We start from the raw sequence: 137,000 nt of genomic DNA on the forward strand, positions 1-137,000 counted from the left end.
CATGGGGACTGATTCATATCTGGTAAGAAAAAAAAAATCACCAATAATTTGCACAGGGTTTGTTTCTTTTGTCTTTTATTTTAAGATTTATTTATTTTTGAGAGACAGAGAGAGTCAGAGCACAAGCAGGGGAGGGGCAGAGAGAGAGGGAGACACGGAATCCGAAGCCGGCTCCAGGCTCCGAGCTGTCAGCACAGAGCCCGACGAGGGGCTCGAACCCATGAACCGCAAGATCATGACCTGAGCTGAAGTCAGACGCTTCACCCAGGCCCCCCGCACAGGGTTTGTTTCTGACCAAATAGTTATCGGTCAGTGTGGCTTTAACCTTCCAAGGAGCTGCTGTATGTGGCCAGCTCTGCCCACTTAATATGTCAATTTCAAAATACGTTTCTTATTGTCCTGAGATTTAAGCCCTAAAGCAGGAGTCACAAATTCCAATTTCCGCGGCGACCACGTGGAGAAGTGAACAGTGAAGCTTGCTGGGTGTGAGACGATAGGGCAGAGTGGGACCTCTGGTGAAGTACTGAGCCCAGGCCTCCCTAAAGGGCATGGCTGCCCTTTGGCATCACCTTATCGCCACGTGCAAAAGTACTTCCAGCTTCCCCAGGGTGTTCCAGTTTTCCAGAGAAACTGGAAACCAGTGTTTTCACTTGACTAAGTGCTGCTCGGTTCTGTGTCAGGTTAAATTCATGCTTATAACAGCCCTAGGAAGTGACTGCTATCATTAAGCCCATTGGACAGGTAAGGAAACTGAGGCTTAAGGAAGTGAAGTGACTGGACTTGCCCACCGGGAAGCAGAGGGACCAGGATTCAAACCTAGGATGTCTGGTTAAAGGGCGGGGGGGGGGGGGGGGGAGTGCTCTCAGCCACCACATTTGACAGACTCCCAGGACCAAGGCCTAAGCCAAAGGAGACCGGAATAGCCCTGGGAGGCCTACAGAAGAGCAGCAGTGTGGCTCTGATGTCAGCAGATCTGTGTTTGAGTCCCCGGGGTGGGGCCTCGAGCCAGTCACTACACCTCTCTGATGTTCAGGTGTCTCTTCTAAGAGATGGGAAAACGCTGTCAATGCTGTTTGAGAGATTCAGCCAGTCAGGGCGCACCTAGTCCCGTTTCTGGAACACAGGACGCCCCCAGAAAAGGGCAGCCGTCGTCACACATCGAGAGAATGTAGCCATTCAGCCTGTGTGACTTGAGTAAGTCCTACCTTCCCAGGTGGGAAGTCAGCCTTCAGAGCTTTCACTAAGAGCCACCCCGATCTTTTAGAGCCTTGGAAGGACGTTAGATAGATCCTCTGCTGCGCGGGGGTCGTCTGTCAGCCGTGAAAGGTCTTTCTTTCCTCCTGACTTCGTGCTTGCAGGACGGACAGCTGGCGAGGAGCTGGGTCTGTCAGATGTAAGCAGTTCAAGTGAAAGCCTTGTCTACCCTAAACCCGAATCCCTCGTCCTCATCTGGGGATGCCTGCGCAAGGGAGCTATCGAAAGTAAATTCGCAGAACGCATTTTCTTTTCATCGTATAGCTGTTTCCTTTTGGCTTCTGTCGGAGTTGGCAGAATCGCCTCGGGTTTCCGGGCCAGAATCGTAGAGCAGTTATCACGCACGAGCATACACATATACGGCTTTAGCTGCTGGGTCGTTTTAACCACTCTGCTTATAAGTGTCCCCTCCTTTTAACTCTGTACCACCTGCTCCCTTCCCACCCACAAGTAAGCTCTGAGTCCAGCTGAGTTCAATGGACACTCCGAGCACCTATCCAAACGTGGTCTCTGGGTGGCACAGGCAATTTCAGGGGCATCTCTGAACAAGCCCACCCTTGAGGAGTGACCAGTTCTGGGGGGAGGGGGGCAGGTCAGATCCGGTCACTCTTCTGCTTGAAACCTCCCAGGGTGTAATGGAGGCAGCTGACTGTGGACGAAGTCAGTTTCTTGGTTTTGCGGGCACACAACTGAACCACATTTCCCAGCCTCCTTTGCAATTAGGTATTACTTTGTGCTAAGTGTTGAACTGCATCCCAGAAAAATTCATATGTGGAAGTCTTAACTCCCAGTATCTCGGAGTGTGACCTTATTTGGAAATAGGGTCTTTACAGGGGTGCCTGGGTGGCTCAGTCGGTTGAGCGTCTGACTTCAGCTCGGGTCATGATCTCGTGGTTTGTGAGTTCGAGCCCCGCGTCGGGTGCTGTGCTGACAGCTCAGGGCCTGGAGCCTGTTTCGGATTCTGTGTCTCCCTCTGTCTCTGCCCCTCCCCCGTTCATGTGGCGTCTCTCTCTTTCTCTGTCTCTTAAAACGAAATAAACATTAAAAAAAAATTTTTTTAAGGAAATAGGGTCCTTACCAATGTAAGTAGTTAAAATGATGACGTCAGACTGAAGTAGGGTGGGTCCCTAATACGATCCGACAGGTGTCCTTATGAAAAGGGGAAATTTGGACACATCACACTTGGGGAGAAGGCCACATAGAGATGAGGGCAGAGACTGGGTGGTGCTTCCACAGGGAAGGCAATGCCAAGGATGCCGGTGAACCACCGGAAGCTAGGAAACAGGAGCTGTGGCCCACAAGTCATGGAACATGGACAGGGGCATGGAAGACATCCTCCATCAGAGCCTGAGGAAGACCCAACATGCCAACTCCTTGGCCTTGGACTTCCAGGCTCTGCGAGACAGTACTCTTCCTCCTCCTCCTCCTTCTTCTTCTTCTTCTTCTTCTTCTTCTTCTTCTTCTTCTTCATCTTCTTCTTCTTCTTCCTCTTCTTCTTTTAATTTTTTAATGTTTATTTTTGAGAGAGAGAGAGAGACAGACAGAGCGTGAGTGGGGAAGGGGCAGAGAGAGAGGGAGACACCGAATCCGAAGCAGACTCCAGGCTCCGAGCTGTCAGCACAGAGCCTGACGCGGGGCTTGAGCTCATGAACCGCGAGGTCATGACCTGAGCTGAAGTCAGGTGCTTAACCGACTGAGCCACCCAGGCGCCCCCAAAATATCTTGTACTTTCGATTCTATCCCATACTATGTATTTTTAAATGTGGATCTCAGGACACCTGGGTGGCTCAATCGTTGGGCGTCCTACTTCGGCTCAGGTCATGATCTCCCGGTTCGTGGATTCCAGCCCCTCCTCGGGCTCTGTGCTGACAGCTGGGAGCCGGGAGCCTGCTTCAGATTCTGTGTCTCCCTCTGTCTCTGCCCCTCCCCTGCTCACGCTCTGTCTCTCTCTCTCTTTCAAAAATGAATAAACATTTAAAAACATAAAAATAAACTGCTGATCTCTTATGCTAAATGGATTTCATGGTAACTGTTGGGTTGTGACCTAGAACTTGAACATCTCTGCTGCCAGGGCATGCCATTCAGAGCCAGGGAGGGGGCCGTTGAGAGGACAGAGCAAGAGAGGGAGGGCAGGGCAGCCAGCGTCGCAGCAGAGGGCAGCGGCCCAGGCCAGGGGGGCTCTGCACAGGGCAGTGGTTATAGCAGGTGGGATGGCAGGTGAGATCTCATAAGCAGATGGGTGCTTGGGGATTGGCAGGAACCCAAGTACAGGAGACGGCACTAGCTCTTTCCAAGGGCTTGGCGGAGCACTGAGGAGTGAGTCCCAGACCAGGGTGGGGGCCTTGCTGGCTGATGCTTGGACGGCTTATTTGGAGAGGAGGGTCTTCAGAGGGGCTGGGAGTTAGAGCCAGAGGGGCACAGAGAAAGGAGGGTGTCCAGGGGGTGTGGGCGCATACGAACCTCAAGAGTGGCCGGGAAGCCTCAGGGCCACCGTCAGCACCACGGACAAACCCAAACAGGGCTGCGTGTGTGAGTGGGTGAGCGAGGTGTGCATGAGCATGAGTATGTATGTACAAGAGCGCTGTGAGAGTTGTATGCGAGCGTGTAGGAGTGCACACGTATGAACGTGTGTGTGTGCGTGCGCGTGCATGAGAGAGCGTGAGAGTGTATGAGAGTGTGCGTGAGAGACGGAGTGCTGGCGTGCAGGGGTCCCCCTCCAGTCACAGGGTGTCAGCCTCGGGTCTCCCCTCTTCGCCCCTCGGGTGGTGGCCTATACCCAGGGTGTAGAGTCAGACAGAACCCTCAGTCACATCTGGACTGCTCCTGCTCCCAGGTTCCGTGAGCCAAATTGCTTCTCTGGGCCTCAGTTCCCACTCCTGTAAAGTGGGTATAGAAAACCCATCCCTGGGGCGCCTGGGTGGCTCAGTCGCTTAAGCGTCTGACTTCGGCTCAGGTCATGGTCTCGCGGTCCGTGAGTTCGAGCCCCGCGTCGGGCTCTGTGCTGACAGCTTAGAGCTTGGAGCCTGTTTCAGATTCTGTGTCTCCCCCTCTCTGACCCTCCCCCGTTCATGCTCTGTCTCTCTCTGTCTCAAAAATAAATAAACGTTAAAAAAAAAAAAAGAAAGAAAGAAAACCTATCCCTGCCAGGTGGTTTTGTGAGGCCTTTCAAGGTGACATGTGGAGACTTCCTGGCACGGGACTCGCATCCTAGATGTAAAGCATAATCGCTCATTTCAGGTGGCGGAGCATTCTGGGCTTTACTTCATCTCCCCTGGGAACTTCTGGTCAAATACCCGAGGCAATTTGCCTCCTTCTAAACCTCTCTCACTGTGGAGGCTGCTGCGTTATTTGCTACCTTATAAGCCTTTCTCCGCTCTCCCTGTGGCCCCCACCCCCCTACCCTGGAGACTGACGGATCCCTGAGCGACCGGGACTAAGGGCTCACCTCTGCGTTCCTGGGCAAGGCTTCTCTAAGCCTTCCCGTCTGTATCGGTGCAATGGGCGCACGACTCAACCCACGACTCAACCCTCCCTTTGCGGGGCTGTTTTGAAAAGCTGATGAATTACACATTTGAAAGGGCTTTGTCAACTGCGAAGACGCTTAGGTGGTGATGAGATAATCGGCGATCGTGGGGATGTTGGCATCTCAGACAAGCCCCTGGCAAAGTCCCCGTGGAGAGCTGGGAGCCCAGAACAATCTGGGTCTGCTCAGGATGCCGGGTGTGGGTGCAGGCTGCCAGAGGCTGTACAGAGAATTCCCTCCTTCCTCCCCTCCTCCCTGCTCCTCCCCCATCTCCTGCTTATATTTGGGTTTGGATGGGATTCAAAGGAAGGGGAGCAGAGATGGCTCCGAAGAGGGTCCTGGGTCCTCCCAGACTACAGCTTGGGCCACCTAGTACCTCCTCTGCCCCACGGGGGCCCCGTGGAAAGACCTAAAGCATCATCTCCACCACCCCCACCCCCAATCTTCGCAGCCAGCCCTGCTTCCTGGGCAACAGGGATAAATGTGCAGCCTTCAAGGGCTAGAATTCTCGGGTTCTCGCTGGCACCCGGTTCCCATGGCAACCCGAAGCTCTCCTTTGCCACCCTCAGGAATGCGATTAGGCTGCGAGGGGGAGCAGCAAACAAAGGGATACATGTCAGGCTTCCACTGAGTCTGCGAGGGCCCTGCTGCTGAGCACAAGCCCTTTGTGTAACAGGGGCGTTTTCTTCCCTCGCAAATAAAACACACACACCGTTTCATGACATCAAATCCACGAAGGCTTTGCTTTTCTAAGGGGAAAAGGCAACAAAACTAATAAAACGTCCCTCACGGCCTAGGCGGAGCATTGGAAAATGTATACCGATGCTCGAACCACAACGACAGCGCGGTAACAGTTAAGGACTTCACGTTCAACCCACCGAACCGCCTCTTGGCAGATGGGGAAACTGAGCTCAAGACAGGAGGGGCAGGGATGCAGGCCCCGTCTGGGGAGGGGCCCTGCTCAGCACTAGACGACTCGCCCCCCCCCCGAACAAGCCCTCCTGGGCCAAAGCGATTATGTCATCAGCATCTGTTTTAGGAGCCAGGGGGCTGTGGCGGAAGGGAAGGGTTGGAGGATGCCTTCTTTGCTCTCCACCCCCAGGGGTGCTGATGCAAACCTGGCATTAGCCCAGATTCCAGAGGTCTCTGGAGTCCACTTTCCTGCCCTCTTCCAGCTGGGCCACTTGAGTGCTTTGGTCTACCTAACTTCCGCCTCTTCATCCCGATCCCCCCTTCCCCGAGGCCTCAGAATCTATGCAAACACGCTCGAGCCTTGTCCTCCCACCTCTGCCCGGACAGCGCAAGATGAAATCCAATCTCCTTAGTGTCAGCCTGTGGGTCCAGTATCAGCCCTCCGAAATGAGCCCAATGCTCCAGCCAGACTGACTCCGTCTGGCTGACCAAACAGTCCCTGTTCCTTTTGACCTCTTTTCCCCTACGTACGTTGACTCCCCCGCCTGGAACAGTACCCTTCCCTGTGAACCGCATGAACTCCTGTTTGAATATGCAGTTTCAGCCTGTGTCATCTCCCCCCCGGAAGGTCTTTCCTAATTTCTGGTCTCCTCCACCTCCATGCAGACTGAAGTCCATCCCCCCCACTGAGCCCTTAAAATATTTATTTATTTTTTTTTTAAATTTTTTTTTAAACGTTTTATTTATTTTTGAGACAGAGAGAGACAGAGCATGAACAGGGGAGGGGCAGAGAGAGAGGGAGACACAGAATCGGAAGCAGGCTCCAGGCTCTGAGCCATCAGCCCAGAGCCCGACGCGGGGATCGAACTCACGGACCGTGAGATCGTGACCTGAGCCGAAGTCGGACGCCCAACCGACTGAGCCACCCAGGCGCCCCAAAATATTTAGACTTCTAGCACTTTCTTGGTTTGCTGAGATTACCTACTCAGATATCTACCCCCTTGCCCCTGGACTGTGAACACTTCGAGGACAGGGACTACAGCTGGTGCGTGACTGTGGTCTCAGCACGCAGGACCTGCTCAGGGATTTTTAAGTGGCTCACTGGCTCGTGCACACACAAACACACAAACGGACGGTGGAAAGAGGCGAGTGTGCAGATGTGACTAAAACGTGTTTTGAACTAAACCAGCAAGAGGCGGTCCTGGAATGAGCTACTTTCCCGTATGAAACTCTCTTTGGAGTTGTTGGAACACGATTTGGGTGACATAAACAAGTCTGATCTAATGTTGGACCAATGACCAGGCTCCCGGCATGGTTATCCAGTCAGGCTCAAAAATTAGCAGGATTAGTCTTATCTTGTTTGGGATCATTGACATTTCCGGCCAGTCGACCCACTTAAAGAAAAATCTATGGCTAAAGCACTTTTATTAAGAACCACAAAGGTTGACAGGAAAAGCTTACATCTAAAAAAGGCAGAAAAGAACAAAATAACCCACTCTCTAAACTGGATAAAGCAATTAAGAAAGATGACAGCAGAAATTAATAAAATAGAATACAAGCAAAACAAGCTCAGTAGATTTGATCAATACAACCCAACACCATCTTTTGAAAAGACCAATATAGTAGACAAATTTCTGGCAACTCTTATCGAGAAAATCAGAGAGAAGATATTACAAAATATCTTTGGAAATGAAAGAAGTCAAAGAACTATAAATGAGAGTGATCATAAAAATGCATTTAAGAATGCTAGGAAGGGGAGCTCGGGTGGCTCAGTTGGTTGAGTGTCTGACTTCGGCTCGGGTCATGATTCATGATTCATGAGTTCAAGCTCTGCGTTAGGCTCTGTGCTGACAGCTCAGAGCCTGGAGCCTGCTTCAGATTCTGTGTCTCCCTCTCTCTGCCTCTGCCCCACTCATGCTCTCTCTCTCTCTCTCTCTCTCTCTTTCAAAAATAAACATTAAAAAAAATGAATACTAGGAAAAGCTCATGGCAATGAAGGTAAGTATCTCCATGAAATGAATGACTTTTTAGGAAAATATAGATTATTAAAATTGATTCAAGAAGAGTTAGAAAACCTAAATAGATCAATAAACAGAAGAAAATTTTAATGTAACCAAAGATCTGTCCCTTAAGAAGAAAATAAACTCAAGTGGTTTATGATGAGTATTGCCAAATTTTCAAAAAAACAAAAATTATCTATGATCTGTAAACTGTTCCAAAACATAGACTAAGATAGAAATTATTTCTCCTTAGTCTCTGAGCAAATCCTGACAATATTAAAAAAAGAAATAGTAGGCCATGCTGAATACATATAGACGTGCTGAATGAAATATTAACAAATCAAATCTAGTATATTAGTATCATAATTCCAAGGATACTTTTACTATTCAATACTTATTCAATGCTAGAAAAATCTGTTAATATATTTTACCAATTTAACAGATAAGAGAAGAAAAGCATATATGACTATTTTAATAGGTGCCACAAAAGCACAATAAAATTAAATACCTGTTTCTGCTGAAATAAAACAATAACGGAATAGTTGATATTTAACAAACATCAAAATTCTAAACAAAGAAAATTGTCATCATTTGTAGGCAATATTATTATCTCCCTAGAAAATTAGCTAACAAAATAAGAGAACAACAAGACGCATCAACGAAGGGGGAGTAGGTAGAGATTAGACAACACTTAAAAATTAAGAATTTCCTTTACTTACATAAAAATCAACTCTAAAATGTAACTAAGGTTTCCATTTGTAACAAAAAAAAACAAAAAAATATACATACAACATCTAAGAATAAACCTGACAAGACTGTGCAAAACCTACGTGAAGAAAATTATTAACCCTACTTAAATGAATGCTAGCAACTGCGAAATGTCCTATATAAGGGAGATTCATGCCATAATCCTGGATGGCAGACAAATGATAAGATGTCTTTTCTCTCCACATAATCTTCGGATGTAATGTAATCTCAATCATAAATTCAGCCTGATGTTTAATGAAACTTGGGAAGTAGATTCTGAACTTGACATCAAAACTGTCATAAGAATTATAAGGAACCTTCCAAAAAGAACAATGAGATAGAACTTTTGCTATACCACATATTAAAACATACTGTAAAGCTACAGTAGTTAAAACAATGAGTTCAGCACCTCTGAAATAGACAACCCATTACTACAACAAAATAGAGAATATGAAAACCAACCAATAGAGCCTTTAGAATTTATTTCATGATAACACATGGACGACTCAATAAACAAGAGGTCTTTCTCAGTAGGTGAAAGGGAGGATGGCATTTAAAAATTTATGGGAGGTAATCATTAAAAAATAATGAAAAACATACTCACAAACATGGAAGATTTCCAATACATATTGTAAAGTGAAACAAGGTAAGTCATGGAACAATTTGCCTACTGTAATTCCATTTCTGATTTAAGGTGCAGGACATTTTGGAACATAAAAGCACAGCAGAGTTCAGAAGCTGGATGTGAGCCTGTTCGCAGTGGATACTTCAGGGGAGGAAATTAGAATGGGGAGGGCGGGTGAGAAAATTTCCCATTTTGTTCTGTATTCTAGATTACTTTAATCTTTCATGCTGAAAATGTATTTGTGCATTTCTTGATTTTATGCATTCAATAATAATTGTTCAGGAAAAAAAAAGAAGAATTCCATCGTCCACCATAGAAAAGACCTTGGATGCCAGTAAAATAGATGTGGAGCTATGGGGAGTTAAACAAGCTGTCCCCACCCCAGCCTGTCTGTTGTGCCCGGGCACAGTCCATTCCCTCAGGAGACAGTTCCAAGTCTCTGTCTGGCCCCCTTGAACTTGGTCCTCACTCCGATGACCCCCGTCTCTGGGATAGCCTTCACCTCTGGGCTCTAGTCTTCTGATATTCCTTAGCTGTATTTACCACTGCTCCTGATTCATCCAGCCCAACTGGGGAATCAGAACACCCCCCCCCCCCTCCATCTAAAGTGTGTGCAAAGTGCATACCGAGGCCACTGAACCTCAGGCACCATCCCCCAAGGGAAAAGCAAAAAGGCACACAACAAGCTCTGAGCACCCATTTACTGTGTCCTTCCCGCTCCTCGGTTCTTATGGCATTATTTTATACACCAAACTCTCTGCTACTGGAATGGGGGAGGGCAAGGACCACACTTTGTTCCCTGTCGGTCCTGTCCGCAGCACCTAGAAGCCTGCCTGGCCCCACAGGCACTCAGTAGTCACGGGATGACTATTCCTGGTTAAGATGGCCGTTGTGGACACTTCCTTCTGATTTGTGACCTCCCAGGGTCAGGGGCAGACTCCCTTCTCACTCCTGTGAGACAAGTCTCATTTCTTCTCCCCGGAAGTTTTCAACAATTCAGCCACCTTGCTGGTGGGCCTTGGGCCATTTTTCTCCTCTGGGCCTTCAGTTGGCATTTCCTGAATAATGTAATCCGCCAACTGCCATGTCAAGGACAAGTCAGGCCTCTTCCGCCAGCACCGTTTGTGGCTTCTGGGACAGCAGTCACGGAATTTGCATTTTTTCCGCAAGCTTGATCTCATAAATTCCCCCTGCACACCCTTGGCTGAAGATTCGTCAGACTAAAGATTTTCTCTATCTCCGTTCCACAACCAAACTCAAGGAGAATTTCTAATTTCCTGCAGAGTTCCAGGGCTCAGGGAGTTTCTTCCCCGGGGTTTGGTCTCACCAAAAGTATTGATTTTGATTTCTTGAGGAAAAGCCACGGTTGCTCCAGCCTTCCCAAAGGTGCTAATGAGAAGCGCTTCTGCCAACCTGAGTCACTGTCATCCTGTGTCCCAGCAGGAATTTAGGAGAACTTTGTCACAGGATCTGACCAAATACAGTCGCCCAGGAGGGAGACTGATTAATTGGCCCCCTTTGCACTGAGGTGACAACTCTGGTCAAGGCGGCTTTGAAGCATGGAAAACAAAGTGTGTGAAAGAAGAAGAAAAGAAAAGCAGTCCCTGCGTGATCGGTGGGATCCAGGGAACAAGAACTAACTTTCCCGGGCCTCGGTCTCCTCATCTTTGAAATGGCCATAACCACGCCCTGCGGCTGCAGTTCTGGGATGGTGAGGAGACATGAGCCAGCCTGCCCAGCAAAGCCCAGGTGCCCATCAACCGTCCTTTCCCTCTGGACTTCTAGAACCCTGTGACTAATCCCTCCACTAAGGAAACAAGCCTCGCCGACAGTTTTTGGTAATTGTGTGGAAACATCAATGCAAAGGCTCGTTTTGAGCATGGGTTTTGTGCTTAGTACTAGGTCAAAGCAGCTTGGGGATGATAAAGACATGCTTGGGAGAGTCTATCATTTGCCTGATGATTTAAAAAGGGGAATATTTGCTGGAGATGGACGTCCCAGTTGAGGCCCCAGTTTGGCTTTCAGGCCAAAGCCCTGGGGACAGAGACCAGGGGAGACCAGCACCCAGGCCCACGGCCACCAGCTGTGCCACGTGGACCCTTACTTAGCGCCGCGGAGCCTCCTTCTGTATCTGTAGAATTGGCTCTTTAACATCCACCTTCTGAGGTTGTTGTGGGATTTTACAAAAGCAGACATTTTTTTAACGTTTTTTTTTTTTGAGACAGAGAGAGACAGCATGAACGGGGGAGGGTCAGAGAGAGGGAGACACAGAATCCGAAACAGGCTCCAGGCTCCGAGCGGTCAGCACAGAGCCCGACGTGGAGCTCGAACTCACGGACCACGAGATCATGACCTGAGCCGAGGTCGGCTGCTTAACCGACTGAGCCACCCAGGCGCCCCCTAAAGCAGACGTTAAATGAGGTAGGTAAAACATTTAGTACTGTGCCAGGCGTGTCGCCAACACTCCGAAAATGCTTTTGGAATTTTACAACCAGCTAATCAGGGAATAATGAAGTGCGATGCAGCCGACATCCAGTGGAGCTGCCGGAGATGAAAGGGAATGGAAAACGGTTGAGTCACTATGGACATCGGCTCCCATGTCTTGATTCACTGTGGCTGTTACTGTGGCCCTAGATTCCTTCCCAGCCGGGAGGTAGGGTGCATGGGTAAGCAGGTGGATGTGTGCTGGGGGCAGGACAGGTTCAAAGTCACCTGCTGGGCGACCCTGGCTATGTCTTCCTAGAAATAGATCTCCTAGATCTCAGGCTTCCATGTCTGTAGGATGGCAGTGATGTCCGTCCCTCCCGCACAGGGTGGAACAGTATGAAACAGTGCAGGCTGCACGGGACTGGACCATGGTGAGGGACAGCAGATGTGAGCCAGTCCCAATCCCAGGAGAGGCTCCGATCCTGTCTCTCTTTAGGGTTGGGGCTTCCTGGGGTGCTGGGGAGGAGCAGGGGAGAAAGGCAGGGAGGGAAGGAAGGGAGAGAGATACAGGACCCTTGCACATGCAGTATGAAAGGGTCTGGGAAGGGAGTCAGCATCACACCAGGAAGAAAGAGAAGGGAAATGAGGTCCTGTGAACCCCAGAGATCCCTCAGTCCCAGATAAGCCAGGGCAGTTGGTCACCCTAAAAGTGTGACTGAAGGAGTGGCACAGGGAGAAGCTGGGCCCAGCCAAGAGGATGGTACAGGAGAAAAAGGGGAGCCCTCCGGGGGTCCAGGCATGAGAGCTAAGCCCCAAGGAGAGCGTTTCGCAGATGCCCCAGCCACGGCTCAGAGCAGGAGCTCAATAGAGGAATATTCACCTGTAAGGACACCTTGTCAAGTACCTCCCTTGCCCTACACACCCCCCAGCACCCCACCTTCTGGCCGGCTTGCATGGACATTGTTTCCCCAAATGGTGAGTGCCCTTCACGGCACTGTCAGCACGAGAGGAGGACGCTGGGAAAGCCACTGGCCCTTTAGCCCAACTTGTGAGAGGCTGAAGGAAAACGGACACTGAGAAGAAGGCCAGGCACTACGATTAGAGGACAGAATGAGGAGGCTGAGGCATGCACCCAGCCCCCAGGCAAGGAGCACTGATGGCTGAAATCTTCAGAGGGGTTCGTAAGAACCTACGTGCGTCTAACAGTTTCAAGAATAGGCCTTAATTTCATAAACCATGCTAAGCGGTAATAATCATGATCATAGCTACCATTTCTGAGCATTTGCTGCATGCCGGACGTTGACGAGTTTTATCATTCTTAGCCCTCCCAGTAGTTCTGCTGTGCGGGCATGATCACCTTGCCCACTGCACGGATTCAGAACCTGAGGCCAGCTTGCTTGCCCAGATCACCTGCTATGTCCCAGGCTCTTCACACGCAAAGAACTTTGAGTAGGGGAGGGGTGTGCCCCCACACGAAGCTCTATTACCTGAAGAAGGTGGGGCACCTGCTGGGGAGAGCAGCACCCAGGCCCACAGCCCAGTGTACCCCGAGCCACAGTGTAACCCAACGCCTGCCTTTAGCACCAAACTGGATTCGGTGAAATCCAGTCTAAAATTAAGCCTCGCCGAAGCCTTTTTGTGTTTCAGTTATAGTCACTAAACGTGAAAAAAACCAAACAAAAAAAAAACCCAGCAACGACAAAGAAAACAACCTTCTAGATGTAAAATCATTGGCCACACGCTCCCGGTACTCCAGCCCTCGAAGGCATATTTTCACATTTTGCATCTTCCCAGTTTGGTTAAAATAGTTGTTTCTGACAATGGGTAAAGAGCTTTCCCTCAGCCTAAGAGACCCATTTTTTTTCCCCCTTTGTATCTCCGTGAAAACAGGGTGTGTAATTACAGCAACGTAATTATCAGCTCTTTCAAAAAGTGGGGCTGCTTGGGCTGTGTTTATGGTGTCGGACTTGACTGCCCTGAAAACTTAACTTGCACAATATTATAATTATCATAATCAATACTCTCGAAGCACTAAGTGGGGAGGGACCTCTTTCTGGAAGAAAACAAAGCAAAGTCTTTCTCAGCCACAAATATGTAGCAGAACGAGAGGCAGTAGCCTAGCGGTCTGGGTCACCCAGATGACAGTTCCAGTCCAGTCCTGTCCTGACTAGCTTTGTGACCTCGGACAAGTCACCTAACATCTGAGTCTCAGTTTCCTCATCTGTAGAATGGGGATGAAATGGCTTCTCTCCCACCATCCGATGAGGTTAACGACAACAACAAAATAAAAATGCACGGCAAAGCAGGTCCCAGAGAGTCTGGCACAAAATAGACAGTCACTAAATGGTAGCATGATTTCAATTTCATGTCTTTGTATTTGTATTATTTCATCAAATTAAGATGATAAATTATGCATGCTCTTAGTCCATTGTCAACTCCTCTCCATGTGTTCTCGCTCATTGTCCAGGTAGGAAGGTCACCCCCTCAGGCCTGGAAGTCACTCCCCTTGCCTGGGAGAAGCCCAGATCAGAAAGCTCAAAGAGATACGAAAAGGCCATCAGCCTAGGCTCCCGGGCCTCAGTTTTCCATCCGTAAAATTGGCCGGTCGTCTCTACCTCACTGGTTTGTTGTGCCTATTGACGAAAGTATATGAAATGTCCTCCTCGATGCCCAGCACATGGTAACTGTTCCATAAATGAATCTTCTCCCTTCCGGTCCCCACTAAGCCATGCACTGTGCACTTCTAGGAGGGAAGCAGGGGAAGGATCTGTGTTCCCACTGGAGCAGAGAGAGAAACTGGCCTGTGTGAGGTCATTCGGCCAGAGAAGGCTGGAGTATAAACTCAGTCTCTGGTTCCACTCCGGTGCTCTTTCCAATGTTCCACATTGAGCCATCGCATTCATTCACCCAATAAAAGTCTGCTGAGAGCTTCCCCTGGGCCAGGCCGTGGGCTGGGCTACTGCACCAGTCCAGGCTTGATGTAAACAGGGCCTGCTCGAGGCCAGAGCAGGAGAGAAGGATGGGGGGATGGGCCATTTCTGTGCCTCTCCACTTCTCTTTTCCTCATTTATTCCCCTCTTATTTTCTTCTCTCCAGGGATTCACCACCCACACAGGCAGCCACATTCTGATGAAGTTAATAATCAGGGTGTCAGCTTTAAATACCAGTTAACTCAAGGGAGAGAGCCTATTTGCCAGAAAAAAAAAAAATCCAAAAACTTAATAAGAGGAAAATTCCAGTTAAGCTAACCCATTACCACAGTCCATGGTGCCCAAGTTATAGGATATGGTTATATTGCATTCGTTCATTCATTCATTCATTCTTTTTTTTTTATTTTTTTAATGTTTATTTATTTCTGAGACAGAGAGAGACAGAGCATGAGTGGGGGAGGGGCAGAGAGAGAGGGAGACACAGATTTAGAAGCAGGCTGTAGGCTCTGAGCTGTCAGCACACAGCCCGATGCAGGGCTCGAAATCCCGAACCACGAGATCAAGACCTGAGCCGAAGTCGGCCGCTCAACCGACTGAGCCACCAGGCGCCCCCATTCATTCTTTTTTTTAATATTTTTTATGTTTATTTTTATTTTGGGGAGAGAGAGAGAGAGAGAGAGGGAAGTGGGGAGAGAGGGGAAGAGAGAAGGAGACACAGAATCCGAAGCAGGCTCCAGGCTCCGAGCCGTCAGCACAGAGCCCGACGCAGGGCTCGAACCCACGGAATGCGAGATCATGACCTGAGCCAAAAAGTAGGACGCCCAGCCAACTGAGCCACCCAGGCACCCCCATTTATTCATTCTTGAGAAGTATTTACGAGCACCTAGCTATTAGGTGTTAGCATTGTTCTGGGACAGAAGTCAGCAAACGTTTCCTGTAAATGGCAAGACTGTGAATAATATTTAAGGCTTTGTGGGTCGTACGGTTTCTGCTACAACTACTCAATGCTGCTGTTGTGGCAGAGACAACACATACACAAACGGGGGTGGCCGTGTTCCAGTGAAACTTTATTTGTAGAAACCGGAGGCAGGCTGGAGAGTGTTCCCTCCTGCTCCGGACATCGGGCCACGATGCAGAAGACCCAAGTACCCTCTTGGGGGCCCGGGTATGGACGTGAAGACCGAAGGTGGTAGCACACCGTGAGAAGAAGGAGCACAAAGGAGGCGATCGTAATAATAAAGGAGGACTGGTCCATTATATATGGAGCACCTACCATGTGCCAGAAACTTTGCCTAACTTATTTCCTGTCTTTCCCAACAGCCCCGAGAAGGAGGCGTTTGTGCCTGTTCAGCCGCACAAAACGAGGCTCTGATGGGCGGGACCGCAGGGCAGTGACCAAGCAGGGGGCCAAGAATTGAAGGCAAACACATCTGACTCCCAAGCTGGCACTCCTGGGTGCTGCCTTTCTGTGGAGGGTCCAAGGACACAGGAAGCTGCTTGATTTGGGGAGGTCATGGGAAGCTCAGCCGGAGAGGTGATGCTTCACATTTTCAAGGAGTTGTTGAATGTCCCCAGACAGGAGGGCACAGTGGGTAGGGAGAGTGGACAGGGCCTCCATTACTGAGGTATTTTTCTCAATGTCACCTACACGTACCAGGCATTGTTCAAAGGACAATACAGCAGTGAGCCAGACGAAGTCCCTGCCCTCGTGGAGCTAATGTTCTTGTGGGGAGAGACATACAATGAACAAATAAAAATAAAATAGGTCACAGGTTGACAAGTGCTTGGAAGGCAAAACAAAACTGGGAAGGAGGGAGAAAGTAGTCAGGAGAGGGCCTCCATGAAGAGCTGACACTGGAGAGATGAGATGAGAGGATGAGACTCCTAACCCAAGGCAGTGAAGACAGCATGTGCAAATGTCCTGAGGTAGAAGCATGCTTGGGTACTTGAGTGGCCAAGAAGGGCCAGAGATGAGCCTGAACTTCGCAGCCCAGAGTGTTACCACTAAACAATGCCGCATCCACCTCACAGACCCGGGGACACGCTGGCTGAAATGGACACAGCCAGGAACGGCATGTGGCCCCAACACCTCCATGCCCATCCCTCCACTGCCCACAGGGTGCCGAGAGGGGAGCAGCCTCCATGGAAGCCCACGGAGTACCCTGTGTACCTTGCCTTCAGGGCCGAAGGCCACATGCTGGGCTCCTGTTGAGAGAGAGAGGCCAGGAGCCGGGCATGTAACCTACGTAGGTCTCTGCAGTCTTAGTACCGGCTGTCACAGGAAGAGGTTAGGGAGGGAAAGGAGACACACACACACACACACACACACACACACACACACACACACCCCACTCATCTCCTAGGAAATCCTAACTGGTAAAAGCAAAGTCAGCCAACACTTCCATAAATAAAACATCACGTTCGTCTTCTGTGAATCCATTCTGACTTCACTCGTCCCCAATACTACAGGCGGATGTGTGTGGAGTAGAAACAACCAGCTAGGTTTACTTCTTCCTTTACTTTTAAAAAAATGAGCAGAAAGAGTAACCCATTTTTTTTTTTTTTTTTACCCATTAAAAATTTAGCCTTCAGAAGTACTTTAACGAAGGTCAGAAATGCATGAGTCAGGTGAAATTAACTGGTTTTTTTAATTTCTGCTTTTCACTCTGCCGTGGCACGTTTGCGAGCTTTCTGGGGATGAAATATAACAGCCTCTGGTCACATTTCCAGCCCACGGCATCGATTACGGGGGAGACCGCTTTCCTGAGGCGGGTGCCATGTTGGGGTGGGTGGAGAGATGTGGGAGAGGGGGGTGGTCCAAAGAGGGCCGCATTTTCATCTCAATCATTGACTTTGAGCTTGCCACCATCCTGTTTCTGGATAAACGCGTGTACATGTCACGGGAGTCTGCAAGGAATTTTAAAGAGACAGAAAACGATGTATTCCTTTTGATAGTATCCGGGTGCCAGAAATAAATTTCTGGACCTTGTCTCAAGCGATGGGCCCGGAACGCATCATTACTCTGCAGGGCTCCCGGCTAACAGACTGTGCACAAGAGCGTGCGTGCGGTGGAACGCAGAAGAATTTAATGCATTCATTATCTCAATTCTTCTCTCTAGGGGAAAAGCAGGCTGTAGTGATGCCAAAACCTAGCTGTATCTGCTTGGGAGCCTTTTCTCTTGTATGTGGATCCAAGGAAAGCCGTTGTAAGGGAGACCTGAGCCCGTCACATTTGCTACCTCCATCCCTTTGTACCTGCGGACGCTTTTCCCTTCGATGTCCTTTCCCTCTACTTGTCCATAAGGAACTTTTTCTTTCCCTTTAAAACGCAGCTCATTAGACTGTTTAGAGTATGGTGAGTTAACTGCTAGCGGGCGTCAGTCCTCTGGCTCAGTTGGTTAAGTGTCCAACTTCGGCTCAGGTCACGAACTTGCGGTTCAGGAGTTCGAGCCCCACGTCGGGCTCTGTGCTGACAGCTCGGAGCCTGGAGCCTGCTGCGGGTTCTGTGTCTCCCTCTCTTCTGTTCCTCCCCCCCTTGCACTCTGTCTCTCTCTCTGTCTAAAAAATAAATAAAGATTTAAAACAATTTAAAAAGAAAAGAAACAATAAGCACAGACAAGGGACACAAGACGAAAGGGACTCTCCACTGAAGGTAAAGCCGCTCCCAGGACTCTGGAGGTGGGGCGGCGGGGGGAGTGGGGGGTCAAGGCAGCCAGTTTGGGAGGGAGCCAAACCGTAGAAAGGACTAGCACACCGTCACGTCTGCAGCTTTGGTCTGAAGACGGGCTGTGAACTTGGAGTGGTCTGAGGTAACCATAGCTCTGCTTCAAAGAAGCAAGCAAACAAAAAACACCGTCTTCATGGCCTGAGGAACGAGAGGGCAGAACCCAGGGCGGCCACAGCCACCAGGAAGTGAGGGGAGAAGGCTAGAAATGCAGGGAGCCAGGGAAGGGGGGGGGGGTCCCAGGTTCCGTGTGTAACTGGATCAACCAAGTGCCAGCCCAACCCCGTGGGAGCACGGGGAAGAGTCGAAGCAGCCCAGATGAGGATCGAATCCTAACCCGAGGATCCAGCAACCTCTGCTCCGGACAAGCCCCCCTCCGAATCCCCCCACACCCCCGTGTGTGTGTGTACACACGTGTATGCACAGGTCAGAGGCCTTGCCTCAGCTTGGCAAGACCAGAAGCACGAGCTGGTGAGGACACCTGCAGCTGCCTGGGCTGGAATCCGCCAGACTCCCCAGGGCTGGATGCGTAGACCACAAGCCACTCCTGTCGTTCCCTGAGGCAGAGGGGCTGGGCCACTTGTGAGGAGACTCTTGGGGGCCATCAGAAGCCCACGTAAGGCAGAGCAGGGCCAGGGAACGGACCGATCTCAGCCGCGGAGCAAGGGGAGCGAAGGGACGAGAAGAGTGGACGGGCGTCGAAGCCGTCCCATGGCCGGAGCGTGCTGCATAGACTTTCTCGTTGTACCCTCACTACGACTGCGGGAGGCGATGCTGTTTTTGTCAATGTCCCCGTGCACAGGTGAGGAGTCCGGGGCTCCGAAAGCTATGTCATGCTTCCCACCAAGTGGCCCAGGTGGGGTCGGGGTGTGCCGAGACGGCACCCACGCCCTCAGTGCTGGCGATAGTCCGAGTCCGTGACCGGGCGCAAACTCATCTGTCCTCTCCAGGATGACAGACACATCGGAGATTTCTCTGCGTGGCCTCGCTACGGAAACGGTAGAAAGAGGCAGTTTGCTCATTCGAGGCCACTCACTGGGCAGGGGTGGAGGGGATTCAAACCCTGCAGCTGGGCTCCCAGGTCCCCCCTCCAGGTGCACACCCCCAACCCCGGACTCTCCCCCCACGACCACCCGAGCCTCCGAGCCTCCCACAGGATACGGTCAGCCATGACCCCCTCAACCCTCCCACAGGCAGCAGATATGAGCCCCCCAACTGCGCAGACAAGGAAACTAGGGTGAGGGCATCCCCTCTTTCCACACGTAGAACCCTGTCCTGTGCCTTCTCTGCCTCCCTGGGGCAGGGGCGGTGGGGTTGGGGTAGCGGATGCTTGGTTCCAGAACTTTCTGGGGCCTTCAGGCAGCAGCTCCTTTGTAGTCGGTGACCACCTCCTCACCCAGTCTTCCAGGTGAGGCTTAAATGTCACCCCTTTGTCCCACCCCAGAAAGAGCTAGTCAGTCTCTCCTCATGCCCACGGGCCCCCTTCCAGCAGCTCCTCCTGGAGTCACAGCTGGCTCACCCCCTCGAAGGAACTTTGGAGGGAAAGGCCTGCAGGACAGGGGCCATGTGCAGGGCTGGGCTTTACTGGGAGACATTTGCTCAGATGAGATAGAAGAAGGCAGCTGGAACGTCATGGAGGGAGGGGATGATTAGAAGTCCCCTGAAAGCAGGAGCCTAGCATCAGTGCCGACAATCTCACCGCAGAGAGAACTTCACGAGTACTTGAAGCCTTTGGAGGCAGAGTCACATAACTGTCCTCTTTCTCTTAAGTGCCAGCTCTTACCTTTGGAGGACCCTTATGTAAATGGTGGAAACCCCTGGAAAGAAATGGAAACAGGGCTTATGAGAACCCTCAGCAGGGCTCAAATCGCTGGAAAATCACCCTCCTTTTGATCCCCCCCCCCCCGCCCCGATGTCTGATGAGAGCCCAGGAGGGGGGGGAGATGCATATTTAAAGCGCCCGGGGTCCTGGGCGAAGCAAACGCCCGGCCTGGATGTCAGGGGGTCTGGGCACTGGCCCAGTGCCACTTCTAATGATGGCCACTACCCTGGAGCTCACTTCTCCAGGCCCGTCCCCTGGAGGGCCACCAGCTCACCTGGAGGCTCTGCTCGTTTTGAGGCCATTTTCTGCCACTCTTGTCCTACTCTGAGCAGAGGTGGACATTTTCCTCGTCGCTCCTTAGCTCGTTCCTCGGTTACAGCAACTGCCACGGTTAATTGTGGTCACTTCCGGTCAGCACCACAAAGGAGAAGGAAGTAGGAGATCAGACAAACTGGGGCTCCCTTTCCTAATGCTACCGCTCACTATGCGTGACCTTGGGCAAGTCCCCTTTCCTCTTTGGGTCTCTGTCCCCAGTGCCGTGAGGTTTCAAACATGAGAAGAAAATGCACATCCACTGCCGCTTGTCATCACGATGGGCACGTGCAAACTCCACAGTCAAGATTAGCCGCCCCCCTCCCCCGAGACGATGGCGAGCTCTGTGAGGACAGTGACCCTCTAGCTTGTGCGTTTCGAAGGACCAGGACTGCCACCAGATTGAAGTCTGTTCGTGTCCTGGCTCTGTCCTTTATTAGACAGGTGGCCTTTTTTTTTTTTTTTTTAATCCTTTATTTATTTATTTATTTATTTAGATATAATTTATTGTCAAGTTGGCTAACATTCAGTGTGTGAAGTGTGCTCTTGGTTTCAGGGGTAGATTTCTGTGGCTCATCGCTTCCAGACAATACCCAGTGCTCATCCTGACAAGTGCCCTCCTCAATGCCCATCATCCTTTGTCCCCTCTCCCCCACCCCTCACCAACCCTCAGTTTGTTCTCCGTATTTAAGCGTCTCTTATGGTTTGCCTCCCTCCCTCTCTGTTTGTGACTATTTTTTCCCCTTCCCCTCCCCCACGGTCTCCTGTTAAGTTTCCCGAGTTCCACATATGACTGATAGACAGGTGACCTTAAAGCAGACCTTTTGACTTCTCTGAGCCTCAGTTTCTTAATCTGTAAGACAGCGGCTTCTGTTAAGAAAATGTGGTTTATAAATGTGAACTGTCTGTTAGTGACCGGCACTTACTATTATAAAAGGCTCTGCTTGTTGAAATCGGCCCCTTAAATTGGAGGGTCTTTGAGATCAGGAACTATTTATTTCTTGTTCACTAGCATATATCCCCAGGGCTGCCAAATACAATTGCCTAAGTTGTGCACTGCACTATTCCAGAGCATCCTTCCTATAGACTATGATGCGAATCATGCTCCCTAAGGCTATAGAGTACATCAGCCCTGCCTGCATAGTGCCTGACGTTGTCCTAGGTACTGTAACCAGGACCTATTCCTACTCTCAGAGAGCTTATATCATAGTTGGGAGGGGGGACAGCAAAGACAATAAGGAAGATTCCAGTAAATAGGGTGATGTAACAGTTACTAGAAGAGGAAAGTCCTCACGGCTACCATGACACGTGCTGAGGCATGAATGCCAGCTGTGCAAAGACTGGATGGGGTGTTACAGGAAGAATCCAAAAGCAAGGGCCCTGGGGCAGGCGTGAGTGTGCCAAGAAGTAGCTGGAAGGCAAGCCATCGTGGACAGACAGCCCCTCTAAGTGCTCTGTCTCAGAGCCTTCCAGATGCTTCACCAGGCTCCAGGCAGCTCCTGCTCCACATTCTGAGAATACCTGCTGCAGCCCAGGGCTGGCTGAGGCCCCTTCTCGGCCGGGGAGGCCCTGCCCCGCTGCTAGGGTGGCAGGGTCGGAGTGACCGGAGCCGCTGAGGGTGCAGAGGCAAGGACAGCGGCACCAGGCCCATTGACCCATCGTTGCGCAGCGCATTTTGGTTGGGGTCCCGCTGAGCACGGTGGGTGGGAGGCGCAGGGTGTTCCCCGTGTCCCCGGGGAGGGCCGGGCCGGATGCGGGGCAAGGCTGCCCTCGCTGTGTTTTGCCCGTAGGCCCTCACCCTGCTATTCTCCACGCTCCTCTGCACCCACCCTCCGTTGGCCTTTTCATTCTCTGGCAGGTGTCGTCTCCGAGCGGAAGATGTCCACGAGCACCGTGGATGTGTGGAAACGTCAGGGCTCATCTTTCTGTGCCACTTCTTTACAAACGCTCTTCAGAGACCCAGAACCTCACAGCAGAGCTGTGAGACCAGATCGACTCGAGCTGGGATCCCGGCGCTGTTAGTTACAAGCTGTGCTGTCTTGGGCAAGTTGCTTCCTGTCTCTGAGCCTCTGGTTCCTTATCTGCAAAATGGGCCACTCGTGAGGCATGAGTGTTTACCTAGGGACGGAGTCTGGCGCAAAACAGAGGCAGATTAACGTCAATGCTCTGCTTTTTCCCAAATGAACGTGAGACCAAAGACCCCAGGAATGTCATTTCACAGATTCAAACGTCTACCTTTCAGACGTTCATTCATTCGGAACCTACGTAGTCGAGTCAGGTGTTAGAGTCGACAAGGTGGGGAGGAAGCTAGGAAATCCCAGGGCCTGCTGGAGAAGAGTCACGCGAGTGGCAGAGAGGGGTAAGCAGGGTGACCTGGGAGCAGAAGGGCCCTGCACTTGGCCGTGGGGAAGGCCGCTGGGGAGGGGAGAGGGTTCAAGCTGACACCCGAAGGAGGAAGAACTCCCGAGGTCTGGAGGGGGGATGTCACCTGCTCTGAGGCAACAGAACATGAAGCTTCGAGAAGAGGCACGCACAAAGAAGAAGGAGCAGGAGGCATGAGTGGGCAGGGGAAGCGATGCCGTGGGAGGGCTGGGCCACGTGAGGCCACACACAGCAATACTATTTCATGTCAGGAGTGTGTTGGGGGCCCTGGGCAGCACGGGGGGACCGTAGCAGGAGCACTTGATGTGATTTCTGGCTGCTTCGCAGAGAAGGAATTGCAGGGACGGTGGATGAAGCAGGGAGTGCTGAAAATAAGTCAGGTGAGAAATCAAAGCTGAATCTCACGTCCTCTCTTGAGCCCTGGAATCAGACGGACCCGGGTTCAAATTTCAGCCCCGCCGCTGAGCTTTCGGGTGGATTCGAGCAAGCCGCTCTCCCTCTCTAACTTTTGGGTTTCTCATCTGTAAAGTGGGACTGGTTAGAACCTGCATCCTGGGGCTGTTATACAAATTAAATGAGCTATTTCGTGGACAGAGGCGAGCGTAGGACAAGCATTCGATAAACGGAAACTGTTTCCCGTCGCTGCCTTTTTTGTCTCTACCGTGCACATAAACACCCACTGCCCTGACATACCCTTGGACTTGCGGGTGAGCCCCTCCCCGTTCTTACAGCCAGTTGCAAATTAGCCACCGTCAGCAGCTCTGGGTTGAGGGGTGAGGGGCACAGCGGCCTCAGAGGATTTGTGCCGCAGCTCAGTTGCCTAGCGACAGCATCAGCATCTGTATCAAGGGATACGCCCAGAATCTGGCTCTAGGCGGGGCCCAGCCCCCAATTCTAGCTCCCTCCTTCTCTCCGCGGAGACCTGCCCCCTCACAATCCCCCGGGGCCTTCCGGAGCAAGGAGGGGGCTTGGGGTTGGCTGTGCGCCAACCGTATGCCAGAACACTCTGCCGTGCGCTGCATGTTCACAGTCTTGAGAGCAATGTTTGTCCCCCACTCATGGCTGAGGACACAGAGGCCCCGAGAGGACTACCATCCAAAGTTCAAGTCTGTGTGCTCAAGATCGTGCCCTTGACTATGTCACAGAGGGAGTCCTAGATCCTGCTCGCCACCCTCACCTTTCCACAGGGCTCCAGAGCCAAATGGGCAAGCGTTCCTGGCCCACCCGTAGGTGAGCTGTGGGCCCCTCGCTCGGGGATGATCAGGGCTGGCCTCCTCATTCTCTCTCATCCATCTCTCTCATCTTTTTCCTCCTGGGCCTTCTTCTCAGTGATGACACAGATGCTCCCAGGCAGTGTCTAATAAAGTAACTGCCATCCTGGGCCCTTCTCATCCCCCCCCCCCCCCCCGACCTCCAGGCCAACGGGTCACAAAATCCCAGCAACCTTTCCCTTCCCTTGTTGTCCTCCCAACTCTTATGTCCAGCCCAGTCCTGGCCATGGCTTCCTCACCCCAGCGTAGCCCACACTCCCCCACGCAGTTCCTTCCAAAGGCCCCATGGGACCTCGGCACGGCACTCTTGGCTTTGACCCCTATATGGCTCCACCTACCAAAGCCGAAGCCCAAACTCAGCCAGGGCCTGCAAGGCCTCACACAATCTAGTCCCCGTGTCTGCTGCTCATCACATGCACGCACACACACACACACACACACACACACACAGAGTACACCCTCACCCCCAAAGACACATGCACGCACACAGGCACACCCTTCCCTCTTGACTGTGGGTGACGGAGCTTCTCCCCGCTCGCTGGTGACAGATGAGCCGAGCACAGCTGGGCACCTTCGTGACTGCAACCCAGCAGTCTTCCAGGAAAAACACATCCTGGGTTTTAGGTCAGGGGCAGCCCTTCCCTGATTCTGGACCCTCCAGTCACGTTCAGATCACTCAATCCTCAATTACCCCAGTGAGACCGACCACCAGTGTCACGTTAGTCCTGAAGGGGTGGACGTGATCCGGAGAGGAAGAAGGACCCCAGGCTTGAGGACCGTGATGACTTAGGCTCGTGTCCCAGTGAAGCAACTTAGCCAGTGCTGTGACTGCGGTGGTTTTAAGGCATGGGCACAAATTCTTTGACGGTCCCTCTCAAGCTGGAACCAAATGCCCCTCTTCCAGCACATGGGAGGGACCTGGTGATTTGCTCTAAGAAATAGGGGAATAAAAATAAAGGGGAAATGACAAGGCGTGGCTTCTGAGACCAGGTCCTAAGAGGTGCCCCAGCTTTGCCTTGTCCTCTGTCTTGGGTCACTCATTCTGGAGAAAGACAGCTGTCATGTGATGAGGATGCTCGAGTGTCCTAGCACCGGTCCTGTGAGGAGGCAATGAGGCCACCTACCAGCAGCCATGTGAGTGAGCCATCGTGGAAGTGGGTCCCCTGCTCCGCTGGTCCCTCAGATGCTGGAAGCACCTGCCAACACCTTGATCATGGCCTCGGGAGAGACCCGACCTAGAACCAGCCAGCTAATCCAGTCTGGGCTTCCTGCCCCACAGACACTGAGATAGTAGACATTTGTTTTCAGCCATCAAGTCGGGACAAGGGGAGGCAATTTGTCACACAGCGATGGATAACTAATCTAGTATCCTGGAGTCAATCTCTTCACCTCACTCTGCCGCCATTTCCTCGGCTAGAAGATGGTTCGATACCAACAGGTGCATGGGGTTGAAAAGATGAAATGAGTTCATGATTAAAAAGTGTTTAGCACAAGGCCTGGCATGTACTAAGCATTCAGTACATAGCAGCTATTTATTATTATTATTATTATTATTAATTTTTTTATTTCTCATAAAAGGTTTCTTTTTCATTTCCAAAACCTTGAAGTGAGACCCAAACATCAAAGGCTTGCCCCGTACCCGGCTGATTACGCCTGCCACAAGAAGCTGGTTGCTGGGTTCACTGAAAGTCAATGCCATTGCTTTGTTAGGGAGGCGTTTCAGCCTAGTGATTCCCAGCCTTTTCCTTCCAAGTGATACGGTCCGGAATCACAATAATCATAAAGAACGACAGTAATAATAACAGGCAGCCACTCTCAGGACCAAGCTCTTATTCTGCTGAGTGCCTAACGTACACAGATCCTCACATGTAGGAATGCTGGGTCCGGTGACAGATAAGGAACCGAAGCCCAGAGAGCAGAGTGCTATGGCCAAGGTCCCCAGTGAGCCAGCAGTGGGGTCAGGACACAAACCCGCTCTGTCTGACGTAACAGCCGCTGCAACGAGGAGCTTTGAGAGTGGACACCCTCCTCCCACCTCCCACCTCCCACCTCAAGAGCTTCCAGAAGGGCGAATGCTGGCTGTGGCAGGAGCTGAACGCCTGCCCTAAAGTCAGAGGCACTCCTTTTGGACATCTTGAGAACACTCTCCTACCTGCACTTCAGGGACATGGGGACTCAAGGATCCCCCAGAAGCCAGGGGTCCCGTTTTGCTGTGGGATGCTAGCACATGGGGCAGCTGACAAGCTCCCCGATCCCCACACCGTCCACTGCCCTGTATTTGTGGTAAGGCCTCCCGATCAGAGCAAGGTCAAAGACCCTGGCGTGAGAGAAAGTGCCACTCAGTTATCTCGGGGGGCACTGGTGCCCACCTCGCTGAGATGTCACCTCACTGAGATGTCACGATGGTCCGCGGTACTGGGAAGCCGAAGAGGGGCCGCCTCCGTGGCTCTGCTCTCCCGATTCAAAGTACTGCCCCCAACACCCTCCTCGGACACGTCTGTTTGACCAGTTCCTGCGCCAACACCATTCCAGATGTCCCAAGAGGTGGCTGTCTGTGGCTGGGACCCAAATAGTGGCCTCTCAAATGGGTACCAAGACACCCGTCTCTTCTGGCCCTTTGTCCTGGGTCTTATCAATGCAAGGATGCCAGAAGGTGCTAGACTAACATTCCATTATCTGTGTGAGGCACATCAAACTGGAAAATTCAAAGGCTTTGGGTTCAAATGCCAAAATGTGGGCTACTTTTCACAGACGTTCCTCCTAACCCCACAGAAGGCTCAAGGACCCCTCAGTTAGGGCAGGCTTGCTTTTTGGTTGATCTCCAGGAGGCAAGGAAGGGGGGCTATGCTTCAAGTGCCTGGTGATACATTCTCGGTGCTGTCTTAGGCTGAAAAGATCGGCCTCTGAGCAGGGGCACAAGAAGCCACATGTCCCACCTCTTCTGTCTCCTCGCCGAGGAGCTCAGCCTCTCTCTGCACACCTCTCCTGACGGAGAGCTTACCGCTTCCCAAGACGGCCCTTTCTGGAACCCAGATTTTGGGATTAGAGCCCTGGGTTGGACATCCAGTTCACATATGACCCTGGGAAGGCTGCTTCCCTCCTCTGGGTTTCCGCTTCCTTTTCCATAAATAGGGCTTGTGATCTCACAGGTCTGCGGAGAGATCCAAATATGATATCGGCTGTGGATGTAATTTTGAAATGGCAAGCTGCATGCGGATGGTGAGGGTTATTTTTATCATAATTGCCATTATGATGAGGATGTCACGCTAACCGTTCCGGAGCTTTCTCTGAAATTGAGCCCACATTTGCTCCCCTCCAGCACCTGTGCCTCGGTCTTCCCACCCGGGGGTTAATCACAGTGGTTATGGTGAGAAAGAGAAGGTTCCGTCAGCTTTATTACGACTCAGGTCCAACCTGAGAATTTTCATTCTGGAAAAATATTGACCAGGAGCGCACTTGAAGTCCATGACTCCCCACTAAGGAACTTGCCACTAGTCACGAGGCCACGTGCATCAGAAAGAGGGACGTGCTCCCATCCTCCCTCCCCATCCTCCTTGTATCTGTCAACAAGCATTCCAGTGCCTTCTATGAAGGATACTGAGAAACAACCAGATCTCTCAACACACCCCTCCCCTCTACTCTGTCTCCTACCGAAATAATTCTTTCTCCAGTGCTTATCGCCATCAGACACTTCTTATCCATTTGTCTACTATCCGTCCTTTCCTGCTAGAACGGGCACCTTGTCTGTCTTGTTCCCACCCGCCTCTCGGTGCCAGCCTGGGGTCTGGGCTATGAGAGATTGAATACACGTCTATTGACTGAATTTATAAATAAATGGTGAATAAGTGCAGCTTCTTATTTATTTATTTTTTAATATTTTTTTAATGTTTACTTATTTCTGAGACAGAGAGAGACAGAGAATGAGTGGGGGAAGGGCAGAGAGAGAGAGAGAGAGAGAGAGAGAGAGGGAGACACAGAATCCGAAGCAGGCTCCAGGCTCTGAGCTGTCAGCACGGAGCCCGACGCGGGGCTCGAACTCACGGACTGTGAGATCATGACCTGGGCCGAAGTCGGTCACTCAACCGACTGAGCCACCCAGGCACCCCACGTGCAGCTTCCTATTGGTGGGGAACAACAGACAAGTCTGGGCATGGTCCCAGTTCAGTGCTCTCGGTGCCGTGACAACAGGTGAGCAGGGAATAGTAAGGACGAAACAAGAAGAGGTAGGAATGTTGCTTCAGTGGTGTCGAGGAAGGCTTCCCTCGGGAGAGATTTGAAATGGGCCTTGAGGGATGAGTAGGAGTTAGCCAGGTGGACAAGGAAGCTGTGGGTACAAAGGACCCGAGTGTTGAATGACAGGTTGCCTTTGTAGTAGGATACGTTCTGGAGCACAGGGTTCCCGGGGTTCCACCGGGAGAGGCAGGTGGGGCTGGGGAGGGGGAGCGGTATCTGAAATCAGGTCAGGACCCGTGTATTTCATTGTCAAAGCAGTGGGGAGCTCTGAGAGCTTCTGGGCAGAAGTGTGAAGGGGTCAGATGGCAGGAAGGCCACTTCTGTGAAAAATCTATAGAAGTTTTCACATGTAAGGCAAAGCCAGGAATCAATCCCGGTCCTTCTGACATCAAAAGCCAATTTCCTCGCCTTATATCACCGACCTCCCAGAAGCCTCAAGGGGAACAGGTACTAAGAGGAGGGGAAGAGCAGAAAATAGCAAAGGGCAAAATCATGCTGCCTGCTGTGGTCTGAATGTGTTCCCCCAAATTCATACGTTGAATTCCTGACCCCCCAAAATGATAGTATTAGAAAGTGAGGCCTTTTGCCTACGTCAAGTGGGTGGAGCCCTCAGGAATGAGACGGGTGCCTTATAAAAGCTCCAGAAAGATCCCTGTCTCTTCCGCCGCATGAGAACATAACAAAAAGGCACACACGATGCACCTTTGCCAAAAAGTGAACATACCAGCACCTTGAACTTGGCCTTCTAGCCCTCAGAACTGTCAGTAGTAAGTCACTATTGCTAATAAGCCACCCACTCAGTGATATTCCGGTAGTGCAGCTCAGAAGGACCAAGCTTGGAGCTCACCTTCTGGGGTTCTTCTTTCTCGTGGCCAAGTCCAATTTTGCCTAAATGTCAATAGTAAAGAGAACAAGTCGTCCTTTTTCTTCCATACTGATTATGTTGTCATCAAAGATCTTAAATCCTTCTTCAGTCCTAGGTTCAGACACTGTTTCCCTTTTTGTGAATGCAAAGTGAGTTTGTGGACACCTAAACTCTGGCCTGCTTTGCTCCCTCTCTTGTGGTTTGCTACAAAACCTTGGGATTCCAAACGAGAATTCCAGAGCAGATAGTCTAAACTCTTAAATGAAAGGGAAAGTCCAGTAACTGAACACCCAAGAGAGAGCTACTACTCTAGGGGCCTTTGTGTGCAAGATTGCTGAATCGTGACGTATGATTATCTTCATTTTACAGATGAGAGAGCTGAGAGTCAGAGGGGACGTTGTCACACAAGCGTCACGCTAGGAAGTGAAGACTGAGCTTATCGTATCCATCGTTTGGGCTCATGCCACCATGTGGATGGCCCGTGGCCATTTCTTCATCACTGGGCGCAGCATGGATACTCAACAAATGTTCGCAAGACGCATGTTGGTAGACAGAGGAGTGGGATCCTGTTCCCTGTGACATCAACTTCTAGACTTGTATTTTCATTCCAAGTTTAGTGTCTGATTACCTCACGTTTGCTCCGTCTCAGTTTGTTGACCAATCATGCCCTCACAGTGAGTCCCGTGCTTGCATTCAAAAATATACCAGAAAACAGAGTTGTCCCCACCTAGCAGAACACAGAGGGTCAACGCTGTGAAGGTGGGTTGGCATAAGGCCACCATGAAGAAGACAGGCTTGTATGCTCACCAGACCCTCCCCGGGCACGTACGGAGATAGATTCTATTTGCACCGAGGCAGGGTCATGTGACTGGACGAGAGGGCGACAGGGACAAAGATCTTGAGGCAGACATTGGCAAGATGTCTGAGGTACAACAAGAAGGAAAGTGTGGCCGGAGTTTGCCATGTAGACGTGATTTTTTTTTTTTTTTTTACCTGACGAGGCTTTTGTGAGGGTCATACAGAGGCAGAAAAGAGAAAAAGCAGCAGGTCTCTCTTTGCTTCCTTCTTGGACCTCTCACAGAAGGATGGGCTGGCTATAAGGATGGACAAGAACTTGAGCCTAATGAGAAGTTGAAAATGATGCCACTCAAGATCACTCTCAACAAGCGTGCAACTGGGTGGCCTTCAGCCGAAGTGACAGAAAAGCCCATTGGCTGTGACTCCCACACAAAGACCATTTATTTCTGTCGCATTGGAAGAAGTCAGGAGGTAAGTGGCTCAGGGTTGGTGTATCAACTCCACAACGTGAGCGAGCTACATCACTCTCCTGTCCTTCTTTGACTCTCTTGTCCTTCTCATGGTTGCAAGATGGCTGCCACAGCACCAGGCATCATGGCCTCACTTTACCACGTTCATAGACAGAGGGCAGAGAGCAGCGGTGGGAGGAAGCAAAGAGTTTACCGCCACATGCCTCCTTCTTACCGTGGAAAATATACTTCCCAGGAACTCCCCAGCAGGTTGAAAAGGTCTGGACCACCGGTCAGACACAGGGAAGGGGTAAGGTGAAGCTGCAGTGGTCACCATGCCCATGAGGTCACTGCTCAGCCTCTAAAGTAATTGGTTGATCCAGGAGAAGCAAACAAATGAACACATCGAACTAATCAACCCGTTCTCAGGAGTAACAACTCACCTTTGAATGACACCTTCCAATTACAAAGGTTTGCAAGCATTGGCTCATTATACCCTCACAGCTGACTTTTCAAGGAGAGAGTTTTATCCCCATTTTATAGGTGAGAATACAGAGGCTCATAGAGACAGAGTGACTAGCATGTGGCAGGGCTAGGTTAGTCTGTTTTCCAATTCCCCCACAGAATCTCCCCTTCCTCCGGCCAAGCCAACTTGGCCCTGGTTGACTAAAGGAAGCTCACGTTCCCCAGAAATCTCCTTTGGAAAGAAGGGGAAGGGGAAGGGGTCACCGGCTGGCGGTGTGCAGGCAGCAGGTACGCTAGGATCAGAGTGACATGTCTAAATGGTCATTTGGGGGGTAGCACAGACTCGGGCCTCTACTGACCCTCCCCTAGACAGGGAGACGTCTCCACGTTGCTCCAGGGGAATTGGGATTGTAGAGGAGGACACAGCTGGCATACACTTGTCTGACTCCCAAAATAGGCTCCGGGGAACCAACCGGGTGGCCCTTGCAGGAAGCTTGGTGCAGAGTTTATGGACCGAGATTGGGGGCAGAGAAAGGAGAGACAGCTAAGCCTCTGGTGCCTCTGCCTGCGCCCCAAGCACAGAGGGAAGGTGGCCGCGGTGTGGAAGTCAAGGTCGAGGGCGGTATTAAAAGGCTCCAAATGGGGGAAGATACGGAGGCTCGTCTGTTAAGTTTTCTTCCCTCGAAAAGCATGTTCTCATATCATCCATTTTACTTATTTACCATTGTTTTCATCAATTATATATTATTACTACTCCAGCCTTTTCACTTTACACAGTATCATTCTTCCCGCAGGAATTCGGATACTCCAAAAAAGGAAAGATACGAGGGACAATGAACCAGCCTGCCTGCCTTCACCCTAAATAAGCTCTCAATCCTCAGTCCTGTAGACCTCTGTCTACGGTCGCCTCACCATTTGATTCCTGCCCTTTTCAACCTCTTCCTCCGAGGCAGCGGCAGGAACAGTCTATTTTCTTCCAAAACAGAAAAGCACAACAGCCTCGTGGCAAAACGCTGGAGGGTATTTTAGCCAATAACCAAGTGGATGAGCATAGCCGCTTCAGAACGTGCGTGCTCAGATCCAAACCAGACTCCTCCTCTTGCTTCTCAGCTGGATAATCTTTGGAAACTCTGTAGCTGATATCCGCCCCTCCACCCCCACCCCCACCCCCCTCCACCTCCCACCCCTGTCACTTTCCCTGCTCCCGGCCCTCCCCTCCCCTCCCCTGCCTCAAGAACAGAACAGGGTGCCTAAAGCAGAGAAAAGGGGCTTTCTGCTGGTTTTTAGCTTCCAACTTTTGACAACCTAAACCCTCAGGAGAAGGAAGTGTCACCCACCGACGAAATATTTGGGAGGAAACATGAGGCTGCAGGAACAAGGTCTCCCCTTCCTTTGCAGCTTGCTACCCCTCGGATCAGAACCGATTTCTTCAGACTGGGCACGTGTCTCCCTGGAGAGAGGATCTGAGAGGAGAAACAAGATACCTTGGCTGGGTCCTAAAGAGCCCTGATCTCTCTCCAGGCTGAGCCCGCCCCCCTCCCCCCATAAGGATGACAAAATCCCTAAGAGGTTTGTGGATCCCAGAGAGAGAACACCCGCCCCTGGCTTCCCACAGGGAGCCCAGGAAAGGGATGCATGTGTCCTGAAAACAAGGCTGTGGACAGCCTCACACAGACGTGTTGGTGAACTGGGGGCTGCGGAAGCAATGAAATAATTTTTAGGCATCCGATGAGGAGACACCAAATCAGGGGTCCGGCAGATTCATCACAACTGAAAGAAAGCAGCCTTAACTCCCTCTTTCTGCCTCCCTTATCTCTCCCTTCCTCTCTCTCTCTCTCTCTCTCTCTCACACATACACACACACATACACGCCCCATCAGCAAATCTTGCATTGATCTTTCAAAACATGAGTACGAAAGGGATTGTCTCACCAGGATTCCTATTTCTGTTACTTCTCTCACCCTCCTCATACCCTGGATTCAACCACCACCATCTCTTACCTGACCTACTACAATAGTCTCCTAACTGACTTCCATCCTTACCCCACCATGGTTCTTTCTGCCCACGGCGGCCAGGGTGATCCCTTAAAAACACAGTCCCCTTCTGCTCACAATCCTAAAGCAAGCGCTCAGTTCACCTGGTGCCGAATGCAGATTCCCTCTGTGACCTGCAAGGTCTTACCTGTGCCCCTCTTGGACTTCATCCTCCCATCATCTCCTTCTGGCTGTTCCTCTGACCTCACAGGCCACCTCAAAGCCTTTGCGCATGACTGGGAATGTTTCCAGCTGACATGGGACCTACTCCTTTCATTCATTCCAGCTCCAACACTACCTGAGTACCTGATGTGAGGGTATGACTTTGTTTCTTTCATGTCTGTATCTCCAGTACTTAGGACAGCACCTGACATTTCACGTATGATGGATGGATATTTATTGAAGAAATAAATTTCCCATGTTGGCAGCTAACCAAGGGTCCATTGAGGGCAATCCTGAGTCCTGATGGCTGTTAGCAAAGACCAGAGGAGTATCTCCTTTATCCTTGTGCAATATCTGAGTTCTCCAGATCTTAGGTACCGCCCTAGGAAAACGTGAGGGAATATCGATTGCGCCTACCACTCTAGAAAGGAGTCTCAAAATAGGATTGATACAAACGACTGAAAGCGAGGCTGTATTTTTTTGCACCAGGTTTGTGGACTGGGATTCACAGTAGGCACACTGTCCTGAAAGCAGAAACCCCCGCTCGTTGGAGGTGACCTTTCAATGGCTTTACTGCTGGCCCAGCTTACCTGCTTCCTTCGTTCCTGGGCATTCTTAAACGGCCTTTCATCCTTTGTCTGTGTCGCACCTGGGCGGGCAGACACTTGGTTACCATCAATAATAACAACTAATGTTTATTGAGCATTTACGAGTTCCAGAAACTGTGCTAAAGGCTTCATATGGATGATATCCTTAATCTCCCCAACGACCTTGTGTGGTTTGTAAGGCTTGCAACTATTACCAAGCACATGTTACAGATGGTCCCTGACCTAGAGGCACTCCGAGGGCTGTGGGGCGGGAGGGTGGGGGCAGCAGACAGAGACACGAAAGAGACCTGAGTCAATAATTACCATATGGCACAAACTCCAACCGAAGCAAGGACAATGCTGTGGGAACACAGATGGAGAGCTGGTTAATTCCCTTTCGGCTGGGGGCGGGGAGGAGGGGGGGTCAATGAATTCTGCCTTCTGCAGCTACCAGAACCCTCTCTGCCTCTTCTTGTTGGGGACCTCCAAACCTGTGGTTCCCCTCTCTGAGACACCCTGCCCTTAGCTCTTCACATGGCTGGTCCCTCCTCCTCCAGCTCCAGGCACCCTCTAATACCTCCTCCAAAAGTCGAGTCCCCTTTCCCCCTCCTAGAATGTAAGCTCCCTGAGGGCAGGAACCCAGTCTCTCTTGTTCATGGCTGCATGCCCAAACGTGGGTGAACTTTGACACAGCAGAGGTGCTCGGTAGATCTTTATTGAACAAATGCCTGTATGAGCGTGTGAGCGAATTAAGTAACTGAAATTGAAAGAGGCTCAGGCTGGAAGGGAGGAAGGGAGAAGAAGAGCATTCCAGACAGAAGACATGTCACGGGCAAAGCCGGAGGGGGGGTGCCGGAACCCGTGGCAGGGAGGAGCACAGAGACCATCAGAGACGTCCTCTGCCTCACTCTGCTTAGGGAAGCTCATGGTCAGGATCTCTTGAACCCTCTCCTGCACCCCCCCCCAGATCACCCCTGCCCCAGCAGAGTTCTTCGAGCACACTGGGAATCACCCCCGCTGTGCAAATATGTAGCTGTGCCTGCGGTACTGCCTCTCCCTGCTGTCCTATCCTCAGAGGGCTGGGGCCAGGTCACCGTTTATCTCAAGGGCCCATTCATTGAAAGTGCTCATGTCAAGCAGACCTGGATTGGAACCCCACCTCCACCACCCTGGATGAGCTTCTAAGCCCCCGAACCCTCACGTCTGCACCTGTAAATGGAGATACCGATACCTACAAGCGGGCTGTGAGGACTGCACGAGATGATGTCTCCAAAGCCCTCTGTATGACGGCCGGTACACAGTAAGCGCTCAATAAATAACCGATCGACGAGCGAGTGACTTAGCGGATGAGTGAATGAATGAATGACTGACAAAACAAACAGGTATGTTTGGTGAGATCTTGGAACTTCATAAATTTCATGAATTGGAGACAGCTGGGTGCAAGAGAGGCTGAAAATTCTCTTCTCCAAACATCCAGAGAATTCACGACGCAAGCCCTGCTGGAGCCTGACTCCTTTCACCCACCCCAGCAGTGGCTTTGAGGGTGTGGACCAGAGATGCTTGTGTGATCGTCTCCATTGACCTGTCCTGTCCTGTCCCATGCCCAGGCGGGAGTAGCCAATACAGCTGGAGGGCTTCCCCTGGTACGTGGAGAAAGGGCCCCCACAGAGGGGGCTGGGGGCTTGAGACAGGTCCCAGACAGCTTGTTGCACCTTTGCAAACACAGCTCAGTAGCTGCGAGCGTGGGCTCTGGAACCCAACTGTCCGGGTTCAAAAGTCAACCCTGCTTCTCATTAATCGAGTGGCCCTAGGCAAGACCCATGGCCTCTGCATGGCTCGGTTTCTGAATCCACAAGCCGAAAATGATAACAGCACCTGCCTCCCTGGGCTGTGGCGAGGATGACAGAGTTCCAACTGGAACAGTCCCGGTCAGACAGAGGCAGTTGGCCATCCTGCTTCTCAGCTGTGTCGCGCTGGGGCGTGGTTTCCCTTTTCTGAGCCTTGTCTAAAAACCCTTTCCTGAGCCACTATCTGAGTCACCCCTTCCTGACCACTTGCCACCATACTGGACTTTTTTTTTTTTTTGGTTTCTAGCCTAGCACTCACCCTTAGCACGCGTTTCCTCGTTCATTTGTTTGCATACTCACTGCCCGTCTTCCCCCACCAGAATGCAAGATGGGTGCCTTACACTTTCTTCCCTTAGAAAGTGAGCCGTAGCCCTATACGCTCTGCCTTACGGATACGTGACGAGGAATCCAAGGAGGTCGTGACAAGGAAAGTCTTCGTAACGGACGGCGCACATGGGAGTGAATTTTGGACACAGCTGTAGCACGCGGAAGATTGGGGTACAGCAGAAAGGGCTGGAGTCAAGTGTTGAAGAGGCTCATACCGTATACGAGGCAACATGAGACTCAGGGACAGTAGGTGGGAGGTGCCTGGCCCCAGGCCCCCCCGGGGGTTTGTGGCAGAACTGGAACCTGGGCCTCTTAGCAGCGAGCTCAGCCCCCTTTCCCTGCTTCTCACGCAACTTCCTCTCTGCTACCCGCCAACATCTAGCAAGACCCTTGTGGAGTCCAGGATATCACCCAAGGATGAATCCTCCTCAAAGCAATTCTTGCGGGGGGGATTCCTTGCAAACGGTCAAATTCATGTCCCCCCCGAGCCCTCATCCCAGGCTGTTGCCAACTTCCGCATGGCTTGGGAATTTGGGAACTGAACTTTTGATCACCGGCATGAGCATTTATTTCCTTCAGTAAACTCAGGCATTACACTATGAAAGCTCTAAAATATTATTCTTCACGATTTGGAGTCTACGGGGAATAAAATATTTTGCACAAATCTCAAACCCTAAGATTTAAAAATGAGCCCTGGCATTTTGGTTTCAACTTCAAATGAAAATCTCTTAGTCGGTCTGGGCCTGTCCAATTTCCAACCTTCACTGGAGTATAAATATTATTTTCTTTCTTCTCGAGTCCAGAAATTTGTTTTACTAAGTCATCCTAAACAATTTTTTTTAAAGGCTAATTTAGTACGACAACATGTGTAGTATTAGGCAGGGAATCTGTTCACATGTGCTGCCCAAATGTTTAGCCATAATAAAACATTTAGACACTTCGTCGTGGACCATCATGTATTGACAACCAGAAAGGAACGCGTTATTTTCACTCCAAACCTGGTTCTCCTTCTGGTTTCCCTGTCCTAGTAAGGCCAGGGTAGTTCACTTAGGTGTCTGGAAACAAAGAACTATTCTAGACTCTTCCCTCTCTCTCATCCCCCACGTCCAATTTGTCACATGCCCCATCATTTCTGCCTCCTCCCATATCTCTCTTAAATCAGTTGCCATAAATGAGAAAGAACGAAATCATGCCATTTGCAACAACGTGGATGGAACTGGAAGGTATTATGCTGAGTGAAATAAGTCAGCCAGAGAAGGACAGATATCATATGTTTTCACTCATATGTGGATCCTAAGAAACTTAACAGTAGACCATGGCAGGGGGGAGGAAGGCAGGGGGGAGTTACAGACAGGGAGGGAGGAAGGCAAACCATAAGAGACTCTTAAATACTGAGAACAAACTGAGGGTGGATGGGGGCTGGGGGAGAGGGGAAAGTGGGTGATGGTCCTCTGTCCCAGCCGTGTCCCATACACCACCTAACTTATACACCACCCAGGCCAGTGGTCAGACATCTTGCTGATTGTTTACTTTTTCTTTATTTTACATTTCTGTCTTTCCTCCCGATTCTTTGTTAACATTACTCCTCTTGGCCCCCAGTCTGATGTGTCTCATATGGCCTTAACTGTGCATTGATTCTTGCCAGCCAAGTCATGTTGCTTTGGAGGGAACGCGTTTCAACTTAAATTAATAGTATTGTGCTGGGGCGCCTGGGTGGCTCAGTCGGTTAAGCGGCTGACCTCGGCTCAGGTCACGATCTTGCGGTCCGTGAGTTCGAGCCCCGTGTCGTGCTCTGTGCTGACAGCTCGGAGCCTGGAGCCTGTTTCAGATTCTGTGTCTCCCTCTCTCTGACCCTCCCCCGTTCAGGCTCTGTCTCTCTCTGTCTCAAAAATAAATAAACGTTAAAAAAAATAGCATTGTGCTGTGAACCCCATCGGGTTTCCCTTCTCTCTCTCAGTTTCATTGCAGGGAGATTTTTCCATGCAGCGGGATGTGCACCTGTCTTGCGGCACCTGGCTCCTGTGTAGTATTTCGCAGTGTGCACCCACTGCACTTCTGACTTGTGTTTGCCCCTAATGGGCACCCAGGTTGCCTTAGATCCTCGCCTCCCCTTCCACACAGATCCTAGCAATGACTATCCTCGTACATGTTTCCCCTGCAGACCTTGGAAAGAACCAAGCTGAGCTATATATCCAGCGACGTACTAACTGCCAACACACGGCACAGGCATCCTTAACTTTGCTACGTGCTACAGATCACTCTCCAGGACTCCGCCGAGGTGGGCTCTTGTTTCTAAGCCCATGCGCTCTGGTCACCCACATCCTCACCAGCACTTGGAATTACTCGCTTACCGATGTTTGCCGCACTAATCCATACAAACTGATCGTCATGGTGTTGTTCTCACTTCCGTTTCCCCCATTGATGGTGAGACTGAGCCCTTCTTCGCATATGGCTCGGCCATTGGGATTCCCCGTCTATGAAGGAAATGTTCATCTCGTTGCCCTATATCCTGAGTTCTGTATTTTCTTTCATTGGTTTGTAGGATTTCTTTACATAGCACATGTTCCAGTGATTGGTTGAAATGGAATACAGCAAAAAATCTTTACTCAGCCTATCATTTGTTTTTTTTTTATTGTTTGTTTTTTAATGTTTTATTCATTTTTAAGAGTGAGAGAGAGAGAGACAGAGTATAAGCGGGAAGGGCAGAGAGAGAGAGAGGCAAATACAGAACTGGCAAATACAGAGAGGCAAATACAGAGAGGCAAATACAGAGAGGCAAATACAGAACTGCCAAAGCAGGCTCCAGGCTCTGAGATGTCAGCACAGAGCCCAATGAGGGGCTCGAACTCATGAACTATAAGATGATAACCTGAACCGAAGTCGGACACTCAACCGACAGAGCCACCCAGGCACCCCAAGACTTCCTTATTAATGTAATCAGGATTTATAGAGATATACAAAAACAGTAACCTTTTCTTAGCGTGATTCAATGCTATTTAATACCTTTTCTCCGATCTCCTAAAACACCTCCCTGTATCAGCGGTATTTTTAAAAGCCAGAGTTCTAATGAATCCCTTCTCTGTCCCCTGATAGGCTTTTTCTTTTCTTTCTCCTTAATCTATGTCTGATAATAGGTTTCCGATCAAAGCATCATAACAAAGTGAAGTATCTGCAAGTTAAGGGACAGTTGTTCTAATTTATTAAGAACTGAGCTCATGCTGGTGGACATAGGGAAAGGGAAGAAAAATAGGACAAAACCAGAGAGGGAGGCAAACCATAAGAGACTCTTCAATACAGAGAACAAACAATGTTGCTGGTAGGGAGGCGGGTGGGGGGGATGGGCTAAATGGGTGATGGGTGTTAAGGAGGTTACTTGTTGGGATAAGCGCTGGGTGGTTTTGTAAGTGATGGATCACTAAACTCTACTCCTGAAACCAATACTACACCACATATTAACTAACTTAAAATAAAATAAAATAAAATAAAATAAAATAAAATAAAATAAAATAAAATACAATAAAATAAAATAAATACAATAAAATAAAATAAAATAAAATAAAATAAAATAAAATAAAATTAGAACCGAGCTCACAGGAAATTGGCATATATCACTTCCTCCCATATTCTGTTGTCCAGAACTCAATCATATGAACCCTCCCTAGAAACAAGGGGGTCTGGGAAATGTAGTCCAGAGCTCAATGCCTGCTTTCTTGCACCAGGGAATGGATACATGAATCTTGTGTGGACAGAGTCTTCCATATACCGTCACGAGCAGCTAGCACAGGGCTGGACATGTTATAGGAGCTAGGCTGAGGAAGGGAAAGAAGGAAGCAAAAGAGGACAGAGGAAAAGAATGTGACTTATCCTTTCCCTTTAGGTGGGGGAAAAATGCCATTCACCTTTTAAGCCTCACTGTTTTAAATGAGCATGAACTACTTTTTCCACAGACATGTTGAGATGTAGCATAACGTAGAGACAATTTTGTAGTTTTATTAAGCAGTTTCATTTTCAGTCCCAGCAACTTTCTGGGAGGACATCATATACAGATGGATCCCTGAAAGGTCACCGGGAAAATACATCTCTATAAATTAAATCTGGTCTTCCCTTGGCCCTCATTACGCTATCAGTCAAGTTTCTCCGGGAGCATATTTCTAAGCCATATCGTCTTTAAGGACTCAGCTAAATGTACAGTATTGCACCCTGGAGTGCGTGTGAGAGATGGCTCTCAAAACAAGTCACAGAATAAAATGGCCTGGGACTAAGAATGCGATGTGAGTTTGCCAAGGCTGCTGTAACCGCATACCACAGAAGGGTGGCTTAAGCCACAGAAATTTATTGTCTTGTAGTTCCGGAGGCCAGAAGTCTGAGGTCAAGGCGGGTGGGTTCCATCTGTTGACTCTGAGGAAGAACGTATTCCCCGCCTCTCTCCCGGCTTCTGGGCGATTTGCCGGTAATCTTCGGCATTCCTAGACTTGTAGGCGCATCTTTCTGATCTCTGTTGCACGTTCACGTGGCGATCTTCCTGTGGGCATGTCTGTCTCTGTGTCCGCATTTCCCACCTTTATTGGGAAACTAGTCACCTTGGATTAGAGCCCACCTTAAATGACCTCCTCGTAAGTTGGTCATTGGTAAAGACCCTATTTCCGAATAAGGTCTGAGATTCTAAGCGTTAGGACTTAAGCCCATGAACTCGTGGGGGACACAAGTCAATCCGTTAGAGTCACTGTCTGAAAGTCAAAATGTTTAGGAGAGAAAGAGCAGGTGGCAGGTCAGGGCGCTAAGCTACTACACCAAAGTCAGCCAGCCTCTGTGAAGTCCTCGTGGTCCGTGGCTGGAGAACAGGAAACACTTTTGGACGTGGCCAGCAGAACTTAAAACAGCTACTGCCCTCTGAAAGAATGGGCTCGGGGAGATGATTAGAATATGCATGCTGGGGGCGGAGCCCCGGGCTGCAACCCAGGCTTACCTCTAACCAAGTATCTGACTTGACAGGTGAAACTTTGTTTTCTCATCTGTAACCTCGGGTGACCCATGCCTCATCAGATTGTTTTGGTGACCCAATGAGCAAAATGCCTGAGAAGCCGCTCAAAGCAGGCGCTGTGCTGAGCCCTGGGCATAGAATGACATTTGAGACAAGCCTACCTTAAAGGACCCAGACGGGGAGGAGCCACGCCCACCACCCGGACGTAACCAGCACTTGGCCACGGTTCCTTAATCACGTAACTCTCCACCCTTCATCCGGTCCCTATCCTACCTTAGCTTTCATGCATTTCAAAGTACACTCCCTCTTAAATGTTTCAGCATGCGTGTCATCAACCAGTGTTCAATATCCATTTACAGTTCTTTTACGTATTGTGACGTAGAATTTCATATGGCGAAATGCACAAATCTTCCAAGTACCTGCTGACGGATTTTGACAAATGACGCCCCTGTGAAACGCAAGCAAGCGTCAAGACAGAACACTCACATCACCCCAGAACCTTCCTCGTGCTCCTTGCCCCTCGATCTCCACACCCACCCACCCTCAGGGGCAGCCACTGTCTTTTTGTTTTGTTTTGTTTTGTTTGGTTTGGTTTTGGTTTTTCACTATTTATATATTTATTAATATATTTCCCATTAATTGATATAAATAGAAAAATCATATGTTTATGTCTATGAGTGCTATAAAGGCTTTCTTTTTCTTTTCTTCCCCCCACTGTCTTAACTTCTATCGTTACAGATTAGTTTGGGCTGTTGAAAAACTTTATGTAAATGAATCTGATAGTCTGCACTCTTTTTGTTTTTTTTGTTTTTTTTTTGAGGGAAAGAGAGGGCACAGGTGAGTGGGGGGACGGGCAGAGAGAGCGAGAATCCCAAGCAGGCTATGTGCTAATGGTGTTGGAACTCGCAAACTGTGAGATCATGACTTGAGCCAACATCAAGAGCGGGACACTTAACTGACTGAGCCACCCAGGTGCCCCATATAGCCTGTACTCTCGGAGGGAAGCTACTTTCACACACTATCATGCTTCCGGGTCTCATCGACGTTATTGTATAGACCAGCGTTCCTTCCTTTGGTTTCCTGGTGGTGTTCCATCATGTGGAGACGTCACGGTTCCGCTACCCAGTCTCCCACTGACGCACATCTGGGCTCTTTCCCGTGTTTTGGCCATTGTGGAAAATGCTGCTATGGAGGGTCTTACACGAGTCTTTGTGTAGACATGTGCCTTCATATTGAAGAGCGCCATTGCCGACCGCGCAGTAGGGTTATGTTTCGTGTCATTAAAAAAAAAAAACTTCCATAACTTTTTCCAAAGTAGTTGCATCAGTGTATATTCCCACCAACAATTTCTTAAGATTCCGAAAAAGGAAGATCACTCTGGTGGCCTCTGAGGAAGACGGGCTGGAAGAAGAAAACGAGACCGACCGGGAGGCAGGTGACTGACTGGGAGGACTTTGCAATATTCTGGGGCAGGGCGACAGAGGCTGGACAAGTACCTCCCAAATCACAAACATGTCTCTTCTAAGAAAAATTATAATGCAGCCTAACCTTGATCCTCCGTGTCTGTCTCGAATAACCCGAAACTCTGACCAGGACACAAGACGGAGCTCAGAGAGAGAGGGCTCCATTCTTTAGACAGTCATTTCTTGGAACCAAAAAGACTTAAAAATGTGGACTATTTTAACGGTCATGCCAGTGCATTCTTTTCTTAACTCTGAAAATGTCTGAACTCTTTTCATACCGGGTGGGGGGTGGGGGGGATAGTACGGGCTGAGAGAGGAGACTCTTACAACACTGCTTCTCCGTTCCTTCCCTGCCCTACAGCTGTTGCCGTAAATGGAATCCTTGCATTTGGCCTCCTTATCGGGACTCCCTTCAACATGGTTTTGAGCGCTGGCCAGGGAGCTAAGCCTGGAGTTGGGGTCTCCAGCCCTCTCCATGCGTCTGTGAACCTCTTCGCGAATTGTCATCAATCCCTTTTTCTCCTTATACTAGCTGGGAATCTTCCAACTGGGGGAGCGGACAGACTTGGATGTGCTTTAGGGAACCGGTTGCCAGATCTTCGGCTTGCAAAAGCACATCCTTCCAAAATGGGCTCCCCACCAGCTTATAGGGTCTCTCTTCTCCTTTCCCACCTCCCCTTTTACAAAACCCTGTCCTGCACCTAACAGAAGAAAGGCTTGCTTCCCTTCCATCATAATTAGTACTGTAATGCTTTGTCACAGGGGGCCAAGGTTGCCAGGCCCAAATAAAGGGAAAGATTTGAGACGAACAGCTCTAGGGGGGAGAGCCCCTTAGCAAAGCAAAGACCTTCAGTGAAGAAATTCCTTACGGGGCTTCCTTCTGACTTTATTCAACTGTTTATTGGTCTATTTCCGTCTGTATATCTACCTGTCTTTCTCTCTGTGTGTCTGTCTGTCCAACTTAGAACTGGAGTTCAGAAGGGCGATTGTGTCAGGGGTTCAGTTTTTTTAACGAAGTGGTGAAGTCAGATGCTTCCTGACAGTTTGATTCGGCTGATAGTTTAAATAAATGGCCTTGCCATTTAGACAAGGCAGCAGACGGGTTTTCAAAACTGAAAAAGCTTAAATGTGCAGCTTCAAGGTTCCAAAGGAAATATATTTAAAGCAGATACTTAGCATACAATAAATAGTAAGCGGCATCTTTTACAACTATTTAAACTTGTGATTTACATATCAACCTGAAAAGGTACAGGGGAAAACGAAGTTTTTTAAATTATTATTGTTTTCAGGGGACTTGGAGTGAAATATTTTGAAGCCCTGTGTCTTGGAATGTCACCTGTCATCCATCCAAGCTGCTTGCTCAAGGTGTTTCTTCCACATAAACACCGTGCCCTTCTGAGAAGGAAATCTGGCGTGTTGACTTCTCCCTACCTCATTGTTGCAGGGAAAAAAAATAAAATAAAACTAACAAAACTGTCCCTTCGCTTTGGGAAAAAGAAATGTATTTGCAAAAGATTCAGTCGGCCACAGTAAAGCTGTCTAATAGGCCTGGATCAAAGACAGACCTATCACAGAGGAGCAGACTCTCAGGCCCACCTCTTGGGCATACATGACTTCCAGGCCTCAGTTGAAAGAGGCTTTCTTCCCAGAGTTGTAAGAAGGTGCTGCAGGCCGAAGCCCAAGCCAATGGCAAATGCTGAGTCCCCAACGCCCTTGTCGTCCTTCCCTTGGAAGGCCTGCTCTCCCCCTCCGGCAGCAGCCAGGGCCCTTGTCATCTTTCCCTTGGAAGGCCTGCTCTCCCCCTACGGCAGCAGCCAGCCGGGCATCGCCGGGCAAGGGCGGAGGAGACCGCCCGGCTTAGGGCTGGCCTGAACCGGGCCCCACCGGGCTTCCCCCGGGGTTGCTGAGGAAAGGGGTCAGAGAACAACTAATGAAAAGCACCACCTCTCACTGGGGAGAAAATGACAACAATGACTTTAAAAGCACAACAATGACTTCAAAAGCTTTCCTTCCGTGTTCCTTCCAAAGGCAGTTATGTGCCAAGTACCTTTGCTGATGCCAAGCCCAAATTGCTGATGCTATTTTATCTAGCTCCTGATTGCAAAGGCGTTGGAGAGCTAACAGCAAAGACGTGAGCGAGAGAGTTTGTTGCCAGCTCATCCAGTCCAAATGAAGTTTTGTTTCGCTCCTATGTTCTTTCTCCTGGCCAGTTCAGGGCTGGCGGCCGTGGATGTGTGCCTGTGGACGCGAGGAGGTTGTTAGTATCTGGGGGTGCTTGTCCCCACCACCACGCTGTGAAACGCCTGACACCAGAGGCTGGGGCGGAGGCCGGGGGCTCCCCTCTGCAAGTCCCCAGCAGCTGCTCCAGGCCTGGGCACTGCCCCAGTGGTTGAGGGAAATTTAAAAGAATGGAGGGCATCGCTTTGGAGCTGTGCTTGGCATCCGTCGCTATCACCTTGAAGGTGGTGGGGGTCTGCATTTCGGGAGTCACTGGCTCCCCAGTTCCTAGCAGAGACCTGGCACATGGCTCAGGGGACTGACGCTGAATCGGATAGATGTACTCAAACCCGTGTTCATTTATTAGAACAAGCACACAGCGAACGGTTGTGGCGTGCAGCTTAGAGAAAGAGCACAGCCTCCGGGGCCTCGATGAGTCAGCCAGGGCCGCTGTTGACCCAAACCGCAGGCCGAGGGGCTGAAAATCACCACTCTGGAGCTAGAAGTCTAAGGTCAAGGAGCTGGCGAGGTCGTTGCCTTCTGAGGGCCATGAGAGAGAAGGTGCCCAGGCCTCTCTCTGGCATCTGCCGCTTTGCTGGCAGCTCTGGTTTCCAGATGCATGACTCTGTTCCTCTGTCTTTACCAGGTGTTTTCCCTGCGCCCATGTTTCTGCATCTAAATTTCCCCATTTTTAGAAGGACACCAGTCATACAGGATTAGGGCTAGCTTTTTTTCTTTTTTTAATATTTATTTATTTTTGAGACAGAGACAGAGACAGAGCATGAGTGGGGGGAGGGGAAGAGAGCGAGGGAGACACAGAATCCGAAGCAGGTTCCAAGCTCGGAGCTGTCAGCACAGAGCCCCACGCGGGGCTTGAACTCACAGACCGCGAGATCATGACCTGAGCTGAAGTCAGACACTTAACTGACAGAGCCACCCAGGCGCCCCCTAATGACCTCATTTTAACTTGATTACCTCTGTACGGACCCTATTTCCTAATAACGCATCCTGAGGTGCCAAGGGCTGAGATTTCAGCATACCTTTTTGGTGGCGGACACACTTCAGCCGCAACAGAGTCTACGAGACCTGAGTACGGTCACGACTCCCTGAGTTTCCGGCGGTGTTGACCGTATGCTCTACAGACTTGAAGAGAATGCAAAGACCCCTGACGGGCTTTTCTGCAATTGCATGTCAAGAACTTTTCCCTCCCATACTGCTCCTTCCATAGCATCTTGGAGTTCCCAAACCATTTGGATACTTTCTTAAATGACCTTCCCAGCAGCCCTGTGAAGTAGGGACTAGCACGCTCCCTTCATAGATGAGGAAAGTGAGACTCAGACTGGCGATATGACCTGCCCGAGGTCCCAAGAGCAGAAGCCAGTGGAGCTGGGATTCACACTCAAGCCCAGGACTATTTGGATGCCACTGATTTGCTGACAGCTCCTTCATTTTCTCTTTCAAAAGCTCACTGGTCCGAATTGCGTTGTTTTTTCTTTATCAATTAGTTGGACAATTTGCATAGAAGGGAATAAATTGCCAACATGGGGAGATACATCCTCCTAATCACATGTGTTTGTTTAAAGCTGCAGGGGGAGGGATGCCTGGGTGGCTCAGTCCTTTAAGTGTCTGATTCCCGGTCTCAGCTCAGGTCTTGATCTCACAGTCGCGAGGTCAAACCCCGTGTTGCGCTCCGAGCTGGACGTGACGTCTATTTAAAAACATAAAAAATAAAAAATAAAAAAAGCTGCCAGGGGAAAAGCTCAGCCCCACAGACAGTCAGTGGACGCTCTCTGTCCTGCAGGAGAGGAGGACCCGAGAGCCTCCAACCCAGAGGGCAGAGGCTGTGAGGAGGGTGGAGGACGGCGGATGGCGAGGGCAGACACAAATGACAGCACACAGGGGTTCAAAGGTCCGAACCCAGGAGCTGGAGCAGCAGGGCAGGTTCAAACCCCATCTTTACCTCTCTGAGCCTCCATTTCTTCATCTGTAAACTGAAATGATAATGATAACACCTAACACATATTCTACAGAGTGAATCAACAATTCTAAAATAAGTAATACACTAGAAGGATAGACGAGATGCAGTGAGGGCCCAGGAGACGGGCTAACTCGGAGAAAATCTCCTGCAGAGTGAGCACATAAACACTGAAGAGATGGAAATGGTGAGAAGGGCAGAAGGAGTGCGAACCTTGGGGCACCTGAGTGGCTCAGCTGGTTTAGCGTCTGGCTCCTGATTTCGGCTCAGGTCATGATCTCATGGTTCATGGGTACAAGCCCCACACTGGGCTCTGTGCTGGCAGCATGGGGCCTGCTTGAGATTCTCTCTCTCTCTCTCTCTCTCTCTCTCTCTCTTTCTCTCTCTGTGTCTTCCCTGCTTGCTGTCTTTCAAAATAAATCAATAAATATTTTTAAAAATTGTTTAAAAAGAGTGTGAACCTCACTCTGTAAATTCAAGTGGACAAGATCTCCCTCTTTTTTTCCCCCAAACTCAGTTACATTCTTATCTGAGCCCCCAGTCTGCTAGGCTAGCAAGAGACATAACCTCAGTCCTTTGAGGCATTTGGTTCTGGAATCTTAGGCATCTCTTAGCAGCAAGTGTGCCTGTCTCCATGGCCTCTTTCAGGCGTCTTCTGAGCTGCCTCCAGTCTTTGGAGGCCCATCCATCCTCCTGGACGTGCCACCATAGCCATTCCTCTGGGAGGGGGTCACCCTTGGTGGGGGTAAGCGGTACGCAGGGCTCCCTCCTCTCCATGACCCACAGAACTATCTCCTCTATCGTCTGCTCCCTTCAGCTCAGAGGATCCTTTTTTTCTGGAATAAGACAAATCTTGCTCCATGTTTCTTCGAGACACTTCATCTGTATGCAGGAACTATCTCCCCTCGGCGGTATAGATTTTGGAAACAAAAGCAAGAAGGTCAGGAAGGCACTTTCTGCTTTACTCCCTGCTATATCCCTTTCCCACACAATGAACACAAAGACAATTGCCTGTTTCACTCAGGCGTGGTGAGGAGGATGGAGAAAGGGGAAAAAAATCAAATCAAAACATTATCCCAGGTGAAAGGGCATTTGAGGCTGTGGGTGCCATCCACGAAGGGCCAGTTTGGTGGGATTGAATGTGGGTAGGAAGGGCGGGTCATCCACAGAAGACACGAGGGGGTAGGAGGAGCCAGGGTTAAGACTGCGATGGGCTTTCGGAGGCTGGATTTGATCCTGAGGGCCAGGAAGAGCCAAAAAGAGACTGGAGGCAGGTGAATGATAGGGTCAATGCAAGCCCTTGAGAGGGTGGAGGGAGACAGGCTGTGCGACAAGAGGTGAGGAGGTCATGATCTCAGGTTCTGGCAGGTGAAGGGGCATACTCGAGTCATACTTTGAAAGTGGAATGGGCAGAACTTAGCAGCTGACCAAATGTTGGTTGATTTGGGCGGCGGCGGAGGCGGGGTGGGGAAGACGCATCTAAAGTGATACCTCGGTTTCCAGTCTGGAAAGCTAAGTAGTTGATGAAGTCATCACCCAGTTCAAGGGCTGTGAAAAGTGAAGTGTATTTGGGTAAAATACAATGAAGGTTTTGAGGGACATACTGAGTTTGAGGTGCAGGCAAGGGTATTCAGTTAGAGATCAGCAGGAAGAGGTGTATGTGAGTGTGATTCTCAGGGAGAAGATGTGCACCGGGGACCGACACTTAGAGGAGTAATTGACACAAAGACTTTTTTCATCCATTGATTTAATCATCTGCCCAGGAGTTCACAGACAAGTCATTTGATCATAAAAACAGATTGTGTACCTCTGTGATGCAGGGGAGGATTCAACCCAGTTTGGGAGAGATGGGAAGACTCCACAGAACAAGTGATGCCTGAACTGCATCCTGAAGCATGAACTAGAATGTGCATGATGGGTGAGAGAGGTCGGAGGCTGAGGAGTTTTCTGGAGACTGCTCATCTGAAGGATCACGGAGCTGGTCATGAGCCCAGCCCCGTGTAAGGCCTAACCACGGTTACAATCAACCTGAAACAAGATATGGTGTCCAGATGGAAAATGGACTTCTTTTGCGTATTGGTCTGGACAATGCTGTCTATAATAAAACCTAAAATTCCATTAATAACATCATAAAAGTTGGTTTTCGTTCATGTAATAACCCGGTATAGGCAGGTGGCTCTCCTCCCCATGGAGATTCAGGAATCCAGGCTCCTTCCATTATTCCAAAGCCCGAGAGTCCTTGGCTTCAAGATGTTGCAGAGGAGGGGGGAACGGGAGGGAAGAGAGTAGAGAAGCCCCATCACCTGCTTCTACGTGCCAACCTAGAAGTGGCACACATCACTTTCACTCACATTTGAATGGTGAACACCAGTGTGCCATCAAGCTTGGAAACAAGGTGGGCTGGGAAAGACGATCCCTCCTCAGTCCGTCAGGGCCCTCTTAGGGATAACTCCACGCTCCACAATGGGGTCAGGGCATGTTTTAGAGAGCCAGCAATGTCTGTCACCAACAATAACAAATTGAGCAATAGAGGAAGTATGGAAAACTGGTATAAGGAGAGATTCCTTGGCTGCAACAGGGCCCAGGGAGAAAGAGAGATGCAATTGATTGACAGCCTGCCATAGGTGCAGATAGGAGGAGTTAGGGTGGTGGCCATCTCCTTCCCACCCAAGCATGTTACTCCCATTTGTCTTTCAATGCAATCCCTGTGGATTCACACAGTGGTCCCATGTAAGGCACAGAGGAGGTAGGAATGCTGAGGGTACAATAAAGGAATAAAGAAAGCTCTATAGGGCTCTAGAGGCACAAGCAGTCGTGCGCTGGGCCCCTGGTGATAGAGTGAAATTCAAAGGAACACTGTCTTCCCTTACCTCACCAGAGCCTGAGGAAACGAAACCACATGGACTCTAAGGTATCTGTGACATTGTCCAGCCGTGTCTAAGAACGTCTGGGGCATCCGTGGGGCTCAGCAGACCAGCAGAACCCAGCAGGTTCACATCTGGTCTCAAGCACATGTGAGACTCCACCTGGGCCAGGGAGGAAGGTCTTTAAGAGGAGCTGGAATCCTCCATGAGCAGATGGAGGCATGTGTTCAGGACATTTAAGCTCACTGGTGAGGCCTTGGGAAACCGAGCTTAAATATAACACAAGGCATTGACCTCCAAAAGTGTTAACGTTCAGAAAACAAATGGCTCTATCTGTGAGTCTTTACAATTAAACACAAAGGAAAGTGACATACTCTCAAACACAAAGTTAACGATTCAAAAACTCTCTAGTGATGTTAGAAATTCTAAGTGTCAAAAAATGCATGTATCTAAAATGAAGTTACCTGTATACTAGAGACAAATAAATAAGTAAATACGTGGTAGCTAATGACACCATATTTTCCACTGTCAGAGATAGCGAGCAAGCAAGTGAAGGGGGGATGCTAGAATGAACCCTTTGGTTCTGCATTAGAAACAGAGTTAGCAAGGGGCGCCTGGGTGGCTCAGTCGGTTGAGCGGCCGACTTCGGCTCAGGTCATGATCTCGCGGTCCGTGAATTCGAGCCCCGCGTCGGGCTCTGGGCTGATGGCTCAGAGCCTGGAGCCTGCTTCCGATTCTGTGTCTCCCTCTCTCTCTGCCCCTCCCCCGTTCATGCTCTGTCTCTCTCTGTCTCAAAAATAAATAAACGTTAAAAAAAATTAAAAAAAAAAAAAGAAACAGAGTTAGCAAAATAAATGTATGAGTGTTTGATTTTTATAGATGGACAAATGGTAGATGATAGACAAAAAGAGAGACAGAGGTGTATACATAGATAGACAAGAAGAGACAGAGACAGAGGTGTATACATGACTTATGATACATTTATGATTTCCAACCCCTGCCTGCTGAGAAGGTCTGGAAACAATGACACCCCTCTAGCAATAAGCTCACACAACACCCAGGTCTTGGTTTCTAAATACCACTCCTCAAAGAGGGAACCAGGGCTCCTAAGAAACATGGTTGATTCCAGATCTGGGAAAGGGAAAACACACAATGGGCCTGGAACGTCCGTGGTGCCAGAAAATAAGGAAGTACCAAAAAAAAAAAAAAAAGTATTTCAAGAACATGGGAGCTAACCTGAACGCACTCCCAGAGACAAACCTGAAACAATTTGAGCAGTAAAATAAATAATGATAGTATTTTTTTAAATTATTTTTTTAATGTTTATTAATTTTTGAGAGAGAGAGAGAGAGAGAGAGGCAGAGTGCGAGCCGGGGAGGGGCAGAGAGAGAGGGAGACACAGAATCCGAAACAGGCTCCAGGCTCCGAGCTGTCGCACAGAGCCCGACGCGGAGCTCGAACTCACGGACCGCGAGATCATGACCTGAGCCGAAGTCGGCCGCTCAACCAACTGAGTCACCCAGGCGCCCCAATAATGATAGTATTTGATGATAACCCAAAGTATAAATAAATATCTGAGTCCATAATAATATAAATAAATGATTGAATCAGCAAATCAATGAGAAGAAGGGACAACAACCCTTTCTTACGGAAGAATTCCAATTCATAAATGTAGAAGAAATGAGGGAAATGAAAAATGACTATTAGAACACTCCAGTAGCAATTGCTGCAGGCAGGATCTACTGATGAAGGCTAAAAATAGTTTGTGCAAGTTTAAGGAGATACAGGGTATTTGTATATTCTCCAAGTACCTTCCCCAAATTTTTACTAATTAAAGAGAAAAATAGTAACATCCCAATGGAGAAACCCGCCAAACAAATACCACCTAAACTTGAAGATCAAGGTTAACATCACCAGGAGTAAGATCACTATCACCCACCCCCTGATGTGATGCTCTGAAAACAGGAGATTTCGTCTGTGCCCTCCTTGCCCCAAATCCATATTCTCCATGTAACCATGGAAAACATCAGACAAACCCAAACTGAAGGACAATCTACAAAATACCTGACCCGCAGTCTTCAAAGTATCAAGGTTGTGAAAGACAGTAAGACTGAGGAACTGTCACAAATCGATGGAGGCTAAGGTACAACTAAATACCACATGGGGTCTTGGAACATATCCTGGCACAGAAAAAGAATTTTAGTAGAAAACTTGTGAAATCTGAATAAAATCTGTAGGATGGTTATTTTTTTTGATACATGTAAAGAGTTTGATCAAAATTGCCTAAATTAATGTTATCATTAAAATGATATATTCGTGTAACTGAATTTATAAATTAAAAGTTATCGGAGGGGCACCTGGGTGGCTCAGTCGGTTAAGCATCAGCTCAGGTCATGGTCTCACGGTTCATGAGTTCAAGCCCTGCATCAGGTTCTGTGCTGACATTTTAGAGCCTGGAGCCTGTTTTGGATTCTGTGTCTCCCTTTCTCTCTGCTCCTCCCCCACTTGCTCTCTCTCTCTCTCTCCCTCGCTCTCAAAAATAAAATAAACATCAAAAATCATTTTAATAAAAAAATTATTGGAAGACATGAGGAAAATGAGGACATGTGGTCTGTGTTAAGGCATCTGGGGTGATCATGTAAAGGATGCCTGGAAGGAGGGGGCGGTGCCCATGAACTTCCTAAGGGCAGGTGGGAGGTAACCAATTTCTGTGTTATGGGCACTTCACGGAACTGCCTTATTTTAAGCCATAGCAATCTTTTAGGGGGAGGGGTTATTTATAAATATTTCCAATTTACAAATGAGCGAACTGAGGCTGAGTGGGGAGGTTATTCCAGATAAAGTAGCTATAATTTGTTGAATGCCCTTCATAGGTAAATCTTTAAATATTTCATTGAGTTCTGGCAAATTAAGTTAGGTACCATTATTGTCTCCATTTTAATGATGGGGAGGCTGAAGATGAGAGGGAGGAAGGCCACAGATCCAGGAAGGGCAGCGCCCCTCCCAGGGACTCCATTTCCCCTCTGCCACATGCCCACCCACACCCAACACAGCACTCACCAGGGACCTTGAGTTGAAATATAAATTACAGCAATTCGGTCCACAGCCTCTGGACATCCTTCCCTTGGAAGGAGACAGAGAGGCAGAGACAGAGAAAGACAAAGAGAGAAGAGAGAGAGAGGTAGAGAGTGTCTGGAGAGGGGGTGGCCATCTTTGAGGGTAACTTTGACTAATGAACTCTGGGTCTGGATTCTCAGAAACAGACCATTTCTGACAAAAGGGCAGAATCAGATAAACACCCGGCTGGCTGTGCCAGATTTGAGTCTGATCTATAGGGAACGACACTGATGTTGCCATGGAAACCAGTCTTTTTTTTTTCCCGCCTCAACTGTTCAGGAGCTCTATTTTTCTAAAGAGATGGTGATGTGTGCTTCTTGGAAAAATTGTCAGGGATTTCTTTCTTCTTCTTCTCCTTCCCTTTCTCCTCCTCCTTCTTCTTCTTCTTCTTCTTCTTCTTCTTCTTCTTCCTCTCTTCCTTCTCCTCCTCCTCCTCCTCCTCCTCCTCCTCCTCCTCCTCCTCCTCCCCCTCCTCCTCCTCCTCTTCCTTCCACGCACGTGATGCCCCAGTCAGATTAGAACACAATGTAGGGGTGAGGGGAGCAGGATAAGTTGATCAACAGCAGTTCTGACAGGTAGTCTTTCGATTTTCCAGAAGAATGTATGTCTCCCTAAATGTCTCCTGAAGTGACTGACAGCTGGGAATATCCTGGTGCCATCACTGCCTCTCCCCAAGGTGCAGCAATTGTCTCTTCATGCCTGTCCCTTCCCCTCCCCCCGCCCCAGCCTGGGTTGGGAGCCCCAGGGGAGCAGTCCCTACTTCCTGTGCGTGTTTAATCTTTGCATCCAGCACTGGCAAGGAGGAGACATCCCAGGAGCATTTGTGAGGAGCAGCCCAGAGCTGTCTCTCCCTTACACCTCTGTGGTGCTCTTCCTGTTACTGGGGAGCACTCTGCTCAGTGGTGTCTTCTCTCCACACTCATAAATTCTCACCATCAAAATGCAACTCGTCCTTCAAGGCTTACTTCTAAAGCCAGTTTCCCCAAGGACCCCTGACTGACACCCACACTGTCACGCTCTCCCCTCCACCTTTCCTTCACACCTTCCCTTCTGTCTTATCTCCCTGTCAACTGTGTGCCTCTCCAGGGAGCGGTTCCCAATGTCGGTGAGTAGGTTAAAAAGTGTGCAAAAGCCACAAACGGAGCCTATTCTGTGAACCGAGGTGCTGTTTTGTCATGACTTCCTGTCTTCCCCTAACTCTCCATCAGCTAGCAGTGCTCAAAACCCCATCCTCCAAAACCCAGAGCTGCTTTTCCCTGACAAACCCCTCTGGTTAACTGTTCTAGAACTAATCTCCCCATTCCTTAGGTATTGTGGGAGGAGTTAGGTAGCCTCCTTTTTTGTTCTGCTGGGAAAGCTGTGACTCCAACAAGAATAGCACATGGCCCCAGGGTTGCCCCTAAAACCAGAAGTGTCTGTCCCCCGTCTCCTCTCTCTCATCCTCTCCCTTCTTTCCGGTCACACACTCACAGTCTCTTCATTCCAGAGAAAAGATGACTTTGGCTTATTTTTTGAGGCGATGGAGTGGCAAATCCATTTATGATAGAATGTTTGAACATGTGTTCATTAAGTCTTCAGTTGACTTTGTGTAATTGAAAAAAAATAGCGGGTGTTTACACGTTGGCCATATGGTCAGCCTGCCTCTATGAGTGGGATGCCAGCTCAGATCCCTGCCCTGGCTTCACGGTGCCCTCAACAGAGGCTGAATTCCAGGGCTCTGTGGGTGCAGGTAGGATTGTCTAATGCCGGAGCTCAGCAGCCTGTGCAGCCCCAAAGGCAGGAGGCCTGCTATCTTCCTTCTCCTTCCCACCAGGCATGCATGAATGGCCCCAATCCCCAGTGTTAGCAATGGGCTTGGAGCCTCAGCTTCCAACTCTGCCCAGAGTCAATCCTGGTCTCTCCCTCCAATATCTGGTCATCCAAGTTTGAGAAGAGCCATGAACACAAACCATGAACCACCAAGCAAAGTACAGGGATGAGCAGTTACTGCTCGAGGGGCACCGTGGTTAGGACCCCGGTACCAAAACCTGTGGGTCAGAATCGTGGCCCGGCCATTTCTTAACCGTATGGCCTGGTACAGGGTGCTGCACAGCTCTGTGCCTCCACATTCCTCCATCCCAAAGTGGGGAGGACGATGTCAGCATGGCGACAGTGACATCAACGATGGGGGGTCCTTACCTCATGGAGCTGGTGGAGGGTTATATGACATGCTTAGCACCCGGCACGCAGCAAGGGGCATCCATGTGCTGGCTATTCTTTTATTTTTCCTTAAGATTTTTTGTTTTTAAGTAATCTCGACACCCTACGTGGGGGTCCAACTGACAGCCCTGACGTCAAGATTTGCATGTTCTACCAGGTGAACCAGCCAGGAGCCCCACGTGTTGGCTGTTCTTAACCTTACCCACTGATGCCAAGCCCCAGCGGAGAATGAGCCGGTTTGCTTTTGTGATAGCTGTGACTTGACTTTGGGGGGAATGAACTATAACCTTGACAGGGCTGCTCAAGGTCTTACAAAAGCGGGCTTGGGGGGGACAAAGGAATCACACGCACCTGGGTTCGGATCCCAGCTCATCTGCTATGGCCCTAGGGTCTTTATCCCTCGGAGCGAGCCTCAGTCGCTTTCTCTGTAAAATGGGGGTCACCAGCTTCTCCCTGCCGTGGTTATAATAAACCCTAAAGCTAATTAGGCAAAGGACCCCAGTGATCGCTCATCACCTTCTTCCTCAAGCAGTTGGCTAACAGCCAGTGGTATTATCTCAGTGGCATCCTCAAACTCGCCTTGTGCCATATCTGTGTCCATGTCCGGGTCTGTCTCCAGACGTCAGGGCGGTGACTATGCATCATTCATCATTGAATGCCCTGTGCCGGGCACAGCCTGGCCCTCCATGGGTGCTCAGCTGATACTGAAGGGGTGAAGGACGCTGCACTGTAAGACAAGGGACCAGGTGTATCTCTTAGCCCCAGCTTCTGACCATAGCATCATTTCCGGGCCCGCCTGCCCGAGATTTCCCCCCACAGCCCATTTCCAGCCCCGGCCTAACAGGATACTCTGCCCCCAGAGCCCACTCTGCCCCCAGCATCTTCCCTCCCCCAACCAGGCTCACCGAGCCAGAAGACAAAGAAAGTTGCAAAGGGAGGTCAAGACTTTTCAGACACATCTATCTTTATTTGTTTCCTGTCAGAAAAGTTCAAGAGTTACACCAAAAAATACTTCAGCCTCTGCTGCCTACTGACAAAAATACACCACAAAATTATAAAGCGCTCAGCGGTGTTGCTAGGGACAATTTGTTATTCCGCTTCGATGACAAATGAATTTACAGGTGACTGGAGGGGATGTGGTGGGAGGAGGAACGTCAGATGATCGCGTTTGGCAGGATAGTTTGAGCTACGCCAGTCTTATTCCCCGGCTGTTGGGTACGAAGATTTCGGCAACATAGCAAGCCAGGAGAAAATGCCCGTTAAACGGCCTGTCACCGCTTCATGGGGAAACGGTACTGCATCTCGAATAACCAACTCTCCCAGCCGGTTCTGGCCCTGGAGCCACCTCCCACAGCATGGGCCTCTCGGAACCCTTTGCAGGAGAGCTGGGTGGGAGTAGGCACAGGCTGATGTGGTCCCAGGCAGCAGGAGGCCCGGCCAATGCCAGATGCTGCCCCCCTAGCCAGGAGCTTCTGAAACTAGATCGGGGACTTTGGGTGCTTTTCCAACGGCTGTCAGTGCAACAGGTGGGCAAAAGACTGTCCACATTTTTCAGCTTCTCTGAGGACTGATTTGGCATTGCTGCAGCCCCCATCTTTAAGCCTCCCTGGCTGTCACCTGAGGCTCCTGGTTATGACCCTTATCATAAGAAGAACAAACACAAATTTTAAAATGTGGTCTAGGTTGGCCGAATATTATATCTGCCTGTCCTGTGCCTTCTTTTTTCCCGCAGCCTCTCCTCTCCTCTCTTCTCCTCTCTTCTCCTCTCCTCTCATCTCCTCTCCTCTCCTCTCCTCTCCTCTCTTCTCCTCTCCACCCTTGCTGTCTCTTAAACATAGGCAGTACCCACGTGTAGATCTAGAAACACTAGAAAAAGACAGAGAACGTCTGCCTGCTGCTCAGAGTTTGCTTGTATCCATCCCCGGGCTCCCTGGGTCAGCCCGAGCCCTAGCTTAGATTCCCATATGGACAATTTGTGCTAATTTGGCCAAACACACCAGTGGTGGGAGCTCCTCACTTTGGGTCGTGTGTGTTCCGGGCTTACCAATGCCGAAATCAGCCCTTCTCTCCAGCTAGGCCGGTCCTAACTTCCCATAGTCCTCTCCTGCAGACCAGAGGCCAGCCACACAGCCCCAGCCTGCATCACTCACATTTTCGGTACCTTCCAAACCCCATGCTGAAACTACAGTTTCTCTGCTAAGAAGCCCAGAGTCTGTGCTCTTTACGGCCCGTCAGCGTCTTCCAGATCCAGCCAGTTGACTCTTTTTCTGTTCATTTTGTTTCCCTTCCTGTTTTTAAATTTTCCTAACAAGTAATAAGCAGTGGCTTTGAAAATATCTTACATGGGAACAATCAACACGAAACATGCCTTTGTACATAATCCTGACTTGGGGACGAATCAACAATACCAAAAGACAAAAAGAAATATCGATTCAGACAACTCCAGTGCACGATATTTTCGGTGAGTTCCCCCCCCTACCCACCCCGGCCCCGCCCCCACCCCCATATCCCAGGAGTACAGTGGTGTCTTGTAACTGGAGCTTGGCTTAGCCAATGGGGGGTCCCCCTCCGCACCCCCCATTCTGGCTGGGGGTGGGCCTCTAATGGCCCTGGGTCTTGGGCGGCTTGGGCTCATGGATGACAGCAGCCGCCGAAAGCCACGGCCCGATGGCCCGAGCAGTGCTCTGCTTGGCCACACTGTAGTGGCTGATGACCGTGTAGAAGCGGCTTCTGGAATTGGGGTCCTGGGATGAGTAGTAAGCATCCAGAGAGGCCGGGATACAGCGCTTGTGCTGAGGACGAGAGACACAGAGTCAGGGGGAGCTCAGCAGACTGCTTCCAACCCAACCTATGCCGGGGTCCCCCCATCTGGGGGCCATCGCCACATAGGGTTCTCAGCCAGAGGGCAAGCGATGTCACCTGGCCTGGGCCAGGCCACATTACAACTCAGGTAATGTTTATGCAAATAGCTAAGAAAGGGTGTGACTTATAATAGGTACTCGGTAAATGGCAATTTATAAATATTTCTATCACCTGATTTTGCTGTAAAGCAGATTCTGTCTTTAGTGCAACTAATATTTGTCGAGAGCCCATCATCTAACAGGTCCTTTGCTAACTGGTTTTACCTAAATTCTCTCCTTTAAGGCCTCACAAAAATCCTGGGGGCAGGTATTCCCGGAGCCCATTTTGCAGGTAAGAGAACTGAGGCTCAGAGGGGCGAGGAGATGCCCTAAAGCCACGTAGCTGGTTCGGTTTTTCAAGGGAAGGAGCCCAGAGCGGGGTGCAGGGCAAAGGGCCCACCAGTAGGACTCAGGGAGACCTCAAAAGCACCCACCCCCTGTGCTCACATCTCTACGGGGCCACCACGGGACCTGGGAATCAGACATCAAACCGGGAAGACTGGTGCCAGGGCCGAGCTTTCTGTAGAGGGACCAGCCTATCTCAAGCAGGAGTGAGCTCTCCCTGACCGCCGGCCTGCACCCCAAAGTTGGACCACCTCCGGACTCCTGACTCTGGAGAGCACTATCTGGGAGGAAGAACTCTACGGCCTGCCGGAAGGAAGCCAAGTCCTTCGTGAAACTCCTTGTGTGACGCATCTTCCATTTTAAACAGTCTGCAGGGAGGTTGCCTGAATTTGGGTGAGCTTGATTAACCCTCTGACTGAAGCTGGCAGTCACCTGGGGGCCACTCACCTGTCAGAAGCCCCTTACCTTATAGACAAATCCCTCTGGGCAGCTGTGGTCATAGGTGAAGGCTTTGTAAACCACCAGGAACACGATGCAGGCGAGGAAAGCGAGGGCCAGGCTGACGAGAATGGTGACCTGGAGGAACACAAAACTGGGAGTCATCCAGCCTCAGCCCACCCTGCCTTCCGTCCACCGCACAGCCGCCTTCGAATTCCGGAGCTGTAGGCCACGTGGCGCGTCAGAAAGAGCAGGGGCCTGGGGCCCAGAGAACGCGCTCTGTCTCACTCCGTCACTAACCTGCAGGGTGACCTGGAGAAAAGCGCCTGTACTCTTTGGGCCTCAGTTTCCCCCGTCTGCTAGATACTCTCCGAAGCCCCTTCTCGGCCCAAGCGTGATTCTCCCCATTTGCTTTTCCTGTTAATTGTGTGCACGTGCACGGAGGGTAGGGGGGTGGTGATCCTTAAGCCACCTGTCCCTTCCGGCGCTCCCGCCTTCCACCACCACCACCCTCCCTACCACTACTGAATTCCCATCTCAAGACACAACGGCCTCTTCCACCTCCACTTGGACATGCCATAGGCACCACAGACACACCGTGGACGCGTTACCAAACCAACCCCCTGCTCCTCCTGCCTTTTTTCCCCAGCTCCACTCAGGCCAAAACTCTGGGAGTCATCCTTGACTCCTTTTCTCATATTCGACATCCAATCTACAGCGGAACTTACTGTTTCTGCCTTCCGACATACCCGTAATCCGACAGCTTCTTACCACCCCGGCCATCTCCAACCCGGCCAAGCCAGCAACAATTCTCTCGCGTGCAGTTCCAAAGCAGCCCCTGACTAGCAGCCTCCTCAACCCAGGCGACGCAGTCACGCACAGCAACCTGAGAGGTCCTTTCAAAATCTAAGTCAGGGCACATCTTCTCTGCTCAGAAGCATCTAACGGTCTCTAAATTACTCACACTGAAAGCCCAGCTCCTAACCATTATCTACAAGCAAGCTTTAAAAAAATAACACAACGCTAAACAGACTGAAGGCACCATGAGGATTTATCAGAAAGGAGTAAATGTCTACTTTCGGGGTTCCCTCCAGGCTTGCGCTGACCCCATCCCACTCCGTTTACAAAGTGGTAGGGTAACCCCCACGACATTGGGTGCCTAGTGTCACAAGCAGAATGTTTTTTCATGTTATTTTTAAATTTTTTTTTTTTAACGTTTATTTTTGAGACAGAGAGAGACAGAGCATGAACGGGGGAAGGGCAGAGAGAGAGGGAGACACAGAATCGGAAGCAGGCTCCAGGCTCTGAGCCATCAGCGCAGAGCCCGACGCGGGGCTCGAACTCACGGAACGTGAGATCGTGACCTGAGCTGAAGTCGGATGCTTAACCGACTGAGCCACCCAGGCGCCCCGTTATTTTTAAAAGCTGGTGGCCTTTTGAGTCAGTTGGCCCAGAAATAGGGCAGAATTCCTCTCACGGAGAGAAGATTTCTTTGATTCAGGATAAAAATCAAATCAACCTAAGGGGTCCCCAATCCTATCTCCTTCCCAAACCAGGAAGGACAGAGGGGATGGAAGTCTATGTGGCTACATGTGTATATAAAGTTTTAGGACAGTGTGCTATGATGATATAAGAAAAATATATAGTTGGGTCTTGTTCCCAGTTCCTGGCACAGAACTCCTAAAACCCTTGTAATTTCCTAAATGATAGAGTACTAGAAGCATCTTCTGTTCTAATATTTGGGTTTTGTGCCCAGTTCCTGAAATAACCCAGATCCATAAAGATGAGTGTTTTTTAGGATTCATAACAAGTCCCTTTCGACCACACCTGAGTTTATGTTAATGACGGGACTTTTGGAAAATCCCTACGGATACGGGTCAGTTGCCAGGGAGCCGACCAAGTGATTAGAGGGTTGGAACTTTCGACCCCATCCCCTCACCCCTGGGGGAGGGGAGAGATTGAGTTCAATCACTGATGGCCAGTGAGTTCATCGATAACGCCTATGTAACGAAACCTCTATAAAAGTCTTGACTGAAGAGATTCAGAGAACGTCCATGTTGGTGAACAAGAACGCGTCCATATGGGGGGGAGTGCGACTCATCTTGTATTCTACACGGGGACAGATGCCCTGTGCTCAGGACCCTTCCAGACTTTGCCCTGTGTATCTCCTCTGGGGGCTGTTCGTTTGTGTCCTTCGTAACAAATCAGTAATACTAAGTAAAGCACTTTAGTGAGTTCTGTAAGCCGTTCTAGCAAATTATCAAAACCGGAGAGGAGGTTGTAGGAACCCCCAGTGAACAGCGAGTCGGTGAGGAGTACAGATGCAACCTGGGACTTGGGACCCGCATCTCAACTGGGGCAGCCTTGTGGGACTGAGCCCTTAACCTTGGGGGGGCGGGGGGAGGTCTGCACTAACTCCAGCAGCCAGCGTTAGAGTCCAGCTAAATTCTAGGATGTCTACTCAGCGTCCACCGAGAATTGGAGAATTACTTGGTATGGGAACACCACCACACATCTGATGTCAGAAGTGGTGAAAGGATGGAGGAAAAGGTAGCTCTAGGTGGTGACATGTGAAAGTCGCTTCTAAACTCTCGTCAGCATAGGGCACTGTGCACCCCCTCCGGGTGCACGCTGAACCCTCAGCAGCCTCCTGCCCAAGGTTGGCGTGGGGGAGCGCAGAGATCAGACCAGAATCACTCGGGTAAGATGTGGAGAGGGCTGGAGATACCAGCAGAGGCTGGAACCTGAAGCAAGCGAGAGATGCCCCAAACCCGCATACACCCCCTTATACACTCTGAAGATAGTACTTGATGAGTACAAGGCCACTAGCTAATGTTAAGGACCTAGGAATACCTGGTCAGCGGATGTGTGAAGTAGACGGAAAGAATTTTCAATGCCCAGATTTCCCAATAGCCAAAGGCAGAAACAGCCCCAATGTCCATCAAGTGATGGATGCAGAAGCACATCGTCTGTCCATACACATAGAGACGGAATGCAGACCGGTGGTTGCCAGGGCCTGGGGGTAAGGGGAGTGGCAAGTGACAGCTCATGGGAACCGAGTTTCCTTCTGGGGTGACGAAAATGTTTTGGAACTAGGGAGAGGTGGGAGCTTGCCCAATACTGTGAATGCATTGAATGACCCCGAGTTCTTTGCTTCAGTTAATATTGTATGCGAATTTTACCCCGATTGAAAGACATATGCCCAGAGTTCAGGTTGATTCTGTCCCTCAAAAGGACCTTAAGGTCCTGCTAGCATCCCCTCACCAGAGCTGCGCGTGAGACAGACCCAGACATGCTTGCAGACGCAGCCACCCACAAAGGGCAGCTGTAGACGTCATGCGTGGCAAGGTGCAGCACCCCCCCCTGCCACCACTGCTGACCCAATGCGGGGTCTTGGGGAGCCCCCAGAAAGCCCCCATCCTAATGTGACCATGTGCGATCCCCAGCCCTGACTGGGCAGAGACAGTCTCTTTGCCTAGCCCATCATGCGCGTCCCCAAGTCAGCAGCAGGTCGGTGAGGAGGAGGAAGCACCGGGAGCTGGAGCAGGGCCCAGCACACCTGCCCATGGGACACGTTTCCCTTAAGGGGACGGAGGCCCTTCCCTTCCTAATGTCCCTGAGTGAACAGCCCCCATCTAGGAGGGGCAGGGTGTGATTTACCATAGCGGTCCCAGAGCTGGACCGGTTAAGCACAACAAGTGTTTCTGGAACAAGAAGAGAGAAGGAGGGAGGGGAGGAGGGCGGGAGGGGAGATCCTGTAGGAATCAGTGCTGAGGCCAGGATTCTGCTGTATTGGGTCAGGGACGGTGGGTCCAGGACATGGGCAACCTTATGAACTCTCTGGGTGATTGTAATGCACAACCAGGGACGAGGACCGCCACTGTAGCATGACTAGGTGTGAGTGGCTCTCAAGCTGGCTACCCATTCTTAGAATCACCTGGGCAGTGTTTTAAATAATGCTGATGCTCTGGACCTGCCCCAGACCAATCACCCCAGCGTCTCTGATGGTCGAGTCCAAGCCCCAAGGTGGTTGTCGTGCACAAGAAGTGTAGGGAAGAGTGTGGCATGTAGGCGCTGGGCAGGGTGCCCTATGTCACTGCCAGAGACAAGGGTCTGGCGCTGAGAAGGACGCCAGAAGTGCCACCCACCCGAGGGGCTTTGCTGAGCGAGTCTAACTCCTTCCACATGTTCCGTAGCCCCGGAACTAGGGTGAGAAGAGGCCATTTGAACCAACCTGTCCTGAATCTTGGTAACTTCTGCAGCTGGAAGCCAGTCATTTCCTAAAAGCCTGTCAGGGAACACAGGGCTGTGAATGAAGCACAGGCCCTCCCTCAGAGACTCACAGCCTACTGGGTGAGGGAGAGGTGGGCAGATGGGGGCGGGCACGTGCAACACAAGGGCTGGCACCGTGAGGGCAGCAGCACAGGGGACTCCTGGGCCTAACCAGTCTGGAAGTGGGGGGCCGGGGAGTGGATCAGGGAAGGCCTCCTGGAGGAGGCAACGTTGGAAGTGACTCCAGGGAGGAACGCCAGGATAGGGAAGGAAGAAGGTTCTGAGCAGAGAAGTCGTATCTGCCACGGGGTGGAAGCTGGGACTGTTCTGGAAGCATCACATGGTTCACCATGGCTGGCCCAGAGGATGCAAATGAGGAAGAGAGAGGTCTGGCGCAACGGGATGGCGGCAAGAGAACAGATAAGGAAGGGCCAGGCTACAACTTGGGCTTTATCTCCAGGGGAACAGGGAGCCCCTGAAGGTCTTAAGGAGGGAAGTGACAGGATACAAATTATGTTTTGGAACGATGCCTCTGTGAGCAACACGGAGGCAGGTTTGCAGGGGCTGGAGGCAGAGAGGCCAGCGAGAGCTGATGCGTGAGGCCATGCCCCCAGCGCTGAGACCGGACCTGGGGCCGTGAGGGTGGAGGGGTGGATGTTTTGAGAAGCTCCTGGGAGGTAAGCAGAGTGAGGAGAAAGGGAAGGAGGGAGGGGACTCTGGGGACGAAGGGTGACATTAGGGCTGGTCTGGATTCTTGTGAGCTGAGCAGCATTGGTTGTCGGAAGGGAAATGGGGAGTAGGAGTAGACCAAGGTTCCCGTTGTGGTACCTGGATGAGCTACTCCCTGAGGAGGGGTCTCCACGGGGCATCCGGGGGAGCCAGCCGTCCTCAGCTGGCCTATCCCTTTCTGGCAGATTCGTTAGCGCTTTGGTCCCTACAGTAAAACTCCCAGCACAGAGGGGGATCCCCAGAGAGGACCCCAGAGAGAAGCTCCCACCTCCCCACGAGCACCTCGGAATGCGAAAACCTAACTACACGCCAGGAGTCACTGACTCGATCATCTAGCCTCAGAGAGGCAGGCCCCAAAGCCCTCGGCCCCACTTCTCGATGCAACAACCTGGGACTAGAAATAAATCCAGGCTAGATTTGGGTTTCTGCAGAGATGCTCACTGCTGGGCCCGCCCCTCGCACGTTCATCCGAGCATCCGCTCAACACACATTGATGCAGGGCCCACAGCGGGCCAGCTGCTGCCATACGGTCATCGCCTCCAGAGCTTATGGCAGAGACAGGATCAGATGCTGAACAAGCAAATCACAAAGAAATAATTATGAAACGAGCCCTGAGCAGGACCCGGAACTGTGCGGACCAGGGATAGGGTGGGCCAGGGTGGGAGAAGGGGCTCCACCTAAGAGAGTGGCCCAAAGACCCACAGAGAGAGTCTAGGGTCCCAGTGGGCCTGGAAGGAGCAGTGTAGCTGAGACAGGGGACAAGAGGAGAGGCCCCTGAGATGAGGCACCATAGGGCTTTGAGACCAAAGTCACCCTTGTCCTGTCCAGGAGAGGCACTTCCCACGACATCCGTCCCCATGCTTTCAGCTAACAACCTGCTCAGCCTCGCCTCCCAGGGCCAGTGTGGCCCGTCTCTGCCAGCCTCCAGCTCTGGCCACCACTCCCTGGCTCCACACGGTCCCCTCCAGCCATGCCCAGCCCCACAGAGTTCTCCTTTCCTTGTGCTTCTCAGCCCGGAACTCCCGTGTGTCCTTCCTCGTCAGGGAGAATGGCTCCTCAGCCTTTCCGTCCAGCCCCACTGCCCCCTTTCTGCCCGGCTCTGGACAGGGTCTTCTGAGGCTGCTCTGAGGGTGCTTACTCTGTCATCATGACCTCTTCATACCTCTGAAACCTCCGTTTCCCAGGGAATGTTTCAGGCAGTGAGTATATCTCATCTTTTCCTCTGTGCCCAGCACCATGACTCCTACACAGGGGGACGAGTAAACATTTCCTGAACTGGAATGCTGAATCAAATGAAGACCGTGCAATGCACACGTGCACACATGCACACACATACACACACACACACACACTCTTCCCCAGACATACACAAGCAGACAGACGTGCAACCTGGTCCAAACCACGTTGCATGTACCCTGGATGGAGCACTGAATTACCTGCACTTGGCCTTCTGGTCTTTTCCATCCCCTATTCTCAATCCCATCCACTACAGCCCCCCAACACGCGCTCAAACAAAAGCACCTTAACCTTGAAAAGGATCAGGATTTGGGTTGGGATCCGCTAAAACCTGCCTGAGATTTCTCCTCAAACTTTCGAGCGTAGGTCAGAGAGAGAGAAGACAAAGAACTCAACACGGGGTATGCAGCTCGCAGTTCTGGCAAAGCCGTGCCAAGACGGGGGCCATAACGACCACCCACCATGAGCCGTATGTCTGTACAATGACAGTAACAGTGGTAGGAATAGCACTACTAATCATAGGTGCTAAGAGTTATTGGGAACTCACTATATATGAATATTGGCACAATTGTAGGCAACAGGTAGCATTATTATCCCCACTTAGCCAACGGATAAACTGAGGCTCTGAGAGGTTATGTGACTTGCCCGAGTTCCCACAGTTGGTAGCAGCTAGGTGCAGACAATACACTGAGGCGCCTAAACGGCACCTTGACCTCTCCATTCCAGAACCAGCCCGCTATCTTCCGCCTCAGTCAGAAGACAAGGCCTTTCCTGATTTGTCTTCAACATCCCCCCTGGGGCTCAGCCCCCTTCCTCCCACTGCCTGATGCACCCTGACTCCCCCACCTCTACACTCTTGCACCTGCTGGCCCTGTATGACCCGGATCAGGTAGCTCCTCTTCCCCAAAGTCTTCCCCAAAAGTCTTCTTAGCCCCTCCCCTGGCTGCTCACAGCTCCCTGGCACTTTTTGCAGTGTGCCATAATTAACCACCCCTGGTCTGCTTCCCCTCTTGAGCGGCAGTGTGGAATAACACTTCACATTTCTATTTACTAAGCACTGGTTATGTGCCAGGCTCTGTTTTGGGCACTGGATATGGATTTATCCTTGTAAGCCGCCCAACAGCCCTATGAGGTAGATACATCTTCATTTTTTTGGATGAGGAAACTAAGGCACAGAGAGGCTACCTCATTTTCGGACTCATACAGTTAATTAAACAATACAGACTGGAGTCTAACTCAATAAAGTATTGGCCCAGGCTCTTCAGCCCATGCGATATTCCCCATAAGGCATTTATTCACTATCAGCTGACCAACTACAATGTGCCAAAAATAATTCTACACATTGGGCATCCAACGCCAAGGACAGGGGAGGTCCCTGCTCTCATAAAAGTTACCCTTTTAGCGAGTTTCCTCTTGCGTAAAAAGGGAACAACAATAGTTTCTGCCTCTCAGAGTCTGGAGGATTACATCAGATAATGTGAAGCCTTGGAGTGAGTTGAGCAGTGGCCCCCCCAAGAGATACGTGCATGTCCTAATCTCTGGAACCTGTCAATATGACCTTATTCGGAAATGAAGTCTTTGTAGGTACAATTAAGTCAAAGATCTTAAGATGAAATCATCCTGGACTATGCGGGCCGGCTCTAAATCCAAGAGTAAGTGCCCTTCTACGGGACACACAGAGGAAGACGAACACCCAAGGAGAAGAGGAGTCATTTGAATACAGAGGCAGACACTGGAATGATACCCTGGTGAGCCGAGGGACAGCTGAAGCCACCAGAATCCAGAAGAGGCAGGGAAAGACCCTTCAGGGGGTGCGCAAGCCTGCCTTGATTTTGAACTTCTGGTCTCCAGAACTGTGAGACTAAATTTCTATTGCATTAAGCCACACGGTTTGCGGTAATATGTTCTGCCACGGCCACTGTAGTGCCCTCCCACAGTGGCCGGCCATGCTGCACCTGGGAGAGCTCCTTGATTTTTCCCTGTCACCCGCCACGTTCCTCGGCGTGTTCTTCAGAAGCTCCGACCACTCGGGAAGACCGTTACTTTTCTCAATGTGTGTGGCTCTGGTGCGCTTTCTCAGCCTTTCCCCCTTTAGTGAACTCCTAGTCATGCTTCAAAACCCAACTCACAGCACGTTGCCTTTGCCGGCAAGCCTTCCCTTGCCTACTTGTGCCCTCACTACATTTTTTTTTCCTGCACCACTTAGCGCTCAGCTCCCATACCACGGTTGTCTGTTCTCTTGAGTGTGTGTCACGGGGGCAGGGACCTGATCTTGTTTGTCTCTTTGGCCCCAGCTTCCAGCTCACGAGCTGGCACGGGGTAGGGGGCCAGGCGGATGCGAATGCATATCCCACATTCCCTACCCCACACCCCCTTTCTCATTTTTTGGCACAAAGCACTGCCAGCAGCGAATTTTCAGGGCCCTTCTTAACTGTTCCGCAGCCTTGCAGGGTGACCGGATACAATCATTGCACGAGGTGGTCTGCAGTCATTTGCCTGCTGCTGGAAGAATTCTTGGTTGCCCCTGAAGTGATTTCCTTGTCTGTCTGCTGTGCCTGTCAAAGATGAGAGGCTTCCTTCAGATGGCTGGGAGGACAGACCCGCCATTCTGGGCAGTGTCCACGAAGTTCTTTGGAGGGGGTGGGGGACCCCAACCCAATAGGGTTCTCACCCTGCATCTGTCTCTGGTGAGCTGTGTGATCTGGGGCAAACACTTCACCTCTCTGAGCCCATTTCCTCATCTGTTCAATGGGGACAAAAATCCCAGCCCACAGGACCCCTGGGAGGATTAAATGAGATGACACCTGTAACGTTGCCTGGGGCTGTCCTGGTGTGCGGGGAGGGCAGGGAGGGCGGGAGCTTAACCAATAACAGCAATCACTTACCGCCTGTACAGTACTGTGCCGGGTACTGTGTCGAGCACTTTTTGTGTATTGTCTTTTAAAATCTTTCACGGTAAACCTACAAGCCCAATTATTACCCACACTTGACAGCTGTGCAAACAAAGGCACAGAGGCACAATGTAGCCGACCCCAGGCCACCTGGTTATTGAGTAGCGGAGTCGGATTGGAAGTCTGGAATATTTGATCCTGCAGTTCCACCCCCCCCCCCCCCCCCCCCCCCCCCCCCCCCCGCTCTAACCACTGCCTTTTGGTAAACATGTTTCTGTCCTGCTGCTGCCTTGGCTTGGAATAGCGCAACGAAACAAGACAGTGTGGACTCTAAACTTGCTAGGGGTATGTCACCCAGACGTGGAAATCCCAGGAGTTAGGAAGACAGAGGAGAAAAACAGAACCCTTCCACCGACTGCCAAGGATCTAAGATCCTCATTATGGCAGGAACCACGAATTTCATGTACTAGAGCCTCGCGGCATCACAATGCCCAATAAACCGCCCTTTTTATGAAAAATGCAAACCCTGGAAACCTCAAAGCAATCCAAGAACTCACATCGGGGAAATTAAACTTTGTGGGGACATAAAAACGGAGCTGCCCGACACACATTCATCTTTTTTGCGTGTGACAGCTGGAACCTCCAGAGACGGAATTAGGCCACCCGGTGCCTTGCTCCTGGCTCGGTCCCAAAGATCCTGACAATAGACCTTGAGTGGAAAGTGCGAGGGGATGGTAGCTTCCATAAATTCTGCCCCGGTGACATTCTGGTTCCCCTAGCCCTCTCCCTAGCACCAAGCTCTTAACTGGAGTAGAGATTTAGAGCCAGATTGTCTGGACCGAAAGCCCAGCTCTGTCACTAACTTGCTGTGTGACCCTGGGCAAGTTGCTTGCCCTTGGGAATCCCTGACCTACTTCTCTCTAAAATGGGGGTGATGGGGCGCCTGGGTGGCTCAGTCGGTTAAGCGTCCGACTTCAGCTCAGGTCACGATCTCACGGTCCGTGAGTTCGAGCCCCGCGTCAGGCTCTGGGCTGATGGCTCAGAGCCTGGAGCCTGTTTCCGATTCTGTGTCTCCCTCTCTCTCTGCCCCTCCCCCGTTCATGCTCTGTCTCTCTTTGTCTCAAAAATAAATAAACGTTAAAAAAATTTTTTTAAAAAATAAATAAAATAAAATGGGGGTGATACTGATGGCTACCTCTTACTGGCTATTGTAAGACAGCATGTGGTAATGCATGAAGCCTTCGGGATGGGCCCCGCCTGTGATAATGACCTTAGTTAGCACCCATGGAGCACATACATTTCATGTCCTCAAAACTCGGTGGGGAAGGTATTATCAATGTGCCCATTTCACAGATGGCAATGACTTTACATATGTGAAGGCAGAGTGAAGAGTTAAACTCAGGTCTGCCTAACTCAGAAACACAGCTGCCTTACCATATGTTATACTGCTGATAAATCTATAACTTTGTTACAGTTTATTTTTATTCAAAGCGCATGGCACCATTATAATAAGAACAACATTGGAAATCCAAGAGGAAAACACCCATTACAATCGCGCCATCATCTCAAGTCTGTTTTTACACACTTGCTATTTATTCTTATCAACACGCATCCCCGCATAAATCTCGATTCCTTCCACTTCTTCCCATTTTCCCCATTTGTGGCCCATCCAACTTCCTGTGATCACATAGAAAGCATCCTCACATACCAAGTCTGACTCCTCCTTGCCCAAGGCAGACCTCCACTGTATCACCTGCCGAAGGGCTCTGAGTCATTACCCTAATCCACACAAAACCGTCACGAGGTACGACCAAGATGAATAATGCAAAAGGCAAAAGCACCATGTAAATGCTAACACTCCTTGTGGCTGTCACTGTTACTGTTATAATCGTGCAGGATTAGAGCTGATTTCGGTCCGGGTGTTTCCTCGGCGTGAGGACCGTCGGGTGTTCCCCTGTGCTGCCCTCACCTGTGGCCCGTCCTCCCTGACTGACACACCCTTCAGGGCAATGGCATCAGTCTTTGGGCTTCCAAGGGCCTGAGGGTCCTACTGGTGATTCTTGTCGATGGGGCAGAAAGGCACCTCTGATAGGGGGCATCCCTTCTCTGGTTTTTCCTGCCTTCCCCTCCCAATCCACCATCCCAGCTGGCCCCCAAAAGGATCTTCCTAAATTATCCCTCAGCACATTTTATAGTGGGGCTGAAGATCCCATCTCAGCCCACGGCAGGCCTGACCTCCTGTCCCGACACAGTGCGTCTACGATTTACTGAGCATCAGAACCGTCTAAGGAGACTGACCGGCTGCAGGCTTCTAGGCCTCACACCCAGAGACTCTGGTTCCCTCCATCTTCCCTGACACCCAGAAACCAGCATTTCCACGCAAGTCCAACAGGTTGGGACGCAGATGGCCTGGAAACTGTAGTTAGAGCAAGGCAAAGACCAAAACTTTGTCCGGCCTCTAGGAGAAGAGAGCAAGAACCTCACGTCCTCGATTGGTAAGTACTCGACACGTTACGCATACGAGCTCGCTCAGTCCCAGCCGGCATCCTAGAGAGTGCGTATGGTTGATGCTTTTCAGGCGATGAGCCTGAGGACTGCAGGCATTGGGTAAGTTGCCAGAATTTTCCAGCCCATCAGTAGTGGAGCAAGATCTAGAAACCGGATCTGTTGAGATCCAAAACACATTTTCTTTCTTCAGCACTGCACTGGCCCCTGTGTTCCTGGCCCACATCACCAACTGCTACGGCCCCAGGAACCCTCTCTCTCTCTCTCTCTCTCTCACACACACACACACACACACATGCACACACGCACACACTGACGCACGCAGGCAAACACACACACACACACCAACACAGACACACATATGCACACAAACACAGAGATTCACAAAGACCTACACACGGACACACACACACTCCCTCTCTCCCCCTCTCTCTCCCCCTCTCTCTCGCCCTCCCTATTTCCCTCCCTAGTTCCTGAAAGTTTTAGATTTCCTGCTACTGGCATGACTTTCCACTCCCTTCCCCCTGGAGGGTATCTCACAACACACACCAGGAAGCCTTCCTGGACCTATCCCTCCGGAGGGACACCTCTCTGAAGCTCCATGTGCTGGGTCCTGGCCACAGTCACTTACTGCTCTGTGTTTGCACGACTTCTTGTCCCAACAACCCACCCCACAGGAACCATGAGCTTCTCCAGGGCAGGGGCTGTGCCTCAGTGACCTGCCCAGTTCTTGTTCCGGCCCTGCCACAAAGAACATACGCGTCAGCTTTGAAGCACTCACACCCATTTGCTTCAGCCACAGCCAGAGCCAGACCCCAGAGCAGGGCGGGTCTCCTCCACCCAGGAAGCCCTCCGTGCACATCACGGCCACCCTCAGATGCACACAGCTGTCTCCCTGCATCCCAGCCGACCGTGTCTAGACGCAGCCTGCAGCCGTATCTCCATGGAAACACCAGCCCTGCAGCCCAAATAACCCATTCCATTAAGCTACTTTCATTCCTCAATCCCCTTTCTTGGCGGAAGAGTTGATTTTTAAAAAAAGGAGAGAGAGAATCAGGTCAGCAAAACTGGCTTGGGAAATTAGAAATCATCCTCCGAGCTCCGAAGTGTGGCATTGCTGGGAACGCCAGTAGGGTTTCTAAGCCACATAAGCTACCCCACGTCTTCCTATAAATCTTGCAAGGGTGCGAAAGCAGGCCTGCCATTGCTACAACAGCCACACGGCAGAGGGTCCTCGGGCGGGGGTCAGCTGTACTTGGGGGAGGCAGCAGCTCGGCTCCTCTCCTCCATTTGCCACCTCGGTCCGCAAGGAGGAAAGAATCCATACCCCATCTTCTACCTGTTCGCCCCTCCCGCCCCCCACACATGCACATGTACCCCTCTGGCCCGGAGGAGTCTTGGAGGAATCTTTACAGAGACCGTCACCCTTGGAAGGGTCTACTTGCAAGGCTGGTGCTTGGCTGGTGTCTGGGAGCCTGCGCATCAGGAGGGCCCCACCATTCCCAGAGCTAAGAAGAGTGGCTCACTGTGCCTTAACTGTACACATCACATGGGTTGTGCTGAACACCGGCCTTCCTTCGGGGGCTCTGGAACTTGGGTACGTGCTGGGCGAGGGGTGCCGACGCGACCAGCTCCTAGGAAAAACCCTGGGCGCTGAGTCTCTAACGAGTTGCCTGGTAGACACCATCTCACGCATGTCACAACTCATTGCTGGGGGAATTGGGTGTGTCCAGTGTGACTCCGAGAGGAGAGGACGCTGGAAGCTCGTGCTCGGCTTTGAACTTTGGGCTTTATCCCATGTGCCTCCTTCCTTTACCAACAGCGTTTTGTATCCTTTCACTATAATAAAGCATAGTGCCGAATACAGCCATACCCTGGGCCCTGCGAGCCCTTCAAATGAATCTAGAGGTGGTCCCGGGGACCTCTGATACAGCGCCCCTCACTGTCCCCCTTTCTGGTTCCCCTAAAGGAGAGGCATCATGGATCTTATTTTTCAGAGCCCAGCAGGCAAATCTATGGACGCTATGTCTTTAGCCCCAGGTTCCAGCCCGTAATCTTGCCCTCCCTGCCCCTCTGAGTTCAGGCCCCACGAATATCTCTTCTTTTCTTGCTTCGTGGATCATGACAGGGTAAGGGTCTCCTCCTTCCTGCACAGGAGGAGTCTGAGCCATCTCTTCTCCGGTCTATACCTCCTCTCCCTGTGGGTGATCACTGGGTCAGCCTGACGTTAGGATTTGGGAGCAAACTCTCTCTCTCTCCTATCTTCCAGCTCATGTTTCCTCCCTCTGGTGAAGCATCTTCCCTCAGATGCTTTCGATTGCCCTTTCCTCCGACTGTAGTATGAGATCCCTCTTTGGGGTGAGGGTGGGCAAACCAAGAGGAGAAGCCAGTGACTCTCTAGGCCTCCCACCAATAGATACAAGCCCACTCTGCTCATGGAAGAAGCTGTCTCTCAGGTTATCGGGTGTTCACCAGGAGTACTTTGCCTCCTAATGTACAGACATCCGTGGCAGGGAGCCTCGGAAGGAAAGAATGGAAAGATTCTGGCACCCAAAACTCTTCCTAGCTCTGGTCAATCTACAGATGTGGGTATGTGCACTGACTCCACAGCCTTTCGGCCCATTCAAGATGCTCACCATTGTCAACTCCAGGTAATACCTAGAAGCTGAGCCTTCCCTCAAGGCCCAAATATTCTCAGGTCAGCCGGATATGTTTCAGTGTGGCCTCAGGTGGAATATTTTTCCATCAGTCTGTTCTGTCCTGATGAAGAGAGAAAAGTGGAATGGTGGTCCCATTTACACTTCCCCGGCCTCAGCTTTCTCATCTGGAAATTGGGATCATAATAACTACCTTGAAGCCCTGGGGTAAGGGTAAAATGAGATCACTATGTGAAAATACTGAGTACAGTGCCTGTCACGGAGTCAGTGCCCAGAGATGTCCATCCCATTCTTAGTCCTCGCCAAGGATCTGGGAGGAATAAACATACCTCAGGATCTAAAATCTTACTTCCTCTGACTGTCCCACAGTTCCATGTTTTGAATGATGGTTTGTCTGTTTGTTTGTCATGCCAAACAAACTGCACTCATTGAATGCTAATGAATTCATTCTCTTATTTTTAGATTCCTTGGACTGAAGGACAGACCTGTGAAGGAGAGATAACCAGAGTGACCAAAACAAAGACCCATGATGTTTTTGTAGGTCTGTTTGCCTAGTCAGAAGGAAAGAAATTGTTTGGGTCTTATGAAATACCTGGCCAAGACTGAAGACAGCCATCACTACAGGCCAGGGCTGGTCTGAAGCCAGTGCAGACTCAGAACAGACGTGCTCTCTACTTTCAGCTCCTCCCCCTGCTTTTTGCATGACTTTGGACAAGTTCTGCGATGTCTCTAAGCCTCAGTTTCTTCATCTCTAAGACGGGAGTTACAATGATTCCTAGCCCACAGAAGCACTGAAAGGTGCCGTGAAGTGATCCAGATCGTATTAGCTTTGCTCTGAAGCAGTACACGTTCAGCAAATGGCAGAATGATTTCTGTCACATTACCTCTTGGACAGAACTGCTGACCCTAAAATGATGTGATGGGCCTCGAGAGTGAGCATTCGTTTCGTTCACGCCCATATTCTGTTTAATTCCTCTGCTGGGGTCAGTTCCTGGAGAAGGAGTTGGCTTTGTTTATAGGCTGTGCTTCCATATCCAAGATGATTGCATTGCAACGGTTTAAGAGGGACAGTATGAATTATTAAACACAGTATAGTCGTTTTAACTTTATTTCTTATTTGTAACTTTTAAAACCAACCCTATAAGGTAGGTCTTATCATTTATAAATGAGGAACATAAGGGGCGCCTGGGTGGCTCAGTCAGTTGAGCGTCCGACTTTGGCTCAGGTCATGATCTCGCATTTCGTGGGTTCGAGCCCTGCGTCGGGCTCTGTGCTGACAGCTCAGGGCCTGGAGCCTGCTTCGGATTCTGTGTCTCCCTGTCTCTCTGGCCCTCCCCCACTCATGCTCTGTCTCTCTCTCATGCTCTCTCAAAAATAAATAAACATTTAAAAAAATTTTTTAAATAAAATACATGAGGAACATAAGACCCAAAGACATTAAGTCACTCTCCTAAGTAAAGTCAAATAATGAACTGAGAAGCAGAATTTGAACTCAGGTATGATCCCAAAGGCTGGGATCTTCCACTCACTCTACTTCCTCTGGAATGGCTACTATTAGAGTGGCTGTTTGGAATACAAAGGTCTTCTCCATCCCTAAACCAAAAGGATTGTATTATTACACTATTTGGCCAGCTCCCCATGGAAGCCCCCAAAAACCCATTTAAAAAGCCTATTCTCCTGGGCCCCAATGAATCCCACTAAGTAAATTGCTTTTTGAAAGGAAAAGGAAAATGAAACATCTGTGGCCTGAAACTTTATATGAGCAATAATTCAAGGGTCTTTCTCAGAACCCGGAAAGGGAAACCCCCTACGGAAGGGGTGTAGAAGTGTGGACCCAAGTAGAGGCAGGAATTCATTAACGTTTGTAGAGCTCTTGAAAGAGAAAAAGCACAATTTAAACTGGAACATTCCAAAGCAATTCTTTTCTCAGCTTAATTTGCTATTGGCATAATCATGAGAAAGAAGAAATGAGGGTCTGGGGGCCCAGCTTATGTGGGAGACAAACCTCTGGCCTCCTGAAGTATTTTTCATTTCCAAAGTACAAACCATTGTTCGACTTGGGCCAGAGGACGTGAAGACCTCTGACAGGGAGGCTGTTACAGGATGGAGAGGCAGAGGGCTTACTTCACAAGGTTGTGCCTTTCTAAGTTGACGAATGAAACACAAACACAGAATAGAGATATAAGCAAGTGCATCCTTGATCCAAACAACCTATTAAGATGCAAGGAGTCAGCATTTCCTGGTCACCTACTATGTGCAAGTACAGAACAGCCAAGCAACATAAATGAGGGAAGAGGGTTGGTGGTGAGGCAATAGGACTGGGGTAACTGAGGGGGGCAGGGGGGGGAAGGCCACATCTACAGGGGACAGCGGCAGCTCAGACCCAGGCAAATGCCGCCAAGGACAGGAATGAGGACCTATTACAGCTGATTTTCTGCTTTTTCAAGAAAAGACGGAGATTCTGAACTTCAAGTGAAACATCCCAATTTTCAAATTAGGGGCCGCAGGTGCAAAATTATGTTTTCTTTCATTACTCATCTTAAATGTTTCAAAGACCTTATAAAATTGGTCTTTTCAGCCCTACTTTATAGGAAATAAGTTTCCAAAAGTGGTTGGGTCAAGGTCAGGTAGCAACAAAGGTTGAAACGAGGACTTGGCCCCTGGAAGGATTCTAGGAGGGAAGGGATGAGGTCCAAGGTGAGGCGACGCATGTGAGCGGTTTGGAGCTGAGTGGAAAGCCAGCTCCCAGGTGGCACCATGAGCACGTACGACCAATTACTGGACAGGGCAGGGGGGTGGTATTAAAGGGCTCTGGAGCATGTGTCCACAAAACATCTCCAAAGAGGCCTAGCACCTTCTACCACAGTGGATGCGGGGGATGTGGGGGTGTGGAGAAGAAGGACCTGACATTTATCGAGTATCTGCTACGAGCCAGGCACTGGGTTTTGCATGCATCACTCCACTGAGTCCACACAGCGACTGTTTGATGAAGATATGACTGTCCCTGTTTTACCGAGGTGAGGTGAGGGGACTTACCCGGGTCACACGGCAAGGCCAGGTCAAGGCCTTCTTTCTAACATGTGCTGGGCTGGGCTTTCTTCCTGTCTGGGCTGCTGAGCAAGGTGAGTCCCCTGCAACCTTGTCACTCACCAGCATTTTGTAAATATGGTCCAGACAAGGAGACGCTCACAAATCTGGCCAGGGCTCTTTTGCACAAGGTGAAACTCAGTAAATTAAGATGTCACACAAGCCTTGCTGTTTCCACAAGGAGTGATTGTAGCTACAAATCTGACCCAACATGCAGGCAAAATGGGCTGTGAGCAGGTAGGTAGGTCAGGCACTTTATTTACTGCTGCCATGATAATGATTTTAATTTGGTGTGAAGGAAACAAAAGGCTCCTAAGGGATCAACATACAGGTGGCACGGAAGTTCAGTGTTGGCTTCGCAGAGACGGGGAAGCACGGGCTTAAAAGGGAAGCAGTGGGAGGTGGGAGAAGGAGGTAGGCTCAAGCACCAGACTGGCCTGGGATCCGGTCTCTGCTCCACCATCTCCTGGCTGTGTGACCTTAACCAAGTAGCGCCACCTCTCAGAGCCTCAATCTCCCATCTGCAAAAATGGGATTATCATGCCAGCTACCTACCAGCCACATTGGAAGGACTCGCAAAGACACTGGAGGTAAAGCTTCCAACAACGCTGAGTATCATTACTGTCGTTATTACTGAAATACATTCCTGAAGCGGTCACCCATAGAAGCAACTGCTTCACTTCCTGTCACTGAAATCGTCGACGCTTAGCTGTACCTCTTAATTTCATCAGAAATGGTCTGGTGAGTCAGAGCCTTAATTAACTTTTGCATGGTGTTTTTGGGGCAGGGATCGCGCCCTTGCATTTCGCCCGTTCTCCCTGGCTCCCAATAATGGAAGTGCATGTCCCTCATAAATTGTTCTGACTCTACAAACACGAGCCCATCACCCAGTAGACAAAGTAGTGCACACAGCCAGCCTGCAAGGCCGCAGAGAGACCTCTCCCCAGCAGCACACTAAAGCAAGGGCTTGGAATCTAATGAAATTACCTTCCCTCTGCCGAGTTCCCTGCAGGGATTGCAGTGTGGGCTCCTGTTTGTGTGCTTATTCGGCTGTGACCTCAGGCTTTCCCCTCTCGGCAGTCCCTCGAGGTAGGATGAGTTGGGCATTGTGACCCAGAGCGAAGGGTCATGTCCTTTCCTATCCGCTGCTCTTTGCAGGATTGCAGAAAACCAAAGGGTTGGGAGTGAGGTTCAGATCGGGGCTGCTTCCCAGACGTGGAAATCAAGCAGGGCAAAAGATGCAGAGAGTAGAACGTTGTTAACAACAGGCTCCGTGGCTGAGATAGTCAGTGCGACATTCGCCTGTGCCGTCTTCTCCTTGAGAGTCCCCAGCCTTGAGGATTCATCTTGGCAGCCCCTGTATCTGGCCAGGGCTTGGCTGCAGTAGGTGTTCAATAAATCCGTATGGAGTAAGTAAATGCCACCTAACTAGTTTCATTCATCTTATTTTTATGGCACCCCTCCCCCGCCCATCTTTTCCCAGAAATGATCGAAAGCAACATACATGCTACGTGATCTAGTAATCACTAACATTCACTGAGGGCTCACGGTGTGCCAAGTTCTGCCCTGAGTCCATTACAGGGCTTCTCCACTGTGTCTTCATAACAATCCTTTGTGACAGGTATTGTTAGGATTATCCACATTTCACAGATGAGGAAAATAGTAAGGAAGTAAGTGGAAGGAACAAAGATGGGATAAATGGGAGGCAGGTGTTATCACAGTGCCCATACTTGGAGCAGAGGGGCAAAAATCAACTCAGGGTTTATAGCAGCCTGACCAAAGAAAGGAAGTAGATCTCTTAGAGTCCAGAAGATAAAAACAGACTGCTCGGAAGATGCACAAATGGTTTTCGTTTGACTTGTGTGGCCTTGGGCAGATCAGCTCTGTCTCACCCTCTGTGTTTTCCTCTGTACAAAGGCAGTGCTTACAGTACTCTCCCCCTACCGGGGCAGTTATGAAGGTCCAGGCGATGATGAAGACGGCAAGCCCAGTGCCTGGAGCCCAGAAGACACTCCATCAATATTCACCCTCCTATATTTTCTCTGGCCTTTTTCCCCATCCACTTATTGAAGGAGGCATCTTGGAGTGTGGGTGTTTAACTGTAAAATCATCGGCAAGGCTGCCCAGCCAGCTCATTATTACTTAAAAAGAAGAAAGGAGCTGTGCAAGGCGTCTCGGGGCTTTTCAAACACGCCTGCTCCTGAATTTCATGAGCAGTGGGTGGCTGAATGGTTTGGTGAGTTCCAGCCTGGGCCCTGCTTGAGATCCACGTTAAATGAAAGGTGCCTCCAACTCCCCATTATGGTGCCGTGCCCTGGGAGGCTCGGGAAAGTCACGCTTTTCCGACATCTCCTGCAGCCAAGAAATGCAATTGATTTTCCTGGCCTCATTTTCCTGTTTTAAAGAACTATTTCCTCAGGGCTCCTCTGAGAGCTGAAACGGAGAAAAATCTCATTCATATGTTACCATGTAACCTAAAGACTAATCATGCACCTGACAATAGATATGGGCGGAACACCTAGTCCATGGCAGACCCAGGGCCAGGCACATGGGACGCAGGGACGTGGACAGCTACATGGTCTCTACCGTCAAAAGAGCCCTTTAGAAGGAAAGCTGTGAGGAAGACAGCACCACGCAACGAAGCCAGCCTGGAAGGAGAGCGGGAAGAGTGACGTGGGCAGAGAGAACAGCGTGTGTAAAGGCGTAGGGATGTGGATGTTACCAGACGGTGAAAGAGGAAGCTTGATGGGTAAATAGAGGCAAGCTCAAGAAGGAGTATGGGGTCAGACTAGAGTTTATTGGGAAGACAGGAGAGCTAACATGTGTGTAATATCTGGTGTCCACTGACATGCTTCCATTTGAACATTAAATATTGCTCTGGCAGTTTGGATGGAGATTCAATTGGAGGGGGTAAAATTGGGAGGTGGGAAGACCAGTCAAGGGCTCTAAAAATAGTCCAGCCCTGAACACATATTCCACAAGTGGCTTCTTCAGGGCCTAGTACGGAGCTAGGTATCTGGGGAAATAAACCTAGGTCTGCTGGTTGCCCACTGCATTTTGATGCTTTACAAATGTTTTCTCATCTAAGTATTACTAAACAAGATTGGTGTCTCCATTTTACAGATAAAAAAAAAAAACCTAGCTCAGGGAAGTAAAGAGAGGTGAATGACACTGGGAGCTCCACGGCTGAAAATAAGTGTGGCCCTACTCTGCAGACCAGCATCAGAGATGACAGCAGGCTCCAACACAAAAGGAGAGACAATTTGCTGTCTCTTTGGAGTGAGATGCTGTAATCTAGAGCCAAAAATAATTCATGTGTGCCTAAAGGGTAAACTGTAAATACAGAGCCCCGAGCTCTATTAATATTCAATGATAAGTGATGTTGCTTTAAAATCAAATAAATATACACAAATGGAGGTTTTAGCTGTATGCCATCATCTCCGGAACATTAGATTGTGGTACTTCCATGAATCACCCGTACCACCTACCCCAAGGCTTGGGTCACGGTGGCTATTTGGTAAATACTTATTGACTGAATGGGGCCACTTAGAAAAAAATTGCTGAAGGGGGTTACAATTAAGAGAATGACAATGGGTGCATTTCAAAAAAAAAGCTTTCAAAGCTTTAGAGAGGCATCAGGGAAATACAAATCAAAACCACACTCAGATATCACCTCATGCCAGTCAGAGTGGCCAAAATGAACAAATCAGGAGACTATAGATGCTGGAGAGGATGTGGAGAAATGGGAACCCTCTTGCACTGTTGGTGGGAATGCAAATTGGTGCAGCCACTCTGGAAAACAGTGTGGAGGTTCCTCAAAAAATTAAAAATAGACCTACCCTATGACCCAGCAATAGCACTGCTAGGCATTTACCCAAGGGATACAGGAGTGCCGATGCATGGGGGCACTTGTACCCCAATGTTTATAGCAGCACTCTCAATAATAGCCAAATTATGGAAAGAGCCTAAATATCCATCAACAGATGAATGAATAAAGAAATTGTGGTTTATATATTCAATGAAGTATTATGTGGCAATGAGAAAGAATGAAATATGGCCCTTTGTAGCAACGTGGATGGAACTGGAGAGTGTGATGCTAAGTGAAATAAGCCATACAGAGAAAGACAGATACCATATGTTTTCACTCTTATGTGGATCCTGAGAAACTTAACAGAAACCCATGGGGGAGGGGAAGGAAAAAAAAAAAAGAGGTTAGAATGGGAGAGAGCCAAAGCATAAGAGACTTAAAAACTGAGAGCAAACTGTGGGCTGATGGGGGGTGAGTGATGGGTATTGAGGAGGGCACCTTTTGGGATGAGCACTGGGTGTTGTATGGAAACCAATTTGACAATAAATTTCATATATTGGAAAAAAAAGCTTTAGAGAGGTAGCTGGGTACAAATAAATTTTGTTTATTAATTTTTCACATATTTACTGAAAACTACCTATACTCTCCTAATAATACTAAGCCAGATGACTTTATGTTTTAATTCTTTTTTTAAAAAAATTCAAAGAAACAGATGATTTCTCTGTTCTTTCAAATTTTCTAGAGCACTGAGAAAGAAAAAGCCATGTTCATTCTCTTTACAAAGACAACATAATAATAATACCATACCTGACAAAGACAGCACACACACAAAATCACTCAACATAACCTCACAATATTATTAAAGCCAAATTTCCAAATAATATATTATCAGACAGAATTCAGTAGTATACCGTGACCAAATGTGGACCTGTGAGAATGGCTTAGTATTTAAAAATCTGTTTGCATAATTTACCATAATGCAGGCCAAAGAAGACAAACCATATATGCAGAAAAGGCATTTGGGGAGAAAAAAAAATCCATCAAAATATAAATGGCGAAATGTTAGGAACAGCAGACCTGAAGGTATTGGCCAATGCAATTAGACAAGAAAATGACATGAGGAGTCTAAAACAAACTACAGGGGAAAGAGCACAAGAAGACTAAATATCAGATAGGAGAGCAATATTAGCATTAGTGGCAGATGGTACAATTACATATGCAGAGAACACAAAGGGTTACATTTTTAAACAAAGTATTAAAAACAGGAGAAGTTAGTAACAACTACCCCCTGTGGGCAAAGAAATGTACAAAATTCAAAAGGATTTTTATTAAGTGTAAATAACAACCAGTTAGCAAATATAATGGAAGGAAAGGTCCCTTTTACAATATCAACAAAAAAATAGATAAAATACTTTGGAATAAACTTAATCAGAACTGTAAAGATGATTTTAAAGTTCAGCTAGAACCTCTAAAAAAGACTTTGGCAGATGCAAGGTTAAATTTGTAGCTACATAGACCCAATACTTTACAGATGTAGCTTCTCCTCAAATTAATCTATTAATTCTTGTAACTAATATGAAAAAGTAGCATGAGTTTTTTTGGAACCTAAAAATTATATTAGTATTTATCTGGAAAAGGAAACACACTAGAAGGGGGTAAGGTGTCTCTGAAAAATCAAAGGAATGAGGGAAGCACAATTTACACAGATTGTAAGATGTGTCATAAAATTATGTAATGGAGACAACTTGGTATTGTCTCAATTTTCAATACCAAACAATTATAAGATCAATGAAAGAAGAGAGAGCCCAGCAGTAAATTCAAATATATACGGGAATGCAGTATCTAAAAACAGTGGCATGACAAGTCCGGGAGAGAAAAGGTTAACTAATGAATGTGGAACAAGAGGCAAAGTGCCATTCACAAAGAGAGAAAGCTGGATTCCTACCTTACTCATTGCAAATTCCAGATGGGTCAAGATTTTAACATAGAAAATAAAATCATAAAAGTGTCAGAAGAAAACATGAGTTCAGGGTGGGAGAAGGCCTTGATTTTTATAGAATCAAATGTATCAGTATTTTCCCTTATGCCTTCTGGAGTTGGTGATTAAGTTAAAGCAAAAGTAGGAAATCCTGCAGGCTTAATAAATAAGTTACACCATACACAAAAACAAAAGGCAAAGGTCAACTGAGAAAGTACCAAATAAGTGAGAATGACTTAAGTTCTCAGCTTTGGGAAGAGGCCACGCCCATCAGTAGGAAGGAACAGCAAGTGGTCCAACCAAATAGGATGTTTTCCAGGAAGGAAACAAAGGTCAAACAGTCAATTAGTAAACAGAAAGGGGCTCCATCCCACTGATAATGAAAGATACACAAACCTAAACAAAGGTGAGGTGCCATTTACTATGTATCAGATTGGTAAAGCTTTTAAAGATTGTTAAAATCAGCAATGTGGGGAAGAACACACTTTCAGGCATGATGGAGGAAGAATACACTGGTGGAAACATTTTAGTAGATAACTTGGCCAAACCTATTAAAATTGAAGACCCAAAGACTCTTTGGCAAAGCTTGTAAGATAAAGATTCTCATATTCTACAAATATACTTGAAAAATATATGAAAGATGTGTGTGTGTGTGTGTGTGTGTGTGTGTGGACACGCACACTAGGAGGTTCACTGCAGCAGAGTTTCTCACGACAAAAGACTGAAAGCTAGAACAACAATAGGGCACTGATTTTGAAAGATTATGAAAACCCTCAGTCGACAGTCATTAACAAGAACAAAAAAGGATCTCAATGTGCTGATGTGGAAAGATCTCTGAGACATATTATTAAGAGAAATCAAGCAAGGTGCCGGAGAATATATATAAAATGGTCCCATTTGAGAAAACAAAAAGGATATCAAATGTATATATGCATATGTAAATCTATATATGCTGACATGTAGAAAAAGTCTCTAGATGGGAACATAAACCATTCTTGGACCATCCAATAGAGCTTTCTGCAATGATGGAAATGTCCGATAAATTTGAGCCATCCAATATGGTAGCCACTAGACTCCTGTGGCTATTAAACACTTGAAATGTAGCTTGTGTGACTGAGGAATTAAATTTTGAATTTTATTTCATTTTGATTAATTTAAGTGAGTATAGCCACATCTGGCCAGAGGCTTCCAATTTGGACAGCATAGACATAGACAATGGCTATTTGAGGTGGGAAGGATTAGGAAGGGAGAGAAAAGGAGACATTTTTCAGTTTATGCTTCTTATACTGTAGGAACTTTGCACATGTAGATGTGTTACTCTTATTTAAAGAGAAAAGTTACTGAGCACCTAGTGTTTTCAAGGCCACAGGGGATGTAGAACTCAGGCAGGGGTGACATCTGTCTTCAAGAGCCCAGGCTTTCACAGGGCATTGGAAAATTGCGGTTAAGAAAATAGCTGCACAAAGGAGGTGAAGTTGACCAGCTCTCTCCAGTGAGGAAAATCCCAGAGGAAACAGTTCCACATCTGACAGAGGGGAAGGGAGGACAAGCTACTAGGATGGTCTTCATCCGGGAGGTGATGTTTGAGCCAGGTCAATGAGATAAATAGGTGTTCACTAGACCCTGGGGGAGAGAAAAGTATTCAGGGTGCAGGAAACAGCTAAGCTGAGGAGTGGAGGAGATAGGCCAGAGTGTGCCCAGGATTCTGTGAGTAATATAGGTTGGCGGGAGGAACTTGAAGGCAGGAAGGAGGGGAGATTGAAGAGATGAGCAAAAGACAGGTCATGAGGACCACGTGCAATGAACTAAGCAGTTCAGATATCACTGTGAATGAAGGCCAGGGAAAGCCCCAAAATGATTTCAAGCAAGAGTAAAAAGTGATCACAATGATTTTGAGAAGAGACACACATTGGCTGTGACATGGAAAGTCAAAATCAAAGGTTGAAGCTGGAAGTGAGGGTGCAGTTGAAATATATACAAGACTTATTTTTATCCTCTATAGAGAAATAATAAGAAAGCTATTTATGGGTCTAAAATTGCATTCTGCTCATGAAACAATCACATTTGGTCTGTTTAGAGTTATGCAGTACCAAGGGAAAAGAAAATTCAAAGGGCAGTATTTTTCCCAGCTCCCAAGGCCATCTCATTTTTATTGAACCCCTAGGACCTTGAGAAGTCTTTTGTCTTTACCTTAACTAATTTTTCCAGGGCTTCAAATTTCCAGGAGATGGCTAGGATAAGAAACTGAATAACTCAACAAATCTGACACATCTCAGTGGGGCAAGAGGGGCATGATTCCTGTTTTTCGACCAATAAACATGGTGGCAAATCCTAGACCAATGCTTCTTATCCTTGGCACCCATGACATTTGGTGCAGGATAATACTTTGTAGGGGTCATCCAGTGCGATACAGGCTGTTTAGCAGCATCCCTGGCCTCTACCTACTAAATGCCAATAGTATACACACACGGGTGCACACACACACACACGCACAGGCCACAGCCGAGACAGCCATAAATGTCTCCATCCATTGCCAAGTGTCCCCCGGATGCAAAATCATCCCTGGTCGAGAACCACTGTAAGAACATCAAAGACGGAGGAGCCCTTGGAGACAATCCTACCCAACTTCCTCATTTTACAGATGGGAAAACTGAGGTCCAGAGACTGAGCCTAGAAGTCAGGCATCCTCACCCAGGTTAGAGATTTTTTTTGGACACTAGAGATCTTTTTCTTAGCTTCAAAGAAATGCAGTTAAAAACAAATCGGCAGAATTTTCATTCAAGTCAGCTTCATCTACGTGTGTATTCATTTATACTTTCTCTCTCTCCTCTCTCTGCCTTCTCTCTTTCTTTCCCTGATATACATGATTCATCCTAGAATTTCTATTTACTGATTTGGTTTTCTAGCCACAAATGCGACCAAAATTATTATTATTATTATTATTATTATTGTTATCTAAAAATATTTTAAGTTTGTTTATTTACTTATGGAAAGAGAGAGCAAGAGAATGCAAGCAGGGGAGGGGAAGAGAGAGAGAATCCCAAGCAGTCTTGGTGCTGTCAGTACAGAACCCAACCTGGGGCTCGAACTCACGAACTGTGAAATCACGACCTGAATCAAAATCAAGAGTCAGACGCTCAACGGACTGAGCCACCCAGGTGCCCCTATTATAATTATGTTATTAGTAAAACATCCACTCTCTCTAATTCGGCATTTTTGTTTGTTTGTTTTCCCCTTGTTCACAGTGAAGAGGGTAAGCGGAAGATATCTAATATATACCAGGGGCTACTGTGTGCCAGAGCCTCTGACAGGCACATCACAAACATAATCAGGGGCGCCTGGGTGGCTCAGTCGGTTGAGCGTCCGACTTCGGCTCAGGTCATGATCTCGCGGTTTGTGAGTTCGAGCCCCGCGTCGGGCGCTGTGCTGACAGCTCAGAGCCTGTTTCAGATTCTGTGTCTTCCTCTCTCTCTGCCCCTCCCCTGCTGGTGCCCTGTCTCTCTCTCTCCCTCAAAATAAACACTAAAAAAACAAAAATTAAAAAAAAAAAACCGTAAACTTTACAACAATCCTTGGAAGTGGGTATGGGTATCCCCATTTTGCAAAAGAGGAAACTGAGGCCCATGGAGGTGAGGTGACTTGCCCAAGGTCAAACAGTCAATGAGTGTTCTAGAACTAAGTTCAAACCAGCACCCGTCAGATTGCATAACGCGACTGAGTTCAAGTTGTGGAGAATTAGAATGAGCTCACGATTAACACCCAAGTAAGAGTTGACTGTTCCCAGAGAACTGAATTGCCTCCCGGTTTCTCAGATCGTGGAGCTGAGGGGCTTGTCAGCACCTCCAGGAGGAAGCTAGGCCTGTGTAGCAGTTGCTATGACAACTAATTTTCTTATAATTATAGAACATGGTGGTGACACATGAGCTGCACATACAGTCACTTTGTTAGGACCTGTCTACCTCTGACAGTTCCAGGAGCTTAAACATCACAACTTTTTTTAAATCACATTTAATATAATCACACATTGTGGCAACGGAGGCCCAGAGAGCAAGAAACTCAGGAGACGAACCCTCCCACCATGTGATGGGACCGAGAGGCAAAGCCACATGACAAGCAGTGAGGAAAATGGCATTTCTCCCTTGGGAACTTCTGCTTCTCTTTTTCCTTCTTGGATCAATGCATTTCAGGGCTTGGCCAAACAGTGTATTCAAAGAAAAGAAAGAAGAAAAGAGCCAAAGCAAAATTAGACTAATGCTTGGCAAACAGCAAGGATAGGCAGCAAAATTTAGCATTCTAACAGAACAACACTTCTCAGTTTAGTTTAATTTAGCCAATTCCCAAAATGTGTAGGTTTTCCCAATTTGGAAGATGGGTATAGACAAAAGACCACATACAGACACTCACACATACACTCAAGAACACCCATAGAGGGGTGCCTGGGTGGCTCAGTCAGTTAAGCGTCTGACTCTTGATTTTGGCTCAGGTCATGATCTCAGGGTCGTGAGATTGAGCCCCGACTTGGGTTCTGCATTGGGCGTGGAGCCTGCTTAAGATTCTCTCCCTCCCTCCCTCTCTCTCTCTCTCTCTCTCTCTCTCTCTCCCCCCCTCTGCCCCTCCCCCACTTTCTCTCTCTCTCAAAACAAAAAAAAGAAAGAAAGAAGGAAAACATCCATAGACACACACATCACAGTGGGTCAGAAAAGCCTGATTCTACCCTTTATTGGCTGTGTGATCTTGAGTATCTTAACTAACATCTCTGATCCTCAGTTTTCTCCTCTGCACGTTGAAAATTGATCTCTCCTTCATGAGTTATCGTGAAGATGGCATGGAAAGTGACTAGCAAACTACGTGACACATACAGAAGCTCAATAAAATGGAAGTTATTGTTATTAATTAATTAATTGCAAACAATAATTTTTAAATATTGTTTTACTTTCCACGAACACCTTCCTCTTATGACCCCAATGTGGGACTGGAGAAAACATCATGAAGTCCTGCCTTCGGTGGCACGTTCAGCAACCTAGCCAGGTAGCAAGAGATCTCTGCCGGAGCAGAGACGGGCACAGGAGCCGAGGAAAATGTTGGGACCGTGGGGCTCCCAGGTGAAGAATTAACGTGGGGGATCGAGGACTGGTTTCTGGAGGAGGTGACAGTTGAGCTGGGTCACAAGGCAGAGCACGTGGGGTAGAGTCGAGGGAAAAGTTCACGGGCAAAGACGTGGAGGTGAGAACGGGCATACGGCAGACTTGCAGAACTATGTGAAAGTTGAAGCCCTGGGCGTGCAGGAGGTCAGTGGCAGAGGGACAGGAACTAGCAGCAAGGACCACCTCTGGACAAGCCTGCAATGCCATGCTGTTGGCCTGTAGGAAGTAGGGAGCCACTGAAGATTCCTCAAGCAAGATATAATGATCTGATGCGATTTTGCTCATGCTGGATGGAAGGGGGTGAGATGGAGACAGAAGTTCAAAAGCCGGCACTGTGGACAGGGTGAGGGAGGAGGGACAGGTGTGCCAAGACAACGTCAGTTGAGACAGAGGGCCAACCGAGATGGAACGAGGCACGGCTTTGCCTTGGAGGCCCAGCCTAGGCGGATGCATCCCATCGGGTCATGTGACCGACTCCCCAGAAATATATTATTGCGTAAGTACAAGGGCGCCCACGGTACGGTGTTAGTTTACATTAACTCCGTCCTCACACCAGGCTTAGATTGTGGACATCACTAGCCCATTTTACAGATAGGGAAACAGAGGTCCAGAAAGGTGAAATGACCTGCTTTAGTCACACAAATCCCCATGTATTCATTCCCCCTTCTTCCGTGTGGCCTTTCGTCACGCTCTTGGGGACGGGGCGTGATTCGTCATGTTTGCCCATTTCCATGGTTCGTTAGGAGCTTCCAACAGTTTAACAACTGGTTTGCAGACTTTTCATAACTGGCTCTCCGGACAGGGTGTGAACCAGCTCCAGCCCACCCTGCAGGAGTCCCATAGGAAAGAAGAATGTTCACAACACTTTAGCAGTCTTCTTGGCCATCAGATGTCTTCACCCAGTCACTTGCTTTCTTGTAGCACTTACTTACCAATGCTTGTTTGCATCGACGAGAATGAGAAGCCAGCACTAAAAGCAGCTTCAGTTATTTGACTCTGGAGTGGTCACTGAGTTGCCCCCCACCAACCCCGTCGTCCCGGCCCTCCCTGAAACCCTGAGCACATTCCTTCTGAGGCAGCACCACGGATGTTTTTGTTAAAAACAAAACAAAACAGAAAAGCCACATTTGGTTTTCAACGATCAATTAACAACAACATGCATTTCTGAAAGCTACCCTAACAGGACAATTCCATCAGGCTCAGAGAAAGTGCCCAGACAAAAGCATAGGCCAGCATCTTTATTCTGATTTTCAGTAACACCCTAGCCAAAAATGCAAGCATAAACATCAAATACTATCATGGCCTTTCTCCACCGAGTACTCATATGCAGATTCTTCCCCTGCCAGATAATGACTCTGCTCTTAACCCAGCAGGCAGTGTTTTTAATAACTCACCTATGACATTCCTCACAATAAAAAAATAGGAGAGCCATAAAAACCAAGACAACAGATAATAAAATAAAGCATCTTATCTCCATTCGCCCCTGTCAGCAAAGATTAGAATCCCTCCCGAGGAAAGCACCCCTGGGGTTTTGATGAAAAATTGGCAGAAGCAAATGGCAAAGGTAGAAATGGGGTCTCACCTCCCTCGGAATGTGGCATCAAAAAGAGACATTTATAAGAATGTGTCATTGTCAAGGAGCTTAGAAGCAAAGATGAGGCCCTGATTTTAAATAAAGATATTGAAGATGAGGCAGGCAGAGCTCTGGTGTTATTAATAAATGCAGAATTTCTTGGTCAGCCAGGGGGATTTTTTTTTTCTTTTTTGGTCTACTCATTCATCTGTTCACTCAGTTATCGAAGCCATCTTTTGGTTCCTAAGGTGGCCAGACACTGGCTAGGCTCTTGGGGTCCGAAGATGAAGAAGATACCATTGTGGTCCCCAGTGAGTGCAAGACGTGGCAGGTAACTCGATGACGTCCACACCATGTTACTGGTGCTAGAACAGAGGCTCGTACAGCAGGTGCAGGAAACCCAAAAGGAAGGATAGACCATGCGGGCAAGCTGGCAGAACCACACGGGCCAGGGGCCACTCGGGTTGGGTGTTGAGGGATGAGTAGGGAATGTGTGCAATGGTGAAGGCAGCAAAGGCATTCTGGCTGGAAGGGACAGCACGAACAGACAGGAAGGCAGGCAGTGGGGGGAGCGCTTTGGGCAGTCGGAGCTTGTGGGAGAGGCAGGCGAGCAGCGGAACTGCAGACGGGTTTTAAAGGTGGCAAAGCCCTCATGGGATGGGCTCCTTCGGAAGAGTCCTTCTCTGGGGCGGTGAGGACAGGAGCCTGAGAAAGGAGGCAGGGGCACCCAGGACGAGGCCAGGCCTTGAGAGGACGGGTGAACGGAGAAGAGAGTACAGTTATTGGAGCCTTTCAGGAGGGAAAGAGGCCTGGACTCTTCCAGCTTTTAGACGTGGCCGCCGACCCTGGCAGGCTGGTTCTGGCACGGCAATATGTCCTTTCTTATGTTGGTGCACGAGCGGAGCAGAGGCCTGAGACAGAGGGCCGAGACCCCGTCCCTTGGTCACACAGAAGAGAAGGAGAAGGAGGAAAGGAAAACCTGGCAGGCAAATTGGCTTAGCAGCGTCCCCGGGGAGCTACTCACTGGTAGCTCAGTTCCCTTCCCCTGTAAGCAGCCTGGAGAACTGAGTGGGTCAAAGAATTGAGTGGATCAGTGGATGGATTTTTGTTTATTTTGTGTTGTTTCTTTGTTGTTGCTTGCTTTTAGTAATAACCCACAGGCCCCTGTTCTCTAAGAATTACTAGCCCTCCCACTCCCAGCGCTCCCCCACCCTACATCTTGTTAATGTGCCCATTTGTCTGACAGGAACGTTGAGTTCTGGTCCTTTGCACTAATGCATTCCTCCCATTCTGTCTTCTCCCACTGATCATGCTCTGGGTGTCCTACAGATATCCCCAGGATCTTTCCCCACGCACTTGGATGGCCCCCAATCCGCACTTGCCTAGGCCATGGCCACCAGAGTCAGACTTTCTGGACCCTGAATCAGGATGTGGTCAGACACGAATACTGAGGCAGTTCCAAAAGACTGGGATTCCAGTTGCCACACACCAGACCCCCAGTCTATGCCAGGCCCTGTGCTGGGAACGGGAGACGTGCGGGTAGGCCCTCCAGGGATCAGAGGCTGGGGGCCAGGCTGCAGATGCGAGAGCAGCCAATTACCCTACAGTGGCATTCAAGGCCCCCATGTTACTTGCAGAACCAAGAGGAGGCACCAAACCCAGCTGAGAGGATCAGGGGAAGCAGCCCAGAGTTGCTGATCTGACAGGGACAACACAGCTGAGAAGGTGGCCAGAATGTTCTCGACTAATCCACATTTGTGAGCTCCTTCCAGAGCAAGAGAATTCTGTCTCATGCACTCTTTGTCTCCCGGCAACAGGCCTTTGGCCCCAGCTCGGAGCAAATACTGATAAAGACAAAAAAAAGGGGGGGGGAAGGAAGAACAAGGAAGGAAAGAAGGCAAGCCAGCCACAGAATTGGCAAGGGCAATCCCAGGGTGGCACGAAGGTGTGGCAGAGGGAGTGGGATAGGGTTGGGTTCTTATTTTGTTCTAACACATCCGGGCTGAATGGCCTTTGGAGCCACTTCACTTCTCTGACCATCAGTTTCCGCATCTGCAAAATGGGGATAACAATAGGAGTACCTCTTGGTTGTTATTAGGCTGAAAAGTGGATTAAAAGCATATTTTAACAAATACTAGGATTATTCCTATTATAACCGATCTATTGAGGAACAGCCTACCAAAAAATTTGCCTACACTCCTCAGTAGGCAAAAAGGTGGTTCCAGAGGTCACTGTAGATAGCCAGAGAGACTGCCCATGAATCCAGACATTGAACTGCCTTCTCCTTGAACAATTCCTGCACTTTCCCAAGGGGGAAAGCTGGAAAGGGAGGCCCAGATTTGCCTCAGCCAGCAGACAAAAGCTGGCTAATTAGGCAGGAAGCTAAGAACCCAGGAGGAAGAAAGGGGATCTGAACAGGAAGGAGATAAAATGATCATTCATTAAGATCTAGAGGGTACCAAGGACTTACACTATTTGTTATGTCAACGGTGTGGCCTGGTTTATTACTGAGGAATCAGGAGCTCAGAAAGGTGAAGGGACTTTCCCAAGGTCACGGAGCCAAGAGGGGACAGGGACGTGATCTCAGTTGCCCAGGTCATCCTAGCCCCAAAGACCCAGAACACCTCTCATTAACCTGACACGCTGGCCTCCAAATGCAACACTCAGTTCCTTCTCACACCAGCCTGGGGGACAAGCAGGTCTGACAGCATGGCCAGATGCACCAGCACTTTCCACAACACCAACATCCTCCCCAGCACCAGCACCTTGCACGGTGCCAGCACCCTCCATAGCACCTTTCATGGCAAAATCAGCTTTAGAAGAACACCTAGGTCCCAGCACTAAGAAAGAAGGAAGGGCTCCTCTCTGCATGCTCCTGTTGTCTCAAATAGCCTGATGAACAGTTTCTCAAGTCTGTGACCCCTCGCAAGAGCCTTCTTGGTTTTAGAAAAGACAAACATTCCAGGTGATTCTTTCAGCCAGTCTTTTTCGGTTCATCTCCCCCGCCCGGTTCTGTCCTCTCATTCTCTCATGTTGCCTCCAGCTGCTCTGTCCGGGTCAGTTTTGAAATGTGAAGCAGGGAGCTGTTCCTCCCCTGTGAAGGTCCTGGAATGAGGGGCAGGTGTCTGCTGGCCAGCCCCACAGTCACCCCTGCCGGTGAGCAAGACCGAGGGGAGGCAGCCCAGCCACTGTTTACCATCACCACACTCTCTAAGACTAGCTGGGAACTCTCTGACTTGCAGCGCCGGTTCTCCAGCACAAAACTCCATCCTGAGTTCCAGGCCATTTACATCCAAGGGCAACCAGACCACCATCCTTGGCCATCTCCCCCAGGCACCTCTCACTCCAGGCATCCCCCCAGCCTAGATCTCCTAGCTCCTGCTCCAGTGGACAGCATGCCCCTGCCCAGCCAGCCAAACGAGACACCAAGGAATGTCCCCAATAGCCCTTTGTTCTACCAGGAAAAAGTCCTATAAATCCCATCTTCAGAACAGCCCACCGGATCCCTGAGCCCTGCTGCAGCCAACAGCTCAGACCCTAGACTCTTCCTAATTGCCTTCAAAGCCTCCTCCCAGGCCCCTGACATACAGGCCCTCTCACCCCTACAGATATACCCTCCACACCGCCCAGGGGCAGCTCTCTTTGAGAAAGCAGAGAGGCTTGTGAATGCTCACTGCTTTACGTAAACAAACGGGGCTTCCGCCCACACCCAACAGTCAGTGCTGACGAAGGACAGGTGCCCCCAAACCCAATACCTTCCTTCCTGACTCCCAGGACCAATCGAGTCAAGCTGCATGGGGAGCTTCCGCAGGCCCAGACCCTGACTGAGCCCCTCCTTTTCTCTTAGTTGACCCACTTCTGTTTGAGCGGGAAGTGACCACCGTGGGCAACCTGGCTGAACAGAGAGGCCAGTCTGGCCCAGCTCTGAGCCCTGGCCCTGCCACCTGCTGGCTAGAGGAGCAGGTCACGGTCACTGTCCTGAACCATGGTTCCCCTTTGAGACACGGAGGAATACATCAGTCTCTCGGGGGCTTGTGGAGGCTAAATAGGATTAAATGGCAACATACCAAAAGTGCTCAAAGAAGAGGAAAAAAAAATCATCCAGCACCACCCCAGATAACACAGCCACAGACGGCATATGTTGATACATTTCCTTCCACGTTTTTCCCCCCTCTGTTTACTTGTGTGTGTGTGTGTGTGTGTGTGTGTGTGTGTGTGTGTGTTTTCCCATAGTTCCAATCCTGGAAAACACACAATTTTAATCTCTGCTTTTTTCACTTAACTTTCTCTCTCAAGTATTTGCCCAAATTATTGTGTGTCTTCATCACCATCATTTTAAAATGACTGCCAAATAAAGAATAATTCCACCAGAAGCTTGTAACACTCTATTTGGTAAAAATAAATAAATAAATAAATAAATAAATAAATAATAAATAAATAATAAGTCTACTTCTTTTCTGATTACTGAAATAATGCATGCTCATATCAAATTTGGAAAGCAGGGGAAAGTCAAAAGAAGACGAAAATATCTCATGGGTAATTCGGAGTTAACTAACAACTCTCTCAGAAAAAGGAAACCTTGAGAAAGTGCCAAAATAGCCCATCATAGGGACACGGGGCTTGTTTACAGAATCCTGAGGAAGTTGGTGACAATGTAGCATTGCTTCAAATATTTTGATTTTATAAATAACACTGCAGTGCACATTGTGGTTCCTGAATCCGGGCATATTTCTGATGGTCTCCGCTGCGGGGGGGCACAGGTCAGCTCCCTCTCTGGCCCAGTGCGTCCTTATGCTCCGGGATGGCCCCGGCCTCCCCTGGAAGCTCAGTGCTCATTCTTTTAAGGTCTGCAGTTCAGGCCACGCCCATATTCACCGGGCCCACGCTGAGCCAGACAGGAAAGCTACAGCCCAAAGTAAGAGAACCCGGCCCTCAGAGGTGGGGGAGGTGGTCAGCATCCAAGGAATTCTCACCCTCCCGAGGGATGCATACAGAGGGGCCGCATTCCCTCCCGGGCTCACACACCCAGCTGCGCTAACACAGATTTAGCAGGGAGATGGGGAACGGCTTGTTCACCACATACACACTCCAGTCCCAGATAACCAACCAAGAGCTGTTTTTACTTTCAAAATCCCCAGTCACGGTTGACACTAAATAGCTACGGTTTGTTGGGTACTTACCATGAACAGATCCAAGGGCTCTGCATGTCTTCTGTACTTCACCCTCCCAGCAACCCTAGTATCACCTCCGTTCGATAAATGAGGTTTGCTGGCTGGGCGCGGCCCCTTGACTGGTCTAAGCTGGAGACAGGGCTCCTACCCAGTCAGACTGCTCCCATATCCATTGTCAGAACCACTGGTCCTAGTAAAATCATGGCTGATTTTGCTTCCTAGATATCTTTTAGGTCTTCCTGTGTCTCTCTATCTGCTTGCTATCCTTGTTCAAGCCACCGTCTCTTTCTACTCGGACGATTGCCGTAGCCTAATAGTCTCCCCACGCTCCCTCTTGCCTGCTGCAGTCCATCAGCCACATAAAAGCCAGCGTGCTTTATTTAAAACCCACTTAAATCATGTCTCTCCCCTCCTTGAAGTCCTTCAGAGGCTTCCTTTATGCTTCTAGCATAAAACCCAAATTCCCGCATATAGTCTACAAGGCCTAGAACTGTCTGCCTTCTGCCCCCTTCTCCTGTCTCATATCTGCCTGATCCCTACCCACTGCCGACAGTCTCGCCTCGTTGCCCTTATTCCTATTCGAGATTGGGACCAGCCTCAGGGCCTTTGCACAAGCTGTGCTCTTCCCAGCTACCTGAGTGACTTCTCCAGGTTATTTCCCTGAGGTCCTCCTTGCACAGCATGCTTCATGGCTCCTTCAAGCAACTTATCACAGTGGTATATACTTATCAGTCCTCCGAGTGAGGAGGACCAAGAAATAGAAAGTCATCCATTTGGTTTTTTCCACTAAGAAGTCAGCTTGTCTTTCCTTTTGTCTTTTTTGCATTTTGTTGCAACCATCCACTGACTGAAATTTGAGGGTTTTGTAAAAATACATTTCCATCATATTTCCCGGGGATTGTGATGGAAAGATAGAGAGACAGGGACAGGCGGAAAAAGAGGAAAGGAGACACATGTATCAATTATCAAATTATCTGAGCATTCCAGTGCAGAAGAGAGCGTAAGTAGCGTTCGAGAGGCAGAGCTTTTGTTATTTGATTAGATTCTGTGCCCCCGGACAGCGTGGCCTCGAGAAATCCTCTAGAAAAAGCCTATGCCATTTCCCACTCTTCAGTAGCAGCAACTCCACTGGCACGAAGAAACTTGAGCTGGCGGAAGCCAGCCTTACCTTTACAGTTTGTGTCACCCCGTCAAGAAACTAACCGTAAATTCAGCGATTTTCGGCACCCGGAACTTTCCTTTGTTCTTCTGTTCAGGCTGATATTCCGTTCTTGTCTTCACAATCACCTGAAATGTTCAGCCAGTGTTAGCACACGTGGAGACTTCGAACACTTCTCTGCTTTTCTTTTTCTCAGTAACTAGAATTTTTATACATCGCACAAAGAACAGAAAATAAAGAACTTCCCTCTCAAACACACAAGAGCGTAGAAAATTCGAGTTATCCGTACTTCCCCATTGCAACAGAGGCAACCATAGGTGACGATTTTGGTCATACCTTTCCAGATGTATTTATATGTGTCTATATGCGTCTATGATGTATATGTGTGCTATTTATGCAAACATATATTTTTCTATGTAACAGGTTCGTGCTTTGTGAATCATAACCTACTTTTATCATACAACAATATACTAACATTTTTTAATGTAGACAAATATGCAATTGTATTTTGCCTTTTGATGCAGCAATAATATGTCACGGATGCGTACTCTACAATTAGTCCGATGGGTCTCTATTGTTGAACATTTAGGTGGTTTCCACAGTTTGGGTGATGTAAATAAGTTATGATGAACAACCTGAAGCTCAACCTTTCTACATACACTTCACTGCAATTTGATTTAAGGGCTTGCACCAAGAAAAACATAAAGGTCTTTGAATCTCTTGGATCATATTTTTCTGAAGTCTGAATATTTTGCAGAGGTGGTTAATATCTTATCAAGATACACTGTCAACCTGCCAAGGCATTTATGGAACTGCGTCCCACTGTGTAGGCAAAGCAGAAGAAAAAAGAACCTGACAGATAATCAATAACGATGGCTGAGTGCCATAGCATCAGGAAGAACACCGAAGCTGTCCGAGACTCAGGGCCTCACCTGTAAAACATGGGCAATAGCCATAATCGTCATCCCTATTGAACAAGGTTGTTTTGAGGGTTAAATGAGATGATAATGGGTAATATTTTTGGAATTATTTATCATGTGCCAGAACTGGATCGAGCACTTCATATGCATTTATCTACATACCACTACTATTTCCATTCTTCTGACAAGGAAACTGAAGCTCAGAGATGCTAAGTCACTTGCCCAAGGTCACACAGCTAAAAGGAAGCTGTCTTTTAACCATGATCACTCTTACTTCTCGCTGGAGCTTAGATTAACTGAATCTTCACTGAAAACTCCCACCGCGTTTTCCCGGAGACAGCAGTCGATTGTACTGACTCGAGCAAAAATTTCTCCTGTGAAGCATGTTAAGTCTGTGAGGCATGCCATTGACTAAATGTAGCTCAAAAAGGAAAAGGTGGGGAAAGGACTACTTTACTGAACATCTCCCATGTGGATAACTTCAATATGTTAGTTAAGGAGGCTCGGGGCCCCGCCCATCTAGCCCCTCTCTTCCTCCCCATCATCGAGAACCCTTTGACAGATGTCAGTTCTCCTCTTGTATCTCACCTCTCTCCAAACAGCAGAAGCAAGCCCTGGCTCCTTCAGATAGGGAAGTGGGGCAGTCAAATAAAGGTGAGGGCTACTGGGGAGATGGAGTGGATCGTTCTGTTAATTTTTTATTTTCTTTCAGCCTCCTATTCCAAAGGACAGGAAAGCAGACGCCTCTTTGCCCACGGGTAATAAAAGCAGGTCTCCTTCTTTGCAAATTGACTATATAGCAGATAGCAGGCACTGAATATTTGACGTCTGTATCTCAATTCTATCCTGTGGGGTAGATACTGGTACTGTCGGTATTGTAGGGAGGGTATTCATACCCTTTGAATACTAGCTCCGCTAAGCCTTCTGTATCTTTGTTTTCTCATATATAAAATGGGGCAATGACCATAAATACCTCATTAGGTTGTTATAAGGTTTAAATGAGTTAGTAGAGGATAAGCACTCAGACCATTCATTCAATAACAAATGTTTATTTGAACACTGCCTCTGAGAGCTGACAAAGTTTCTTCCCTAGATGTTTGAAGCAGATGTGGAATTGAGCTGTCCTGTACCTGTCAGCCCGTAGGTCCTCCCTACCCAGCCCATCAAGAGCAATGCAAGGACTTCCCAAGAGGAATGCTGTTCAAGCATGCTCCTCCTGACCTCCTTGTCTGGAAAAGAAAAAAAAAAAAAAAAGGTAGGGGGTGATAGATGAACAGAAGTTTACTGGGTGAGCAAGCCAAGGAAAGACATTTTCTGCAAAGTGAACCATGTGGCCAGAGAAAGAAAAGTGTGAAATACCACGTGGTCTACACAGTTTGCTGTTTGCTTTCATGGGAACTTCAATGGATACATGAGAGTCGGGAGCTAATGTAACTAAGGAAGCAACTGCTTAAAGCATAGCTCATATGCTAGGTGTTTCTATTATTACCTAACTCAATGTTCTGGGTATGTGCAGGTGCTTTGTGAACTTAGAGGCTATTCTACAAATGTTAATGATTCAAAATATTTTGGATATCACTAGATCAACTGTCAGGTTATAAAGTGGTGTGGAAAACGTAGATGTCTGCTCATTCTGATCCACGTTTTTAGAAATATTCACAAGCTGGGAATTATAATGTCTTTTCCCTATTTTCATGTTGTATGTACGTATATATACATACGTGTGTGTGTGTGTGTGTGTGTGTGTGTGTGTGTGTGTATTATGATGCATCTTGGTATCTATTTCTAGACATAGTAAATTTCCTGGGCATTGTGTCATGTGAACCATAAGGCTTGGGGCAATAAATGCCTTTGCCTTTTCTGGTAAGTAGTATTCTCAGATGGCCCTCTAGCTTCCTAACCCCACCGTTCCCCACCCCAGTGTATGTGTGCAGGATAGTTTCCTCCCTCTAGAGTGTGGATAGGATGATGGCCTCTGATGGCATAGTTACTCCTCTGGTGATATTCTGCCGTTATAAAACTCCATCACAGCAGACTGGAGAGAGATTCTCCTGCTGGCCTTGAAGAAGTAAGCTGACATGTTACAGGAAGGCCATGCAGCTGGAACCTGAGGGCAGATTCTAGATGCTGAAAGTGACCCAGGCTGACATCCAGGTCATTCAAGAAGATGGGGACCTCAGTCCTACAAGTACAAGTAACTAAATTCTGCCAACAACCTCAGGGGGCTTGGAAAGAGATCCCAAACTCCAGACAAAAAGGCAGAGTGGCAAACACCTTGACTTCAGACCGGTGGGACTCCAAGCAGAGAGCCCAGCTGACCTGTGCCTGGACTTCTGACATACAAAAACTGTGAGATAATAAAATGGTGTTGTTTTAAGCCATTTCCTTTTTGAAAATTTGTTGTCCGACACTAGAAAACTGATGTGCCTTCCCACATGGCCAAGGCCATCTCAACAATCAACCACCTCTTGGGTTGATCCCTTTGCTGCTAGATTTTTAGCCATCAGATCTCGGCCATCTACACATCACACATCAAATGTGAAGAAGCATTTGTTTCTTCATCCTTTCTTCTGCCCCACTATTTCTACAAACATCTTTTCCAAAGCTCAAAAAGCCCAAAACCATTTTCATCATTCCACATTAATTTAGAAGACCCTATGCATAGCTGACATCTTGAGAAAGATGTCTTCTGATGCCTCAAGATGGGTGACAGAACCTTAAAAATATTACTGTTGGACTGAGATAATGAATAATCATTATAGGCCCTGTCATTCTAATTATCATAATAAACATTTTGTGGTTGCATCTCTGGCATCCACTTAGATCAAAAGTTTCCAGATATCCTTTTGGGAACTCACCCTTGCCCCAGTGCGTGGCAGCCATGTGGTCTGGTCGGGCCGATGCCTCCCTCATGGTAGGAACGGTCCCTTAATTAGGTTAAGCCAATCAGGGCATACCATCCTATTGATCATAGACTTTGATTGGCTCACAAATGGGCATGTTACCCAATTTGGACCAATAGTATAGGAGGCAGTATTGACTAGGGACTTGGGGAAGGAAGCCTCCTTGCTTTTTATGGGTGTTCCTCAAAGAGCATGCTCTTCCTCTGGTTGGTGTATTGAGGACTTGAGTTCTGAAACTTCTGTAGAGATTGTTGTCCCAATGAGGAGGACCCAAGATGAAGACAAAGGTAGCAGGTGAAGGAGGGCGGAGCCCGGAGGAACCTAGGGAAACGGAGATGGGCCCTGATCACATGCTGCCCTCTGGATCATACCTTGTCTGAAGTCCACTTTGGACTCTGCAGTTATAGGGACAAATATATACTCCTTGGACCTTAATCCAATGTGGGTTAGGTTTTCTGTTACTTGAGGTAAACAGCTCTATCTGATGAAAATGTGTTCCAAGAAAAATGAACTGAAAACTGTTAGAATTTAGCAAGATGGCCAAATAAGCATCACAAAATCAATAGGGGTTTTTTTGAGGGGGGGCACCAGCAAAAAAAAAAATCACCTCAAAATATAATGCGTCCACCAAAAGATACAATAAAAATGTTCATGGCCACTTTTTTCATAATATCTCCAAACTGAAAACAATCTAAATGCCCATTAATAGGAGAATGCATAAAGTGCGGTTTATTCATAATAAAATGGAATGTCACACACGTGGGTGAATCTTAGAGACATTACATTGAACAAAAGAAATCAGACACAAATGTTTTCTATATATTATATGATTGATTTCACGTATATCAAGTTCAAAATATACATTAAAAATTTATATATTATTTATTTATATAATTTATATATAATATTTACAATAAATACATAAATAATAATAGTATTTATAATTATATACCATATTTCTTCTTAAAGTATCTCATTTACCACTTGCAGTAATGGGAGGTGCTGAGTTTGACAGAGTGGGGGTCATAGGCCTCCTTAAAAACCGTGTCCTGCTTTTTCCCTGAACCTCTATGACTGGCTACTTACGCCCTGAATGACTTTCTTTTTTTGTTTTTAATTTTTTAAATGTTTGTTCATTTTTGACAGAGAGAGACAGAGCATGAGCAGAGAGAGAGAGGGAGACACAGAATCCGAAGCAGGCTCCAGGCTCTGAGCTGTCAGCACAGAGCCTGACGCGGGGCTCGAACTCACAAACCGTGAGATCATGACCTGAGCTGTAGCTGGATGCTTAACCGACTAAGACACCCAGGCACCCCTGCTCTGAGTGGCTTGCTAATGTAAACAGTTATTTTGGTTTTGGAATCCCATTCCTCAAGCCACTGAGTTCAAGCACAGGCCAAGGGTCACACTGGTGACCCATGCTGGTCCTCAGTCATCTCCTCTCTTTAACTAAGCTACCTTTTCTCTAAAAGTAACCCAGATTACCATGTAATATTTTACCTTGGCCCCTAAGGAAGTGTTAGCTCATTAGAACTCCATATCCACATCAAAAGCAGGTGTTTGCCCATGTACCTAGAACAAGTAGACAGTCCTCTGCTCTCTTCTTTGACCTCTCAGTATTCTTGTTCACTCCTTCCCCCTTGAAACGCCCTTCTCTTTTGGGACCATGGCAGTATCGCTCTTGGTTTTTTTCCCATTCACTGACCAGTTCTCCTCAGTTCCCTCTTCAAGATCCTCCCCCTCTGCTTGACCTCTCAGTGTTAGAATCTCTCAGGGTGAGGTCATGGCCGTGCTTCCCTCCTACAAGTCCCCTCTGAGTATTTGCTCTCCTATTACTTCCAAGTCCATCCTTATCCTTATAACTTAATCCAGACCTCATCTAGAACTCAGCTTACCCTACTGGACATTTGCCCTTGGACCAACATGCCTAAATGTACCACGTCCACAGCAAAGCTCTTTGTGGATCCACCTGCCTCTCAACATTTCTTCCTCAAGTCATCTCCCCCAAACAGCAGTATTATCCAGGCTAGTGCTCATGTCAAACCAAATACAGGAATTCTCCCATGACTCCTCCCTTGCCTTCACTCCCCAAATCCATTTCAGCACCAGCTCCGGCTTCTCAAGCATTTCTCTGAAATCAATCCACCTGTCCAGTTACATTGCCGCCACCCTAGTCCAGAGCATCATCATCTCTCCATGAATGGTTTCTCTGGCCAGCTTCTTGTTTCCATGCTTGCCTCCCCAAACTTAGGGAAAAGAGTTTTCTAGATCGAGGGAACAGAAGATACCACTATACATTCAGAAAACACTCAGGAGGCTGGCACATGGAGCAGTCACAATGAGTGGTTTTGAGTGGCCAGAACATAGAGCAGGTGAAGTGAGGGGTAAACAGAGCTCTGAATGCCACCAAGCATCTTGAAGATTAACTTGAAAGCAGTGAAAAGCCAAGGAAGGATTATAAACCAGAGAGTGGCTTTCCAGATGTGTCATACAAATAATGGAGAAGCCTCTGCACAGTGAGATACACTAAAAAGATGTGGAGAACAAGAGAAATACAACCCTACAGAGTTATTGGAATCAACTGGCTATTGGGCGTGTCATGAAATTTGATGTTCTGTTCCCGTGGAGGGAAGCCAGAAACACTTCCCTTCTATAAAAGAAGATATGGCAACAGTCGCCTTTTTTTTTTTAGTACTATGAAGGGGAAAGCATAAGAAATGTGAGCCAATCATTAATTGTACCTTGGAGGAATCAGCCTACATAAGCAAAGAAAGAGAGAAGAGAAAATAAATTTGCAAAGAAAGGCTCTATTCTCTGCAGTTGAAAAAAAAAAATGGTAAAAAAAAAACCCGGAGCCCTGAGCTCCTTGATTAATAACAGAAATGGGGAGGGGAGGGTGGGGAAATGGAGAGAGAAGAGGACACATTCTTTCTTATTATTTAAAGTAGGGTTTTAACAAATATTTGGGAAAAAATGAACCTCCATAGTTTCAAATACCATTGTGGATTTGGGCACCGATACAAGTTTGTTTTCTTTTCATATTTTACATCAGTCCCCATTGTCCTGTCAGCGGCTGATATGAAGAACATAATTTAACATAATTGGCATTGTGAAAACGGGATAAATTATTCATCCCGAAAGGACCCCTCATCTGGATATATTCCCCCTTCACTGGCAAGGCCAGATAATACATGGTGGTTCAGATGGCACAAAGTACAGATCATAAAAATTTAAAATACTACTTCCTGGGATTATCAATAATGAAGAGGTTCCCACATGGAGAGGCCCCAGGATTGGCAAGAACAATAAATTAAAGTGCAGAAGTGCTGACAAGGAGCAAGATTGTATTTTTATGAGCTGGACTTGCACGGGCTGAAAATAGATCTAAGCTGCACCCTGAAGCTCGTCTCTGCAGCTAAGAGAGAAGTTCAGAGCAGGACAATGAATCTGCTGAGCACCTACTGTGTGCCGGGCACTATTGCTAGGGACCCTAGTGATGTGTTGTTGTTGGTTAATTCTCCTAACTCTCCTTACAACGTTCTCCCCAATCTTCATGTAACCTCTTTAAAGTCATTAGTGTTCCCATTTATTTTCAGATGAGAGAATTTAGCCTCAGAGACGTCAGCCACTTGCCTATGACCAAATGACTGGTAAGTGGCTGAACTGGTGGTTCAAACTCAAGATCCCCGTGCTCTTTCCTATCGTTGACTTAAAGTGGGTACCCTCTGCCACTGTGCCAAAAGCTTTACAGCCTATTTCTCAGGAAACCCTCTCAGTCAGTCTGAAGTAGGAGTGATTATCCCCATTCTACAGATGAGGTACCTGAGTCCTGGAGAGCAGAAATGACCTCACCACCTCACACACGGCTACTAAAAAGCAGGGCCAGACCTTGAATGTAAGCTTTTGGCTCAGCGCCAAGTACCACCCACTAAGAATGTCACCTTTCAAGAATTATCACCTTCTGATTCTGCTTTCATGGCACCTGACACACATTAGGAGCTCCATGAATTACTGTTGAATGAATGAGTCCTATCTCTAAAGAGACAAGGTGAAGTTGATCAGATGGGGCCCGAGTACTTCACTGGGAAACTTTTCCCAGCTCCCCCGCTCACCTCTTAACCCATACTCCGTCTTTTGGGCTTTGAGTCTCTTTCTCTGGGCCCTCAAAGCTTGGCGAGGGCTCAGAACAGAGTAAAATGTTAGTGCTCAGAGGACATTAGTGGTAGTATTGTCCAACCCCCTCTCTCACAGGGGAGATGGGAGCCCAGAGGGGGGAAAGGGATTTGCTGCCCTTTCTGACACAGAAAGATTGGGTCAGAAGCAGGACTCTAGTATGGGTCTCGTCACTCCCAGTCTAGGGCTCTTTCCACGGGATCAGGTCTCCTTTCCTTGCTCAGAGGCAGAATGGAGGCTGGGCCACTTGGGCATCAGATGCACCAGCTGTAGTCCAATAAGACTACGTGTGTCCAACTCCGTGGCAGTGCATAGCATGTGGCCAGATGACGGACCCTCCACCCAGTCTTCTGCGGGGAAGGGGGAGGCTTCCAGCTCCTGTTATGAGCAGAAACTAGATGCCTGGGCCAGAATCCTTAGACTAGAGGTCCGCAGGTTTGCCTCTGAGCCTGTCCTCTGTGGTCCAGAGGCCCAGCCCACTTCACCGCTCAGCACTGCTTGTGGTCTGAGGCCAGCCCTGTGCTCTCCACAATGATCCTGATTCTGGGACTCAGCTGCTGAGAATGGTAAGAATAGCAACAGCAACAAGAAAAATAGCCTTGCATTAGCATTTACTCCGCGCTGGACAGCCGGGTGAACATTCGACTTACATTGGCTCATTTCGCCCTTAAAACAGTTCTCACGGGAAGAGATGATTGTCCTCATTTTTAACAGCGAGGAAACAGAGGTACGGAGTGGCTAATAAACTTGCCCAGGGTTGCACAGCAAGTAGGTGACAGAGTTAGGGTTCCGATTCAAAGCGCACTGCTATAATGCCTTCCTCCACATGCTGGGACACCGGTTTGTTCCTTGTGTGAGTGTGCGAGTCACTTCCATGCTCCAAGACTGTCTCACCATCTGGGAGAATGGGGGTGACTTTTTAGAAGCGGAAAATCTGGTACATGCTCATGGTAAAAAAAAAAAAAAAGAGTATGAAAAATAGAGAATGAAAGCCTTCAAACGGGCCACCTTCCAACCCCTATCCCTACTCCCTCAACATTGAAGGGTGTCTTGTGAGTCTCTCCAAACCTGTTTTGTGAAATTAAGGACAAAACATACACACAGATGTGTTTCCACAAATAGGATGATTCCATATCATGCTCCTTAAAGCTGTTTTAACGGAGCGATGTCTGTCACTCCTTCCACATCACACAAGCAAGAATGCTTCGTTCTCACAACAGCCACTTAGCCTTCCACAGCCGTGCACTCAAGTTCATCCCACCCGTCCAAGCGCGTGGAACATTCCAGTTGTTCACAGGCCTTTTTTTAATACATAAACCTTGGCGTACTTGAAAAAAATATACCCCTAAGGTCACTACCTTCCGGTAAGAAGCATACCAATCAAGTGGTATCTATAGTTTAAATTTTATAAGCGATGTCAACACACCCTCTGCAGAACACTGCACCACATTATGTAACCAACAAGAGTGTGCCGAGAAGCTCTGCTTAGCTCCAGACATTAGCTCTGCTAACAGCACCAGACGTTACCAAACGTCATTTGGGGATTTTTTTCTTTTTTGCCAATCTAATAGGTAAAAAGTTATATTTTGCTTAAAATTATTTTTTTTTCATTTTTTAATGTTTATTTTTGAGAGACAGAGCACGAGTGGGGGAGGGGCAGAGAGCCAGGGAGACACAGAATCCCAAGCAGGCTCCAGGCTCTGAGCCGTCAGCACAGAGTCCGACGCGGGGCTCGAACCCACGGACCGTGAGATCGTGACCTGAGCCGAAGTCGGACGCTTAACCGACCGAGCCACCCAGGCGCCCCTAAAATTATATTTTTAAATTGTAATTTCAAATATGCTTAGTGGTCATTTTATGTCTATTTGATGGAATTGCCTGGTCAGAGCCTTTGCCCCAATTCGGGGCGATTTATAAACTGTTTCTTGAGAGTGTCTGAAGAATAGAATAAGGGGGCTCTGTGAATCTCAAATCTGCAGAGACGTGCACTTCTGCTGCTCTCTAAGGAAAGGCTGATGGTTCTGTGATCCTGTGTTGCAGAGAGAAGAAGAACCCTCTGATAAAGCCACAAGAGAGGCCAAGAAAGCACACAGAACTCAGTGACAGGAGAGGCATTTTCTTGGGCCACATTCGTCCAGGTCCACCCTGTTGGGCCCCCCTGTACCCTCACCTTGAAAACCCCATCCTTCTCAGCATCTTTTATTTTTAGAGTCATCGTCCAAAAATGTGAACTTCAGGAAACACAGTCAGGATGTCCAGTGAAAGGTAGGAAGCTATACTAGTAAATCACCATCTGTGTGCCATTAGACCATTTTCATGCTTTTTCCCCACAATAGCCCTGTTAGGTAGGTATTATGCTCATTTTACTGTAGGACACACACACACACACACACACACACACACACACACACAGCCCAGAGATGCTAAGCAACTTGCCTAAAGCCACACAGTAAGTAAATAGCTTAGCTGAGACCCAAACCCAGGCCTCTGGGGCTACAAAGCACCTGTGGTTTACCACGCAAAATACAAAGTGTACCAAACATCAATACTGGATCTCCAAAAGTCTGCATTCCTTTCCTCCCACAAGCAGGTGAGCCAGCCTCGTCCAGGACATAAAAGACTACTGATTACTAAATCAGTAGAAAGGAAAGGAACGTTTGCCCACAGCCTGGTTGCTAGCTTGCCAAATACATGATTCATCTGGGGCTTTGCCAAGGTGGAGTTGTGTTCATTTGTGGCTTGCTTTCTGCAGACCTGCCGCCCATTCGTTGGCATCTCTTAGCGCACCTGTGTGCAGGTCTTGGTGCATTGATCCTTTGGGTGTCCTAGGACAGCATTTCACCTCTCTGAGTCTGTTTTTGCATCTGTAAAATGGCCATAATGCTTGCAACCTCACAGATGGGTTGTGGGGACATCCGAGTTACTGTGGTCACTTAGATACACCAAAGGCAGCAGGGCCCTAAAGGCATGTCCTACAATATGGTATCTGCAGACGGATGTTCCAGCCTCTAGAAAGCTTGTGCTCATGGGCTGCAGAAGCCACCCAACTGCTTGGATTCAAGTCTATTCCTACATCTGTCAAGGGGAGAAACTAAAGCCCAGCTTTAGGCTATGCAAGGGACAGGGGACCTTACTCGGCCAGCATTTCCCACTGCCCGTTGCATGCCAGGCTGCACGATGAGGCACAGCCAGGGCCCTCAGGCCCTAGTGGGCAAGTACCCTCAGTGCCAACCAGACACCAAGTCAACCTAAGTCCGCCCCCCTCCCCATTCCCACTGCCACTGCCCTAGTGCGTGCCACCACCACCTCCCTCATGAACATGGCAGTGGCCTTCTAGCTGACTTCCTGCCTGCCACTCACTTCTCTTCTTCACCACTCATGGGAGGCATGGTGTAGGAAACCCAGTCACCTCTGTCGTGGGAAAACTACTCTGGTTTTGTAAGAGGGATACATGAGAAGGAACAAGGAAGAGGAGACCAGGAGACCCAGCATGGGTCCCTCGTCCTTAGGGTGGCCCACAGCAGCCAGAGGAATCTTCCTCAAATAGAAACCTGATCCTATTATTCTCCTACTTTAAACCCCTTCAGAATGTACACTGAGCCCCCCATGAACTTGGGCCCACCTCACCTCATCTCTCAAATCTCTCTCCCTCACTCAGAATGCCCAGCCAACCGGGCCTCCTGCCTATTCTTCCAACTCCCTCAGTGCCTATCCACATGCATGACCCTCTGCCTCTACTCCCCTTACCACCCATCCCCCAGGTGTCAAGGAGGGACCTTCCCCAGGAGGACGTCCCTTGACCAGCCTGCGTCACAATCAGGTCTCTTGCGCCTTATCCTTTCTCACATCACAGCCCCATAATCCTTCCTTAAGAGCCCTTCCTGCAGCTTGCGTCCCTGTACAGCTGTTTGTATGATGGCTTGCTTGAAGTCTGCCCCGTTGGACTGGAGACTCCGTGAAAGCAGTGGTCCTGCCTGACTTTTCATGGTTGGCTATGCGTAGCTTAGCACAGTGCCTGGCACATGGAAGGCGCCCAAGAAGATCTGCTGGACGAGGGAGTGACTGAGTGAGTGAATACCTTCTATGTTGATAAGTAAAACCATAGCTATAAGTATGGGTGGCTAGGCAAGGTGCCCAGAAGAGCTGCCATCTGAGCTGGGTTTAGGAAGATGAGTTCTGGCTTATTAGGCAAAGGGGTGAGAAGGGCATTCTGGGCAGAAAGAATGGCCTGTGCAAGGAGGAGGAAGCAGGAACCACTCTGGAGAGTGTGGAAAACTCGAGGGTAGTGTTTCTCAACCCTGCCACTGTTGACATTTGGGGGGTGCATCGTATGCACTGTAGGATACTTAGCAGCAGTCTTGGCCCCCACCCACTAGATGCCAATAGTGTCCCCCCACCTACAGTTGTCACAACCAAAAATGTCTCCAGACATTGCCAAATGTTCCACTGAGGGGAAAATCACCCTCCACTGCTCTAGGTAGGTCTGACCTGCTGGTGTTCAAAGTACAAAGTAGGAGTGGTGGGAATGGAAGCCAGTGGGCAGAGAAGGATTTGCCAAGGCCAGGATTTGAGGACTGTAGACTGTGCAGGTGACTGAAAAGGGTTTCCATGAGAGAAGGGCCCGGTCCCATCTCCAGGGAGGCTCCCTCAGGTGCAGTGTGGAGGTGGGATGCTGGCCTCTCTCCCCTCCTGAGGCAGGCACCAATCCCTCCAGTATTGGGCAGGGAGGGAGCACTGGAGGCCGGGATGTTCTCTCTGGAGGATGGTGCCCAGGCCTCACCTGCTGATCCAGGGAGCTCAAGGAGGAGCAGGGCCACAGATGAGAGTTTGAGGAAGCATTCTTGGGGGTGGGAGGCTTCTTGTTATTGAGGGCAGCACAGTGCAGAGGGAAAAATCGGGGTTTCAGGTGCACTGGGATTCCAACCCCAGCTCTCCCACTCCGTCTTTGAGGCTTGGGCAAGTCACTCTACTGACCTGAACCTCAGTTTCCCCATCAGTGAAATGGGTGCACTATCCACCCCCCAACAGAGCCATTGGGACGATTAACTGAAATAATGGATGTGAATGCCTCGTGAGACCCATTCCCAGCCCAGAGACAGGGCTTCAGACATGCTCATTTCTCCAGTTAGCTTCCGAAAGGTTTCCCCCTGAAACTCCGTCTTCATACTAAAGCACATTTAGTGAACAAACCTAAAGACGATTGTCACTATCACACACCAAGCACACTCTGCATTTTACATTTTCAAAAAAAAAAAAAAAAAACAACAACATTATTCAACATGAGGGTTAAATATACTTCCTTCTGATGTGCCCATTTTCGAACACTCACCATCTGACTGGAACCTAACCAAAGAACTAAAAACTGCATCAGGACTCACTTCACCTTCCCTACAGTCCTGTGACTTGAGTCCCGATACCAGTATCCCCACTTTACAATGAAGAGGCTGAGGGAGCTTAAGAAACTTGCTGCAAGACATCAGCCAGGGCAAAATAGTGAAAGGTGGGGCAGGGCCGGGCTTCAGCATCTCTGCTGCCAGCTAAGCACGTGGATGACCCCAAGTGCAAGTTCACTTCTAACGCATCCGTTGTCACGTCGGGGGGAAATGTGTTTACTCCTGTGAATATTATAAAATCAAAGCGCTAGCATGGAAAACCGTTCGATAATTTCCTGCTCAGAGAAGAGGTCTAAGGGAGGAGAAAAAAGTCACATGAGTCACATTGTTAGATGGGCAACTGAGCTCAAGCCAAAGCCCAAGTCGGTGGACTCTCAGGCCAGCTGGCTCCTTGTTTCTGCTGAAGTGGAAGCTTCTGGAACAACACTACTTGGGTTCTGGGTTCTCTAGACATTGCCAGGATGCTCCCTTAACTATGTGCTTTGGGAAGTTACTTTACCACTCCATGCTTGAATTTTGTCATCTTCAAAAATTAGATTAAAGTAACAATTCCCTTATTTAGTCCTATGAACTATTGAAAGGGTGAAAGAAAAGTGTGTGTGTGTGTGTGTGTGTGTGTGTGTGTGTGTTAGTGTGTTTACATACAGCTTAGAACAGAATCTACTTTTTAGGAAGCACTTGAAAATTATTATTATTATTCTTGTATAGTTACTTTTGTGCCAGGTATCTTACATATGAGGCCATATCTAACTTTGTTCTGACAATTGTGAGGTAGGGATGATCCTCCCCACTTCACAAAGGAGGAAATTGAGGCGCCTGGTAGGAAAACTTTGTCATGAATGTCTGTGACGAGCCCCTGTTAGGATGTGTCCCTCTAGGGATTTGCATCTTCCAGAATGCATTGCTTTCCCTTTCCATGCATTCAGGTCCCCAATGTATTTGTCCTTCAGGCTTTGGGACAGCTTTTCGGTACATCTGGATTGGACACTCAATGGTTATTATGCCTTTTCCTCTCGAAACCAGAGAAGAAAGCCCCCAAAAGTGAGAGGATGGAATGGTGTTGGAGTAAAGGGAGACAGAGGCCATGGTATCTCTGGATGATTTGCAGGTGTTTATAGGCATTGGGGGAGGGGTGACCTCACCACAATCCGTTTTCCTTGCACACCTTTAAGGGACATACAGGTCTTCCAGGCTATAGCTGTTGGCAGAAGGGTAAAGATTCTTTCCAAAGCCTCACAAAACCTTGAGAAAATATCTCCTTTTCCCTCTCCAATTTCCATTATATCTGGGTTCAGATTCCAGCATTGCTGCTTACTCCTGTCTGTAAGGTTGGATGACTAACCAAATTTCTCTGATCCTTCGCCTTTTCTCCTATAAATTTGTGTGCATAATCCCTGACTCCCATGGGGAGATGTGCACCTACCACAGTGATGCTCAACTTTGGCTGCACACAGGAGTCACTTGGGGAGATTTCATGAATACTGATGCCTGGGTCTCACGCCCAGAGCTTCTGATATAATTGTTCTGGTATGTAGCCCAGGTATCAGGATTTTCAAAGCCCCCCCCCCCCCGCCCAGATGATTCTAATACGCAGTCAAAAACTGAGAACCTCTGCTATTCCTGTAGCAGATACCTAGCTAATACTGTTCTTTCACATTTCTTTAGTGTTAAGTGCCTGTTCACATTTTATTTTTAAAAGCCTTATCAGTCTCTCATGATGGCTCAAGGATCCTTTATCTCTGCCACCCCCATGTACATTCTCAGATTGACAACCTCTGCACTTTCAAAACAGATGACTCAACCCCCAGCCAATCAGCCAGGCCCTTTATCTAGCTTTGGCTCCTCTTCTGTTCATTGGCTAGAGCCAATTGGTTAAGACACACAATGCCCTCCTGGAGATGCCAATGAGAAAATCAAACAGATGGAATGATCCATTGTTTGCTCTTCAGCCAGGGAACTATATCATTTACCTCCAAATCTAACTCTCACAGTGTGCAAAAGCTCGCATTGCAAAACCCCAAGTTCTCTCAACTGGATCTTAAACAATAATGTTTCTCCCACCTCTGTCCACGGAATGACTTTTGTATCAGTGCCCACCTTTGTACAAATGCCCACCTCCATTCTTCATGGACTACTCCCATGTCAGGAGATGTGCCATCAGCCAGTCATTCATTTCCAGCCACGCCTCCCCCAAAGATGCTCTACTCTAGTCATGCTATTTCTCCAAAGCTCTCCATGCTTTGCCTATGTCTTAAATGTCTTTTCCTCCTGTAGTCTATCTGGAAGATTTTTACTCACCTTTACAAGCCAAATTCAAATGTTCTCCTCTGCAGTTTACCTAATCTGTCCTTCCAGCCCCCTTCCTCCCCAACAGAATTTAATTGTTTCCACCCCTGTGCTCTCACAACCTGTGATATTCTCAGGTATAGCATTTACCCTGATGCATTATATTAAGTATTTTACTAGATGGGGATTTTGTCATTTGTCTTTTCGTAACCAACTTGTAGCGCAGGGATAGGGCCTCAGCAGGTGCAAACTAAATGCTTGTTGGACTGCATCCAATTCTCTGTCCTCAAATCTATACCAGTGAATTTTTGAAACACCTCCCCCAAATAATCAAGACAATTTTCTCTGCCACCATCTACAAGCTTATTAGCCCTCATCTGCTACGATAAAACTTTAAAAAAGAAAGATTAATTTTCTTGCCCATGTATGTATATGTGAACAAAAAATGAGTAAACACTTACCATAAACCTGAAATAACATGAGAAATGTCATGTCTCTGAAAGGAATAACTACATTTTACAAGAAAAGGGACATATTGGGCTGAGGGAATGAAAGGTTTGGAGAGGTGGGATTTTTTTTTTTTTTTTTTTTTTTTTTTTTTTTTTTTTTTTTGCTGCTTTATTTCCTGAGGTGGGGGAAGCATGAGGGACCGATGGAGAGAGGAGTATCTGCTTTACCTTTTCCGGAGCAGGCAGCTGTAAGTGGTTAACCTCCAAGGGAGTGATGAGAGGGACGGTCTGGAAGCCATCCTCAACCGAAGGCGGCTTGGTTCCCTTCTCACTGGGGTTACTGTTCAGCTTCACCATCCTTACACCTTTCTTCCCAGACCTAAGGCAAGCAGTGGGGTTCTAGTTACAGTAGGAGGTGAGGCAGGGAAAAAGAAGGCTGACGACAGAGAAAAAGCGCTGTCCTCAACAGCTCACTCGGCTTTCAATATAGAGATCAGTCATCTATCTATCTTTTGCTAGATTTCCTGACATGATTCTCATTATCCAGTAAAACTTCTTTAATCATCAAAATCTGCCACCCACCCATGGGGTTCAACAGCCTTAAAATTCGGGAAACTCAAGGAAAATCCCAGACTTACACAAACAATATACAAGCTTTAAAAAAAAAAATCCAAGACACTAGAGCTAATACAGTCATATAATCTCAGTGAAAAGCTTATTTGTACTGCAAAATTAAATCCCATTATTCTGGGTCACTCTGCAGTATGATAAATTTCACCTTACCACCACACCTTACCACCTTGCTATTTTATTATGTTGGCTTTGCTTCAGCAATCTCCCTAAAATACAATAAGTACATTCAATGTCTCTATGTATACTGCACCCTTTCACATGATATGTAGGTTGTACAGGAGGTACAATTTCCTAAAACAAAAAAGGACTGGCTTGAACCTGATCCTCTTATTCAGCCATGGAATTCCTCCATTTCCTCAATAGCGAAGGGCCATTTTTTTTTTTTTTTTTTTGCTTCCATGGAAAGTTAGCAACCCCCACATTGCAAGATTGCCAACTAAATAAACAAATCGCATATATTTCTCTCAAGCTCCTTTGGAAGTCAAACGGTACTCCCACCCCAACCCTAGAAGCCCAGACAACTGAATTTCTCTTGTCAATCCTGATGATGGAACATTATTAGACAAAATAGGGTTGTTGTGGAGGTGAAAGGGATGGTAAAGGGTCGGAGGATATTGAGCAGTGGTTATAGCAAAAACAAATGCCTACTTACTGTGATGCACTCTTGGGGAGTCAGAGCAGATTCAAGCCAATTTGAAGAGGAGGAGGACGGCCAGGAGTCCTCCCTCCTCAGCCCGAGCTCGTGGTGCTGAAAGGACAGCGCCTTGCCTGTGTCTGGATTGGGAGTTTCTGAGAGCGAGGCGCGAGCGAGAGGGGAAGAGCTCCTGGCAGCTGCCTGCCTGCTCCCTCACTCGCGCCCCCTCCCACCGGGGAACGGGCTCCCACACCATCTGTCATCTGGCACCACCTGCTGTTTCTCATGCATGGCCACAACCAGGGCATGGGACAAAATGGTTTCAAGAAGTGGGAGGGATTCTGGCCATAATAATAGTAGTAATAATAATAATAACCATATAACCAGCAATCCTTGAGTCTTTAGAAAAACGAAAGGAGACATATTCATTAGGAGGAGGGACCACCTTTTAAAATCTTCCAGAGCAATATTCTGAAAACCCAAATGGTACAGGACCTACACTGTGCTCTGACCTGGGGTAAGGAGTGAAGGGGAACTAATATTTATTGGGTATTTCCCATGCAGTGGGCACTTTTCCAGTCTCTTTCAGACTCTTTCCCTCATTTGCAAAACGTGATGGGGTTAGTATGAGGTGTGAATGTGATAACAACAGGAAGGGAGCTCAGAGCAGGTAACATGGTGAGCACTGCATGTGAGAAGCTACTATACTCACAATGCCACTATAAACACACAGGTCAGCTAAGGTCGCATAGCTGGTATAGTACCAGGAACTGAAAGTTGAGCCCTGATCCATGGCCACAGATGTTTGTATGCAGTCCACACGTATACTTTCCAGGTTGGTGTCTGGAATCAGGGAAGGCAAAGTCCTAGACTTCAAGGTCTCTAAAGTTCTGACTGTGAGGATCTTGGACGTTTGTATTCACTCCCCGCCTCCATTTCTTTATCTCGGATGTGGGAATAATAATTCCTCCCTTGCAGAGTAGTTGTGAATAAGAAAAGATTGTGCTCAAGGAAACCCTTTAATATAACTCTATTCGTCTATAGACTATAGACTATCACTGTAATAGTCTATAGACTATTATTCTCCTATTGAGTTCTGAAAAATATGTTTGACAGTTGAAAACAAAAATATGACATCTTTATGAGGTTTTCCATATGTATAGATGTAATATATAAGATAAATGCAACATAAAGAAGGGAGGATAAAGGGACCACTATGGTGGTAACGTTTCTATACTCTAAGTGGTAAAGTATTGATCCCCACTAAACAGTGAAGTTAGCTATGTCTATTTTAATCCCCAGCATTACCAAAAATATACAAAGGTCAAAACTGCAATAAGGAAATTTAAATGGAATACTAAAAAATTCAAATAACCCCAAAAAAGGCAGGAAAGAAAAAAAGAGGAACAACAACAACAAAAACAAAGAAAACAAGAAACAAATAATGAAATAATAGTCTTAAATCCAAACTTAGCATTGTCATCCAGAGTTGACAGTTTAGAGTTTAATCTTGGTGTTGTATATTCTATGGATTATGGACAAATGTGTAATGACATGTATCTACCATCAAACTATCATCCAGAATAGTTTCACTACCCTAAAAATTCTCTGTGCTACACCTATTTATCCCTCCCTCTCCCCTAATGCTTGGCAACCACTGATCTTTTTACTGTCTCCGTGATTTTGCCTTTCCAGAATGTCATATAGTTGGAATCAATAAGTTGACTTTTTAGATTGGTCCTTTCACATCATAAAATACATTTATGTGTCTTCCATGTCTTTTCATGGCTAGATAGATCATCTTTTTTTTTTTTTTTTTTTTTTTTTTTTTTTTTGGCACTGTGTAAGATTCCACTGTCTGGGTGTACCACAGTTTATCCATTCACCTACTAAAGGACATTATGGTTGCCTCCGCATTTTAGCAATTATGAATGTGGCTGCTCTACACGCTTCTGTGTGGGCATGAGTTTTCAACTCCTTTAGGTAAAAACCAACAAGTGCAATTCCCGGATCATGAGATAAGAGTACGTTTAGTTTGGTAAGAAACTGCCAAACTAACTTCCAAAGTGTCTGTACCATTGTCCATTCCCAGGAGGAATGAATGAGAGTTTTCCTATTGTTCAGTTTTTTTTCTTTGTTTTCTTATTGTTGAGTTTTCTTTTCTTATTTCTTACTGTTGTTATTCTTATTCTATTGTCATTCTTATTCTATTGCTATTCTTATTGTTTTTATTTTTTATTATTGTTTTCTTATTGTTGAGTTTTGAGGATTCCTGTATATATTGGATAACAGTTCCTTATCAAATATATCTTTTGCAAATATTTTCTCCCAGTCTGTGGCCTATCTTTTCATTCTCTTGACAGTATCTTCTGCAAAGCAGAATTTTTTAGTTTTGCTGATGTCCAGCTTATCAATTATTTCTTCCATGGTTCATGCCTTTGGTGTTGTATTTAAAACATTACCACCAAACCCAACATCATCTAGATTTTCTCCTATGCTAACTTCCAGAGATTTTATAGTTTTGTGTTTTACATTTACGTCTGTGATCCATTTTGAGTTCATCTTTGGGAAGTGTGTAAGGTCTTCATCTAGATTAATTATTTTGCATATGGACATCCAGTTGTTCCAGCACCATTATCAAAGATCAGTTGACTATATTTATTTAAGCTTACTTCTGGGCTCTCTATTTTGTTTTATTGGTCTATTTGCCTATTCTTTCTCCAGTAAAACACTGTTTAGATTACTGTAGATTTATAGTAAGTCTTGAAGTCATATAGTGTCAGTCTTCCAACTTTGTTCTTCTTTTTCAATATTGTATTGGCTATTCTGGATCTTTTGTCCCTCCACACAAACTTAAGAGTTAGTTCATTGATATCCAGAAAATAACTTGCTAGGATTTTGATTGAGATTGCATTGAATCTATAGATCAATAGAAAATCTGGCATCTTGGGAAAAACTGAGACATTTATAATATTGAGTCTTTCTATCCATAAACATGGAATATCTCTCCATTTATTTAGATCTCCTTTGATTTCATTCATTATATTTTTATTTTTCTCATACATTCCATATATTTTGTTAGTTTATATCTAAGCATTTCATTTTTTGGTGATACTCTAAATGATATTGTGGGTTTCTTTAAAAATGTTTATTTTGAGAGAGAGAGAGAGAGAGAGAGAGAGAGAGAGAGAGAGAAAGAAAGGGAGAGAGAGAGCACAAGTGGGGAAGGGGCAGAGAGAGAGAATCTTGAGTAGGCTTCATGCTGTCAGCACAGAGCCTGATGAGGGGCTCGATCTCATGAACCGTGAGATCATGACCTGAGCCAAAACCAAGAGGTGGATGCTAAATCAACTGAGCCACCCAGGCACCCTGGTATTGTGTTTTTAATTTCAAATTCTACTTGTTAATTGGTGGTGTATAGGAAAACAATTAAGTTTTGTATACTAACCTTGTATCCTGCAACTTTGCTATAACTGCTTATTAGATCTAGGAGTTTTGTTGCTGATTCTCTCAGGTTTTCTACGGAGACTATCAAGTCATCTATAAATAAATATAGTTTTATTTCTTCCTTCCCAATCTGTATACCTTTTATTGCCTTTCATGCCTTATTGCATTTTATAGGACTTATAGTATGATGTTGAAAACACAGTAATAAGACATCCTTGCCTTGTTCTTGGTCTTAGTGGGCAGTTTTCTAACATTAGGTATGATATTACCTGTAGGTTTTTGTGATGATGTTCTTTATGAAGTTAAGAAGTTCCCTCCCCTCTTACTAAAAGTTTTTATCATAAATGAATGATGGATTTTGTCAAATGCTTTTTCTGCATCTGTTGAAATGAACATGCAATTTTTCCTCTTTAGCCTGTTGATCTCCAAATGTTGAACCAGTTTTGCATACCTGGGATAAATGGTTGTGTGTATAATTGGTTGTGTGTATAATTATTTTTATACATTATTGGATTCAATCTGCTAATAATTTGTTGAGGATTTTTACATCTATGTTCATGAAAGATATTCATCTGTAGTTTTCTTCTTTTGTAAACTCTTTGTCTGATTTTGGTATTAGGGCAATGTTGGACTCACAGAATAAGTTAGGAAGTATTCTCTCTGTTCCTATCTTCTGGAAAAGATTGCAGTTAATTGGTATAATTTCTTCCTTTACTGTTTGGTAGAAACCACCATTGAATCCATCTGGGCCTGGTGCTTTCTGTTTTGAAAGGGATGGGCTACATGGGCGATGGGCATTAAGGAAGGCACTTGTTGGGATGAGCCCTCGGTGTAATATGTAAGTGATGAATCACTAAATTCTGCTCCTGAAATCAATACTACAGTATATGTTAACTAACTTGAATTTAAATTAAAAAAAAAAAAAGGTTATTATTGATTCTATTTCTTTAACAGATATAGATCACTTAGACTATTTCTTCTCGTGTGAATTTTGGTAGAGTGTGTCTTTCAAGGAATTGGTCCATTTTATCTACATGATTAAATTTGCGGGCATAGAGCTGTTCATAGTATGTTTTATTATACTTTTAGGGTATATGGAATTGTAATGATGTCTCATTTTTTATTTCTGATATTAGTAATTTGTGTCCTTCATTTTCTTTTCAGGTAGCCTGGTCAGAAGCTTATTAATTTTATTAATCTTTTCAAGAACCAGCTTTTGGTTTTGTTGATTTTCTCTATTGATTTCCTTTTACTTACTTCTTCAGATATGTATTGGCCCTGTTTTCCTTCTTCTTATTTTCTGGGATGCTAATTACATGTATGTCAGACCTTTTCCCAACATCTCTTAAGGGAAAGTGTCCATTTGTTTTCTCTATTGTCCATGTGTTTTTCTTTTTCCTCTTCATGCTTTAATCTAGATATTTTCTGTTTGAACTATCTTCCACTTCTCTAATTGGCTCATAGGATTTTTATGGGCTTTTTTGTTTAACTTGCCCAATTCCCTGGCAAATTGTCTATTGAGTTTTAATTTTAGTTATTTAAAGATAGTCTTTATAGTTCCTTTTGTAGATGTCAGGTCTTTGACATTTTGCATTTTATCACCTGTTTTCTTAATTACACTATTCACAAATATTTCAAAGTCCATGTTTGATCATTCTAGTATCCAGATCACATATGGACCTGGGTCTATTACCTTTTTATTATCCCTTGGTTGACCCTGACATGCCTATTAATTTTTTATTGATTATTTTACACTGTGTATGAAAAATATATGTAGGCTCTAGATTCTATTATTTTCCTAAAAAGACCATTTCATTTTATTCTGACAGGTAGTTAAATAGGGGCAGATTCATTTGGATCCAATTAGGGATTGAGTTAGAGGCCAGGTTTCAGTTCTTGTAAAATCTGATCTACTTTTGGTTTGAACAGTCCCTTGGGGGTCTCAAATGATAACCCAGGGTGTTCATCAAAACTCCTCCTCCATGGCAGACACTGAACTCCAATTGTTGTTTCTCTGTGGCACCATGAAACATCAAAGGTTCAATTTAAGTCTCTTCATATCCATTCCCTATTTGGGTTATCAGCTTCAAGGATGACGTTGAAATCAGAAAACACCTTGAGTGAAAATATGGTAGAGAAGTTTGGGCTCACTTTCCAGCAGTTCCCTTTTCTCTAGGATCTTGTCCCTTCCAGTCCTGGATAGCTTGGTAGCCATGAATTCCAAAGTTTGGCTCTCTAGCCCCAAGAGACTGATGAAAGTTCTTGGCCACGTCTTTCTGCTAAGTTTCTAGGCATATCATTAAGCACTGGCAGTGTGAAGGGGAAAAGCAGTGAGAATTGAGGGTTTGCCCCAGTCCATTATTAATTTCTTTCCAGAACCTTAGCTCCCTAGGTCCCTGCTTCACTGGTTCTTCTTCAAACAGCTGTTTTGTTTGTTTCAGTTTTAATTAACAAAGGTTTTTTTCTAATATTTATTTAATTGGGGCCACAGTGTGAGCAGGGGAGATGCAGAGAGAGGGGGACAGAAGATCCTAAGAGGGCTCTGTGCTGACAGGCTAACAGCAGTGAGCCTGATGTGGGGCTTGAACTCACAAACTGTGAGATCACGACCTGCGCCAAAGTTGGACACTCAACCAGCTGAGCCACCCAGGTGCTCCAACAAACTTTATTTTTTTTAAAGCAGGTTCAGGTTTACAGAAAAATTGAGCAGGAAGTACAGAGTTCCCATATACACCCTCTCCTGCCACCACCCACCCTGTGCAAACACACATCCAGTTTCTCCTGTTACTGACATCTGACATTAGTGTGGAATGTTTATCACAATTGATAAATTGGTTCAAATTGGATGAGCCGATATTGATACATTATTATTATTAACTAAAATCCATTATTTAAATTAGGATTTACTTTGTATTGTACACCCTGTGAGTTTTGCCAAATGTATAATGTATCTACCATTACATGTATATAATACATTCATCATTACAGCATCACACAGAAGAGTTTCACTGCCCTAAAAATCCCTTGTACTCTACCTTTTCATCTCTCCCTCCTTCCCCCCAAACCCATCGCAAGGACTGACTATAAATGTGCCTTTTTCAGAATGTCATATAGTTGGAATCATGCAGTATGTTTGCCTTTTCAGATTGGCTCCTTTCACTTAGCAATATGCATTTGAGGGTCCTCTATGTCTTTTCATGGCTTAATAGCTCATTAGTTTTTACCACTGAATAGTATTCCACTGTTTGGATATACCACAATTTATTTATCCATTCACGCAGGGAAAGACATCTTGATCACTTCCAAGTTTTAGCAACTATGAATAAGGCTACATTAAACATTTGTGTGTGGGTTTTTATGTAAACCTAAGTTTTCAACTCATTTGTGTAAATACCAAGAAAAGGGAATGCTAGATCATATGGTAAGCGTATGTTTAGTTTTGTAAAAGACTGCCACACTCTTCCAAAGTATTTGTATTATTTTGCAGCCCCAATAGCAGTGAATGAGAGTTCCTGCTGCTCCACACCTTACTAGCATTTAGCGTTGTTAGTGTTTTGGATTTCAGCCAATCCAAAGCTGTATCTCATTGTTTCAAATAGCTGTTTCTATTTTAGCCAAAACTTTAGTTGTTCTCAGTTTAGAAGTATTGCCAAGCTTCTCCATCATGCCAAACAAGAATTTGGGACTTACCCTCTCAGGTCCTAAGTTCAAAATTCCCAGAGAAGGGCTCTGATGGGCCCTAGTTGAGTCCAGTGACCACTTGTGACAAGGGAAACAAAATTTGAAAAAGATCACAACTTCCATTCAAACCACATGGTTGAAGTGGACAAAAGCGCTTCTTGGAAAAAAAGGAAGGGGGTGTTTCCAAAAAGTGGGAAGGAGGGTTGATCACTCAAAATAACAGATATCTAAATACCACAGTAGTGGGGTGCCTGGGTGGCTCAGTCGGTTAAGCGTCCGACTTCGGCTCAAGTCATGATCTTACAGTTTGTGGGTTCGAGCCTCGCGTCGAGCTCTGTGCTGACAGCTCAGAACCTGGAGCCTGCTTCAGATTCTCTGTCTCCCTCTCTCTTTGCCCCTCCCTTGCTTGCACTCTGTCTGTCTCTGTCTCTCAAAGGTGAATAAATGCTTAAAATAAATAAATAAATAAATAAATAAATACCACAGTAGCATGCTGAAAAGTTTAAACTTTATCAACATCACCCTTAACTAATAGTATGCTCTTAAGACAATGTATTGGCATTCCTGGATGAAACAGAGAAATAATTACTCTTTAAATATTATCTGACAATTGTAGGTGGCTTGCACCATAAATTACCTACAAAGAATATTTTTAAATCACCCATGTGTTTAGCATGTCATAGGCATTTTTTCACTTATAAAGTTTTAAGCTGTTATTCATTGTTTCCATGAGTTTTTAATCATTTTCCCTAATAATTATGTGCATATTATGGAAATTAAAGATACAGTCTTTAGAGCCAGACTGGGGTCAAAACCCAGCCTTGCCACTTGCTAGACTTCTGCTCTCGGGTAAGTTTCTTAACCTCTTTATGCCTCAGTTTCCTTATCATAAATACAGGACACTACCAATACTTACTGTGTAGGGTCACTATAAGGAGTTAATATCTGTAAGATGCTTAGAACAACACTTGTAAGTATTTACTCAACTTATTCAATAATTAGATACACATTGTTTTAGACCTAGCTCCTATATTAATCAGTTTTATTTTTAGTTTTCTAATTTATAGTTCTTAAATGTTTTCTTCTTCTTGATTTCCTTAAGTATATTTTATTTCTCTCTTTTGAACTTCCTGGAACAAATATCTAGTTTATTGGTTTGCTTTCTTCCTGTTTGAAAATGAGAAATTAATGTTATTATTTTAATTTACCTCTGGTTATTGCTGTTCTTTCATTATCATTCTTCAACTATTTTATAACTAAAGATTTCTTTCTCTGACGCAAGAGTCACTCAGTAAATAGCTTTATTTTTATTTATAAATGCTTACGTTTCTTTTTTTATTTTTGAGGGAGAGAGAAAGAGAATCTTAAGCAGGCTCCGTGTTCACACAGAGTGTAACCTGGGGCTCTGTCCCAAAATCAAAAGTCGGATGTGCAACTGACTGAGCCACCCAGGTGCTCCATAAATGCTTACTTTTCATTGTTGCTAATTTGTATATTTTGAGATCCATTTCCAGTTTTATGGTTTGTAGTCCAAGAGTGTTTTCTGTAAATTTTCTGATTTGCAGAATGTATTAAGTTTTCTTTGTGGCCTAACGTATGAACTATTTCTGTTAAAATTTTCTGAGCATAAGAAAATAAATCATTTTCTGTCCAAATACAGATTTTTTTATATATAACTATTAAGTCAAATCTGTCACATAAAACATTTAAATCTTCTGTACCCCAACTGATTTCTCACTTGCTTGATCTATCAGGAAATTAGAGATAGGTGATGCTATTTTGATCTCTGTCGTGATATTTCTCCTTGCAGTAAAGTTATGTTATTTGACATACCGCTTCATGATGTCACATCTTCTTGTAAATTTTGCTTTTATGGATGTAAAATGACCTATTATTCCTTTTTAGTGTTTTGGGATTTTAATTCCTCTCTATCTAAACTACAAATACAAACTCCTCTTTCTATGGTTTGTATTTGTTCTTGCCAGTTTTTGGATTGGACTTGGACTTTATTTCTTGCCTAGGTCATTACAAGTAGTCTTTTTTTTTTAAACCTTTTTTTTTTAACGTTTTATTTATTTTTGAGACAGGGAGAGACAGAGCATGAACAGGGGAGGGTCAGAGAGAGTGAGACACAGAATCTGAAACAGGCTCCAGGCTCTGAGCTGTCAGCACAGAGCCTGACGCGGGGCTCGAACTCACGGACGGTGAGATCATGACCTGAGCCGAAGTCAGCCGCTTAACCGACTGAGCCACCCAGGTGCCCCTCAAGCAGTCTTTTTAATATGGGAACTTAACTCCTTAAAATGAACTCTTATGAAGACATGTATTGTCTTATACTTGTCATAATCTTCATGGTTCCTTGCTATTTCTTTCATGGTTTTCTACATACATTCTTTTCTTTACTAATTTGAAAGGCACACCTAATATTTTAAAATTATGTCTTCAGTTATTTTTTAATATACCAAAAACATATTTGAATCAACATTCATCTCCCAGCTTCAAGAATAGAACAAAATCCTTTGATCTCCTCCCATGTAAAGTGAGATGATTAGCATATATTTTTTTCTCTTCCTTTTCCTGCCTCTCATTTCTCCCACATTTATCAGATATTAAACCCAAGTCTTTACTTTCCCTGATGCACATTTTCCCATTGTATTTCCATTTCCTGAGACACGCTTGTCAAGATTCAGAGTGGGAGAAAAGTGAATACAGTGTGAGTCTTTTCCCAAAGGGCTCAATGAGACTGTATCTGAAAATAATTATGTTACATACATAAGTTTCAAAGGATCTGTGAGCTTCTGTGATAGGTTTTCGTTACATCTTAGCATTTAATGTTTTGTTTTGTTTCCATGTATAAGATATATCTCCAATGAAAGAGATGATAAAAGCAATTTAAATGTCTCATTATAAATCTTGTTAAGTTGTCAGTTTAAGAATGTTATTCAAAATTTAATGGTGTGGTAGGAATATAAGCTTTTTAGAAATCTGTTCTAAGAATCTCCCAGAGGCCAGCATAAAAGGAAGCTATGCTCATACTATTGCTAGGGGCTCTATATTTAAATTTCAAACAACAGCAGTCAGAAAGCTATGAAAAGCATGAGATTCTCTTTCTTCTTAAAAAAGGGAAGAGGGCATTGCCTATTTTTGATTTAAAGGAAAAATGGACAATAGAGAGGGAGAAAGGCAAATGACAGAAAGGCCAGTCCACATTTCCTCTCGGATTGGCTAGAAATAGACGCAGAAGAAGGATTTCTAAATAAAGGAGGCAAGTCTTGGGGGTGGAAATTGACATCAGCTTAACTCAAGCAGGATGACTTATGAAGAACCCTTCAATTAAGTCTGGGGATCCACCTAGAGATAAGTTGATAAGAATAAAACCTTTTAAAAGTTTCAAATTTTGTCTAGAAGTATACGTCTTTAAAATGCATTCCAAGGAAATCTTTCCTGTTAAATGATCCATTCACCTGTGCCTTCCAACAAAAGTTTTCTCAGTCTATGTTGTAAAATGAGTCACAGTTGAGTGGAAAGTTTTGGTTGTAGAAGAGGCTCCCCCAAAATCCAATTCTGAGAGCTCTGAATGCATGAAACATTTTAGAGAATGTTCTCACAATGAAGAAGGGAAGGGGGAAGGAAGCAGGACCAGGGGGAGAACCTGAACTGTGATACAATCTCAACAAAGCCCTCAGACAATCTCACAAGTACCTATGATGGCCTTTCTCAGTTGTCCTGAGTTCAGATGCAGATGGGCACCTTTCTCCGAGAGGGCAAGACCTTGGGCAATGTGGCTTTCTTCAGCCAAGGGCAGTTCTTGGAGAGGGCTAGAAGCTAAGTCTGTCAGCCAACACCTGAGGGGCAAAAGACTTTCAGTCCTGAAGGGGGATCTAACTGCGCAGCATGGCATCCACCACAGGCTCTGTCCTAGGCTGTCCTTGCGCTCCCTCATTCGACAGTCACAGTCTGTGACTTCAAATATCCTTAATAAACCAATAACTCCTAAATGTTTGTCTCAAGCAGAGAGATTTCTTCTGGACTCCAGACGCATACATACAACTCTTTTCCTTGACATTTCCATTTCAATGGTTCACAGGCACTTGAACCACAACGTGTCCAAAACGAAACTCCTGATCTCTCCCCTCAAACCTGTTCCTCCCGTGTTGCCTCGTGGTGAATTGCACCATTATTCATCCATTATCCGACCAAAAACCCGAGGATTTCTTGACATCTTATTCCTCATTCCTACATCCAGTCACCGGCTCCTGATCATCCTCCCTCCAAAATACATCTCACATCGGTCCACCCTTCTATTTCCATGACTCCTGAATCCATCCTGTCTCCTCATCTAACAAGTCTTCTGGCAACTGTATTTTCCTCCCCACCAATCTATTCATTATACCGTAGTCCAAGCAATTTCTGTAAAATGAAAGTCTAGTAATTTTATTTCCTTACTTAGAACCCTTCAGAGGCTTTTCTTCTTCATCTCCTGCTCCTCCCCCCAACTCCTCTCTCTCCTCCTCCTCCTTAAAGATAAAGTCCAACATCTCAAACTTAGCCTGAAAGGCTCTTTATGGTTTGTCCTCTGTCTATTCCACAACTTTCACCCCTGCCACTCTTCCCCTTACAGCTATGCTCCAGCTTCCCTGACTCCCCAAACACACTCCTTCCCAATCCAGAGACTTTCCACATGATGTATCTTCTATGACTTCCTCTTCAGGGAGTGCTCTTTCCCATTCCTGTAATAATTTCTTAAAATTCTTCAGAGTCACTTAAATATGACTTCATCAGAGAAGTCTCCCTTGAGACCTCAGACTATATTTGACTCCTCTTGGCTCCCATAAGACTGTTTTTTATGTTGAAATACCTACTGTTCTTAAAACTTTTTATGATTATTTGTGTAAATATGGCTTAATGAGAGTAGGGATTGAGTTCTTCCAACCTAAATATCAATAACCAGGAGGTAGATGGTCCACATCATATGATGAAATATTATTATGCAGTCATTAAAATGATGTCATAGAATATTAAGTAACATGGGAAATGTTTATAATGTTGAATAAAAAGAGTACTCAAAATTATAGAGACATTATGATTTTGACTCTGTGAAAATATAAAGGCTGAATACCAACTACTAAAAAGAAAGAATATGGGGTGCCAGGGTGGCTCAGTCAGTTAAGTATCCGACTTTGGCTCAGGTCATGATCTCACAGTTTGTGGGTTCAAGCCCCGCGTTGGGCTCTGTGCTGACAGCTCAGAACCTGGAGCCTGCTTCAGATTCTCTGTCTCCGTCGCTCTCTGCCCCTCCCCCACTCATGCTCTGTCTCTGTCTCTCTTCAAAAATAAATAAACATTAAGAAAGAATAATTATGAAATGTGACAGAGGTACTAATTATTGCTATAGTGGCAATCATATTACCATAGGTAAATGTATCAAATTAACATGTTGTACACCTTAAATTTACACAATGTTATGTGTCAAATATATTTCAGTAAAAAAGACTGAAAGATATAAAAATGTTTATGGATTTTTTCTGGATGAAATTTTGGTGGATTTTCATTCTTATCTCAACACTTCTTTGCTCATCTCTCTCAAAACATGTGATTTAGGGGCACCTGGGTGGCTCAGTCAGTTAAGCGGTCGACTTCGGCTCAGGTCATGATCTCCCGGTTTGTGAATTTGAGCCCCGCGTCAGGCTCTGTGCTGTCAGTGTGGAGCCTGCTTCGGATCCTCTGTCCCCCCCTCTCTCTCTGCCCCTCCCCTACTTGCACTCTCTCTCAAAAATTAACATTATAAAATAAAAATAAAATAAATGTTATTTATTTCTAAACCAATGGAGGGAAATGAGTAATTTTCTGTTAGAGAAAACTCTACTGAGTTCTAGGAAACAAACTTTTCTAAACAACAGCATTATTTTTTTTTTTTTTTTTTTTAGTAAGGTAAGTCAGCCAACATGGTGAAATCAAATAGTTGAGTGCAAGTTTACTGGGTGTTATGGAACACTTCATGGAAAATTCCTTTTATTCCTCTCTGACACACCAGAGAGGATTTATAGACTGTAAATATCTTTTACTATTTTTTCTTCCAACTTTAGTGAGATGTAACTAATAAGTATTGTAAATATTTAAGGTGTACAATGTGTTAATATGTGTATACGTTGTGACATGATCACCACCATCAAACTAACTAACATATCCATCACATCATATAGTTACCACTCTTCTGTATGTGTGGTGAGGACATTTAAGATCTACTCTCTTAGCAAATTTCAAACATACAGTACAGTATTATTACCAAAGTCACCATGCTATACATTAGATTTCCAGAACATACTCATTTTGCATAACAGCAAACTGTATCATCTCTCAAATTTCATACCTTTTAACCAGCACCTCTCCATTTCCCCCACTCCCAGCCCCTGGCAACTATCATTCTACTCGTGGCTTCTATGAGTTCAACTCCTTTAGATTTCATATATAAATGAGATTATGCAGTATTCGGCTTTCTGTGCCTGGTTTAATCATTTAGCCTAATGTCCTCCAGGTTTAATCATGTTTCTATAAATGACAGGATTTCCTTCTTTTTAAGACTGAATAATATTCCATGTGTGTGTGATTATACATACAGCTGACCCTCGGACAATGCAGGGATTGGGGCACTGATCCCCCAAGCAGTCCAAAATCTACGTATAACTTTTGACTCCCCCAAAACTAACTACTGTACTAATGGTCTACTATTGACCAGAAGCCTTACTGACAACATAAACAGTCAAGTAGCAATATTTTGTATGTTATTTGTATTACAGACTATATGCTCATGGTAAATAAGCCAGAGAAAAGAAAATGTTAGGAAAATTATGAAGACAAGAAAATACATTTACAACACTGTACCATATTCATAAAAAAAAATTAGTGTGTAAGTGGACCTATGCAGTTCAAAACCATGCTGTTCAAAGATCAACTGTATGCATACATATATATACATGTATCACATTATCACATTTTTTTATCCATTCATCCCTTGATGAACAAAGGTTGATTGTATACCTTGGCTATAGTGAGTAATGCTGCAGTGAACACGAGAGGACAGATATCTCTTTGAGATACCGATTTCATTCCCTTTGGATGTATACCCAGAAGTGGGATTGCAGGATCATATGGTAGTTCTATTTATAATTTTTTGAGGAACCTTCATACTGTTTTCCATAATCGCCATATCAATTAACGTTCCCACCAAAAGTGCACAGGGGTTACTTTTTCTCCCTATGCTCACCAACAGTTGTTATCTTTTATCGTTTTGAATTTTAGCTATTCTAACAGGTGTGACGTGATATCTCACTGTGGTTTTGATTTGCATTTCCCTGACGATTAATGATGTGTAGCATTTTTTATATACCTGTTTTTCCTAAACAAAGTGCAACAAGGATGTGAGTGTCCCTCTCAGAATATGAACTCTATACGTCGGCAAGGAATGAAAACTTAGAGTATTTGCAAATTTCCCATGAAAAGTTCCTTTTTGCAGAGAAGTTCTCCTTGCTTGATTTTTTTATGTTTATATTAAAGAACTGAGGAAAACTCATCCCTCACTGACCCATATAAGGTAAAAGGGCCCTTGCTTCCTCTCAGTCCATGCTCAAAACAGGTGCCAAGGTTGTTCTGTTAAATGTTAGTTGGTTCCTATCAACCCTCTGCTCAAAACTGTTCAGCAGTTTTTCCTCTAACTCTGAAGAAAAGGAAAGTCCTCAAAGTAGCACAATGCAGTCTGGCCTCTGTCACCCTCTCACCTTATCTCCTCCTCCTACTCACTCTCACTCACTCCACTGGACCTGTTTTTTGCCCCCCCTGTTCTTCAGCCTTGGGGCACTGGCCTCTATGTAGAATGCTCTTAGGGTCTTTCCTCATATATCTGCATATATTCCTTACTTAGGTTTTTATGTAAATGTTACTTTCTATGTGAGGCCTTCCCTTCAGCTCCCTACCTAACACTGCATCCCTTGACACACACCTTCATCTCCTTTATTCTTCTCCATAGTATTTTTTTTGATGTTTATTTTTGTATTTTGTGTATTATCTCTCTTCCCCTGAAGACAGAGATTTTTTACATCTTTTGTTTGCTTCTATTCCTCCAGGGCCTAGAAGAGAATCCGGAGCATACGACTTTATCGTAACAAAAAGTGGGAAAATCCAGGCTCAAGTTGTTTTATTTCCAGAAGTGTGGATATTTTTCCACACTTTACTTCACTTTTAAAAAGTGAAGAATCAAATAAACCACAGTGATGGTCAACAATACATATGAATGTTGGCAATATGATACTAAAAATATTAATATTAAAACTCCAAAAAGATTATATGTAGCCTAATGTACTCATTCGAAAATTAAACACAAGTTTTAAGGAGACACGTAATTACAAAAAAACTGCATAAAAAGGAAAGTAGAGAAATCATATGCATGATCAGCAGGATGGGTATCTGGAATACAGGAAAGGGAGGGAGGATGGGTTGAAGGTATTAATGTGATTTGATATAGCTTATTTTCAAGATATTGTTTTGGGGATAGGTTCACAGTTGCTTATTGCATTATTAAAAGTCACTGAATAAAAGCAGACCATGCGCTGATCAATGAGAATGCGATGAACCAAGATTAATGATTAATGAAATCTCTACCCTTGAGGTTCATAAGTGTGTCAGGATAGAGATATGGTGATCAAACTTTCATGACGACATGAAATTAAACATAATCAAGTAATAGTTGATGGCCCAAACTTCTGGATTCAGCTTAGTATGTACCAAACTGGAAGGAGCATCACTCCCATCCTAACAAAAAAAAAGCTGAATATCTGCAGAAATCACAATTTTCCTTTAAGCCATCAGAGTACTGAGGTTACAGTGGAACCAACTTACTTGAAATCTAAAGAGAGATAAGCATGCCAGTAACTTTCTTACCTGAGTTAGAACCCAGACACTATACAAGTTGGTAAGAATAATTCAGCTAAAATGTTAATGGATTGTGAAAAGCTGAATTTGAGGCAGTCTGAGAGTATAGAATCCACAGGAACAACAGACATGAGAATTTTCACCTGTTCACAGGTCTTCTCCACATATTTCACCAGGTGCTCACTAGAAAGATTGAGGACAGAGTAAAAGGCCAGAGAAAGCCTTCTTCATGGTGTAGAACTTGCATAGGAAAATGGCTGCACCACAGGAAAGGCACAAAGCTGCGTTCAGATCCTTCCCTATCTCTAGTGGAAAAGACTGGCAACATACATGACCAGATGAGAAATTTTATCAGAAAAATTAAAAGCATAAGAAAGAATCAAGTGAAAATATTAGGAATTTTAAAAGTGCTGGAATAAAAAATTTTAATGCCAGTAAAGAGATGAAAAATATTCTCTGAAGGCTCATCAGTAGACTTGAAACAGTGGTGGAAAGAATTAACGAACTGGAAGATAAATCAATAAAAAGTGCCCAAAATAAAAAACAAAGATAAAGAATGGAACGGAAGAGAACAGAGCATTCACAAGCTGTGAGACAATACTGAATGTCTAACGTATGTGTAACTGGAATACTAGAAGGAGAAGACAGAAAGAATGAAATGGAAGAAATATTTGGAGAGATGGTAGCAAACTTTTCCAAAAGTAATAAAAGATATCAAAGCACACAGCCAAAAAAGCTCAGAAGATATCAGGAACAAAAACAAAAACAAACAAGCTGCAACAACTTCGACACATCGTATTCAAACTGCTGAAGACCCAAAACAGGGAAACCCTTAAAGGCAGCCAGAAACAAAAGAAACTTGACATACAAAGAAACAAAGACATATGTAACAGCAGACTTCTCATCTGAAACTTCGCAAGCTAGAAGACACTGGAGTGTCACCCTTAACATCCTTAAGAAAATTAATCCAGAGTTCTACACAGGGAAAATACTATCCAAAAATAAAGAAAAACATAAAGATTTTTTTTTTCAGAGAAGGAAAAATGAGAGTAATCATTACTAGCGGCCATGCACTGCAAGAAATGCTAAAGGAAGTTCTGTAATCAGGATGACAGCAGACAGAAACTTAAATTTACACAAATAAAAGAAGATCACTAGAAATGGCATAAATTAAGGTAAATATAGCATTCACTTTTAAATTGTTTTTTAATTTTTTTAATGTTTTTATTTATTTTTGAGACAGAGAGAGACAGAGCATGAGCAGGGGAGGGGTACAGAAAAAGGGAGACACAGAATCCGAAGCAGGCTCCAGGCTCTGAGCTGTCAGCACAGAGCCCGACGCGGGGCATGAACCCACAAACCGCGAGATCGTGACCTGAGCCGAAGTCAGACGCTCAACCGACTGAGCCACCCAGGCGCCCCTAAATTAGTTTTAATTGCTCTAAAATAGTACTTGAAGGTAGACCAAATAATTTAAGATGTATACTGAAAACCCTAAAGAGACCACTAAATTTTTTTTAAAGAAGTAATAAAGTATAAGCTGTGGTAGGCAGACTTCTAAGATGGCCCCTAATATCTTCTTCTGATAATCACTTCTTCATGTAATCACTTCTCCTTGAATATGGGAGGAACCTAGAGACGTGCTTCAAACTAATTTGTCAAAATATAATTTGACAAAAGAGATGGAATATCACTTGTGTGATTAGGCTATAAAAGACCAGACTTCCACATTGTTACAGACTCTCACTATTTTGGAGAGACCCAAATAGCAAGAAACGGAAGGTGGCCATAAGCCAAGGGCTAGCAAGAAACTTAAGGTTGCCAATAACGAATGAGTAAACTTGAAAGTATATCTTTCTCCAGTTGATACTTCAGATAAGAACAGACGCTTAGCTGATACTTTGAAGCACTGGGAGAGACCATGAAGCAAAGGGTTCAGTTCAGCTGTGTCTATATTCCTGACCCATAGAAACTGTGAGATAATAAATGTGTGTGGTTTTAAGCCACTAAGTTTTGGGATAATTTGCTATGTAGCAATAGGTAACTAATGCTTAAACTAATAACTTAGATTCAATGGAGTAATAAAAAATACCCAGTATAGAAGAAAACAGAAAAAGAGAACCAAAAGAGACAGAATCCATAGAAAACAGCTACCTAGGTGACAGACTTGAATCCAACCATATCGATAACTGTATTTACTGTAGTCTAAACACACCAATTAGAAGACAAAACTTACCAAATTGGATTTTTAAAACTATAGGCTTTCTACAAGAAATAGACCTTAAATATAAACGCAGACAGGTTAAAAGTAATAGCATGGAGAAGGATATACCAGGCAAGTGCCTACCAAAAGAAGACTAGCGTAGCTATGTTAATATCAAAGCAGACTTCAGAACAAGGATTATTACCAAGAATATAAAAAGACATTACCTAATGATAAAGTTGTCAATTTCTCCTTTACCATAGGTCAAACCATTCTAAATGTGTATACACCTAATAACTTGCATGAGAACAGCATTACCTTGATACTAAAACAAGACAAAAATTACAAAAAAAAAGAAAACTATAAACCAATATCCTTCATGAATATAAAGGCAAAAATCTTCAACAGAATAATAACAAGTCAATTCCAATAATACATCAAAAATATATATATTACATCACAACCAAGCAGGGTTTATTTCAGGAATGCAAGGCTTGCTCAGAGTTTTATAATCAACCAATGTAATTCACTTTATTAGAGCTTCATGCACTTCTCCCAAGCCCCACCTCCTCCTTAATCCCTGGAAACCACTGATCTGTTCTTATTTTCTATAATTGTCCCATTTCAAGGATGGTACATAAATGGAACAATACAGTATGTAACCTTTTGTGACTGGCCTTTTTTTTTACTCAGCACAATTCTCTGGAGACTCATTCAGGTTGTTGTGCATATCAACAGTTTGCTCCTTTTCATTGCTGAGTAGTATTCCATGGTATGGAGACACCAGTTTGTTTAATTATTCATCCACTGAAGGGCATCTGAGTTGTTTTCAATTCTTGGCTCTTATAAATGAAGATGCTATAAGTATCATGTATTTTTATTTGATGAAATCAGACCAATCCAGTTTGAACCCTTTGCTTAATTCTATGTCATTAAGACTTTCTCCTATGTTTTCTTCTAAACATTTTGTCGTTTTACATTTTATATTTACACGTATGATCCATTTTGATTATTTTTTTACATAAGGTGTAAGGTTTAGGTACAGGTTCATATTTTTTGCACATGAATATCCAATTGTTTCAGCACTATTTATTGAAAAGACTACTTTTCTTCACTGAATTGCCTTTGTACTTTTTCTTTATAAAATATCGAGACGTACGCTTCTGGGAAAATAGATATACTTTTCCCTATTCCTACCACTAAAACCTTGGATATTATATATATAACCTTGGATATTATATATATAACAAACATAAGAAGACTCTGAAAGGTGTAAAGAAGAAGACAGATCAGCTAAGAACCTGAGTACCCAAGAAGCCAGCAACCTGGAAATGCCAATGGGCACAAACCAAAAATTCCCAATAAAAGCCTGCTCCACCTGAAAGAAAATAGCCTAGAAAGACAGAAAATTTTAATAACTTCTCTTCTCCAGCCAAACACCACAGAAAAAAAACTGGATCCCAAATAACACCCATGGCAGCAAAGGCTGAGTGGAGACTTCAGACTTCCACCTTTCCCCTAAATTGAAATGCCCCCTCATGACTCAATGGGGTTATGTCAGAAAAGGCCGAGTAGGGAGCCAGAATTTTCAACCCCACTGGCAAGTAATGAGGCTTCTCTTTCTTCCCACACTCCCTTACTCCCCCCTTTCCATTGTTGACACAGTGTCAATGGACATCACATGAGCAGCAGGAAGGCAGGAAAAAGAAAACAGAGAAAAGAAGAAACAGAAAACATAAAATAAAATAGAAGAGTTAAACCCTCACATATCAAGAACTACCTTAAATATAAATGGTATGCGGTGCCTGGATGGCTCAGTCGGTTGAGTACCCAACACATGATTTCTGCTCGGGTCATGATCCCAGGGTCGTGGAATCTGCACTGAATGAGGAATCTGCTTAAGATTTTTTTTTTTTCTCTCTCTCCCTCTGCCTCTCCCCTGCTCTCTCTCTCTCTAAAATAAAAAAAAAAATGAAAAAATATAAATGGTATAAATATATCAATTAAAAGACAGAGATTGGCTGAGTGGGCTAAAAAACATGACCCAACTATATGCTGTGTATAAACATTTCAAATATAATGAAGGATATAGGCAAGTTGAAAGTCAAAGGCTAGAAAAAGATGTATTAATTAAAATAAGGCAGAAGTAATTATATTAAGATCCTATAAAGTAGACTTAAGAGTAAAGAAAATTACCAGACACAGGGAGGAACATTAATTATCTAATGATAAAGGGCCAATTCACAAAGAACACAGGGCAATACTAAATATGTTTGCACCAAGTAATATACAAAATATGTAAAGAAAAACTGATAGAACATAAAGCATAGACAAATACACAATTAAATAAAAAATGAAAATGCGACATACAAAAACCTGTGGGACATAGTTAAAGCCGTGCTGAGAGGAAAAATTATGACGCTAAATGCATACAATAGAAAAGGGGAAATGTCTCGAATCAGTAATCTAAGCCCCCAATTTAAGAATACAAAAAATAAAAAATAAGCCCAAAGCAGGCATGGAAAAAATAATTGAAATTAAAGAAATCGATCAAGTTCCTGGGCAGCCAGTGATGACAGGTGGCTGACACCAACTGGTCATCATTGTGTCTACTTAGCTGGTCAGTGTCTCTTCAGCAGTGGATACTTTCTCATGAGCACTGGCAAGTGATACAAAAAATTCACACTTTGTGCCCCTTCCCGTATGTCCATCCATATGCCTCTGTATCATATCTTTTTGTCTCCAATATTCCAGTCCTTCCTACCACGCCCCAGATCAGATGACCAGGTCATCGACAGATTCATATGGATTCTTGCCTTGAACCACCCCACCTATCACACAAAGTGGATAACCATTTGTGCAGCTCACAACTCTGCCCTTTTCCCTTTCCAGTATCTTTCAGGGCCACTCTGGAACATGGCTATAGTACTAACACCCACAATGGAAAAATCCATTCGTAAACCAAAGCTCAGACTTTTCCTCCTCTTTTATCTGGTTGTATGGGACCGCTTACATGGCCACAGGTGCAAGCACAGGGAAGGGAACTAGTACAACTGATGTCGGTGACATGAGGACTGGACTATCTGCTCACACAGCCTGCTGCTTGTGCTGTCTGGCCCCACTTAGGAACTTTCTGCTGGGAAGTCTTCCTTCGCAGATGTGCTATTTCCATTTTGTGAGTCTGCTGCTGGTTTTTGTTTGTTTGTTTTTGTTTTTTGCCTCACGGCCAAGCGATTTGTTTCTACCAAAGCCTCAAACATGTTAAAGCTGTCTCTCAAATGGCATTTAATTTTATGCTGTGGACAGTATGACCTTGATTTATAATTCCACCATGGGGCCCCTTTGGTTGGCTTTTCATAAGCTTCATACTACATCTTTTCCCACTAATGATATCTCCAACACCAAAGGGTCTTCCAAATCATATAATTCAAGGAGCAGGACTGCTTATTTCCGGGGCTGGACCTACTGCAAAGCCCTTTCCTGAACTGGGTCCCACTCAAAGTTGGCAACCTTCTGTGCCAGCTAATAGATGGGCCTGGTCAATATTTCTAGGTGAGGAACGTACTGCCTTTAGAACCAAAAAGGTCTACCACGCACGTGCTTCAATTTTTGTGGCAAGAAATTCAGGATGGATGTGGAATTTTTTTTTTTTAATGTTTATTTATTTTTGAGAGAGAAAGAGACAGAGAGACAGAGAGAGACACAGAGCACAGTGGGGGAGGGGCAGAGAGCGAGGGAGACAGAGAATCCGGAAGCAGCTTCCGGGCTGTGTCTGAGCTGTCAGCACAGAGGCCAACGCAGGGCTTGAAAGCATGAACTGCGAGATCATGACCTGAGCCAAAGTCAGACCTTAACCAACTGAGTCATCCAGGAGCCCCATATGGGATTTTTTTGTCTTGTGTCTTGTTTTGTTTTGTTTCATTTGTTTTTATCACAGGCAAACTCTTTTTGTCTTTTCCTCCTAAGTTTTCAGTTCCACAGAGGCCTTTAAAACAATGCAGGGAAAGAGACTGCATCAACAAAAAGCAGATAAAATGATCTACGTAACAGCTGATTACTACTTAATACTGAGTAGAAAATAATGGTTCTTCACGGAGAAACATTTCTTTTTTTTTTTTTTTTTTTTTTTTTTAGTTAACATCCATCACCTCACTTACTATGTTTTCTTTTTTCCTTGTGATGAGAATTTTATTTATTTATTTATTTATTTTTGACAGTGAATGTTTTTTTATTTTTTTTATTTTTTTATTTTTATTTTTTTAATATATGAAATTTACTGTCAAATTGGTTTCCATACAACACCCAGTGCTCATCCCAAAAGGTGCCCTCCTCAATACCCATCACCCACCCTGCCCTCCCTCCCACCCCCCATCAACCCTCAGTTTGTTCTCAGTTTTTAACAGTCTCTTATGCTTTGGCTCTCTCCCACTCTAACCTCTTTTTTTTTTTTTTTTCCTTCCCCTCCCCCATGGGTTTCTGTTATGTTTCTCAGGATCCACATAAGAGTGAAACCATATGGTATCTGTCTTTCTCTGTATGGCTTATTTCACTTAGCATCACACTCTCCAGTTCCATCCATGTTGCTACAAAAGGCCATATTTCATTTTTTCTCATTGCCACGTAGTATTCCATTGTGTATATAAACCACAATTTCTTTATCCATTCATCAGTTGATGGACATTTAGGCTCTTTCCATAATTTGGCTATTGTTGAGAGTGCCGCTATAAACATTGGGGTACAGGTGCCCCTATGCATCAGTACTCCTGTATCCCTTGGATAAATTCCTAGCAGTGCTATTGCTGGGTCATAGGGTAGGTCTATTTTTAATTTTCTGAGGAACCTCCACACTGCTTTCCAGAGCGGCTGCACCAATTTGCATTCCCACCAACAGTGCAAGAGGGTTCCTGACGGAGAAACATTTCTAAATTATTTTCAGAATTCTAAATCTCTCACTTATTGACTGAAAAAAATAATGTAGCTATTAGTTAGGGGCCTGAAAAGGAGAAGAATGTTTCCTTTGATCTTTGCCCCAAAATTATCGTAAAATACTCCATATTACAATTAGGATTTGCATAAATTTTCTAACTTTCCTTAGGATGAAAAGATGTGTTAAATAACCATTAGTTTTAACACCGAAAATAATTGTCACTATGTAAATTGTAGGTTTTTATCATAAGACAATTGGGAAATTTAGAAAAAGGAAGCCAGAAACAATTTAAATGAATTGAAGTTTAATTTAAAGCAGTTATATCATAATGAGGGATGAATAAAGTGGTGGTTTGCAGACGCATTCATTAAAGGGAAACATTGGTAAATATAAATGCCTGCAATTGTATTGCTATGTCAATTTAAATTTTATGTATAAGATTAATTTAAAAGAATACAGAATAAGTACTAATTCACACTTGAAAAACACTTGCATAACGCTTGTGTGCATACAACCATATTTAATTAATTTGTAAACAAACACTATTAATTTATAAAGAAAGTAGTTTTTCTATTCAAATATTAAAGTCCCAATACCAACAAAACACACCAAAATTAACATATAATTATGATTCAATTTAAAGTTCCATCTTTAAACTCTTCACAATCTTCTTTGGTAAACGGATCCAAAGATAGGTTAATCCTAAATAAAAGATGACAAAAGTGATTCTTGTTACTATAAGACAGTTAATAGTCACTAAAATATTTTAACTTTTCTAACATTGCAAAGCAACAGTTAGCCATTCTCTGTATTCACTGTTTTGGTAACTTTCACTTCCAGATTTTTCTTCTCCATTCCAGCACCGGCCAATAATACTGACGACTTCAACAGCCCCATTTACAGAAACTGTGTCACAAAAACTGTGTCACAAAGGCCTTAATCTCCAGGCCACTTCAAGGCACTCACAAGCCAGGGTACCGCTAGGGCAATGTCATCACTTGGCACTTGTGCCTTACTTCTAGGAACTCTGACATTGTTCCTAGCTGACTTATTTCTACACTCCTACTTTTTGTACCCCTACATTCTCACTGAACAAGGCCATTGCCCTCCTTTGGACTGCCAAGCCCCTGGTCTCCTACAAGCTTCATCCGTATCCCCCACCACCCCACCATCACTTCTCATTACTCCTGATTAAGCACCCAGAATCACTCTCTGAAACTGAGAATTGCTCTTCATCCTAGACATCACCGACATTCTGTTCTCCTCCTTTCCTCTCCTCCCATCCTCACACTGAGGTTTTCATGCACATCCACTGCCAGAACTACCTACGACCTTCACGCACCATAGACTGCACACTAGCCTCAGTATGAAACTTCAAGCTGCTCGCTTGGAATTTCTACCTGAACACCTCACTATCACCTAAAATTCAACATGCCAAAATGAAACTCAGTAGCTTCACAAAATCGGTCCTTTCTCTTGACTTCCTTCTTTCTTATCTCCTCATTCTCAGAACTCAAGATGATCTCTCTTATCCCCTATGGTCAATCCTTTGTCTCCTCTCCACAAACTCTGCCACTTCCATTTAAGTGCATTTCACTCACTTGGACTGCTGTTAGAATCCTTGGATTTTCATTTCCTATCTTGCCTCCATTCCAAACCTTTCCACATTAGTAACATCAGATCTGATGTAAATGCAGATCTGATCAATCCACTGCTCTAAAATGTTCTATACTGGTGATGTTTGAGGTATTTGCATAGTCTTTTATTAAGTTTCCACAAAATACTTATTAATTACAAAAGGAAACATAAATTTCCTGAATTTGATCATTGTTGGGTGGCTTTATGAAAGATATCTTTGTTCTTAGGATATACACACTTAAAGTATTAAGGGGTAATATTTTATTTATTTTTTTTAATGTTTATTTATTTATTTTGAGAGAGAGAGAAAGAGCATGAGCAGGGGCGGGGCAGAGAGAGAGAGAGAGAGAGAGAGGCTGAGAGAGAATCGCTAGCAGGCTTCAT

The 137,000-nt window shown here is 46.6% G+C and overlaps 2 protein-coding genes across 6 annotated transcripts in view; both read right to left on the reverse strand.

Annotated features, from left to right (window-relative positions):
- Positions 1-57,042: 57,042 nt before the first annotated feature.
- NSG2 (neuronal vesicle trafficking associated 2) lies at positions 57,043-119,138 on the reverse strand. 4 transcript variants are annotated; one of them, XM_042946285.1, is made up of 5 exons: positions 118,933-119,138; positions 110,757-110,907; positions 94,449-94,532; positions 58,222-58,332; positions 57,043-57,303 (listed from the first exon to the last, which is right to left on the reverse strand). In XM_042946285.1, the coding sequence occupies exons 2-5, from the start codon at positions 110,883-110,885 to the stop codon at positions 57,112-57,114; spliced, it is 516 nt and encodes a 171-aa protein (XP_042802219.1). In that variant the 5' UTR covers positions 110,886-110,907; positions 118,933-119,138; the 3' UTR covers positions 57,043-57,111. The 4 variants fall into 4 exon arrangements, with proteins under 4 accessions (XP_042802219.1, XP_042802208.1, XP_042802199.1 ...); XM_042946274.1 differs by lacking the exon at positions 118,933-119,138 and adding an exon at positions 111,814-112,135; XM_042946265.1 differs by lacking the exon at positions 118,933-119,138 and having other exon boundaries at positions 110,757-111,174.
- A 16,163-nt stretch (positions 119,139-135,301) lies between these two features.
- CA1H5orf47 (chromosome A1 C5orf47 homolog) overlaps positions 135,302-137,000 on the reverse strand; it is a 14,470-nt gene continuing 12,771 nt past the window's right edge. For both annotated transcript variants that reach the window (XR_006204803.1, XM_042946304.1), the window contains one exon: positions 135,302-135,680. The gene's annotated coding sequence lies outside the window, so the exon portion shown is untranslated. The remainder of the gene's footprint in view (positions 135,681-137,000) is intronic.

Source organism: Panthera leo, chromosome A1, assembly GCF_018350215.1.
Source record: "Panthera leo isolate Ple1 chromosome A1, P.leo_Ple1_pat1.1, whole genome shotgun sequence".
Lineage (NCBI taxonomy): Eukaryota > Metazoa > Chordata > Mammalia > Carnivora > Felidae > Panthera > Panthera leo.

Coding starts and splice junctions, on each gene's coding strand:
- NSG2 (XM_042946285.1), bottom strand. CDS start 110,885: ATGGTGAAGCTGAACAGTAACCCCAGTGAGAAGGGAACCAAGCCGCCT. Junction 94,533..110,756: donor AGCTGCCTGCTCCGGAAAAG/GTAAAGCAGATA, acceptor TGAACATTTCAG/GTGATTGTGAAGACAAGAAC. Junction 57,304..58,221: donor CAGAGGGATTTGTCTATAAG/GTAAGGGGCTTC, acceptor TCTCGTCCTCAG/CACAAGCGCTGTATCCCGGC.